Consider the following 140,241-nt stretch of genomic DNA (forward strand, 5'->3'; position numbering starts at 1 on the left):
GCCCTCCCCCAGGCTTTGCCCCTGTCTTGGGGTCTGCCAGTTCCCAGACTGGGGGTTAGGAAAGGAGACAAGGGGTGTCGGGAAAATGGGTGTGGTCCTGGGAAGTGTGGGCAGCTCCTGTGCCCATGTTTCCACTCTCCTGGTCTTCTTGCTCCCTGGAACTGGGTGGAAGATTAGGGCCGATGGAGCAAGATCCTGTGCCTTCCTGTTTGCCACTCAAGATCCCCACCTTTTCCTTACCAGGCAAGGCTGGTCTAGTACTGGCCCTGCCAGGCCCTCAGAATCCTGTTCTGCCTCCGGTGTTGCCTCTGCCTCTGCCCTCCTCCTTTCTAGGCTGTGTGTATCTTACCTCTGCATTTTGGTGTCTCAACGTCTGCCTCTCTCTGTCTCTGTCACTGTCTCTTTCTCTTCTCCCTTCTGCTGCTGGCTCCAGTTGACATAAAGGTCATCAAAGACCTACCTTGGCCTCCGCCTGTGGGACAGCTGGACAGCAGCCCCTCCCTGCCTGACGGGGACAGGGACATCTCCGGTCCAGCTTCACCCCTCCCAGAGCCCAGCCTGGAGGACAGCAGCGGTGGGTCCTTTGGGGACTTGTGTGGCCAGGGTGATAGGTCCTTTATCCTTTAGACCCTGTCTGTAGGTGTGGGTTGAAAGAGTTCCCCCTTTCCTGGAGAGAGAACAGAGGTGCCCATCCCTCCCTCCCTAGAGCTGTATGCCTGGTCTTTTAACAAAGGCACTTTCCTAGTAGGTTCTGCACCATGCCACAATTCACTATTGTCAGCTATAAGGAGGCGGAGACAGGAACACTGCCTTGAGTTTGAGGCCACACTGAGCTGCTACATGGTTCCAGGCCAGCCTGGGCTATAGAGTGTGGAACTCTGTCTAAATACAGAAGAAACCATTGTTTTTATAATTTAACTTCTCTTCAGGTGGAGCTTTGCCTGCTAAGGCAGGTGTTCGTGAGGTGTGGGGAAGTGCTGGCAACAGGAGATGCTCGCCTCTGGTGACTGTAGGGAAATAAGGCAGTCATTCATTCAAGAGCTAGAGGGAGAGCGAGCCTCGGTCGGTGGGGGGAGGGGCATCAACTTGTACATCCAGCTTTGCCCAGAATGAACACCCAAGGGTATGTGGGGTGGTGGTGTGTGTCCAGGCATCAGCCTCTGTTGTATACCATGCGCGAGACTTTGTAGATAGTTTGTAAGTGCAGGCGAGACGGTCACCTGTATATGTGTGCCTGTGGGCATGGGACCCACTGGGGGTCCCCTTGAGCTGATGCTCTCAGGCTGCCCTGCTCTGGAGATGCTAGACCCTGTGCTTCTACGGATGGGCGGGGGGGGGGGGGGAGCAATGGGCAGCGACCTTGGGTGGAGAGGGACCGGCAGTCTGGCGGCTTTGGACAGGATTAGCCTGTCAGGATGGCACCAAGGGGAATCAGATAATTGTTCTCGGATCAATAAGTCATTTCTACAGAATGGCTTGGCAAGGCGATTTGGGGAACGGTAATGAACTCTGAGGAGGAGAAAGAAACAATATTATCAACACTGAAGCCACCCTGAGGGGGGTGGAAGAGGAGAAGGCAGTCGGCGGAGGGAGAAAGCTTAAGTGGTTTCTCATGTTTTGTCCTCCCTCGCCTGCCAGTGTGGACTGGGAGACCCCAAGGGCCCTGCCATGGCTTAGCGACTGCTACACACACCCCCACCCCCATAGTGGCCCAGGATTCTGTGCAGACAGACCAGTGAGTGTGCCCTCCCAGAATATGCCTTTGACCCTTGTAGGGACTTGAAAGAAGTAAGCACTTGAGAGGGCTCTGCCTCTGAGGACCTCCGAGACCATGGTCAGTATGTTCCTTACAGCCCAGTTTGAAGGATCGGAGAAGAACTGCCTGTCGCCTGGCCGGGAGGAGAAGGGGCGGCTACCTCCCCGGCTTTCTGCTGGGAACCCCAAGTCAGCCAAGTCCCTAGGCGTGGAGCCCAGCAGCCCTCTGGGGGAGTGGACAGATCCAGCACTGCCTCTGGAAAACCAGGTGTGAGTGTCTGTGTCCACTGGGGACTCCCTCCCTATTCCTCCCCTCCTGCAAGGGACACCCAGAATGGGTGGGCCTGGATGGCAAGGAACCCAGCAGAGATGCCCCCCTTCCCCTCTCATCCTCAGCTGGTACCACGGGGCAATCAGCCGCACAGACGCCGAGAACCTTCTTCGGCTGTGCAAAGAGGCCAGCTACCTGGTGCGCAACAGTGAGACCAGCAAGAATGACTTCTCTCTCTCCCTCAAGTAAGTAAGGGTGGCCATGGGTCGAGGGCCCACTAGCCTGCCCCCAGACGATTCATTCTCTTCTGGTCCATCCAGGCTGGGAAGAACCATATGCCTTGTGAACTTCTGCTTGCTCCACCCCAGGCCCTGGGGAACCTGAAATGTCGGAGACTCCTTAGCCCCTGTACTTCAAGGAAAAAGCACTTGAAGCTTTCTGTCACTAGCTGTTCAACCTCTTGAGGCCTCTGTTTCTCTGATAAGATTGAGTAAGATCCATTTTATTGGGAAGGATTTAATAGCATTTGACTTAGTGTCTTACTTAGCACCTAGCATGTTCTTAAACACCACGCTAAGTGCTTAATAAATTATTGTCATCATTGTTAAACCCAAATATGTAGAAGCATTGACAAGGAGGAGCTTTACCTAAAGTAGTCAGCAGGATGAGGTGGGGGGCTAGGTCTTGGGAGGAGGGCAGACCTATTCCACTGAGAGAGGAACTCTCTGTGTGAGGGGCGAGGAAGAGGTGCCCGAGGTAGGGCCCTCCTTTTCCATCAGCTTGCAGTTCTATACAGCCCGAACTCAGACTCCCAGGCTCTCCAGTAGCAGGATGCCCAGCTCTTAGCAGCCAGGCATTCTGCCCAGGATAGCCTGCCATCCACATGAGGTGGCCAGCTCGCATAAGGTGTCCCACTCACCTCCCCCAGCACAGCAGGAGTATCTTCAGAACCGCACACTACAGTGTCCGGTGCATTCGATGCAGATACAGCTACACCTCGAACAAATGCACACATTTAAGATTATTCGTGTTCACTGAAAGGGATCAGAAAAAGTATCAAAGAGAAGAAAGTGGCCTCAGTTCTATCCTGGGCTTTGATAAAGCTGGCTGTGCAACCATAGACAAATCCGTGAACTTCTCTGGGCCTCAGACTCTCCCCTTGCTGAATGAGCTAATCTCGTGGGTTCTTCTAGCTCTCATATTCAGGAGCCCACAAGCTATAAAATCCAAAGAGGATGTTGGAAAAATTCATTTGTCAAAAGTCTGATTTACAGCAACTTTAGGTGGAGCACTGTTATTAAGATTATAATTGAAATTCTTGGCACGTACCACCTAGCATATATACCATGTCCAAATCAACTACCACTCTGCTGATAAATCTCTTTTTATACAGATGAAATAGATTCAAGGAGCTTTGTTACTTGCTCAAGGTCACCATCTAATAATTAAGTCTCCAAGCTGGGCATGTGGATAGTAACTTGTCTCAGTTACTCAGGAAGCTGAGGCACGATTTCGTGTACCCAGGATTTCCAGGCCAGCCTAGAAAAAACCAGGACCTAGCTCAGTCTGACCTCAGGAACCGTGCTGTTCAGTGACAGGGTTCCACCCCCACCAGGTTCCACGTGCCTGAAATCTGGTACTCTCCAGCTCAATGGGAGACACCGTCAAGATTTGGGTCTTTGCAGTGGAACTGGGCAGCTAGGGTGAGGGACTGCCTTAGTCTAGGGAGTAAAAAGGCAGGCCTGGATGCCTGCTCCTGCTCGGACTGATCTGGCCCCACAGGCTGTCTGCCAAGGTCTCGTTTGCATATAAATGGCTTCTCTGAAATACAATTATGGTTTCTCTTCTCTCCCTAATGGAAGGGCTTTCACTGGTAATTAAACAGCTTCCTCAAAAAGCCTTGCCCGCCCTGAGCCCTGTGGCCCAGCTGGTCCCACCCAAACCCCTGAGGGTCTGGCTGGGACCTTGCTGTGTCTTAATGGACCCTCAGACTAGTCCCTGGAGGTTGGACAACATAGACAGCCCCTCCTCCAGAGGTGGTAATGCACGCGGAGGCCACGGTACCTTTCTTAGCCAGTCTGTTCCTGGGGAAAATACCCTTTGCAGTCTGAGAATAGTCCTCGCAAGTGGATTGTGGGAAGGGTGAGAGAAGACAGGGCCCACGCTGCCTCCTACAGCACATGGGAGCTGCTGCTTACTGCCCTTCCTCCCCATTGTCCACAGATCTATGCTGGCCTCATACCCTTGGCTCCTTTCCTCAGGGCCTGTGTGGTCACTGCACATGAGACGGTATCTCAGACCTACAGACCCAAGCAGATTCCTAAGTAAGACTTCAGGAACCAGACCCCAAGAGGTGTGGACTGAGGCCCATTTTTCCCCACCCTTTTCTTCTCTTCAGTTTTCTTCTCAATTTCTTGTTTCCCAGTATAATAGGTCTGGTCAAAGGTGTTATTTTGTTGTTTTTCTGTGACAGGTAGATGAGACAAATGATGAGGTGTGCCAGCCCCGCCTCTGGTACAAGGATGTTAGAATGGAGGCAGCCTGTAGATGGGCTTTTTTTTGGGGGGGGGGGCAACTCACAAAAAACAACACAGAGACTTATTATGAAAGCCTGGTCTTAACTTAGGCTTGTTCCTAACTGGTTCCTATAACTTAAATTAACCCATATCTTTGAATCTACCTTCTTTTTTTAAAACTTTATTTTATGTGCACTGGTATGGAGCTGTCAGATGCCTGGACATGTGGCTGGATGCTGGGAATTGAACCCAGGTCCTCTGGAAGAACAGCCAGTGCTTTCAACCGCTGGGCTATCTCTCCAGCCCTTAGTCTGCATTCTTTTATATGGCTCGGTTACCTTACTCTGCACTGCCCATCCTGCTTCTTCCATGTCAAGCTGGCCACTCCACCTTCTTTTTCCCAGCATTCTCTCTCTGCCTGGAAGTCCTGTCTCTCCTGCCTAGCTATTGGCCGGTCAGTGTTTTAATGCACCAGTTATGACAACAGTGTATAAATATCCCATAATAGGCTCCTCACTGGTCCTGTTTCCCACACATAGGCCAGTAAGTTCTCTTCTTGCTCCTCTGGGCTCAGGGTGAGAGTAAGCAAATTAGGCTTCATTGCTCTACCAAACATACCTTACCCCGTGCCTGCGGGTAAGTTATAGACCCAGGGCTTGGCAAACCAGGCCTGCGGCAGTCTGGATAATTGTAGCTGAGTGCCTCACCCCTATACCTTCTAACATGGGGTGAGGGGGGCGGCATTTGAGAGCTGGCTGGAACTTTGCTCAGTGGGTCCCTGTCTGGAAGGCAGAGGGCTAGCTAATACTGATTTTCTGGGTTGTTCAGGGAGATGGAGAAGCAGCATTTTGGGGTACAGGTAAAAGAGATCCAGTGTTTTACTGTCATCCTCAACAGCTTAGATTCTACAAGAGTTCTGGGGATCTTAACTCAGGCCAAGCCAGAATTGGCGACTTCGATACCAAAACAGTTTCAGTACTAGCCAATTGATGAAGTAAAGTTGGGGGATTTTAGTTAAAGTTATTTCAGTATGTGATTTAAGCATGAGGAACAAAAGATATACTCAGAAGAAAAATAGGATATACTCAAGTGTGTGTACAGGCCTGAAGGGAGAGGGTGCGGCTCATATTCTTTTGCTTTGTCTTGTTTTTTACTATAATCGTATGTAGGATTTGGGCTGGGTCTGAAGTTACTGTCTTATCTTGGTGAACTCCTCATAGGATTAGTATCACTAAGGTAAAAGTTTAACCCACAGGAATATAGGAAGGTGGAATGTCTTTGCTGTAAACAGGGTTTGGGGAAATTTTTGGTTTATTCCCCCCTACAATTTTTAATCAAACCATAGGAAAAGGAACGACGCCTTCCCCAAGGGCTTACACATTCAGGCCTTAGGACCTACGGGCTCATTGCTACTTTAACATAACATTTCTTTTTTTTTTTTCTTTTTTTTTTTTTTTTTTTTTTTTTTTTTTTTTTTTGGTTTTTCGAGACAGGGTTTCTCTGTGGTTTTGGAGCCTGTCCTGGAACTAGCGCTGTAGACCAGGCTGGTCTCGAACTCACAGAGATCTGCCTGCCTCTGCCTCCCGAGTGCTGGGATTAAAGGCGTGCGCCACCACCGCCCGGCTTTAACATAACATTTCTATATTTGAAAGCAATGTTACTTCTGCGTCAGCTGCCTTTACAGCAGATATCAATTGTGTAAGAATTCTTGCTGCTTTGCTGGCAAGAGGCTTCAATCGGACTCCAGGGTGAGGGGCTCGCCTCTCCTCTCACCCCCTCCCCTACCCCCCCCCATCTGTGATCTTTCTCTCTAGCCTGCCTCACTCCCGCCAATGTTGCTCTAGGCCTACAGGGCTGGCTGGCTGAACCGAGATCCAAGTAGAGAAAGGGTGCCTCCGGGAGGCAGTTGAGAACTCTCAGAATGGGGGGGCTTCCCCATTAGTGTAGTTCCTCCCCACACTTAGCTCCAACAAATACTGGCTTGACTGCCCCACCTGCATTCTCTCCCTCCTGCCAGGGGCATCCCTCCCAGGTGCTGCCATGTAGCTCAAGAAAGCTGAGGGTTGAGGCTGGGCCTGTACTTCAGCTGGTAGAGTGCTTGCCTAGCACAGACGAAGCCCTGGGCTCAGTCCTCAGCACCCTATAAACTGGCACACACCTGTAATCAAGAAGTGGAAACAGGAGGATCAGAGGTTTGAGGTCCTTTTGATTATTTAGCAAATTTGAGGCTAACCTCACTTACCTGCGCCTGTCTTTAAAACCAACCACGGTAAGGTTGAGCTGGCCCCAATTGGCCACAGGCTGATGGACTGAGATCACAGAACTGGAGAGTGCTGGTCACTGCACTCCTCACCGGCACACACCCTGTACACTCACCACACACACATCCTTGGCACACCCAGTATTCTCACCACAAAGCCGGTGTGAGCTACCTACTCGGCCCCCCACCCCATCCGTATTCACCTCCCACTTGAAGCTGGCTTTGGAACCACATTTGCTGGGGGTGGGAGGAGGTGGAATTAGGGGGCTGGGAAGAACCCCTGGTCACCAGGATCTCTTCCTCTTCCCCAGGAGCAGTCAGGGCTTCATGCACATGAAGCTGTCCCGGACCAAGGAACACAAGTACGTGTTGGGCCAGAACAGCCCACCCTTCAGCAGCGTCCCTGAAATCGTGCACCACTACGCCAGCCGCAAGCTGCCCATAAAGGGGGCGGAACACATGTCCCTGCTCTACCCTGTGGCCATCCGGACTCTGTAGATGTGAGACCAGGGCACTATGATAGTGGAGCCAGCCTTTGCCACCTGCCCGAGGGCTGTGGTTCTTACCAAGGACATGATGTCACGAACCTGGCTTCCCCTTGTCCTACGACCTAGTAGGCGCTGAAGATTCCTTAATTTATTGTAAAGGGGAAGGAATCCTGGGCCTTGGAGTAAAGGGGCGGTGTGGGGCTGGGAACAGAGGAAAGCCTGAGGAGGAAGGAGGCTCCCGCGCCACCGTCCTCTGCCCCCTCCCCTCTCTCCATCCCTCAGCCCCGGTCCCCAGAGGGCCCTCCCGGGCCCCGGGCCAGAGGCTCGGCCAGGCACGGCCGCCGGCGCCGCCCAGGGGCTGACGGGAGGGGCGGGAGCGAGCGCAGACTGTTTATAAACCCGCGCCGGAGCCGCCGCCGGCCGCCTGCGAAAATCACTGTCGAAGCCTCGGCTCCTTCCTTTGAGCAAACATCAAAACGTGTCCCGTCGTTCCCGCCGGGCACGGGGCGTCCAGGCCGCGTCGCCCTCTCCATTGCTCCTCAGCGAGCCCAGCTTCCCGCCAGCAGCCGGCTATCCGGGAGGCGGGAGGCGGGGAGACAAAGAGGGAGGGCGGCTGCCACGCGGAAGGCGCGTCCCCCCTTGGGCCGTGGCGCTCGCTCAGCTCCCTCTGGTGGCCGGGCCTCAGGGCCACCCGCCGACGCCGTGGACCCGCGGCCGCCCTGCTGCTTGCTCTGCGGGGGCCGAACACCCCCGGGCCGTGGTTCCGACTACCTGAGGCCCCTTTCCTCCCCTCCCAGTCCCGCGGCGCCGTGGTGTGCCGTGAGTCGGTTGGGAGTTTCTAAATCAGTGGATGTTGACTCCCAAGGGAGGATGTGTGATCTGAGAAATGAGGGAATAGACCGAACCCTTTGGAGTCGGGCAGCTTTTCAGAAATTCTCTTGGGGGTTTGTCCTGTCTTTGAGTGACAGAAAGAGCAACCCACCATTAGAAACAGGCCTAGAGGAATTAGGAGACGTCTGTCTCATGCTGCCTGGAAGACCGCGTCTCTGGGCAGACCAACAATAGCAGATGTCCTGAAGGAAGCCAGGCCTACTGTGGCGCTCCAGAAACCCTGATCAGCCTTCAGCACCCTAACACTGGCCAGAATGAGGAAGGGTACCCCGAGAGGAGAGAAGGGACCTCTATTAGGGTACTCAGCGTAGCTGGGTTTTCTCTGTAAATATTGGAGAGATGTCTGGACCAGCCAGGCAAGCCCACTGGGTGCCTCACCCTGAATTGAGGCAGAAAAAACCCCCAAAGGTGGAAAGGCGGTTTATTTGCAAAAGAGACTACTGCAGTAGGGAGGTAGGGCTGAGGGGCACTGCTCCTGGCAGGTTGGGGCAAGGAAGGGTCTGGCTACATTATACAGTTAGGCTGGTCCTGAGGGTTTCGTTAAGTTGCCCCTGCCCACTCTAAAACATCTCCCAGATGTTTTGAAAGTGGGGAACCCGGAAGACAGGAAGGTCGCAGAGTGAAAAGGTCAAAGATGCCAGCATCTGTACCACCACTTCATCCTCAGGATCACAGTTACCTACATAAACATGAAGCTTGTCTACCGAACTTTCATTTTTCCTTGGAAGAATCCTCATTTTGTCCCAGCCAGGATGCTCCCCTCCCTCTGAACCTTTAGTTCTTAAACGGCGCGCTTCTCCAAGCTCAGACACTTTCTGGCCCTAGAGATATCTGCGCCCACACATGATGTCTGAGCATGGCTACCTGGACCAAACTGGCAGGCGGGAAGAAAGCCAAGCCTGAGGCAACCAGAAGAAATGAGTACTGGGTTAAGGCGCAGGCCAAAGCCCCTGCTCTGCTGGGCAGTAGTGGGCAGAGTTGCTGGGCAGGAGGCCTAGAAGTTCTCATAATGGTGAGAGAAATGAGTTCGGTCCTGCTTGTTGATGAGCTGACAGGCCTTCTCTACATTCTTGGTCATGCCAGGGGGACCACAGCTGAATACTCCAATCTTTCGGACCTATTGCAGGAGGAAGAACCAAAGGTGGACATATTTACTGGCAGAGCTGGGACAGTATTGGTCAGCAAGGTTTATGTTTAAGGTGCAGGCTTTGGTACTATTAAAAAGCCATCCAGTGTTCCCACTGAAGGTTTATTTTGTACCATGCATGGTGAGGGCTAGCTCACTATAAGTCTAGCTCAACTTTGTAAGTGCTAGGTCACTGTAAAAAAGGCCACTTAACTAACCAGTGTTCAAATTCCGGGGCAGCTTGTTGCTGATGAGATCTGTGACCAGCCTACTCACTGTTCCTCGTGAAATTAGCTCCATCCAGGGCCAGGGGAGTCCTGAGTAAGGGATGTTTCTATTGTTGAGCTCTTCCATTTGGTGGATAAATTTAGGGCTTCCTCCTTTCTTACCACCTTAGGGTGACCCCCCACACACACACACCTATGCTTTTCTAGTCTGTAACCTACCAATCTGCTAAGGGATAGATTCTCGGCAGTGACCAAGTCTTTCCCTGATAGAGCAGGTTGGAGAGCTTTGCTCATACCCAGATGATAAAAGGGGACGAGAACTGGAATGTGGAGGAGACTTACCTGGGGATGAACTTCCTGCAGAGAGTTGAAGAAAGGCTCAAAGGGAGGGCGGCCAAAGTGGGTGACCGAGCGCAGGCCCGTGAACAGACTCCGGTTCAGCACCTTCTGGAAGTGCCGCTCACAGATGTACTGGGGGGAGGAAGTGGGCACAGAGGATCATAGCCAGGCATGGCCAGGAGCAGCTCTTGGCCCTGATAGTGTCCCACCTGCCCTGCCTGGTTGGCCTGGCCTACCAGCATGGTGGTCCTGAGGTCAAACTTCTCAGCCAGCTGGGTGATATAGATGTGCACAGACACCAGGTCCTGGTGGTCGTTCTCCTCCACCTCCCGGATGATGTCAGCCAGCCACTCAAACTGCCGCTGAGTCCTTGTCACCCAAATGAAGTAGACCTGAGGACACACACTGGGGCTCAGGGCCAGCTCAGCTTGGCTTCCCTACATGTCAGGGATCCCCACACGGAATTCTGACCTAAGCCAGCTTGTGACTGTTCCCAGACCACCTGGGAAATAGGATGTATGGGAAGTAGGACCAGATTCTGAGGCCAGAGGTAGTTACCCTTGGACAAAGAGAGGTAGAAGTGAGGCAACCTAGTGCCAGACTAAAGAGCCTTCCACAACTGAGCTGAGGAATTTGGGGTCAGAAGCAACTTCCTCAGGCCAAGCCCAGCACTTCCTTCAGTGGGAGATGCTAGAGCAGGAGGGTGCTCACGGCTGAGCAGCTGCCTAGAGGCAGAACTTTGAGCTGAAGGGCATTCTATGGAGCAGCCACCTAGGGGATCCCCAGCTGCCTGAAATGTGATAACAGGCCTCTACCAAGAGGAAAAGCCAGGTGCTGCAGGTGAAGGAACAGGTAAGGAAGGAGCTGTCACCCTCTGAGTGCTGACAGCCTGTAGGCTGGGCCTCTGCCTGTTGCATTCCAGCGCGCCTGATTCACCTGCCAGGCCCAGAGAGACAAGCAGAGGCCTGCCATTGATTGGGTCTGAACTACAGAAAAAGGGCCTGTGTGGAGGGGGCCTGAAGGCTTGGCTGTGTGACTAGGGCCAACCCACCAGCAAGTCCTACCTCGGCACCTCCTCTCAACCCTGAGACCTGAGCCAGTTTTACTTGTGCCCCACCCCAGAGGTGCCTTTCCCTCTCCCAGCCAGCACTCTGAGGGCTGGCCTCTTCTGGATGAGGGAATGCGGTTTCGTTGGTTGCTTGTTTTGTTTTGCCTCCCTTCAGCCCTTCCTGGAGGGCCTCCTACAAGCAGTTCCTGTGCAGAGCACCCCATGGCTGAATGAAGGAGCTCTTAGAAACTGGGTGGAGTCCTACAGACATCAGTATCCCAATTCCGCCTGTCAGGACAACCTGGCATCTTTCCAACACATCATCCTTCTCCGCATCTCAGACCAACTTGTCCTCCCCAGAAGGTAGAGACACGAACAGAGGCAGGAGATAGGGGCAGTGCTGGGGGAACCGTGGGCTGGCACTCACCTTCTTACAGAACACTTGGCAGCTGACTGATGACTTGAAAACCAGGTCTTTGAGGATGGAGGCAAAGGGGGTGACCCCAATTCCAGCTCCCACTAGCACCGACACCTCAAATTTATGCCACTCCTGGTGGCCCTCTCCAAATGGCCCATCGAGGTACAGCTGTGGGAAGGGCAGTGGTTTTAAAATTCAGCTTAGCCATCGTTCTGAAGCCCGAAATGGACATGGTGGGCAGGGAAATGGAGTTACAAGACATGAGGAAGAATACAGGGTGGGGTTGGGTCTGTGCTGCTTTCTGGGAGGAGGCAGTACAGCAGGGAGCCTGGTGATGCGGGGGGAGGGGGCTATAGAAGTGTGTAGATAATCTGGGCACCTTTGGGTATCTGGCACAGGTGTCAGCGGTCGGAGGTGAGTAGATCTCCCTGAGGCGGGTGGTCCAGGGTCCAGCTGCCCGGATGTGCAGGCTGAGTGTGTCCTCGTGGGGTGCCGAGGTCAGTGTGAACGGATGGTACTCAGTGGTCCCCAGAGCCAGGCATGCAATCCTCACCCACTGCCCTGACTTATACTCAAAGCCCTGGGGCCTCTGGAACCGCAGATGGGTCACTCCTGGGAAGGGAAGGTGCAAGAGACTGTTGCCCTGAACCCAGCAACAGTATGGTCTCCAGAAAGTTCCTCTAACAATAGCCTCAGATCTGATGACAAGGTAGACACTCCCCCACTAGAATCTTGCCTTGCAGAGGAGCTGGGGGTGAACAGGGCAAGGGGAAGCTTGGCCTGGGCTCCTCTACTCTCTGTCTTAAGAGGGGCCATGCCTCAAGCAAAAAACATTCTCATCAGATTACTTCTCCCAAGGACCCCACTTCCCTTCCCTTCCTCTGGGCCAGGACAGTAGACTGGAGCAACCCAGGTACTGCCTGTGTCCTATCAGTTCCCTTAATAGCCAAGTGGGTTCCCTCACAGTCTCCAGGCTTGTACCTGAAGGCAGCAGCTCGGCCTTCACCACGCTGATCTCCACCTTCTTCCGGCTCAGGCTCACCAGCTTGTCCCCCACATAGATAATTGCCGGAGCCAGGAAGAAGATGTGGAACCGGGGCACCTGGATCAGAGCAAAGCTGCCGTGGATGATGAGCTGCACGGGATGAAGAATAAGGCTCAGTCCAAGTGGTACACACACAGACTGTGGAACCAGCATTCCCTACCTCCCATGAATCCATTCCTTCTAGGTTCTGAGAGAATCACTCCCACCTCCATCCTCCAAAGCACACCAAAGGAATACTACCATTCCGTACATAGCCAAGGTGACCCCTACCTGGATTCTGTAAGATATCCTCTCTCTCTCTCTCTCTCTCTCTCTCTCTCTCTCTCTCTCTCTCTCTCTCTCTCTCTGTGTGTGTGTGTGTGTGAGAGAGAGAGAGAGAGAGAAGAGAGAGAGAGAGAGAGAGAGAGAGAGAGAGAGAGAGAGAGAGAGAGAGAATATATCGCAGTATCTCAGATGTAGCCCTGCCTCAGCCTTCTGAGTACAGAATTTACAAGTCTGCATCAACACACCTGGCCAACGTGGCTCTTTCCTTATCATGTTCTCTGTCTAAAAAGCTTTAGTGAGCTTCCCATTGAACCCTCCGGCCTTGCAGCACTCTGGCCTCTAGACTCCTACTAGCTGGTTCTTTCTCCCTGGTCCTTTTGGGTTTAGAGTCTTTGTACTTACAGGGGTAGGGCAAGCCTGGGCTTTCTTGTCCCTAGATCTCCTCATGGCTACTCCATCCCCCTTTCCATGTCTCAGCAGAAATGACACCTCCACTGCCTATGTCCATCACATCAGAGCATATCTTTTCCTATCTTCCCTCATCCATGGTCAGCCTTTGTTCATCCACATGTGTATTATTTTCTGAGTGGTCTGAGGAGGTGGAGACTGTGCTAGTATTGTCTTGGATCTGGGTGATGCCTGCTGGGTGCACATTTGGCACTCGGTAATGGTCGGGGAAGGGGTTGCCCTGTTTATTCTACCTGTTGGTGGCTAGGAACATCTAACTAGTCTTTTCCATGAGATACCTTGGCAGCTTATAACCCTGCCCCAGGACTCTCTTCCCCTCGCTTTCTTTTCTTTATTCTCTGGGATTAAACCTAGAGACTCACAGTGCTGGATAAGTGTTTTTACAACAGACCTACAGCCAGCTTTTTCTTACTTTTTACTTTGAGGTAGTCTTAGGGATTTGATCAGGCTTAAATTCACTCTGTGGACCAGGTAGGCTCTGAACTTGTAATCCTCCTACTTCAGTCTCCCAAGGAGCTGGGACGACAGGCACCTGCTACCAGGCCCAACTACAAGGTCTTCTGTAAGCCATGCCAGCTCCCTCTCTGCAGCCTGTGATTCTAGAGACTCCCTCCCTCGCCACCTCCTTGGTTCACTGTTACCTCAGCAACAGTGTTCTGCTGATTCTGCCTCAGCCTCCCCGGCCACTCATTTTCCAGCTCCTGCGCTGGCCCCATTCCATCTGCCACCCCAATCGTGGGTGTGGTCCAAGCCTGCTTTCCCCACCCACTGCTCTTTTCTCCCTGTGCTCCGCCATGTAGCATGGCCTCTCTGATAAGCCATAACCATTCTGCCGCATCAGCCACCTCCACATGTCACCAGCATGTCCTGCCACTACCCAGGCCTGTCTCCTCTGCCCCCTGCATATCCAGTCACTCCTCTCGCCCTTGCATCTGTGTGCGTGCCCTTCTACCTAGGTCCTGCCACCTGGATTGCTCTTCAGCGCCTACTCAGCCTTGCCGATGTTTAGTTTCTCTCTTCTAAAGCTGTGGCTGAAGTCCCATTTTCCCCTCAAAGTCACCCCTAGCCAGGTCAGCGTAAGTGAAACTCTCCTCCGTGACTTCCTGTGGCTTACTGTTGGGACACTCTGCTCAGCAATCCCTTCTGTTTGGTGTGAATGTGGCACTGGACTCTGCAGCAAATCCTAACTTCCCAAGGGCAGGAATCCCCACCTCTGTTGGACTTCCCACAGAGCTAGGAAAAAGAGGCCCTTGGTTGCTATCTATTTCGGTGAATTCAGGTCTCCTGTTCAAAAATTCCTTCTCCCGTCAAGGGTTCCACATTTTTTAACCTTTCCCCACAAGTGGTGGAGAAGTTCAGTCTAGGCTGTTGTCAGCATGAACATTCTTTCTCAGAGTCTGCTCCCTCCATCCCCAGGGATAAGTGGGAGGAAGTTTCTTTGGCCCTGAACTCCCTAACCAGGAGAAAGGCTCTCAATCTGCCAGGCTGGGGCTCCCCAGCAAGTGAGCAATGTCTACAATCCAGCAATGAATCAGAAAGCAGTCTTGAACTTACGGAATCAAGCTAACCACTCTACTGGGTCTCCCTACTCATGTTATCACCAGGAACATATTCCTAGCAAAAGCAGTAGGCATCAGGCTAGGACTCCACCCGTCATTGGGTAGGGAGGGAGAGAGGAAAGGAGGAAGTAGTTAACCAGAGCTCTCAAAGGAGGGAGAGATTATTTGGAAGCAAACATCAGCAGTTTTAGAAACTATCCTAAGCCAAGGCAGATAGTTATTTCAAAATCAGGAAGTGCTAAGCCACAGAAATAATCTTCCCAGCTAACAGTGAGGATCTGGGAGGAGGGAAGTGGGATACCAGGATTCAGCCACAACCAGACAATGGTACATTCTTCACCAAAGAACAAAAGAGACCCCTGTGTACTGTTCTGCTAGGAGATAAAAATGCTAGTCATGGGGGCTTTGGGCTCTCTGAATGCCACCAACTAAGCCATCAATCAACTGGTGGGAAAAGTAAGGGCCTCGGGACTTGGTTTAATCTCTCAGTCACCTTAGGGTGCCCTTTGGGGCATACTGTGTACCTGAGGCAAGGGGGCAAGCACAGAGACCCAGGTCAGAGTCAGCTCAGGAATTCAGGTCAATCCGCTGTTGACAACACAGTGGAGGGTGACAGGAACAGGAGAAGAGAGGGGAGGAAAGAAACCATGGATCCCAGCTCGAGAAGGAAATAGGATAGGCGTGTAAGAATGGTAATGTCAGAATCAAGCCTTTGCTTGGGCCTGCTCTCAGGTACTAACAGGTGTTGTCTGAGTCCTGAGTCACAGCCAGTGTCATGGCATCTCATATGAGTCTACATCAAAGGGTGCCATATCCTGTTCTCCACTCCCTTCCTCCTGGCTGCAGGCTCTTCCTGTGAACCTCCCCCATCCTCAAAAGGCATAAGAGATTCCTTCCTCTGCCACCTAGGCCCTGACAGTCTTCAGAGACCCAGCCATTCTGTCTGTCTCTGATGCTGTGTCCTGAACTCTCCTTGGAGCCTAGACCATGCTATTACATCTCTGTTGTCTGTCCATGATGTCAACAACTCCTAATAAACTCCTTTTCTCCAGTGAGACATCTCAGTGTCCTCTTGGACCACTTGCCTCACCAAAACCTAACACGGTGGAGTCTCAAAGTCCATCTTATCAGCAGTCTGGCTGGTGCTTCGAGCAACCCTATTAACTTCATCAGTGTTTGGTTGGGTGATATGGCTAATGTGTTCTCAGATGAGATCAGAACAAAAGTAGAACCCTCTGAAGTTTCTCTAGAAGAATAATTCTTCCTTAAGGTGCTAGCAGTCCACCCAGGAACCAAAAAACCAGCCACGCAAAGGCAGAGAAAGACTGGAGAGAAATGGTGCGGGGGAGTCTGTGAGGAATGTGGGTGAACCTGGCAGGGCTGCCACCAAAAAAACCCACGGCAGGGAGGGATCTTCCGAGAGGCGCGTAATGGGTTCGGCCTCCTGGAGAGCCCCACACTATAATTTCCATCTTTATGGAGGGATATGGAGAAATGAATACATGAAATAACTAAGGGGATGGAAAATCAACGTCGAGCCCTCAATGCCTCCCTAGGAACGTCTTGTCTGCACCCTGCTGGCCTGGCTCACAGCCAAGAACTCTCACCAGGACATAGAGAAAAATGTAGAGGTGGTGGGTCAGCCAGAAGCCCCGGAAGCTGCGTCGGCGGAAGTGGTGGGAGGCGAAGACGTACATTATGGCCAGGGCCAGGAGCAGCAGGACTCCTGTGAGGCCTGGGAAGAGAAAAGGGCTGGACTAAAGAACAATGCTAGGCTGTCTTATCACTGATCTGCCTGGCCATTGCAGGGCCTGGCATATTGCGGGCTTCTCAAACGTGTGCTGAATGAATGAATGAATGAATGAATGAATGAATGAATTCACAGAAATCTCTAGATGAGACACTGGAAATATCAGGCCCCATCACCATGGAGTCAAAACTGCATCACTATTCTTGGTTATTATGACATGAACTCTGGACCAATTTGTGCCTGGGACCATACCAAACAGCAAATTGACAGAGTCCCTCATCTACCCAGAATTGGTAGAAAGCCCCAGCTTTCCTGGAGGATGCCATGCCAGGGGTACAGAGAGGGTCATGCTGAAGCCAGGATGGGGTGTGGAAACACAGAATACCTCGGTGATCAAGGAGGAGAAAGACGGTAATTAGGAAGATTAGAGGCCTGATGTGTGGGAACGCAAAGGTTAAGGAGGGATTGAACCACAGCCTGTAAAAGTCGTGAGCAGAAAGAAGAGCATAAATACAGCCTTATCCACCAAATCCCAGGGTGCGGAAGTCAGAAAGCACCCTCTGAAGTTCAAAGTAGTAGGATTTTTAAAAACCTGCTGTATTTCACAGGAGTGAAAATGAAAAACACATTACCCCAAGGAGGGAACAGACTGAAATTATAAATAGGCTTAGGATCAATCTTAATAGATTCACAGCTATTAGCTCTGAGTTGGGTGATTGCAGTAAGCTAGGAATATTCCCCAACCTTTGTCAAGGCTTCTTATGGCGTGGGCGGGGGCTTCTGCCTGAACTGACAAAAAAGCCTGGTCCTTCTCCCATGGAGCTGGGGCACAGCATTCCGCCAAGCAACAGTCATGGTAATTATAAGTATTATAAAGAGGGCCTACTCCCAACCCTCTGAAAACCAGTCCAGAATAAGGTCCAGCAAGCCCCTCCTAGGGGGGAGCTAGCCCAAGGTTGAGGGGAGCTGTGATGCAGCCACCAAAGTTTCTTACTGCCCAGAAGTGTCCTCTGGGCCAGAAGGCAGAACCTGGCTCATCATAAGAATTGAGTGAGTTTGGCTATTCAGTGACAGACGGAACCCATAGCCTGGAATTTGGAGTCAAGCCTAGACATTCAGAGAGGGGAAGAGTTCTCACCTGGCACAGTCTGGAAGAACCACCAGTAATACTTCTGAGGGAACTCTGACCTGTGTGGAAGGCACAGCAGGGAGTCGCGAGATGAGTTCTCTAGGCCCTCTTCGAGAGTTCCTAGAGGAGCAACACAACTACCCTGCTTCAGGTTGGTCATTGTCCGTCCATCCCAGAAGGTGACCCTGTTCTCTGGGCCAAGAAGATTTATCCTCTACCTTCAGGAAATTCATTCCTCACACACACTTACCCATCATCATGGAAGAGGCCAGGGAAGAGGCAGGAGAGGACACTGAGCGGGCTGACAGAAAACAGGTACACATTCACCGCGTGGCCAGCACTGTGTAACACTAGGGAAGACCAGACAGGGTGATGAGCCCAGGGACAGCCAAGCGAGGATGCTCAATACATCCAAGCGCCCAACAGACATGGAGGAATGAAACAGCACCCTCGTGGTCTGGGCTGCTGACTGGTAGTCAACCTCCTGGTCCTCCCCCATTCCACCCACGAACACAACCACACGAGTCTGAAATTATGCCATTAGAAGCTCATTCCTTTGGTTTCCTTCACGGATCTGTTTTAAAGCGTAAGAACTAGGAAAGCGTCAGTTAAAGTTGAGGGCTTGAAAGTACAGGAAAAGGCACTCAGGGAAGGGCGGGCTCCTGACCTTAACTTCATCCCACAGCTCAGCTAACTCCATCCTTATGGAAATGGCCACCCAAGAGCCACATTAAAGTTAAGTGTCAGTGGGGACGGGGAGAAGCACCAGAGGAGGGGAAGCTAGCAAGGGCAGCAGGCACCAAGAGAATCCCAGAGCAGCAGCCCCTGCCTGTGAGGATGATGGCTGTGGAGGCGATGAGGCGATGGAAGTCCACAGCGGCATCGAAGGGAATGTAGCGGTTGAGGAAGGTCTCCCGCAAGAAGGTGATGAGGTTGCGACACATGGTGAGGAGGATGTAGGAAAACATGAAGGAGATGCTGGCCGCCGTGCCCCGGGACAGGATGATGCCCACACGGGTGGTATCGGTGATGCCGCTGTGGTGTGCCGCAAAAGCATAGTCTGTGAAGGGACAAGAGTGCAGTTGGAGGCGACGCTATCGTCACTTGCCGCAGCGCATCACCATGACCACCCACCCCTGGCCTGCGGTATATGATGTCACTCACAGTAGGCCCTCTCCAGAAAGAGCGCCCCAGTGATGGCGTAGAACACCGCCACACAGCCTATGTGGCGCCGATAGTTCTCAACGAAGCGCTTGAACTGCTGCAGCGTCTGGTGGCGGCGGCTGTGTTGAAACTTCTCTCGGTGTGCCTCCGTGAACAGCAATGGCTGGAATGAAGTTACCCTGGGAGACAAGAAGCCTTAACCTTTGGCCTGTGAGACTCAATACCAGTGGAAACCTGCTACCCCAAGGGGTGTCTCTGAAGAGCATCCTGGAAGGACAGGTTCAGACCCTTAGTAGGCTACACCTACTAAGTCTAAGTGAGGGCAGATCTCCAAGTGAGTATTTCATCTCTGGGGCATACACTGCCTCTACACCAGGGTCCATTCACACAGGCAGCCCCTTCCCCTCCCTGTCTGTTGCTCCTACCAGGCACCCACAGTTAGCCTATGGAAGGCTCGAGGGGCCTGTCACAGTTAGCTTTAGTGGTTAACTTGACATCCCTGGGAAGAAGTAACCTCCACTGAAGAATTACCTTCATCAGATTGGCATGTTTGGGGCATTTTTTGTTGTTGTTAACTGATGTAGGAAGGCCCAGTCCACTGTAGGCGGTGCCATCCCTGAGCAGTGAGCCTAGGCTATATAAGAACGGTAGCTGAACAGCTAGAAGAAGCAAGCCAGAAGCCAGGGTTCCTCTGGTTTTTGCTGCAAGCTCCTGCCTTGACTTCCTGCCGTGGCCTCTCTCTATGATAGATTGTAACCTGTAAGCCAAATAAGCCCCTTTCTCCCCAAGTTGCTTTTGGTCATGGTTTTATCTCAGCAACAAAAATCTAACTAGGGCAGGTTCTCTGCGAAGGCCCCCCTGACTTCCCAGACAGAGGTGAGAAAACGTCCCTGAGTCCTGAAGTTCCTTGCCCTTCCTACCACTCTAACATTCATCAGTAGGGAACTGTAGTGACAGGCGCACCGATTCAAAGCGTTCTGGCACAGGGAGTACTTATCTGCCTATAGAGCAGAGTACTCAACACCATGTAATGGGTGGTTGAAGGGGCATGGACTTTAGGGGAAAAGCAGCCATACTTCTTGCCAAATCTCCGTCGGATCTCTTGAGGAGGGTCTGTGTCCATGGGGCACTGTAGTCTCTGTGGTGATGCCTCAGTCTTGATGTTGTTGCGGGCACAGTGGGCATTTATTCTGGGCGAAGGACTAGGAAGGAAAAGCAGAAGGTGTCTGCCAACCGACCTCCTGCTGCCCTGCTCTACCTCCAAACCAACTTTGTCGAGGAAAGATCAAAACCCTCCACGCAAGACAGCAGGAGTCCCCCAGCAAGATGGACAGGGAGTGAGTTTCAGTGGAGGTCGTCACATGTAACTGTGTCCTCTCTGAGGACACTTGGCCCCGGCAATGAGTGAGCTCTGCCTAACTCAGCAGGCTCTCTCCTCATCCCGATGCAGAATATACCTGCTGGGAGGAAGTGTGCCCTTTTTCTGTTTGCATGAAGGTGCTACATGGGATGGGGGCAGTGCCCAACCTCAGCCATCCTAGGGACAAAATGACAGCTACCCCATATACCCAGACAGCAGCTCACCAGATCTTCTCCTGGCTGATGTAGGAGGCTCGACGGCAGAGGTTCTTGATGACTTCAGGCACTTCCACTCCTGTGATGAAGAGCTTGGTGAGGGGACAGCTCAGAGTTCAGCTGAGCCTAGCTCAAGCACAGGGTCCCCCTCTTTCCTAAATTCAAACCTATAGAAAGTCTCCATCCAGAGGAGAACCTGCCTCTGGGGACCCCAGCCTCAGTTCTTGGCCCAGTCCAGTGAGAACCGGACTCACCTATCTATTGATCAGTGTAGCTATAAGGGAAGTCACTCAAAGGTCTTTCTGGGTTGGAAAATGGTCATAATACAGTACTGGAAACTTTATCTCATTGTTCCCATCAGAGCTGCACACTGAGAACAAAGCAAGGCTGAGCTGCAAATCTGAGTCCTTTTTGGAGGGTGTGGAGGTTGAGACAGGGTTTCTCTGTGTAACAGCCCTGGCTGTCCTGGAGCTCTCTTTGTAGTCCAGGCTGGCCTAGGACTCACAGAGATTCGCCTGCCTCTGCCTCTTGAGTACTGGGATTAACGGCATGCACTGCCTGGCAAATCCAAGTTCTTACAGGAGACCTGGGGCCTCCAGGGTGCTTCTAAGTTCTAAACCAACCCCGAAGATGTCTTGGCTCATAGTGAACTTATCCACATGAAACCCAAGTGTTTAAAGAGTTATTTTAAACTTATGAGTGTTTGTATCCGTAGATCGCTGTGCATCACATGTATGCCTGATGCCCAAGGGGGCCTGAAGAGGACACCCAATCCCCTGCAATTTGGTTCCAAGTGGTTGTGAGCGGCCATTTGGGTGCTGGGAACTGAACGTGGTCCTCTACAAGAGCAGCAGGTGTTCTTCACCACAGAGCCATCTCTCCAGCCCCAAATTCAAGTGTCTAGCACCAAGTGCCGATATCTGGACTCTCCAGTCATTCGGCAAACAGCAAAAGTGGCAAGGTAGTAATCCAGAAAGAACTCGTCTTGGTGAAAGAGAAGAGTTGTTTGTAAAGCCCGTGTGTCCTTTTCTGTCGTGTCAAACCTTTTCAAATAATCTCAGAAGGAAAGAGCAGCACACAGCGATGACCGAAAGGGAAACAAGATGTCACACACTGTTCACTCAGTCCCCTGCCCGGTCACACCAGGCCCGGTATCCCCAGGACTGTGTAGCCAGGCTCACCTCTGCCCTCAGGCCCAAGTACCCATTGCTTGGCTTCCTAGGAAAAGAAGAAAGCTACAGACTCAGCTTTCCTTTTCACCAGCTCCCCTTGCCCTCAGGCCAGAGGAGGCCTTGTGCAGAAGTTGATCCGCATCTTGCCCAACTCGCTCCATCTCTCAGCAACGCTGCTAGCCCCCACTGTTCTCAGAATCCCGGGAAGGACTGGGTTTGGTCTCAACATGTTCCAAGGAGAATTTCAAGGTACGAAGACGTTGTGACAGCTCAGAGAGGCCACGCACAGACCCCTGGCTTGCAATCTGTCCCATCCCTCACTGTGACCCTGACCCCCACCCACTTGAGTCAGACGCAGGTAGGGCAGGAGGTAGGGAGCAGATAGTGTCCTTGGACCTTGATGTACTCAGCAAACATTTGCTATGCACTTAGCCAGGAGATAGGGCGGGAGTTAGGGGATAAAACCCCAAATACACCCCACCCATAAAACCTAGTCACTGAGAACGTACCCTGACCTGAGTAGAGCTGTAACAAAGAGACACTGTTTCCTCCTTGCTCTGGGCACTAAGCTTAGAGGTGCAGGGGTGGGGTGGCTTTGGCAAGGATCCAGCAGAAGCAGGGCTCCAGTCAACATCTCTTACCGAAAATTGAGTGTAGTAGCAAACATCTGTTTTCCCAGCACTTGGGAGATAGAGGCAGGAGGATTACCAGAAGTTCAAAGCCAGTCTGGTGCGCATAGCAAGTTCCACGCCACCCAGTCACGCACAGAGCAAGACTCTGCCTCAAACAAAAAAAACGTCTCCCACCTACCTCTCACCCCACTGCAGCAGCCAGGCTACATTCATGGGCCCAAGGCACTTCTATCTTCCTGGGCCCTTTTCTCCGTACAAATAAAAATAAATTAGCAATGTTATTTGATAATCACATGAGCATCATCCAGGCTGGCTATATTATGCATTCATTATTATACTGATTTTTTTTTCCTTCTGGTTCTCATATAAAGTATTTCTGTGGGCTCTTAAAAGTATGTAGGCCTTATGCCTCCTGACACATACGTCAGCCAGCCTGCCAGCCAGGCAGCCCCACCTTTGACACAGAGCTGTGTGAATCGGAGATCGCTGTCGTGGTCCCGCAGCATGAAATGGAAATCCTCCCAGGTCAGCTCCTCCTTGTCCTGGAAGCCCGACTCCCGGAACATGGACTCCACCACCTCAGTCAGCTGGGCCTTGGACAGGCAGTTGTTAGAGATCTCGATGAAGGACCTAGGGTTGGGGGCGGGCGCACAAAGGCTCGCTGACCATCCCACCAGGTCTTCGGGGAGAGGGAGGCTAAATCAGGGACCGAATCCCAAGTTCCCTAGTAGTTCTGGAAGGCTCTGGTTACAAAGATAAGGAGGAGGCCCCCTGCTTCTCCTTTATAACTATTCCTGTGATGGCCCCTCCTCTTCCTGGAAGTCCCTGTCCTGACTTAACTCTCCTTGCTGTTCGAGAGGACCAACCTTAGCATCCTAATGAACTCGTCCTTGGAAATGAGGCCATTCCCATCAAAGTCATACATTCGGAACATAAGGCGAGACTTCTCCTCTGGGGAGCCTGAAAGAAGAAGGGTTCTGTGAGGAGAGCCCAACCCAACCTCCAGAACCCCTTACTAGACTCCCAGGCATCTGCCGTGGACTCTGGGCTCTCTGTTTCCTATAGTTCAGCCACACTGCAGCGCCACTGTCCTGCCCCTGTCTGAAGATTATTTTCTCCTTTCTCACCTTTCATGAAGACTACCAGGATGTCCAGGAACTCCCGGAAGGAGAGGTAACCATTGCCATCCTTATCAGCCAGAGAAAACATGGACTCCACAAACATGTCCTGGGGCTTGAGGCCCAGAGACTCTGCAAACTCAGCCCTGCTTAGCTCACAGGTCAGGGCCTCACGCACTTTCACTGAGGAGTCCAGAGGCAGAGTCCCTGCATCCGCCTGATTGATGTCCAACACCTGCATTTAGGCAGACACAGGAGTTGAGGGGCGTCTTCACTTGCAGGTTGGTGGGACCACTTTCTGAGGCATCTGTCCAGCACACCCCCCTCCCCATAAGCAGTCCAGATCTGTGAGTTACAGCTATGCTACAGAAGCCTGGCCCTTTGACTTAGCTTACTGAACCAAGTATGCACATTTGACCCAACCTGGGCATTTGGAGTTACAACCGATAGGTTCCAGAAACGCTGTGAGCTCAGCACAATGTTGTTATCTAACCTCTGCGATCAGAGACACAGGGGTTAGAAGAGTCAGAGAGAATGTAGACACAATCGAAGACAGGCCTTGCTTGCCAACAGTATCCTCCCCCAGATCTTCCCAAGCCAAGCCGAAGTCCTCCTCCCTTTGGGGTTCCTGAGACCGTCTTTATCCTTTATGTCTGTCTTCCATCTAAAGGGGTTGGCAGAGGAGAATTCTTATTTTGGGTCATCTCCATCTTACCCAGGGACTGCCCCAGCAAGAGAACATACAGTGAGGGAAGCAGGTAGGCCAAGGCCATAATACCTGTTTTTCTTGCCTGTCAACAGCTACTCAGTTCAAGCCTGGCTGTGTTTTCATGAGGCAAACACTACGGCTTCAAACAAGGTGCTTTAGTGGAAAGAGCCTGGGGCTGGAGGTAAGAGACCTGGGTTCATGTTCCAACCCCGCCGTCTGGGTGCTGTGTGCCCTGGAGCAGCTCCCTTCAGTTGTCTGGGCTTCATTTCCTCACCTGCCCTATTTATCTCATAGGTTACAGTGATGATCAACAGAAGTGTCTGTGTCGGGCCTGGCTTGAGAGTACAGGGCAGCTGGGGGGAGACCTAACAGTCCGCGAAGCTTCCAGAACAAGGTCTTCCCTTCATCCTGATGACATCTGGACCCAGTGCAGGTGCCTGGTTCCCACTGGTGCCCTAGCAGGAGCCACAACCCAGCAGCTTGGGGTTCCCTGGTTCTTATGCACACTCAACAGTTGGAGAATTAATCCTGGCCCAGAGTCCATGTACACGTGCCCATTAAATGATATTCGCCCGTGTGACTCTCTCCTGGCTAGGCAGCTTATCCTTCCCTTCTACAGGGCTCCTCTGCTCGGTCCTACCTACCCACTCCCTTCTCCTGGGCCAAACCTTTTCTTTGTGTCCTTGCCAATCTTAACCTCCGCCATGATCTTACGCCAGATTGACAGCTTTTATTCACTAACACATTAGATCACGTGTTCCCTGGATCACCTTTACAGTCCTCATCCCTTACCAATCTTTTGGGAGAACATCATCACTGGCCCAACAGAACGATTAACTTTCTTGGGGTGCATGATGTATTTATGCCTACCTGAGCCCCATGCTTAAGACAGAACCCAGGGTTTCACACATCCCAGAAAGCACTTGATCAGTAAACTATATCCACAGACATCATTGGTTCTGAGACAGTAGTCCAGGCTGGATTTGAACTCCCAATCCTCCTGATTACAAGTGTGTACCACTACGCTTTCTACATTAAACCTCCTATTTCCACTCCAGCGTTCTATCCAGGTTATCTTTAAGTTTGTACCAGATGTGGGCCTCAGTCTTGGGACTTTTCCCTTCTATCTAATTTCCCTACATCTTCCCAGTAGTTCTCAGAAGTCCATATGGTAGATCCACGGTGCACTCCCCAAAGAACAGAAGAACTCTGGCTCTGGAAGGGGAGCACAGAGCTGGCTTGCTCTGCTTCATTCCTGTACACTGTCTCCCAGGAGACAGGACTGAGATGGGCAGGGACATCTCTGCAGGAAGTGTGAAAAGAACTCAGAGAGCACTTTTTCAGAAGAGCGCCAGCAGCTCTTTACGTAGTCCTACAGACTCGTCAAAGCAGAATAAATCTTGGTGTCTGTGCCTTTATTTTGTGTATCTCCTTTGGGCTTCCGTTTACTGTTTGGGTTGGAGAGAAGGCTCGGGAGTTAAGAGCACATACTGCTTTCTAAGGGAACCCGAGTTCAGTTCCCAGCACCAACATTAGACTTCTCAGGAGGTTCACAACCATTTACCTGCCATTCGAGTTCCTGGGGGATGTGGTGCCTCTACCCTGTGAGCAGTCACACTCTTTTGTTCCCCCATGGACATAATTAAAATAAGCCTTTTTTTAAAAAAAGCAAAAATAGTGCCAGGCTGTGGTGGCACACACCTTTAATCCAGCACTCGGGAGGCAGAGGCAGGCGGATCTCTGTGAGTTTGAAGTCAGCCTATTCCACAAGAGCTAGTTTCAGGACAGATTCCAAAGCTACAGAGAAATCCTGTTTCGAAAAACCACACACACACGTACACACAAACCCACACCATAAAACCTCCTGAGGGTATCGGGGTGATCAACCCTAAATTTACCCAGTCTATCTCATCTCTTTTCAAGGCTGAAGACATAAGATGAGGGTAACAAAGCTTTGCTACCAGATTTTACACCCTGTTCCAGACCCCCGAAAAGGAGCTGAACGCTGTAGTAACTGCCATAAACCTGCAGTCACCTTCCCTTCAGGACGCAGAGCCTGCAGGCAGATCATCCCATGATGAGATGCTCCCTAAACAGAAGCAGGTACTCCATGATGGGAGCTGAGGCTGCCCACGAAGCAAAACAACATCATCTTGTGGGAACTAGAATGTTCCTCTCACTGACACATTCTCTGGAGTCAATATGTAGAACTGAAACTGAAATACTAATCTGCCAGACCACAGTGTGACTAAGGCCGACTGGCTATGCATGCCTCAAACCACGGTGTGGCTAGGGATGACTGGCCATGCATGCCTCAGACCACAGTGTGACTAGGGCTGAGTGGCCATGCATGCGTCAGACCATGGTGTGACTAGGGCTGAGTGGCCATGCATGCCTTAGACCATGGTGTGACTAGGGCTGAGTGGCCATGCATGCCTCAGACTACGGTGTGACTAGGGTTAACTGTCCATGCATGCCTCAGACCATGGTGTGACTAGGGCTGACTGTCCATGCATGCCTCAGACCATGGTGCGACTAGGGCTGACTGTCCATGCATGCCTCAGACCATGGTGTGACTAGGGCTGACTGTCCATGCTGCCTCAGACCATGGTGTGACTAGGGCTGACTGTCCATGCATGCCTCAGACCATGGTGTGACTAGGGCTGACTGTCCATGCATACCCCCGGGCTCCCTCTTCTGCCCTTTCTGTCTATAATCTAGAAGTGCAGGTCAATACCCCCAAAGACAGCGTTGCAATATTCCAGCTCTGTCTTCCCAACATGACTATGTTGACAGACTCTTTGACTTTGGTTTGTGAGGCAAGCAGCTGAATGAACCTAATTAGTTGGGACATGACCCTATGTCCACTCCTCCAGATCTGGTCTCTGACCTGGGACTCTAGTAACATAAAAGTCTGGTGACTTGACCTAAATCATGACACTTAGTTAAGAATTCAAACCTTGAGTTTTGAATGATCACCCCTATGGCCTCAAGCACACACACACACCAGATCTGATCCCACGTACACACCTGGGAGAAAAGATGCCTGAAAAAAGTCTCCAGGAGGTGACTCCGCTGTTCCCTGGTCACTGCCACCCTCATCAGCTCCTGCTCCCGCTGCTCCCACTCCTGGAAGCTCAGCTCACTCTCCTTCAGGGCCCCCCTGATGTTTTCTACCAGCGCCTGCCGCTCTTCCTCCGTGTTCAGCAGCAGCACCTGCAAAGGCAGCAGGAGCAGAAGCAAACATGTCAGAACCTCTCAAAGAAATGTGTTTCGCTTGGGTCACACCAAGGGTCATTTGGTGTGGCCGTGCAGAAGAGATACTGTCTTTCCATTTACAGAAGAGGACATGAGCAGGTGAGTGTTTACTCCATACTGGAGAAAAGCCGGAGGTGGGGAGGGGAGCAGAGGGTGGAGTGGACCCACAATCGGCCTCCTGTTTAACACCCCTCCAAATGCTTGGAAATCCCCTAAACTGAAATGAGGGAATAGGGAAGAGGACGCAGCTTCTTCCAGGAACTCCTAACTACCTAGGACACATAAGAACATCCTTCATAGAGAAGGAAGCTGCCAGTGGCTGCCAGAGTACGAGGAAACTATCAGCCAGCATGGTCTAGAACAAGACAGACACGTTCAAGTTCATCTCTCTATCAGGCACTATATCTGGGGACTAGCGGCCAGAAACCCTAGCTCTTGGCTCAGCGTTCCTTCCCTTCCACATAACTACCTCAACTGTGATGGGGGCCAGCAGGGCCATACCAGGTCATACTCCTTGGGGATCTTGAGCAGCAGGGCGCGGCGCCCGCGGTTGCTGGACAGAATGAGGTTGACCTGCTGCGGGGGCCGCAGCTGGATGGTACGGAGCACGGTGAGCCTGCCATCTACTACTCGGATCTGTCCAGGCTGCAAGTGGACGAGCACCGGTCTGCAGGGCTCCTTGCGGCCCTGCCACTCTGAGGCTGGAAAGCAAGAGATGGGGCTGGGTCAGCTAGGATGTAGAACGCATCAGGAGAGAAAGAGAAGGCCAGTACAGGGTCTCAGCAACAACTCAGCCCCTTCCTAAGCCCCAAAGGTCATTCTCTTCTCAACAGTTCTGCTGTTCCTCTAATCCATGAGGAGAAGAAGGACCGCTGATTCCTGAGTGTTTGCTGGATGTTCCCCATAATGCTTTGCATTAGTTATTGCATGTCTTCACAGCCTAAGATACAGGCACCGTTAGGATCCCCATTTTACAGAAGAAACAGGTTTAGAGATTTAAACTAAAATCTGCCTAAGGTCCAACAGCCAGTCTGCAGTGGTGGAATCAAGATTCCAATCCTTGCTTGACTTCAGACTGTCATTAATTACTCCCATTGCCTGCGATTCCAGAGTAAGATGCCGCAAAACCATCCGGGACTTGTGATTCATAACCCTTTGAAATGAAGGCAGGATCTCATGACTCTTCCACTACTCTGCCGCATTCCATTTCTTTAGGATCATCGGGAGGAGCTTTGCAACTTGGAAAACTGCAGGTCCAATGCCTACCGTGCCTCTCCTCCACCTGCCCATGCTTTCCCGACAGCCCTATAAACGAGAATCCTTTTCCACAGGCTCCTGAGATGGGGGTAGGGACCAGAGCCCTAAGCCATATCCTTCCCATCACCGCCCCAGCTACCTCCAGGCCTACCTTCTACACCCCCTACAAGCTTCTCAGACATGATGCTCTGGCGGTCCTGTCTCTGGAGCCTCTTGAAATTCCTCATCCGAAGCCGGGCAACAATCCAGGCACTGAGCAGGCTGACTGGCATGAGAGTGGGGGAGGGTATTCCAGGAAGTGAGGGTGGAAGGAGATAGGACTCGCTCCCTTCTCACCTCCTTTCCTTAGGACGAGTGCCCGTTAGTCCTCCCTTCTGACGTTCCTGCTGCACAGCTTTCTAACTGTGGAGGCTCCATAAAAGGAACGACTTTACATCCCACAGGGAGCTCTGGATAGTGTCTAAAATATCTGTCTTGTCACCAATGGTTCCATTGGTGGAATGGAACCCACCAGATCCCTTCCCAGCCAGGGACTAGGTCCACACTTGGATTCCTCAAACCACAAGCTAGACATACCATACCAGGCTGCTGGACCACCCACACAGAGCCGTATCATGTTCCTGTTCCAGAAACCATGTCTGCCCCAGCTCTGCTTCTCAAGTGAGGATTTGTCTCTGACAGCTCCCTAGGCACAGCCTAGGCACCAACAGGTGTGGACCTGGGCTCTTCCAGACTCTCGACCAAGCTAAGCCTGGGGGCATCTCAGGAGATCAAGGAGGCAAGGCTCCTTGGAGCTCACTCATCTGCAGCGAGACACTTTTCTTCTGCTTGTGTTTTTCTCAGCACCCAGAGGGACAGCTACTCTGTACTGTTTGCTGTCATACATAAAACAATCACCCCTAGATTGCACCTTTCAATAGCCCCATCTTGCCTACCCATTACTCTCCTACCTAAGGGGAAGCAGCAAAGTGTCCCAATGGTGAGTCCGAAGCCAAATCCGCTGCCCTTGAAATAGTCCCGAATGAAGAGGGGGACACAAGCTGGCAGGCCCTTGGTGCTGAGCTGACTTGGCTGTGGACAGGGGTCTCCTGGGGAGGCAAAGGAGGTCAGAATATTGAGTACGGGGCCACAATCTGGCACAAGCCCACTAAGGAGGGTGATAACAGAAGAAAATAGGGTCCTCCGGGAACTGGAGAGGAAGGGGCTCTTTACCCTGCCAATGTAGTAAGGCCATAGCATTTGCCTATGTGGGTAGCAAGCAGGTCCCAGCATGAACTTCAAAACACACACACACACACACACAGAGAGAGAGAGAGAGAGAGAGAGAGAGAGAGATTCCTTCACCACTGCTATGGAGTATAATAACCTCGCCTTCATTTGACCCTCCCAATGCCGCTTACAGCCCCCTCCTGTCCCATTTGACTGTAAGAGTCCTTCCCAGGTTTTTGAGAGAGTTCCCAGTTTATCACCTCCTGGTCTTGTGCAAGGGGCAGCTGTATGTGGCAGCCCTGGTACCCCAAACCAAACTTCACAAGGCAGAACCCTCAGTCACACCACACTTGGAGTGTTCATCCAGCCTCATCAAACCAAGCCTACAGATGAGGAAGGACAAGACTCTGAACCCTCCCCTCTAGCCTTCTCTAGGTCTCTTACCTGCAAGCCAAAAGAAGACATTAGGCTGCAGGGCTCTGGGGTCCACATTGGTGACAGCCACTAGAATGTCCCTGAGGGAAGTGTTTCTGATCTCTGCAATTTCTTCCTTAGAGAACAGTCTGGGCATAGGAGAGGTGGAGAGCTATCATGGTCAGGGAGAGACTTAGGACCCCACACTCTGGTATCCCATGGGCAAATCATCTCTGGTCCACAGCTGTTTGTGAGAATCTGCCAGCCTAGGGAGCTACCAGAGACAAATCCTCACTTGAGAGATCCAGAGGGGCTGGAATTGAGGCCTGTTGTAGGGTCAAGCGGAGGGCTGTGGTCCAGGCCTCAGTAAATCTGAGACGTGGCCCTGGCAAGCATTACCCATTCCTGCTGTTCTCAAACCAATAGCGATCACCATCCCGAAGTCTGACAAATTGGTCAAGGACAATGGTGCTGAAAAGAGGCCCAGGGTCCCCATGGCTCTCCAGAAGCCCTCCTGGGAGCAGCTCCAGCCGAGACAGGTCCTGATTGTATAGGGCAGCTGTGGCCTCCAGCACCTGGAACACAGGACAATTGAGAGGACCCAGCAACCAGCCTTGGGCAAAGAGACAGCTCCCAGGGATTAGCCGTGGGCATGATAATAATAATAAATGACCTGAACAATATCTCATTCCTAGAGATACACCTATCTCTAGGAATTACACTATTACACCCCAGGCTTTGCTCTGAGTGCTTTACATAAGTTAGATCATTTACAGGAATCTTTGCACATATTCAACATCCTGTTCTGTGAACGTTGACTAAAACCAACAGCCAGTTGACTACATAGTTTCTTGAGAAGGTACAGACCTGAGAAGCAAATCAGTGTGTGAGAGGTGAATGGCTGAATGATGATACTATAAAAGGCTTCTATCCTTAGAGTTAGAAAAAACTTTAAAAAAAACCTAAATCCCTAGCAATCCGTGGTCCCAGTTGCTCACACCTTATAATCCCAGCACTGAGAGACTGAGGCAGGGGGATCACCATGCACGCTGCTTGTTTTGAAACAGAGTCTCACTGTGTGTGCCAGGCTCGCCTGGAACCAAGATATTTCTGCATCTGCCTCCCTCGTGCTGGGGTGTAGGTTTGTGTCACCTTACCCAGTACCAGCGCTTTCTACCCTGTTTTTAACTTCATTTTATTTTCTATTGCGTTTAAGTTTTGTGTGTAAGCTGTGTGTGAGTGCACAATGATGCGCATGCGGAGACCGGAGGACAACTTTCAGGAACTGGCTTCCTCTTTCCACCACGAGGACCCTGGGGAATCAAACTCGGGTTGTCAGGCTCGACAGCAAGTGCCTTGACCAAGCGAGCCATCCTATTCTTTACCGGTGTTCTAAGTATCTGACCAGACTCATTCCAGTGACACCTAGCTGAAGTCCATGACTTGTTAAATTGATTTGTCTCACGATTCCTGTTGTTATAAAAAAAATGTTTTAAAAATGTTTGTGAGACCACTGTACACATTACTTTTGGGGAGAGGTGAAGAGAGTATTTCTTGAGACAGGGTCTCCTGTAGCTTTGGCCAGCCTGGAACTTGCTGGCCTTGAACTCTGGACCTCCTACCTTTGTCTTCCAAATCCTATAGGCAAGAGACATAGCACTTTCCTACAATAAGCCTTTCGATTCTTTCCAGTAACTCTACAGTAAGGGCAAAGCACAGTGCACTAGACACACAATTGTGAAAACACCTCTATGCCTAGGTGGCTGTGCCAAGATGACTGCGCCAAAACGGTAGGACAATCAAAGTTGGTCTATCGGTGAGTAGGCAATGCCATTTGCCCACAGGTGATAGCTCAGAGTGTAAAAGCTAACGTAGGGTGAAGGCAGCGGTAATATCAATACATAGAAACATAGTTTGTTCTTAAGTCAAGGGCCTGTCTAAGGCTGTCAAGAGTAACAAAATCAATGTCTACCAAGTAAACACATTACGTGAAATAGACAGTCAATACATATTTGCTGGGCCTTGGCCTTCAGAGTCAAAAGTCTAATCCTGCTAGACTTGGAATCTCATAACTTGGTAGGCAAGATTGGGAAAAGTGACCTTCATGAGTTTTGTCTCCTGTCAAGTGCTTGTCTCTAGTAACCATGTTTTACTATCCATCTTCCCTGTTTGGGGATAGTGTACCCAGGCCCTCCCACTCAACCCTCTGGGTCCTAACCCTTCCTCACAGTGCCATTGCTTCTTGAGAGTGAAGGGTTGATGTCTTGCCAGTGGGAAATGGGAGGCAGACCCAGTGCTGCTCTGGCGTTGGTGTAAGAAGGCAGGCCTAGATCCCGACCCCGCTGCAGGCAGCTGGCCACGTAGTCTGTACGGGAGAACTTCAGTGGACCAGGCCAGAAATCTGAAAAAGAAAGACTAACGCGTTGGAGGAGGTCAAGGGCCATCGATGCAGCCTCCAGCCCAGACCACGCCGACCAATGCCAAGAATATTTGAGCCATGGAGAAGAAATGGGGTCATGGTCAATGGATCAGAAATTTTCCCAGCAATTTCCCATACAGCCCTCAGCCCTGAGAACTCCCCTTCCTGGCTCTGCAGGTCCAGCCAGATCTCCTCCCAGGGGTCAGAGGTTCACAGCCTGCAGGGACAGCCTTGGGCTTACCTCGCACATCCTCCCAGGGGTCAGAGGTTCACGCCTGCAGGGACAGCCTTGGGCTTACCTCGCACATCCTCAACCACTACATGGTCCTCTCTCTCGGCGATCTGGGAAATCATGCCCAGCAGCAACGCATCCACATCTTTAGCACTTCGTAGGTTTGGGTGCTTAAGGAGTGGGGAAAAGAAGGACATGGATAATGGAGCCAGAGGTTGGGCAGCCTGGTGCCCTCCGCCACATCTGCCACATCCTTGAGCCCACTCAGTCATGTCTTTTGCTCCTGGTGGGCATTTCTCAACTTCAGGTCAATTCTTCACTCAGGAAAAATGATATTCCCACCCTAAGCCGATGTCTTGGAGCACAGAGGATCTTTAAACTTTTATTCTGTCCTAGATTTGACAATATGATGGGCAAGGTCCCTAGACGCTCATCTTTGCTCTCTCATTACCTAGTTGTATGATCATGGAGGAGTCATAGGACCTGTCTGAACTTGCTGTTCCCCTTTTACTAGAGGAGAGCCCGGGACTAGTGGTATATACTCCATGCTCAAGCAATTGTCTAGGAGGGACAGCATTGCTGGATGCTCCAAAGCCTCCAGGGACCCAGAACTGTCAAGGGAGAGGAGATACCTAGGAGGAGCAGTGAAGGTGGAACCGCACCGAGCACATAGTGTCCCCTCCCCTCCTGTCTCTCATATCTAGCCCTTGGGTGAGGATAGGGGACTGACTTCTGACCAGGTACCCAAGCTGTCCCCTTCACTCTAGCCTACTGCAGTCCCATTGTCTATCTTCTTCACATACTCAGACACATGCACATACAACACACACACACACGCACAGAACATAAATATATTAATCCAATATATGTCCCCAACTCTAACCTCTCGACTCCAGTAGCTGTTACAGACCCGGAGGGCTCCGGAGAAACTCGCGTTATTGGCAATCTTCTGGAAGTGGCAGCTGGCATCCCTAAAATGCAAAGAGAAAGAGTGGTTACTGAAACCACAGGGTCCTAATGTCAGACATCAGCTTTGGTCTCCAAGACTTCAGCCAGGGGTCCCAGGCTATAGCCTTTCCTATTTGCTGTGTAATCAAGACATCTGACCTTGGTAGTTACTGAACTATCTGACTTTTGGAAAGTCCTATCTCCCATCTGACCAAATGTGTGAAAGTTTGGCCATAAATATATTTTATCCCCCCTTTCCAAGCGGATAAGAACATACACAGATAGCACCCACGCACACACAGTTAGGAGTCCTTTGGTACCACTTGGTAGGAGTTCTAGGGCCCTCAAAATAGCAAATCCACTGATGCATACATCCTTTATGTAAAACAGCATAATATTTGCCTATAATCTATATACAGCGACCCATACAGTTTAAGGACTCTCTGAATCTTTGTATGTATGTTTTACACAGACATATTCATGTATGTTTGGATGCAGGTGCATGTGTGAGTGTGCATGTATGTTTGTACATATGTATGTGGAGTCCAAAGTCCTTGGGTGTCAGTCCTTGGAAGCTGTTCACCTTGTTCTTTTGAGGGTCACTCACTGGGACCTGGGACCTGACAGTTAAGCTGGGCTAGCAAACCAGCCGTCTCAAAGGTTCTGCCTGTCTCTGCCCTCTCAGCATGGGAATCACAAGCCTGAACCACCACATCTGTCTGTTTACAGGATGTTAGAGATTGAACTCTTGAACTACGGGCCTTGTGCTTGAGTGGCAAGTACTTTCACCAGCTGAGATATTTCCCCAGTGCCTACATTTTAATAATACTTAATATAACATAAATGCTGTCTAAATAGTTATTAGATTTTATCCTGTCAGGAAGAGTGGCCCTAAAATGTCTACATTTTCAGTACAGAAGGAACTTTTCCGGATACTTAAAATCTGAGGTTGATTGAGTAGATAGGGAACCTAACATTGTAAGGGCTGACTATATGCACACTACCTGTATATACTTTTATTATATATACATCATCTATACATAGTTTTATTTATATGTATGTATACATTCTTTTTTAGAGAAGGTGTTGAATTCTCTGTGTAGTAGGGGATAACCTTGAACTCCTGTTCCTCTTGACTTCATCTTGAGTGCTGGGAAAAGAGACTATAAGGGTGCACCCCCCCCTTTCTAAAAATGTTTTCCTGTTTGGCCTACACTGGCCTTCTGAGCTCAAGCAACTCTCCAATATCAGCCTCCCAAGCAGGAGAGACTACTTTAGAGACCCGAACCACTGCAACCAACTGTATGTATGCATTTCTAAAGAATGCAAGCTTCTCTCTTTTGATCAATCAAGTGTATATTTTTGCAATCCAGCCTAGGAGGCAGAGGCAGGATGATCTTGGCAAGTTCCAGGCCAGCCAGAGCTACACAGTCCTGTCTTGACAAACCAGCGACCAAACACATACAAACAAAACACATGGTTGTGGGCTACAGACAGTCCACACTATGCACAACAGTCTGTTCAAATCTCCTTTCTTTATTCTCACCATTCTCTCTAGAAACTAGCTGCTTCAAACTGAAAGAACCCTGTCCTGCTCCAAGACACAAATATGTGAGCCCCTCTCCTACCTCATGTAGACCCCGGGGGGCACCATGGTGGAGAAGAACTGCTCAGAGGCCACCACAAACTCCGGGGAGATGCTGGGGTCCAGAAATGGATGGTATCCTGAGGTAGGAGGAGAATTGGACCCATTAAGACTTTAAAAACTCACTACCAGCCTTTCTTCAAACGATACTTAGCGATCTCTCAGCCCTCCTCCCCATCCCCTCACCTGCATACTTTGGGGGAGTTTGCTTCAGGAAGCTGGGCAGCCACTCATACATCGCAATGTTCTGAGGGTAAAGAGGTATTAAAAAAATGTGTAGGGCTGGGCCAGGCAGGGTACTGAGCCCAGGAAAGCTTACGAGTAGACACGAGAACCCAGCAAAGCCGATCATGGGAGAAAAGATTTAAAAACAAGAGCACCAAGAATCAGGTTCTTCAAATATTTACTGAGAGGGAAATGTTAAGTAATGATCAAACCCAAAATTATCTGGCATAAACAGAGTTTGCCTCTCTATCATGTACAGTAGTTTTCCTGGATGTCCAGGAAGATGGACCATCATGGAAAGGGGCATCATGGGAAGGGGCATTGTCCAAGGCTGGGGAAGCTTTCCTGGGAGAGCCAGATGTCCCTGGATCCTGCACGCAGGTGGGCCAGGGTCAGGCGGCACCACTCACCTGGTAGGTAGCAATGACCCTCTTGCGTGCATGCTGGAACAGCTCCTCATCGCCCCAGTGTGGGTGCTCCTGCGCCAGCCTCCTGGCCCACAGGTTGTGGTAGCGAAACCACAGCAGGCCCAGCGCCTGCAGGAAGGGCTCCCTGTTCCCGCGCTGGGCTCCAAAGGCTGCATCCATGTGGAGACGGTGGGAGGTGGAAGAAGGAGATGGGAGACATCATGAGCCAGGAGAGCCCAGACCCTCCAGCCCAGTCCCCATCAGCCTGATGCCTCCAACCCTGCTCCTTCTGCCGGGACCCCTCAGTCTCACCATACATCTCCTCCTGCCTGTCCTGCTCCCTGGCAGGATCCGGGGCCATCCACATGAGCAGAGGGTCCTGGGATTTCCGAGGGAATGCAGGATCGGCCCCCGATGCCAGCTGTCCTCCTGAGAAGCTCCTCAGCGTATCACTCCACGAGTGGGAGGAGCCATAGATGGCACTGCCATCCAGCCAGCCGGTCACCTGGTTGGTCTGTGGGGACGTGCTGGTGAGCCGGGTGAGGGGGCCAGGCAGGTGCCAGAGGGTGGGAAAGAGCCTCACCCTGCCCAGTTTTCCCAGCAGGTCTAATCTCAGTCTCCCTTCCCGCCTGCCTGGCCTCACCAGATCCCTGGGGTTGCTGGGGCTCTGTCCGGTCTTGTGGTCCCAGCGGCTCCTTTGAAAGGGCAACACCACGTCCCCACGCTTGTCGGGGTCGAACACGGGGTCCCCACGTGGGATATAAATGTTGAGGAACTCTGCGGGGCAGCCTGGCGTTTCCACACTCACCAGGTCGGAGAGCACATGGTAGCCTGCTCATACATAAAGCAGGAGGGATTGCCGGGCTAGCCAAAGGCCATGCTCTTCCCTGTCTCCAGTGTGGAGGCCTCCCCGCTTCTCGAAGCTTCAGGATAGTCATCTCCTATTATGGGCAAGTCCAAGCCCTGACTTCTCCACATCCCCTCCCAACTCTCTTTCTCCTGCCCTGCCTGTGCCTACACCTGCTCTAAGATGTTGTCATTGTCAGTTTGGCCTTCTCCTTGGTAACTGGGAGGTGTTCGGTGATGACGCCTCAGTAGGCAGGGTTGTCAGCACCAGCTCCAACACGTAGCTTGGAGCCTCCCAGAAGGCTCGCAGCCAAGCAGGAAGTCACATGGGAGTCAGCAAGGGCACCCAACATGGCCAGCAGAAGCCATCACTGCTGCAGGACTTGCCATTAACCCCCAGTTACTGAGCTTGTGACACCCAACACCCCCATATAGCCCTCTCTGCAGAGGTCAGAACCCCTTTCTCAGCCTCTTCTAGCAGCCACTGGGGCAGCAGGGTCCCAGGAACAGTCTATCACAGTGTGAACGCCAACCCTCACCCCAAATGTAGAGATGCCCCTCTGCTCTCCTCCATGTCCTCTTCCAGCACAGGGAAGATTCACGCCCTGCCAGGCTTCACTTCAGCGTGGGTCCTCCCTTCTTCTGCTTTTGCCCCTACCCTATTTCATGTTATCATGGCTTTCTCTTCCATCTCTCATGCCCACCTTTGATCCCCCATCGTATCTTTCCTCATCCCCCCGTTCCTTAGGCACTGAGGTGTTCAGTTGACACCCACTGGCTCTACTCCTCCCGAGGCTGATGTTCTCACCGAAGAAGACACCCAGGACTGTACGGTTCCGCAGCGAGGGCTGCCCTGCAGGACCTCTCATAGCTGTGTTGCTAAGGTCTCGGGGGTTAGGCAGGTAGGGTTCTCTCAAGGGCTGGTACACACCATCGGCATAGCTGGCTGGAACAAGGCGCTGCAGCCGAGAGCCTGGCACAGGCGAGGTAAAGACAAGGATGAATTTGGTGCATGTGTCTGTCTGCTTGTCTGTCTGTCTGTCTGTCTGTCTGTGAGTACAAGTACCCGTAGAGGCAGAACCCCTAGGCTTGTCTGTCTGTCTGTCTGTGAGATGTTGGACATAGGTGCTGGGAACTGAACCCAGGTCTTCTGTAAGAGTAGCAGTTAGTGGTCTTAATCACTGAGCCATCTCTCCACTCCAGGGAGCATTCTTGACCTCTACTACGTTCAGGCTTCCCTCCATACCTTGAATCCTGAAGCCTTAGATATTGGCAGCCTCTGATGATAGTTGCGATAGCCTTTTGTGATACTTGCCAACTGTCAGTCTCCACCGGAGGGTACCACCTTGATGCCCGGACTAACTTTGCCCTTACCTACCTTTGCTGCCCCATCTGTGCTCCATGAGGTTGTTATACCATCCATCAAATCGCTGTACCTCCCAAGAAATGGAGTTCTGAGCTCCTGTGTGAAAATAAAGGGAAGGAGACTGCTGGGCAGGTGCAGGCAGAGGGGACCAAGCAGGCCATGAGGGAACAGGGCCTGTGATTCTGATTCTTGAAAGAGCAGGAGGAGGAAGTACGGCCCAGAGGGAGAAACCAGGGCAAAGTGCTGTCTACTCTTCAAGCCAGGAAGACTTGACTCCGAAAGTGGAAAACGGTGCACGACCATGCAGCACCTGCTAACCGTGGCCTCAGAGGAGAGGCAGAACAGCACAAAGCAATCGGAAGGGGACACACACAAACTTAGACTCCTTCTGTTGCAAGTCCTTGGGAGACACAGCAGGACAAAAAATCATCCCTAACCCTCGATCCAGTAGGGAACAAGAGCCAGCCACACCCTGTAACTGGGAAGGACAAGTCATTCTGTGACCCGTCGCTGGGCAGGAGCAGTGTGAAGAGGGACTTGGCTCTTTCTCACTGAGCAGAGCCCCAAGGCAGGGTGTGTTACTGCTACTCTGGTCTTTTTCCCAGTTTCTTGGGTGAGACCAAGGACTGATCCTGTGAATGACCTTGCCCCATCCTCCTTTGGAACATCTTGTCCCTCATTTCTTCCCTCCTCCTCCTTTTCTTCTTTTAATTTATTTATTTTGTGTGTCTGGGTGTTTTGCCTGCATGAATGTCTGCATACTACACACGTGCCTGATGACCACAGAGGCCAGGAAAGGGCAACTGACCCCTCGAATCAGCATTATGGACAGTTGTGAGCTACCATGTTGGAAACTGAATCCAGGTCCTTGGAAGAGCAGCCAATGTTCTTAACTGGTGAGTCTCCATTCCAGTCCTAATTCCTGTTTATCATGCGACTGTGATGACCTACAGTCCAGGAGGGAGCATTTGGCTGATGGGGTGGGGGAAAACTGAGGAAGCAGGACAAAAAGGGAGGATCTAGAATCTTCTTGGTCAGTAGGTCAGGTGATTAGCCAAACCCTCCCTGTCTCCAAGAAAAGTTAGAAGACTTCTCTGCTCGGCCGAGAGAACAGAAGAAAGGGCTCTAACAATGATCAATACCTCTGATCGTCCTTATACCAAGCGTAAGATCTCCAAGCTGTGGGTGCTGTATGCACACACAGGTGCACACACAGGCACACTCACTAGGGGGGATCAGGAAGGAAAACAACTAAAGTTCTAATATTTGAACCTGGCTAAAGACCTAGAACAGTCACTCACACAAGACCTCTAGAATCAGATGGAATGATGGCAGGCCAAGGAAGGAGTCTATCGGGGAGAGTCTATCTTAGGGTTAAGAGGCAATAGCTGGGAGAGAAAATGAAGTCTCAAAGAACAGAGAGTACGGGAAAGAACTCAAACGTGAGCAGCTTTGGCACGGGAGAATGTGGGGACCATATCACTGTCCTGCCACTGCCAGCCAGGAGATGTTACTTTACAAGGTTCATCTTCATGAATCACCCCCAAGATGCAAAACACCTTTGAGGTTTGCTCTTGCTTGCTTGTTTCGATCCTGGTGTCTCTATCTCCAAAGTGCCAGGATAGCTGCCAGGTGCCACCACACCTACCTCCCACCACTGTGGGTCCAGTTCCCTCTTCAGAGCTCTGGATTATAGGGAACAGCCACTAATTCTAAAGCTCTCAGACTTCCAAAGCTGGAATTGCTGTGGGCCGTATTGTGTTCTGATGTTATTATTTTTTTAAACATTTATTTATTTATTATGTATACAATATTCTGTCTGTGTGTATGCCTGAAGGCCAGAAGAGGGCACCAGACCTCACTATAGATGGTTGTGAGCTACCATGTGGATGCTGGGAATTGAACTCAGGACCTTTGGAAGAGCAGGCAGTGCTCTTACCCTCTGAGCCATCTCTCCAGCCCCAAAATTATTTATTTATTATGTATACAATATTCTGTCTGTGTGTATGTCTCTGATGTTATTATTTTATTTTGCGCTTTTCACCAGCACTGGAGATGAAACCCAGGACCTTATATATGCTGGACAAAAGCTCTACCACTGAGTTACATTCCCTGACTAAGAGCATTTTATTTTAAAAACACTGGTGACTCCTCTTTAGCCTTGGGTTCAATTTTACCTTAAGATGCTTTATTGTCTTATGCGTCTACTCAATCTTTCCTGTGCCAAGTCAGGAGAACTTACCGTATCTAAAAGGATAGAAGACAGTGGAGAGAGAAAGGGCCTCATACTAGAAGAAATCATTTTTATTTTATCATCTCCCCAATTATTCAACAGCTAGAAACAAAAACCTGTCATGTACAGTGTATTATATCGTCTTGAGATTTAAGGTTGTAGAAACGATAGCACACATCTCTGTAGAAGACAGAGGACATTGGTTCTCTGCTCGTATGCGCACTTCTTCCCCAGTCTGTACTCACCCAAACAGGCCGATGTTCCAACCAGGAGAATCCAGGCCAGAGCTAGAGGGGATCCCATGATGAAAATGGTAATGAGGGATTAAGTGTTGGAATTCTTCAAAATAGAGACCTAGAAAAACAGAGGATAGAAGAATGAGCTCAAGGCCTTTGTAAGAGTCAGGATAAGGCTTCTGCAAGGCCTCTAAGAATCCAGGCAGGGCAGAACCTGAAAACAGCCTAAATGTCCCTTGACTGAAGAAAGGATAAGGATAATGTGGTACATTTACACGATGGAGTACTACACAGCAGAAAAAAATGACATTTTGAAATTTGCAGGCAAATGGATAGAAACATCATATTGAGTGAGGTAGCCCAGACCCAGAAAGACAATTAATATATGTACTCGCTCATAAGTGGTTTTTTAAACGTAAAGCAAAGAAAACCAACCTATAAATCACAATCCCAAAGAACCTAGACAACTATGAGAACCCTAAGAGAGACATACATGGATCTAATCTACATGGGAAGTAGAAAAAGACAAAATCTCCTGAGTAAATTGGGAGCATGGGGACCATGGGAGAGGGTTGAAGGGGAGGGAAGAGTCAGGGAGGGGAGCAGAGAAAAATGTAGAGCTCAATAAAATCAATAATAATAATAAAAAGAATCCAGGCCAGAGAGTTGGGTCCAGGAGGCATGATCAGCTAAAGGCAAGCGCCTCACTCTCTCTGGAGCCTCTCATTCATTCAACCATTAACTGATGAGCACACGCTGTGCACAGAACTGGCCTAGGCTCTGGAGACGACGTGATAAACAAAGCAAAGCCAACCTTGCTCCTGTGGCCTTTAGTTTCTGAGTAGTTGAAAACCCTTGCTTTGGTCCAGCTGCCCACAGCCTAATTTGGGAGGAGGGAGCAGAGAGACCCCAGCTGAGGTCTCAGGTCTGCTGCTCATCCTCTGTGGGATCTGAAGTAAAACATTCATCTGATTGCACCGTCCTGGCCAGGAATGTGCCTGAGCTGCTTGTCTCCCAGCACGGCAGCCAGCATCCGATGTGGTAATGAAGCTGACTTCAAGCGCCACAGAGGCTGGAGCATGATTCTCCTGTGGAGAGGCTGGAGCATGGCTGCTGTGTTTCATTGCTTATGTTTCAGGCCTGCTTTCCCTCCACCCGCCAACAGGGAAACAGAGGCAGCAGGAGACTCAAGCCAGGACTCCTCTGGTGAAATTTCACTGAAGATGTCCTAAGGACAACCTGAAGATTGGAGGGGGAGGGGAGGGTGAAAGTCCTGTGCTCAGGGAAGGCCCTATCTTCAGCCAGAACTTCTGAACAGGCTCTCCAGTCAAAGGAGAGAAGCCTGTGAGTGGCCTTGTCCCCTTTCCATCTCCTACTAAGCAAGGAAAACCCTAGATCCTGCCTCGTTCCCCAACTCAGCATCCCCTCTATCCTCGAGATTCTTCAGGGTGTGGCCTTCGGTAATGTTCAAAGAGCTGGGCTCTGGATAGTTGAAGCCTTGAACTGGATGTGCTGGAGTGACTGGCTATGGTTGTTTCCCTAATCCAAATAGTCTGACCTCTTTCCCTTTCTAGTGTGGTAGATATAGCAGTCAAGCTCTAACGGCCTGTGGGATTTCAGGCCAGACAAACTAGAAAAGAAGACTGGCCATGCTGAAAACCTCTCCGTGGGTAGGTAACCCTTCGCAATCTTCACAAGACACTTGGGCATGGTAACTTCCCAGTCTGGAAATGAAGGCACAACTCCAGGGCAATGGAGCTCCAGGCAGTGGCAAAATCAGGGAGAGTACCAGCCTGCCTCGTTCTTGTCCACATGGCTGTGTTTCCAGACCACAGTCTTAGAATGGTGATTCTATTGGCCCCGGGGTGGGAGTGAGAGAAAGATGAGTTAAGACCTATTCCAACCTGGAAGATGAAGAGCAGGAAGTAACTATACTAACGACCCCGAAGTCCCTCCTTGGCATGACGTGATTGGCACCAAGAAACCCTTTAGGCCCAAGCAAACTAGGTCATTCAACATGCTCAGGACCAGATGACCCTGTTTTTTCAAAACCTCAGCGTGCTAAGCTCAAGTCTTAGCGAGATCCCTTTCACCCTCAGGGAAGGATTGGAGGTACACGAGGCTACGATTCCCGTTCTGCGGAGAGGAGGGCCACCGACCGGTGTTCCTTTCCCCTCCGATCCCGCCCTTGGAGCCCCCTCCCTTAGAGCACCCATTCCCGCGGGTCAGGAGAAACGCTCTGAATCTGACCTTAGCCTCTGGTCTCCCAGTCTAGACTGTGATTGGCTCCGGCCTTGCTCCGGGTTCGCGGTAGCCCGCTCGGTTCTGGCTGCCTCTTCAACTCTGAGCCGGGGCGGGCGGGGCTCGGGGCTGAAGAACGGGTAGCGCGTCCTGGCGCTGGGGCGGGGCACAGTTGGGCGGGATAGAGGCTGGCGCGGGGACCCGCCGAGGTGCTCCTAGGGGACCCGAGCGTGAAAGGTGAGAACATGTGGGGTGCAGGGCTCCTGCGGTGCTAAGGGTTCAGGCAGTGTGGCCATGTGGGAGGCGGGAAGGGCAAGTCTCCTTTAACAAGTTGGAGGAGAGGGGTGGGAGACCCGAGAGGGTGTGGGGCAGGCGGGCTGTCCCCAAATCCTCGCCACACAGTCGGTGTCAGGGTTCTAAAACAAAGATAATCATCCAATACCTACTTCCAGATCAGACCTGGCTCCAAAGCAAGACATCCATCTGTCCCCCAAACCTGTAAGTCTAGGTAACCAGGGTTCCTGGTGGGAACCTCCCAGGTTTCACCTTCCTGCGAGCCTGGTCGCTAGGTTTGCGTTGCAGCTGCCAGGGGCGCTGGCGTGGGTAGGGACTAGGAGGTCTCGGGGATGGGGGTGGCTTGCACAGGGCCCAGGCGCCTGAGCACTGTCCGAGGGCGGGGTGCCAGGGACGAGAAAGTTGAAAATGACTTGCAATGGAAGGCGGCAAAAGCACCAGGCCGGGTTTATGGGGTCATAACCTGGTCCGCATTTGAGTTACAAGAATGGGAGATTGGACGGGACCTTGGTGGGATGAAGACGTCAACGTCTGGACCTGATTCCGGCCTTATCCCCACGACTAGGAGAATTGCGAGTGAGTTCCCAACGGAGGAGACGAGCGCGGGTGTCAACGCACAGTATCTGAAAGAGAGGAAGGTAGGGAACCATGGATCGCGTGTGGGTGGGGGGGGGGGGTCCGGGGGGGGATCTACGCGGTTTCCAGGCGATCAGACCTTGAAGTACTGCTCCAGCACCGACCCCTAGGGGCGCACTTCTTGAGTCTACACAGACCAATTCAGAGGTGGGGGTGTGAAGGAGAAAAGTCTTAACAAGAAATTAAGACAAGGCAAACTTCTTAAGGCTATAAAGTCACATGATTTGTCGACACTGAATCTTTATTTCTCTTAACTGGAGTTTGGGTAGGTCGGATTGCTCAGTTCCCCAGCCCTGAGTCCATTACCATCCATCAATGGGGAATCTCTGTCTCTGTCTCTGTCTCTGTCTCTCTCTCTCTCTCTCTCTCTCTCACACACACACACACACACACACACCTCTACCTTCCTTACGAAGGAGGACTAGGCATTCCTGAAAATGACTCCCTTTAGCCAGCCAAGCTAAACTTTTCATGGATTTTACTTCAGCAGAGAAATAAGCCGTCACATTCTGGTAGCCACGCATCACCCAGTACTTGACAGGATTAGACATGTCACCTAAGCTGCCTTCATAGGGCGCTAGCAGTCCTTACTCTGCAGGGGCTGGGGGGCAGAGGAAGACTTTAGAAAGAAAATCTTGTTAAGCTTCAAGAGAGGTTCTAGATCACCTACCAAACCCGTTGACTTTGAGTGATGAAACTGGGCATTACTAGACTGTTAACTTTATCTCTACCCACCCATCATAGAAACACTAGAAATTCACTTCATCTTGTTCTAGGAAAGGACTGGGTGACTACATTGGAAATACCACTGAGCATGGGGAAGCCTTCAGTACTTACAGGCTGCCCTCTAGGCCTCATGAGAAAACAGAACCCCAAAGTGAAGGAATTGGGCCTTCTCAGTGAGAAAGTGCCAAGTCATCTCGGGGGGGGTCCCTGTGAAGAACTATAGGTGTCTAGTTAGAGCACGACAGAGTCTGGGTGCACCCGTCTTCTGTCTTTCTGTCTGTGATTATGTAAGTCTGTAGGTATGTATTTGACAGTCTTATGTGTGTCAGTATAGATTGTATGTCATGGCAGTGAGCTGAGAGACCAGAGGGTAAAGTTAACATTGATGTGAGATTTTTCTAGATTAGAGCCAATTCTGCTGTCAGACTTCTTTGTGGGAAAAGCGGAGTCCTGCAGCCTTTAAAAAAAAAAAAAAAATCAGTCAATCTCTTCATGCAGGAATCCCTTTCTCATAATAATGGAACCAAATTAGGATCAGTCATAAAAATTCAACTCTACTACATCAGACAGTGCAGAGTAAGGAGCATCCACGCCACGCATGAAACTGCATGATTAATGGAAGGGACCACGCCAGGCAAATTGCCGTCACCAGCTATCATTCGCTCTAGTCATCCTTAATACATATTTTGGAGAATCGGAAATGTTAACAATGTCCTTCTGTACCTGAGATAAAAAACCTTTTGTTAGTGTTTCTTTGACGCACCATGTTAATAGAGATGAGCCATGCTCACAAAACTTTCATAACCTCTCATTAAAACAAGCGCAGAAATACTAAGTGTACGTGATCCCGACCAAGATGCATTACGTTAGTTAATATCTGCTTCACATTGCAAGTGTCTGTTGTTGGAACTCAATCATATAATATGGGTTCTTTTTCATCTTTCACATTCGTGGGGAGGGGTCTGTGTGTGTGTATGCATGCATGCATCCTAATGGGGACACCAGAAGACAACTTTCAGAAGTCAGTTCTCTCCTTCCACCATGTGGCTTCCAGGGATCAAACTCAGATTTTCAGGCTTGGCAGCAAGCCCCCTCCCCCACTGATCCGCCTCACTGGTTCTAATATGACTTCTTTCTATGAACAATCTCACTTTATCTTAATTCATGTCTTCTTTTTATCTCCTCTTCCCCCTTTCTTCTCATCATCATCATCATCATCATCATCATTATCATATAACCTTGGATTGCCTTGAACTCACTGCGTAGATCAAGCTTGACTCCCAAGCACTGGGATTAAAGGAGTGTGCCACCGCCTGGCTATCCTAACTAAGACCTAAGGCCTTCTACATTGTATAGCCCTTCTTCCTGTATAGACTTTCTTAGAAATGGTTTCAGTTTTGGCATCATAAATAAAAATTCACTACAACAAAAAAAACATATGCTTTACAATAAATGTCACTAGGCCAGCAAGACACTCATCCAGTAAAGGCACTAGGCGGCTATGCCTGACAAGCTGAGTTAAAGCTTCAGAACTCACATAAAGATGGGAGGATACCATCAGCTCCACAAAGATGTCCTCTCATTTCTAAATGCCTGCCGTGGGAAGTCTCACACACACACACACTCACACACACGCACACACACACATACACATACATATGCATGAACTAATAAACACAAACATTTAAAAGTAAAATGTTGCAGTTAGTTACTGTATTTTTTAAAAAGGCTCTATTTTATTTTTAAAAATTATGTGTACGAGTGTTTTGCAGGTAAAAATGTCAGTGCACCATGTACATGACTGTTACCTGCAGAGGCCAGAAGAGGGCATTAGGTTCCCTGGACCTGGAGTTACAGACAGTTGTGAGCTGCCATGTGGTGGTTGGGAATTGAATCCAGGTCCTCTGCAAAGAGCAGCAAGTGCTCTTAATTAACCTCCGAGCCACCTTTCCAGCCCCTTATCTATACATTTTTGGCTGATCTTACAATGTATGCTTTGTGTTCAACTAAATACAAATGTTTGTGGTTTTGTCTTTACTATTCTTAGAGACTCTAGCTATTGGAAGAGGACTTCTAGACAGTTTTTTTTGAGATTACTAAATGTAGATCAGGTTCACCAGATCCCTTCTGGTGCAGCTTTGTGTCGGGGGCACTCAGTGAGCGTGAGGAGAGGACAGCGTGGGTAATGAGGGACAGAGCTCCCTCTTGTGCGAAGACTCAGAAGGAGATGCCCACGGGACGAACTCATTCATAGTCATTAATTTGATTCAGAGTTTGATTAGAATGTGCTAAATGAAGATGATGCAAAGATGGGAAGATTAAATCTCTGCCCTCAAGGAGACTCTGTCTAAAGCGGAGACAAATGTTTAGAGTGATGGAGTACAGTCATTACTGGGACCATGAGATACACTCAAAACACCGGGAATGGGAGAGTGGGAAACCTTCCCGTTGGTCCAGTGGCGTTAGCGGGAACTCCACAGAGAAGGTAAAGTGAGCTGAGATTTGAAGTGAGGAAAGGCGTTTGCCAAGGCTGGAACAATCCAGGTAGAGGGAACAGCACGCACAAAGGCAAGAATGCTCAGAAGCGTGTCAGCCATGGGGAGGGGAGGAAAGGGCGCTGTTCACGGAGCGCTTGCTATGTGAGAAAAGTAGATTTTACCCAGGGCAAAGAAGTGAAATGATTACATTTGCTTATTAGAAACGTTTCTCTTGCACCAGGCAGGCAAGAGAGGATGAGACTAAAATCAACAGAACAGTAGCGAAGGGAGCCGATGGACAATTTCAGAAAATTCTCCGGGGGTAGGATAGCTTGTTCATCAGGCATCTTTGACGGTGGCAAAGCTAAAATGCAAAGAACCCAGAATGAGGACAGAACGGCAGAGAAGTCCCTGTTCGTCTCTGAGAGCACTCCTTGCGTCCAGTCTCGCTCCATCCCCATAATGACCCTCTGAAGTAAACTTTATTATTTCTGTTTTTTTCCCAATAAAACTACATAGAGGTGATGTTGCTAAAGACGGAGGCAGAATGCAAACCCTTTGATTCCAAAACTGCTTTCTTTACCTTCCCACTTAACAATCTCCCTGCTCAGATTAAATTATGGGTCCCCCTGATAAAATGAGTCCCTGGTGCAGATCACACTTGGGAGAATGAGAAGAACTGGGACAGTGGCTCTAAGGTTCTTTCTTTACCCCTGCTCTTGATATCTCTGAAGTTGGGGTACATCTTATCACAATGACTGTTAAAGTTTAATTGAAGTACTTTTTTCCCCATGATCCTGAGATAACAGTGTATCTTGCAATGAATTCTCTCTAAAAGCTGATGAAATGACCAGGTATCATTTTACTAATACCCTGTGTATAAAGGGACAAACAAGAGTCAAACAAGATCTAAGATCAATCAGGCAACAAGACAGAGAAGACCAAAGCCAGTATTTGAGTTGAAGAACCGCGTGGGGGTGTGATGGACGGAAGTGGCCTATGTTGGTGATGGTGCGGGATAGTAGGACCTCTGGTCCCAGCACTGTGCCTGACAGCGAACAGGGATTCCTGCAATACCTAGTCAGGCTGTTCTGCACTCACCAGTCCCAGGAGCTAGGATGCTTAAGCTCTAGTGATAAACTCAGACTGTACACTTAGAAGCTTTTTGACCTTTGTTCCTTTGGAGACTGAAGAAGAAAGGCAATCTTTCTGTAAGCCATCTGCACCATCTCCTACCCTTATGGCTTTGTTTGATAGTAAATGCAGTTCTTTTTATGCTTTGTGATCTGCCTGTACTAGAGTCTGGGGAGAATAAAAGAGAGTTGTTTTTTTTTTTTTTGTTTTTTTTTTCCTTTAGATATTCTCAGAAGAAACAGAAAAGGCCCAAAGGTAATGATGGTACTTATTTAGAGGGCTGAGTGGTTAGGAAGGGACCACAGGCAGCAGATACCGATTGCCAAGACCATAAATCTGTCACAGTCAAAAGATGGGGCGATGGATGGCTGAAAGGCAGTGAATATCAGTAATGGTGCTGAAGATAAGAGCGCACACACAAAAGGGCTTCAGAGATGACAGACCCGGGTCGGCTTATTCTTTGAAGCACCCCGGCCCCACAGTTAGTGTTGGGCCCACAGAGGACACTCCTCAGCGAATGCCTATCGTTGCAGTCACCACCTCTGCACGCCCCCAACAAAATGGCTGCTCTTGGATACACCCTGCCCTTCTACACTGGCGCCAAGCCAACCTTCCCAATGGACACAGCTTTGGCTGTTATAATCACCATCTTCCTGACTGCACTGGTCACCTTTATCATCATCCTGCCTGGCATCCGTGGGAAGACGGTAAGAAACAAACCCAGCCCTGTAGACTCCAGCCCTGGGGAGGACTTGCGCTTCAAGAGTGAGAAGTCCAGACTCTGTCTAGAGGCAGACTCGGGGGAGGAAGTCCAGTGCTGAGAACGCCTCTTCACCATCCCCCGTGCAGAGTTCCCCACTCCCTGAACCAAAAGCTTGGGATGGTTTTGTGCCAGACACTCTGATCTTAATTGGCCAAGTGGGCTCAGCGGTATAAGCCCCGCCCCTCCCCATGGTAGGAGGAGGAAGGGTGTACAGGGAAGGGGCTAGGCTTACTAAGCCCCACCCCTTCTGACTCAGAGGCTGTTCTGGATGCTGCGGGTGGTGACCAGCTTATTCATCGGGGCTGTGATCCTGGGTGAGTGCCAGATGCCACAGACTTGAGCAGCGGCCTCTGTCTTGTGCCTTTTCCTTTGTGGGCTGCCACTCTTCTTTCTGTGGCTCCCTAGTGGTCACGGATTCAGGGTGCCTTCCAAATCCAACCGCACATGTCACCATGGTTTTAGCCTCTTATTCTTACCCTTACTCTGAAAGGTGTGGACCAAGGACAGCATCTTCCTACTATTTTTATTTGGGTCCTAATGAATGTAGGCAGGAGGACTCTGGGGGAGGGTTGTTTGCTGGGTTCCAGTGATTCGGAGAATGGGAAACACAGACCATTTTTTATTGAGGTTGTCTGTGTCTGCCCATCGTGGTCTATGCTAATGTTCCCTTACCAGTTGCATGAGCGGCTGCCCATAAGTGGGACTGGGAGGATAAGCAGAGTGTGAGCATGGAAAATTTTAGATTCTGACCCTTTTCTTCATCCCACAATAGTGGCTGGCAGACTTAGTATGAGCCAGGCCTGGGCTAGTAAATGGATATACAATTACAACAAGTTCAGGCATGGAACCCCTGTAGCTTTCCTTCTGACTAACCCAGCAAGGCCCAGACCTTCCTGAGTTGCAACTCCCCAATCCCAGCTGTGAATTTCAGTTCGGAGTGGTCTGTGGGTCAAATCAACACCAACACGACATACAAAGCCTTCAGTCCCAAGTGGGTCAGCGTGGATGTGGGACTGCAGATCGGGCTCGGAGGAGTCAACATCACACTCACAGGTGAGGGCTCTAACTTGGGGAGAAGGGAAGGCTCTGCTCGGTGTCTTTGAGATGCATCTTGTGTGTATAGAACTACCATGTGTGCCCAGCACTGGAGCTTGGAAGGGTAGGAGCTGAGGGGGAAGGGAAATTCAGAACTGTCTCCTCTGTTGGCTCTTGGCCCTTTGTCCCGTGTGGATGAAGCCCTACCCAGGTGAATGGTCCAGCCCAGTTCTCGGTTTCCTGCTAAGCACAGCCACCCTATTCCCCAGGGACCCCAGTGCAGCAGCTGAACGAAACCATCAACTACAATGAGGAGTTCCTGTGGCGCTTGGGAGGGAGCTACGCAGAGGAGTACACAAAGGCGCTGGAGAGGGGCCTTCCAGACCCGGTGCTTTACCTGGCTGAGAAGTTCACCCCTCAAAGCCCATGCGGGCTGTACAACCAGTACCGCCTGGCAGGACACTATGCCTCAGCCATGCTGTGGTGAGTATGGATATGGGATGGGACAGCCCCTACTGGCCTAAACTCAGGAATAGATTTTTTTTTGTAGCCATCTCGTTTCCACTCAAGGGGGTATCCTGAGTGTGTGTGGGGGGGGGGGAGGTAGCAATAACCTTAGTTCTTGGTTGGGAAGCCACAGGCAAGAGTGCCCCTTGGGACAGCCTCTACCTGGACCGTCCCATCCTCTCCGGCAGGTAGAGGTGCCTAGGCCAGTCCTCACTGCATCTTGGCTCTCCAGGGTGGCATTCCTCTGCTGGCTGCTGGCCAATGTGATGTTGTCTATGCCGGTGCTGATTTATGGTGGCCACATGCTGCTGGCTACTGGCCTCTTCCAGCTGTTGGCACTTTTCTTCTTCTCCATGGCCACATCATTCATATCACCCTGTTCGCTGCGCTTGGGCACCGCTGTGCTGCACACTCACCATGGGCCTGCTTTCTGGATCACATTGGCCACAGGTGAGACCCTCCCCTAAAGGTAAGGGCTGAGAATGGAGGGCAGGGACTATCATGTTGGCGGAGTGGATTCACTTCTAGAGGTCAAGACATCTGTGCCTTGTTTAGAGGCCCATCCTTCTTAACTCCCTCATCTCCTAGCTTTCTCTCTCCAAGGCCATTTTCTCTCCTCATCCACGCTCACTTCCCTGTATCATCTCGGTCACATCCAGTATCCCCTAACTCTCTTTACTCACATTCTCCAAATCTTCCAGTTGTGTGTCCCCTCCTGCATCCCTAACCACAGTTCTCATCTTTTCCTAGATCCCTTGCATGTCCCCAGCTCACACGACCCCCAAATGCCCTAAATCAACCTGGCTCTCAGCGTCACTCTCCTGCCATGCTGTGTCTACCCACCCATGTCATCGTCATGCCTCCATCTTTTGTCCCCATCCATCCCTAGTTTCAGTCTGTCTTCTCTCTCCATCTCAGTTTGGAGTATGAAAATTCAGGACAGTAGACCCATACCAGCGATACAGACCCGAGGACATTCAGTGAGCTCTATGAATTCCAGTTACCCTGAGGCAGGAACCCAGACCTCCCTTATAGAATTTTTCCGATGTTCAGAGGAGCTCTTCTTGGAAGAACGTACTAGAACTAAAGCAAGACATGTGTCCCCTTCATCCTCAGGATTGCTGTGTATTCTGCTTGGCCTAGCCATGGCAGTGGCCCACAGGATGCAGCCTCACAGACTGAAGGCTTTCTTCAACCAGAGCGCCGAGGACTCAGTGCTGGAGTGGGGTTCTGAGGAAGGGGGACTCCTGAGCCCCCGTTACAGGTCCACGGCTGAGAGTCGTGAGACCCAGGACATTCCCATGTCAGAAGCTTCCTCTGAAACATGTTTCAAGGAAGAACACATCAAACCGTCTGACTGTGCCCTGTGATGTCCCTCTACTGGTGGCCACCTGAGTTTCCAGACGGGCTCCAGACCTCACGGGAGCCCCCATAACCACCAGAACAGCCCAGGAGATGGTCTTGGGTTGTATCAGACGCCCAACTCCAATTTGAAAAATAGAGCAAAAGTCCCAAGGTTCTGAAGAGATGTCAGCCGTGCCTATAAACACTGCCATTTTGCAAGACAGCAGGGATGAGTCTCTGCGCAAATACCACCTTCTTGGATGCTTTGCCTCTTCAAGGTCAACCTCCCTCTCATAACCAACATTTTGGGCATCAAAGTGACACCTCAGCACCCATCACTTTGTTTTGAAGGTCTGGACCCCTCTCCTTTTTTTTTCAATTGCTCTCACAGTTTGTGTGACCTCTGGGCCTGCACTGGAAGGAGACCAAATATCTTGTTCCAGATCTAACACTAACCAGTTGTGTGCCGCATTCTCTTTGAGCTTTAGTTCCCACATATGCTGTGCAAGATTCTAGGACTTGGGAAGAACCTTTGAAAAAAAAATCCCACGATGTATATATAATGTGTATGAGTATTTTGCCTGCATGAATGTCTGTGCACCACTTGCATGCAGTGCCTGAAGAGGCCAGGAGAGGGCGTTGCAGAGACTCCCCCGGAGCTGGAGATACAGGCAATTGATAATCACCATATGGGTATTAGTACTCCAACCCTAGTACCCTCTATCACTGAACCATCTCTCCAGACTCCCAGGATTTATATTTTTATGCCTTGTTAATTTCTCTTTTAGCTCTCAGGTACAAACACAAAAGAAGTCAAATGGGTAGAATTACTGAATCAACGCCAAAATCTTAATTTTTTCCAGTAGATTCAGTTTGGCCAGTAGAGAGAGATGTGGGCATTGTAACCACCCTGTGGGGCAGCTCCTGTCAGTTCCTCTTGGGCTTCACTAGAGGGCGCACCTCTCCCAGATCCCTTCTGTGTTTCTCTGGTTTCTCAGTTCCTGAATAAACAATACTACATTATCACTAGCCTAGCAAAGCTCTCAAGAGTTTGTGACTCCAAAGGCTAAGAGACATCAAGGAAATGGATAGGCGGGGGAATTTTGAAAAACAAAACAAAAGTTTATTTACAGCTCTCCAAGAAATCATTTCCTAGAGCAAAGGGCACATCCAGGGCACCCCCTCGTCCTCCTACGTGGTCGTGCGGTCCCCTAGACTCAGCTGAGCTCCGGGCGCGCCCTTAACACTGTCTTCAGGTCTGCGGGATCCCAAGGAGGTAGGAATCCGGAGTTAGTTCTCTTCACAGGACAGTGGTAATATTTAAATCTGGGTTCTCGAACTGCTTGTGTTGCGGGTTGTCCAAGATGAGAAGCGATTTCCCTTTCGCCTGACTGCTACAGTCTTTGTCACTTTGATCCAGAAAGGAGCGAAGAGCACTGGGCCAAGTGTAGTGGAGAATCACCACCGCCGCTCCGAGGAGGAGGCTTAGGATGCCTGCACCGGAGGGCGGAAAGACAGAAGGAATCAGAGATGCAGGAGCTCCTCGCCATCATCAGGAGCCAATCCCCGGAATTCCTACACACACAATCCTCAGAATGAACTCTTCCGTGTTTTACACGATGCACAAGTTCTCACTCACCCAATTGGGGCAAGACACTGAACCCTCCCAAACTAGTTCCACTCATCGTAAAATGAGAGTAACAGTGTCTCCCCGACCTTCTGCCCACTATAGAGAGGAAGAAATAAAATAGCTCATTCTATACGCTGGATAGCGCACATCCTTTACATATCCCGGTCACCACCAGGTGAGCATCCCTTGGTACTCACCGGTGGCCAGCGTGACCCAAAAGGAGGCGCCGTAGTGAGGCGTGAGGGCGGCGGAACCCAGGCGGAAGGGGCAGAGTGGCACGCTGGAGATCGAGGCGAAGGCGAAGACGCCAAAGAGCGTGAAGGCGCTGGTGCTGAGCAGGGCCAGGCCGCCGTAGAGCGGGGCGGGCATGGACAGCAGCGCGTTGGCGATGATCCAGAAACAGAACGCCACCCTGTGAGGGACCGAGGCAACGCGCCAGTGAGCCGGGTTCCCTGGCCAGGCCTGCAGGAGGCGCAGGGGAACCCCGGAGAGAGCCGGCTCCTGCGCTGGGATTCCCTTGGTTTTTGCAGATTGCCAGACTATCCTGCCCACGAGGCTGCAGTTCCAACCTGCAGCTCCCGAGGCCGCGCTCTCCGGGTCGCACGTACCCTGCCCACTCCCCACCCACCACACGCTCACCACAGCGTTGCTGCAGCATAGTGTCCTGCCAGGTGATACTGGTGGTACAGCCCGCAAGGGCTGTTGGGTGTAAACTTCTCTGCCAGGTATAGCACTGGGTCCGGCAGTCCCTTCTCCAGGGCATCAGCGTACTCCTTGGTGTAGTCTTCGTCCAGACGCCAAGTGAACCGCTCATTGTAGTTAATGGTCTCATTCAACTGCTGCACGGGTGTTCCTGCGGGGAAGCCGTGGGGTCAAGGCCAGAGACCCGGAAACTGAACACTTTCAGTTAGGGAGATAAGGGTGGGGCAATTGGCAGGAAAGAGAAAGATTAGGTAGTAGTTGGGGGAAAACCCAGATCCACGTCAATCAGAGGCTTTTCTGAGCCGGAAGGATGTGGAAGATCCTCTAACAACTCTTGGCACTCAGCTCCATGGGATCTTCCAGCCCCAAGAACTCACTTGGCCCCAGCCTCCTCACCTCTGAGTGTAATATTGACGCCCACCAGTCCCACATGCAGACCGACGTGGACTTGAACACGGGCTGTACTGAAGGCTTTGTAGGATGTGTTGGTCCACACTCCTCCCACGAACCAGTCTCCGCTGAAGTGCACAGCTGTGGAGAGATGCACACAGTAACTTGCAGGGATGGGTGACAGTGGGAAGCGGTGATGGGAGGTGGGGCAGAAAGATGAAGGCTTAGGACCTGGTGTAACAGCAAGGCAAAGTCAGGAAAGTGGGCATTGGCCAAGAGCAATGGTGGAGGCGGCGGTGGGGGGGAGTAGAGGGTACCAGGGCAAGTAAGCTTTCATCAAGGTCAGCCTAGACTACAAAGTGAGGGGCAGTCTCAAAACAAAACATCCACAGCAAAAGAACAGCCAGGGGTGCCAGAAATAGGTGCAGAATAGAAGAGAGCCCAGGAAACCAAGCTGGCTCCCCATTTCTCCCTGCCCTCTGCCACTCTTTCCCTACTCCAACTCCTTTCCCCATGCACTCACCCACAATTTCTGCACCGATGAACAGACTAAGGAGAACTCTCACCAACCAGAACCAGCGCTGTGGGAAGAGACAGACACTCGGGTCAAGATTGGGTACTGCCCAGTCTGTCCTCAAGACCTGCCTTGGCCCCACTCCATCCCAGCCTTGCTTGCATTTCTGACCATTTCCCCTGCCCTATTTTCAGGTCCACCTTGCCTGGTACTCTCTGGCCACCTTTTTACCCCCAGCTGTCTGGCGCCTGTACATTACTTCTAGTTCAGTCACTGCTTGGTGAGGCTCAGTGAGTTCAGAAGTGCCAGGCAGACAAGGGTCACCTCTCCCAGAAGAGGGAGGCCCCAGGACCTGGTGGCCAACAAAAGGAGAGGAACAGTGGCTATTTCTAGATGAGCCAGTTCTCCCAAACCGGCAAAAAGATCAACACAGAAAGACTAGAGGTCTTTTCAGACTTGGGAAAAAAAAAAAAAAAAAGACAGTTTAGGATATGGGGGTTGGGAGCATTTAAGGGAATTGCCAAACTTGCTACAAGTTTGAACACCCTGTGGAACCCTCTGAGTTTAAAGGTAAGGAACACACAGTCTAAATTGCCAGTCCCCATCCTCTTGGTCAGAAGGTTCAGAGAGAGGTGGGAAGCCTTGACTGCTGGACTGGTTCTCACTTTCTGCAGCAGCCTCCAAAATAAGGCACTTGGAATCTTTTCCCCCAACTCCTGAACCAGGAACTGTCCCTCTCCTTGTGAAGAGTCCTTTGTCGAACCAGACTTCTAAAGTTTGTTCCTGCTGATCCTCAACTTAACTATTCATGACGAATATTCCTTATTCTTGTCTGCCCTAAATCTTCGAGAAATGCTCTCCGTATAGCTCTCTCACCCCACGAATGAGCTTCTAGAACCCCCCCCCCCAAGAAGAACTTTCAGTACCCCCTTACCGAGTGGCCACGAATCCCAGGCAAGATGAGCAGGAAGCTGACCGCTAAGCACAAGAATACCAGGATGACAATGAGCAGCGGGACGCTGAAGCCCGCGGCGTGCCTGGGTTGGGGGTAAAAGGGCATCACTCCGTCCCACGCAGTCATTCTGAGAGAAGTTCGAGAATTGCGGCGAACTGGTGTGAATAAAAGAAAGTCTGAGACCCACGGGACAGAGACGGGATCCCGAAGCTCTTCCTGATTTGCCAGGTTCGCGCTGTATTTGCATAGAAAGGCAGACCCCCTTTTATAGGAGCGTGGGCAGCTAGCAGGGGAGGTGTCCCAATTAGGTGGCAGGGTCCCGTTCAGCTGAGATCAAGCGCGGGGCGGGGACATGCAAATAACGGCAACCCTTCTTAAACTGGAGGCCAAACCTCTGGTCCACACACTCACACCTGCCGCTGCCCTGGCGTGAGTTCACACCTGCGAGACAGGATCTAGAGTGAAGGTTGAAAGTACATCCAGGAAGCGTGAAGATTCTCGGAGCTCCGAAGGTGGAGTGCGGGAAGCAGAGCAAAGAAAGAAAGCCTCCAAGAACACAGAAGAAGGATTGAAGCGGACCAGAGCCTTCCACCAAAGGTTGGGTCCTCCTAGCCCTCTCCTTTTTCCGCAGGCTCTCACTGCAGATGAGAGTGGGGTTGAGTGCGGACCCTGGCTCTCAGTTCATTAGCCTCTCCCACTCTCCTGCCTCATCCTGGAGAAGCAGTATGTGGGAAATTGGAATGAGAGTACCAGGTTTTAGAGCAAAGCTCCGGGGGTTGAAACAATGCTGCTCCAGACACTCTAAAGGACTCCTGCCCCCCGTCGGTCCCACGATTAAAATCAGCACTCTGTCAGGGCTGGGGGGGGGGCGGGCGGGGCAATCTCAATAATCTCCCAGGTTGTCCCAGAAGGAGCCGTCATGAAGATGTAGGACCTGAGTAATGCTTCTGCCGTCCTCTTCCAGCACCAGCTGTAGGGGTGTGTACCACCTCCCACCTCCAGGCTGCAGGGACAACATGCTTCCAGCAAGCCCCAAGACACTAGTGTTCCTGGGTGCTCTGCTGACTGGACCCCTGGGTCCAGCAGGTAAGTGGAAGGGACCTCTAGCTGAGAGGAGTCACCCAAAGTCCCATGAGGGTGGAAAGGGAGAAGTGCAGTTGGTCTTGGAAGCTGGAAGGGCTGGCTGGTCCATCTCCATCTCCAATTGGATTTGTGAGATGAAGACTTGTCCTGAGTCCTCTGGCTCCATGGAAGGATTGGAAATAGAGTTGGTTGGGAAGGGCGTGTCACGGAGGGGTCTCTGGGAGGTTAGTGCTAAGTGGAAGGTTGTGTGCTCCCATAGGTAGCCAGGACGCCCCCTCACTGCCCTGGGAAGTGCAGCGCTTTGACGGCTGGTTTAACAATCTGAAGTACCACCAGCGAGGTGCTACTGGTAAATCCTGGGTTCTGCTCGGAGTGCAGGGTCGCAGCAGTGCCTGCCTGCAGTTGGAGTGTGGCAGCAAGCGGGTTTTGCATTCACACCACACTTGTGTGCATTCCTGGGGCCAGGAGATTAGAGAAAGAGGGAGGGAGGGAGGGAGGGAGGGAGGGAGGGAGGGGGGGAGGGAGGAAGAGAGAGAGAGAGAGAGGGAGAGAGAGAGAGAGAGAGAGAGAGAGAGGGAGAGAGAGAGAGAGAAGGAGGGAGGAAGAGAGGGAGGGATGAGGAGAGGAGGAGAGGGAGGGAGGGAGATGGAGGAAGGGAGAGAGACAGAGAGAGGTAGAGAAAGGTCAGGTTTGGGTACCAGGTCTTGGGCACCAGGAGCTATGATCCAGCTCAGTTCTCTGCTTCCTGCAGGATCGCGCCTGCAGCGCCTAGTACCTGCTAATTACGCTGACGGCGTTTATCAGGCTCTGGAGGAGCCGCTGCTGCCCAACCCTCGGCGGCTAAGCGATGCTGTCACTCAAGGCAAAGCCGGGCTGGCATCCATCCACAACCGCACAGTGCTAGGGGTCTTCTTTGGTGAGTGTAGGAAGAAACCAGGGCGGATCTGGAGCTCATTCCGTGCCCAGGGAAAGACCCCGGGAGTCCCACCGCAACTCGCAGGAAAAGAATACTTTCTAAGAAGCGCTTCTGCTGTCATCTTTGAGTACTTGGGTGTGATGCGGGGATCTTTCTCTTACACCTTACTCCAAACCAACCAGTGCCATTGGGTCCCCACTAGAACTTTAAGGAACTGGATGCCCCGGCCATTTGCTCTCAAGACTCTAATAACTGCCATGCAGAGGTGAAGGGAGCCTGTTAATCATATCATTTTTGATTCTGGCAACAACGTTGGCATGTTCATGAGAACATACATGTTCATGTTCTGTTTGCATATTAGAAGATCGAGGCTCCCGAGGGATAGCCTAACAAACCGCATTGTCGCTTGTGCTCTGACCTCTGCCTTCTGTGCCCTGAGAATTACTAGAGGTCTTCCTAGCTCTAAGAGAGCAGAAACTGGTGATTGGTTGACCACGTTGCCCTCTTGACCCAGGCTACCACGTGCTCTCGGACCTGGTGAGTGTGGAAACGCCAGGCTGCCCTGCAGAGTTCCTCAACATTTACATCCCGCGAGGGGACCCCGTGTTCGACCCCGACAAGCGTGGGGACGTGGTGCTGCCCTTTCAAAGGAGCCGCTGGGACAGCAAGACTGGACAGAGCCCCAGCAACCCCCGGGACCTGGTGAGCCAGGCAGGCGGGAAGGGAGACTGAGATTAAACCTGGAGACCTGGGTCTGGATGGAAAGCTGGGCAGGGTGAGGCTCTTTCCCACCCTCAGGCACCTGCCTGGCCCCCCTCACCTGGCTCACCAGCACGTCCCCTATAGACCAACCAGGTGACCGGCTGGCTGGATGGCAGTGCCATCTATGGCTCCTCTCATTCGTGGAGCGACACGCTGAGGAGCTTCTCAGGAGGACAGCTGGCATCGGGGGCCGATCCTGCATTCCCAAGGGAATCCCAGGACCAACTGCTCATGTGGATGGCCCCGGATCCTGCCACGGGGCAGGGAGGGTCTCAGGGGATGTATGGTGAGACTGAGGGGTCCCAGCAGAAGGAGCAGGGTTGGAGGCATCAGGCTGATGGGGCTGGGGACTGGGCTGGAGGGTCTGGGCTCCCCTGGCTCATGCTGCCTCCCATCTCCTTCTTCCACCCCCCACCGTCTCCACATGGATGCAGCCTTTGGAGCCCAGCGCGGGAACAGGGAGCCCTTCCTGCAGGCGCTGGGCCTGCTGTGGTTTCGCTACCACAACCTGTGGGCCAGGAGGCTGGCGCAGGAGCACCCACACTGGGGCGATGAGGAGCTGTTCCAGCATGCGCGCAAGAGGGTCATTGCTACCTACCAGGTGAGTGGTGCCGCCTGACCCGGGCCCACCTGCGTGCAGGATCCAGGGACATCTGTCTCCCCCAGGAAAGCTTCCCCAGCCTTGGACAATGCCCCTTCCCATGATGCCCCTTTCCATGAGACCCTTGTTCCCATAGGGGCTAATGTTTAGGAAAATATGAAAAGCTCCCGCAGATGTTTATGTGAACGATTTTACTTGTGATTATAATTTAGTTGCCTGGGTCCCCCATCCCCCACAACTGGCCTTGCCTGGGTCTCATCTCTGCACCTACATCTTCCTTCCTCATGGGCTCATTCCAACCTCTCCTTTCCTCTTGCTAACCCTCAGAACATTGCTCTATACCAATGGTTGCCCAGCTTCCTGCAGAAAAACCTTCCAGAGTATTCAGGTAAGGGAGAGGAGTTGGGGGGGGGGCACCTAAGCTGAAGACTCAGAGAAGAAAGAAGGGTAGATTTGTGATGCCAGGAAGTGAGGTAAGGCACCTGTCTTTCTGCAGGATACCACCCTTTCATGGACCCCAGCATCTCCCCGGAGTTTGTGGTGGCCTCTGAGCAGTTCTTCTCCACCATGGTGCCCCCCGGGGTCTACATGAGGTAAGGGAGGGGCTGCTGGTGGAGCTGCCCAAGATTGGAAGTAGGTATTCCATGAGCGGGCTTGGAGCTTGCATGCCCCTCCACAGTTTCATCAGAAGAGAAGCAGAACTGGGGGGAGAGGCCTGAAACAGGGTCCAGGGGTGAGAGGTTTGGGTTCTCCTAATGGCAGAACGTTGGTTTCTGAGCGTAGGGTATCTCCTCACCTCCCAGCACCCATAGGTCATAGAGATCGCCCTCTCTTCAAATCCTTTCACGGTTCTAGGACGTTTATGGGCCATCCTTCAGTCTCAGCCAGCCCCCAGAACTGCTCCACCTCATTCACCACCTTAGCATCTGCCCCCAATTCCTTTATTGTATTTTTAAATCTCCATTTCAGAAACTCCAGCTGTCATTTCCGGAAATTCTCCAAGGAAGGTTCTGGCAGTTCTCCAGCTCTCAGGGTCTGCAACAGCTACTGGATTCGGGAGGTCAGAATGGGGTCAGGGGCAGAGAGTAGGGGTCATGGTCACTTATCATAAACCCTTGGAAAAGTAACAATTTGGATTCTTGAGCAGTGGTGCCTCCAGGTAGGGAGCGAAAGGGAGAGAAAATTATCTGGAAAGAATTGTCCAAGAGAGTCTGGAAATGCCTGAGCATGGGGGTGGGGGTGGGGGAGGCGATGTGCCTGCTCTCCTAGCTGCCTGGGAAACTGAGGCAGGACTATGGCTGGAACCCAGGTGTTCAAGGCCTCGGCAGTCTACCAAGATAGGGAGGGGAAAGGAAAAGGGAGTGGGAGAAAGAAAGAGGGGGAAGAAAGGGGGATGGGAGAGCTAGAGAGCCAGAGGGGGCCTTTGTCCTGGGGTCTTTGGGCTGTGGTCCAGGGTCAAAATCTGGATTCTGTTCACTTCCAGAATCCCAATCTGAAGAGTGCCGAGGAGGTGGACCAGCTGCTGCTGGGAATGGCCTCCCAGATTTCAGAGCTGGAGGACAGGATAGTGGTTGAAGACCTGAGAGGTGAGCTCAAAGCTTGGGGTGTCACAGTGGGATACTGAGGATCCTTCTGGGTGGGTCAACAGGCAGACACACCCATACACACAAATACGCAGACTTGGAACAGATGTCAGAATAAGTCGAAATTTGAGTCCCCCCCCCCCCACTTAATTTCTAGTTTTGTGTTGCTTTTATTTTAAGGTGACCATGCCTGAATGTGGTGGGCATGGGGGCAGCACCACACATGAACATCATCTCTGGTGTCTACTTAGGTCCTAAGGGTTCTTATCCAGCCCTGTTTTACAGTTGGGAGGTACAGAGAAGGGGATTTCTGGTTGGTATCGAGAATTATCTTGAGTCTTAGAATACCTTTTAAGAAAAGTTGCCCCATCACCCATGGTGACATTGGCTCCACAACAAACAAGGCCACTGGTGTCGTGTAGAAGAGTGCTGGGGACTGAATCTGGGGCGAGTTCTTGACAGCTAACTATAAGGATGCAAGGCAACAAAGGGTTGGGATGACTGACTCAGAGTCTGGTCTCTTTTCAGATTACTGGCCTGGCCCGGACAGATTCTCTCGCACGGACTATGTGGCTAGCAGTATCCAACGTGGCCGAGATATGGGGCTGCCCAGCTATAGCCAGGCTCTGCTGGCCCTGGGACTGGAGCCGCCAAAGAACTGGAGCGCTCTCAACCCCCAAGTAGAACCACAGGTCAATAACAGCAACACAACAATAACGGCACCTGGGGGTAGGGAGATGGCTCAGTTGATAACATGCTCATTACATGTTATTAACATGTTAACAAGGGTGAGGATTTGGATCTCCTATATATAAAGCTGGAATGCTCCTGTGATCCCAGCTCTGGGGAGGCAGAGATAGGAGGACCCTAGATCTTACTGGCTAACCAATTCAGCCAAAGCAGCGATATCTATCTAGGTTTAGGGAGAGACCCTGTCTCAAAGAATAATGTGGAGAGCGATTGAGGAAGACACTCAACGTCAACCTCTGGCATCTATATGCACACATCTATGTGCAAAAACATATCCCCTCCACCCCATACATACACAATATAATGGCAGCCAAAACGTTCTATAGCCCTACTGTTCCAAATCCTCTACACAGGTGAACTCACTTACTCTCCATTAGAATATTACAAGGTAGTTACTCTCAGGGTTACAGTTTTACCATGATGGCATTGTTAGTGAGTCCACACACATGTTTGTTACCCCCCCATGATGCTCCAGGTGCTGGAGGCCACAGCTGCTCTGTACAACCAGGACCTGTCCCAGCTGGAGCTCCTCCTGGGTGGACTCCTGGAGAGCCATGGGGGCCCCGGACCTCTGTTCAGCAACATCATTCTGGACCAGTTTGTGAGGCTACGGGATGGTGACCGCTACTGGTTCGAGAACACCAGGAATGGGTAAGGCCTGGCTGGGCCCTGCCTCAGATCTCACTTTGGCCTGGGGCTCCAGACCCTCTCTGCCTGACCCTAAACAGCCAGCCCCACAGGTCTTGATTCCAAGGGCCTACCCCATTCTTCTATGTACTCCAGTCCCTTTCTTCACATGAGTCCTTGGAGGACTGAAAGTCCCTTCCCATCCCAGCAATGGCCTTTCCCCCATGTAGACTGTTCTCTGAGGAGGAGATTGCGGAAATCAGAAATACCACCTTGCGGGATGTACTGGTAGCTGTCTCCAACGTCAACCCCAGTGCCTTGCAGCCCAATGTTTTCTTCTGGCAGGAAGGTGAGTAGCTGGGCGAACAGACGTGGTGTGGGGCAGAGTCACCTGGTGCAGTCCAGGGAGCCGTGCGCCTTCTTTCTGAGTTGGGCTGCAAGACGGGCAGTAAGCTGCTCCCTACACTGCAGTCCACGCTGGCATGAGGGTTAGACCTAGCAATCGAGCTGGGGTGGATGCTGAGAAATTAGTTATGAAAGGGGTCTTTTGAGGGGAACGAGTTCCAGAGATGTGGACCTGGGAATGGGAGAAGATATTTGGCCCTTTCTAAGACAGGGGAAGAGGCTTGCCTAAGGAGTGGGAGTCGGGCTCTGAGGTCTGCCGTGACTTGTCCCTCAGGTGCCCCCTGCCCACAGCCTCAGCAGCTGACAACGGAAGGCTTGCCCCAGTGTGTGCCCCTTACTGTGATTGATTACTTCGAGGGCAGTGGTGCCACTTACGGCATCGTCATCGTGATTCTCTGCTGCTTACCATTAGGTGAGCACTTTACCTCCCCCGTCTCTCTTTTTCTGGCCTCCCCCCTCCACTTGCTGACTTGCTGAGCTAGCTCCTTTGTATAGCTTGAACCAGGCTCAGGGAGCCTTGGATATCCAAGGAGCAGTAGCTGAAGGCCCTCCTTCTGAGGCTATGAGCAAAAGCTTCTCCCTCCCTCTCACTGATCTCTCCTTGGCCCCTTCAGTGAGTCTGGTCGTCGCTGGGGTGGTAGCTCATCACCGGAACCAAGAACGCAAGAAGCTACAAAAGAAAGGCAAAGAGAATCTGAAGAAGGAAACAGCCAGTGCTGGATTGCCAGGTGAGATGAGCCTGGGGGACGGAAGGGGGGAAGGGGATCTGGGACCTGAGAGTAAGAACCAAGTTATAGAGCCGGATGGCAGTCAGGCTCAGTAGAAACACATGCTCAGGTCGGAGAATGACATGGGCTCAAAGACCTCTGCTGAGTCACCACACACAACTGTTCTTTCCTCAGCGATGGAGTGGCCAGGCCCCAGGGAGAGGAGCTATCCTGTCACCATCCAGCTGTCCCCAGACAGGAGTCTGCAGGTCCTTGACAAACGTCTCACCGTGCTCCATACCATCCAGCTGCAGCCCCCACAGCAGGTCAACCTCATCCTGTCCAGCAACCGAGGACGCCGTACCCTGCTGCTCAAGATCCCCAAGGAGTATGACCTGGTACTGCTCATCCTGCCTCTCTTTGCGGGCTGTTCTCATGCACATCCCCTCTCATAAGTGAGTCTCCTCCACTCTGTGTCCCAGCTTCAGAGCTTGCCCGTGAAGACTGAAACTGGAGGAGGTTCCTTTCCGTTGCTCCTAGACTGATTGACCCCCCCCCTCTCTGACCACAGCCTGGATGGTCAGGGTAGATACTTCTCTTCCTCCCTCAACCTGAGGTCCTTTGGAGTGGGGCTGGACCATGATGGCAGCCCTTTCTCCAACACAGGTGCTGCTGTTTAACTCCGAAGAGGAGCGGGGTGTGTTTGTGCAGCAGCTGCAAGACCTCTGTATCAGCTGGGCTCCAGGTCTGCGCATGACTGAGATGGACGAGAAGGAGCTATTTAGGAAGGCTGTGACCAAGCAGCAGCGGGCAGGCATCTTGGAGATCTTCTTCAGACAACTTTTTGCTCAGGTGCCAAGACTTATACCTGGCACAGGGGATGGAGCCAACCTGAACTGGATGGGAATTAAGATTTTGCCCTGCAGGCTGGTGACAGTCTTGGTTAGATTCTAAGACAAGTCGCACGTTCTTGTCTCTGTATCCCTACTTCCTTATCTAATCAACAGTGGAGTCAGTGAGGTGATCTACATGATGGATTCTCAAATGGTACCCCTGAACCAGTAGCGTCAACTCACTTGGAAATGTGTTATCAAGGCTGGTTCTCAGGCTCCTCCTCAAACAGACTGAACGAGGAGCTCTGGGAATGAGCCCCAGGAAGCTTCATTTTAACAAGTCTTTCCAGGTGATGCTGATGTAGACTCAAGTTTGAGAAATGCCGTTCTGCAGGCGGTGCTTAGCATAAATGCATGTACCTAGCCTGAGTACCTCGCGGGCGACGATGAATGGCAGCAATGTTAGTTTTACATTCCCTGCACATTGATAGGGTTCCGATTCCAGGCACGCAGCAGTGCTATCTGAATTAGCCAAGCACTTGGGCTCAGTCCTTGACTGCTGGCCATGTTATAGCCCCTATCACCTGCCTCCATCACAGGTGCTTTCTCTTTTCATTCCTCGACTTTGCTCCCTGCCTCTTTCACTTTTTCTCTCTTCTCAGTAGTTGTCCTTGCTGGGTGGTGCTTGGGTCCAAATCAGCATGTCTGACCATCAGGAGCTGGGTTTCGTGACCTGCACGTGGAGGAGATAGGAAGTCATTGAACTGCTTCTGTCCCAGGCCTTACCTCCTTCTCTCCCTCTCTGTGACTGCCCGAGTACAGGTGCTGGATATCAACCAGGCAGATGCAGGGACTCTGCCCCTGGACTCATCCCAGCAAGTACGCGAGGCCCTGACCTGTGAACTGAGCAGGGCTGAGTTTGCCGAGTCTCTGGGTCTCAAGCCCCAGGATCTGTTTGTGGAGGCCATGTTTTCTCTGGCCGACAAGGATGGCAATGGCTACCTCTCCTTCCGGGAATTCCTGGACATCCTGGTAGTCTTCATGAAAGGTAGGCGTAGGGACCAGCAGAGCATCTGAGGACCCATGAATTTGTTAGCAAGGAGGTGGCCTAAATCCCCTTTCCCTCGTAGGTTCCCCAGAGGATAAGTCCCGCCTGATGTTTACCATGTATGACCTGGATTCAAATGGCTTCCTCTCCAAGGACGAATTCTTCACCATGATGCGGTACAGCCTGGGCCTTTCCAATCCTGAAACATCTTGGTGTTTTAGACAGTAACGCAATTTGGGTCAGAGGCAGGCAGGCAAGGTGGCTGAGCGGTACACACTGCATCCTGGATTCTCAAGACATCCACCTTCAAAAGGTCACCGAGGCAGGTCCCCGCCTCTAACAGGGTCCATCTATCTACTCTGTCTAAAATCACCAGAAACATTGCCCTAGTTTTTTTTTTTGTTTTGTTTTGTTTTGTTTTTTGTTTTTCGAGACAGGGTTTCTCTGTGGCTTTGGAGCCTGTCCTGGAACTAGCTCTGTAGACCAGGCTGGTCTCGAACTCACAGAGATCCGCCTGCCTCTGCCTCCCGAGTGCTGGGATTAAAGGCTGTAGTCATTTTTGCTCTTTTGGAAGTCTATGCTGGGGACTGGAGAGATGGCTCAAGAGTTAAGAGCACTAGATATTCCAGCAATTTCTGCTTCCAGCATCCGCATGGCAGCTCACAACTGTCTGTATTTCTAGTTCCAGGGGAATCTGACACCCTCACATAGACACACATGCAGACAAAATACCGATATACAAAAGATAAAGATAAATAAAGCCTAAGGAGGAGGAGGAGGAAGTAGTGGTAATCGCCTGTGTCGGGCTGGGATTGTCAGCAAAGGTAATGCCAAAAGCAATGGGAAGGCAGGCAGGAAGAGGTGCTTTAGAAGAAAATGGGCTGCTGGGCTCAATATTTACTCACACTCATTTCATTGGTTTTGGTGAACTATGTGCCAAATGTCTACATGGTAATCTCAACTTAGAGAAAGCAGACTCAAGAAGAAGTGAAAAGCCAGGCATTGGTGGCACACGCCTTTAGTCTCCTCACTCGGGAGGCAGAGGCAGGTGAATCTCTGAGTCTGAGGCCAGCCGGGTCTACAGGGTGAGCTCCAGAACAGTTGGGGCTACACAGAGAAAGCCTGTCTCGGAAACAGAAGAGGAGGAGGAGGGCATCAGATGTCTTAGACAGTCTCTGCAGTGGCCTTTCCAGTTTGCTGTCATTTCATTCCTCTGGGCTGGGGATGCTTTTCCTACACTGTCAAGGTCCTTGAGTCTGGGTTCATCACCTCACCTAACTTAGTGTCGCCTTCAGGCTGAACAGGCACCTCCCAGCACCATGTCCCAGATTGCTACTCTGGGGGAACCCCATCCTGACCTTGCTGCATGATAGTTACTCTATTTCTGTCCTCCTCCAGGTCCTTCATCGAGATCTCTAACAACTGCCTGTCCAAGGCCCAGCTGACTGAGGTGGTGGAGTCCATGTTCCGGGAGTCGGGCTTCCAGGACAAGGAGGAGCTGACCTGGGAGGATTTCCATTTCATGCTGCGGGACCATGACAGCGATCTCCGATTCACACAGCTCTGTGTCAAAGGTGGATCTAAAGGTGTGTGAGTGTGGAAGGAATATTCAGAATCAGGAAGACAATGAGTGTTCAGAACAGAGTTCCCGATGGACACAGCCCAGGCCTTATTGCCTTTCCTCTGAGCCCTCGGTGCTTGGCACTGAGCTAAATATGGACACTCAGAGACAAGTTGTATATTGCACACAGTAGCTCATGATGCCAAAGGGCAAGACATGGGCACTGGCCTAGGGCGTATCTGGCCAGAGGAGGGGGCCTTGTTTTCTTTTCCCGGAGGATGTGCAGAGTCCTCTCTGTCCAGAGGATAGCCCCTTTCGCCTTACACAGTTACCACGGTTACCACACTGGCTGCCCTCTGTACCAGAAGCGCTCAGTGCACACAGGGAGAAAAATGGGGCTGAAGTCAGAGATCTGGACTTCATTAAGGCACCACCCAGGGCTGAGGCAGCCTTTCAGGGTCCAGGAGGAGAGGACAGTCTCCCATCCCACCCTCTGTCCAACTGGAGAAGCCAACTGGAGCTCCTATTCTCCTTTCCAGGCTCTGGGGACGTCTTTAAACAACGCAGCGGCTATAGAGTCTCATTCATCACCCGGACTCCTGGGAACCGGTGCGTAGGCTTGGGGTGGTCTCCTTGGCTAGATCCATGTAGAGAAACAAAAGAAACAGAGCTAGCTGATCAGTCACTGATCAAATATTTGACCTCTTACCACAAGGTCAGTGTCAGCTCAGACTCCAACTGCTTTCTACAGCCGGTGTTGCTCAAGAGCTTGGCTCTCCCCTCTGCCTCTCTAGGGCTGAGGCATCCTAAGGACAGATGAGCAACTTGTTGCTGCTTTTCCTCCTTGGTCCCTCCCTGGTCTCAGGGTCCTTCTCTGAATTCCATTCCAACGTTGACATGGCAGTTCTTATCCTGGCTGTCTGCAATGATGAGACGAAAACAGATTCCATTTTCTTTTAGCTCCTGCCCCCGGGAACTGGTGCTCCCCTTAAAAGCCCCAGAGCTGGGAAATGCCGGCCTAAAGAAAAAGCTGGGCAAAAAGTGAGTATTTCCTAGGTCCCTGAGTACAAGGATGCTTAGAAAGATGTCTCAGGGTCTCTGCACCCTGACACGCCTCCTCAAACCTCTTCCCTTTGACATGATATGGTAACAGGTGTTCTCCATGGAACACCTGACCCACTGTGGCCTCTGGGCCCTGAAACCCATTGGATCTTCTGCAGGTTGTACAGTCAGAGAGGGGGCCCCACTGCCCTGTAGCATGAGAGACAGGCACTGGTGAGGAAAGTGGCTCCCTTGACCTTCCCTCAGGGACACCCACTGGAGGGTTGGAGTGTTAAATGACTTCATCTTCTCTCAGCCTCCAAACTCACCTTCAGGCAAGAGACTCAAAGCACCATGAGCAGGGCATACGGGGTCTCCTGGCTTCTGCTGTATGGAAGTAGGCCAGTGCAGAAAACAAAGGAGGGGGTGTAGAACACAGAGAAAGAGACAGGAAGGAGGAGGAGGTAGAGGGTGAGGAGTCAGAAGGGGGTGTCTGGAACAAGCAACAATGGAGACAAAGGGTTGGGGGAGTAGGGTCTGCTTGTGTTCCTTTCACTGTCGGGACCCATCCGTCATGGTTCCCAGATCTCCATTGGTTGGTGGCACTGCAGGGGTGCCAAGGAGCCCCTTCCTTCCCAATGCTTTCTCTTTCACTGCTACAGGTCAATGGGACCCTCTCCCCGGCTGTACACAGAGGCCCTGCCGGAGAAGCTGCAGCGGGGCTTCCTGGCCCAGAAGCTACAGCAGTTCAAGCGGTTTGTGGAGAACTACCGGCGCCATATCGTGTGTGTCATAATCTTCTCAGCCATCTGCGTGGGCCTGTTTGCAGACCGTGCCTACTGTGAGAGTGCCAGGCTGCGGGCAGTGGGCAGGGAACATGCTGTATCTCAGTGGGGAGTGAAGAGCCCTCTGGCTGCCCTCACCAGTCCTCAGTGTCTGGATGGCAGAGCCCGGGCATTCGGACTCAGACTCGGGATGCTGTCTGTGTGCCGAGCTGATCTGCCTCAACTCTGGCCCTAGACTACGGCTTTGCTTCACCACCCACGGATATTGAAGAGACCACCTATGTGGGCATCATCCTGTCCCGGGGCACGGCGGCCAGCATCTCCTTCATGTTTTCCTACATCCTCCTCACCATGTGTCGCAACCTCATCACCTTCTTGCGGGAGACCTTCCTCAACCGCTACATTCCCTTCGATGCCGCTGTGGACTTCCATCGCTGGATTGCTATGGCTGCCGTTGTCCTGGCTGGTATGTGGCTCCTGGGATGGGAGGAGAGTTGGACGCAGTTAATGGCTCTGACATGATGTCTCTCTCTTCCAGTTTTGCACAGTGCTGGCCATGCGGTCAACGTGTACATCTTTTCAGTCAGTCCGCTCAGCCTGCTGACCTGCGTCTTCCCTAACGTCTTCGTGAATGACGGGTCAGTTCATGGGAAGGCGTCCCTAGGGTCCTCTGGGTGGGCCGGAGGGTGTAAGAGAAAAGAAGTAGGTGATCACAGAAGTACAGCTGCTCAGTGCATGGAGGCGCAAGGCTGTCCCTCGTGGGGAGCTGAAAGGTGACCACTTTCTCTCCAGTTGTCTGTGATTGGCCAGGATAGGACCTTAGGAAATGACATCAGAGTCTCTTTCCCATACATATCTGACACACAGTTTACTATCTCACTTTGCTATCCACTCACTGGACAAACACTTATACACCATGTGCTGGGTATAATTCAAGTGCCAGAGAGCTGGGCTGTGCAGATGTGTGCAGTTGTTCAACACTTTGCTCTGTAGTTGGTCTCGCCCTCCCTCCTCTCACAGAATAATGGACAAGTACTCGAGGAGGCCAGGGCTGACTTCAGGAAGAGAATGTAAGATAGAATGACAGGAAATGTTGCGGTGGCTGCAGAGAGTAGAACGGTGACAGTGGACACAATGTTCCTTGGAAGGATCCCTTAGCCATCCTGCTGGAGACATAGTAACCAGCTGTCAGGGGGCAGCACCAGGCTGGGGTGTAGCGGTGACATCCGTTCTGCCCCAGCCAGAGGTTCACTATGCCTTTGCCCCACAGGTCCAAGTTTCCGCCAAAGTACTACTGGTGGTTCTTTGAGACAGTTCCAGGTAGGACGCGTGGCGGGATGTGGGATCTGAGCAGGAAGTAGGGTATCTGTGGGATCTGAGCACTCCTTCTGAAGTTGGGTGGGATGGGTGTAGTGCGGTGTCCTGTTGTGTTTTCAGCTCAGGCTGAAGTTCACAGACCCCCACTGACTCCGTCCTCCTGCTCTCAGGTATGACAGGTGTCCTGCTGCTCCTGGTCCTGGCCATCATGTATGTCTTCGCCTCCCACCACTTCCGACGCCACAGTTTCCGGGGCTTTTGGCTGACCCACCACCTCTATGTTGTGCTCTATGCCCTGGTGAGGACCTTTGATGGGCGGAGTTGGACCTTGGAGGGGGACGCTTGGGATGGAAACAGAGGGTAAAGTAGGGAGCAGGGAGAATCAGACCCAAGGACTATGATCCTGAGATCTGAGACCCCACACTGGGGTCTGTGCCAGCCCATCTGTAAAACCAGACCTAGACCTTGGGTGGGCCATGCCTGACAAGGAGGAGGAAGGTGGGGCCTGGCTGGGTGGTGCTATACTAACTGGCCTTGTTTCCAGCTCATCATCCATGGCAGCTATGCCCTCATCCAGTTGCCCAGTTTCCACATCTACTTCCTGGTCCCAGCAATTATCTATGGAGGGGACAAGCTGGTGAGCCTGAGCCGGAAGAAGGTAGAGATCAGCGTGGTGAAGGCCGAGCTGCTGCCTTCAGGTAAGGGCTGGTCTGATGCAGGCATGGAGAATCAGTTGCCTCCTCAGACATGGTGGGAGCTTTTTCAGGTTTCTTGAACCCCACCTCTGACATCCTCCTGAGGACCCCTGAGCCCCTAAGATGTTTCTGATAGAAATAGCATCCCAAGAAGGGCTATGCTTAGTTCCTCATGAGACTTGCAGACAAGGGGCTAAGGAGATAGCTCAGTGGTTAAGAGCACTTTCTGCTCTTTCAAAGGACCTGAGTTCAGTTCCCAGCACCCATGTCAGGCAGCTCATAACCAGCTCCAAGGAATACAATGCCGTCTTTTGTCCTTCGCAGGAATCTGCATTCACATGTGCATATACCCACACACAGACAAGCATATATACACCTAATTAAAAGCAAAATAAATCTTTAAAAAAAGAGAATGACTTGCAGACAGTAAGAAGCAATGATGGGAAGATGCAGGTAAAAATGACACAGACAAGTTCTAGGATGGGGAAGACTTCTGAGAGAGTACAGGGTAGTGATATTTAATTTGTATTTTAATAAATAAAGCTTGCCTGAAGATCAGAACACAAAACAGCCACAAGAGTCAGTCATACAGGCCAGACAGCACACACCTTTAATCCCAGCATCCACACTGGTTAGCCATAGAGGCCAGGCGGTGATGGTGCACACCTTTAATCCCAGCACTAGAGAGGAATATAAGGCAGGATGAGACAGGAATTTATTCTCTTTCAGCCTGAATATTTCATAGAGGTTAAGAGCTCCATATAGTGGCTTGGCTGCTTTGCTTTTCTGATCTTTAGGATGAACCCCAATTTCTATCTCTGGGTTTTTATTATTCATGCAACATTTGGCGCCCAGTGTGGGGCTCAAACCCACGACCCTGAGATTAAGAGTCCCATGCTCTACTGACTGAACTAACCGGGCTCAATACAGAGCTAAGAGCTACCACAGCAGAGAAAGGTCAATAGCCCTGATAGCCAGATTGCTGCTATGTCTGGATTGGCTGATGTCAATCACTATGGAGGGAGGTGGATGTTAACATTAGGGAGCATAATGTTATCTAAGCTCCGAGATTCACATTGCAAAGAACTCAATTTCGTTTCAGTCTTGTTTCACTTAGGATTACTTAAGGGTAAAGTTAAAGTAGCCTTTCGTATGCTCCAAAACTTTTAATTCTCCCCTTTTAACAAATATCAGTAAGCCTGAGGTCCAGCTGTGGTGGTAACCAACAGTATCCAACAAAGATTTGCTAACAAAATATGTTGCTTTGACATGAGTATCATGGAAGTCACCCTCGAGTAAGCCTCTGGGATCTGAAGGCCCCTCCCCTCTGTAGGCTGCTTTTCTGGCAGTGCTATGAGCCTTCACCCTCTGTGGGATGAGGAAGGAGAAAGGAGAGACACTGGATTGGGTCAGAGAAGCCCAACTCTTACGTTACCCAGGAAGCAGAGGAGACTCAACTGTTCTCAGTACCAGGAATCCATCTGCCTAGACCATGTGACTGTGAGACCCTCAGCAGTGTAGAAAAAAAACCAGGTATCTGCCGGTCTTCAGGTACAGTCTCTAACCTAGGCTCTTTCCTACCTATGACCTCTAGGAGTGACCTACCTGCAATTCCAGCGACCCCAGGCTTTTGAGTACAAGTCAGGGCAGTGGGTTCGGATCGCCTGCCTGGGCCTTGGGACCAATGAGTACCACCCCTTCACACTGACCTCGGCACCCCACGAGGACACACTCAGCCTGCATATCAGGGCTGTGGGACCCTGGACTACTCGCCTCAGGGAGATCTACTCACCCCCAGTGGGTGGTATTTATGCCAGATACCCAAAGGTGCCTGCCTATCCCTGGGCATGTCCCTTTCTCCTCTGTCCAGACACTAGGTGCTCCAATCATGACAATGCTAGTCTAAGAGGGGTTGGGGTGTTCCGTCCCCTACCTCTCATAGTCCTCCTCATTTCTGGCCCCAGAGTTGGGGCAAGGCCAGGCTCACCTCCCCTTCTCTCGGCAGCTGTACCTCGATGGGCCATTTGGAGAGGGTCACCAGGAGTGGCATAAGTTTGAGGTGTCAGTGCTGGTAGGAGGGGGCATTGGAGTCACCCCGTTTGCTTCCATCCTTAAAGACCTGGTCTTCAAGTCATCCTTGGGCAGTCAGATGCTCTGTAAGAAGGTAAGTCTCCCTCCTCCACCCTGCATGGGGAGCATGTGGCCTGATGGAGTCCTGACATCACAGCAGAACACTCCGGGCTTTCAACCACAGGGCCTGTGGGGACCATTACATCCAGTGGTCCAGATGCCAAGTCTGGAGGGTGGATAGGAGCATGGCCAGAAAGAACTCTGCTGGCCTCGGGTTCTCTGGAGGCCAAGACCAGAGCATCCCTCTATGGGATATCTGAGACATCCTGGCATCTCAGAATGTAGGGGGCCAGACCTGAGCTGGCCCTGAGCCCCAGTGTGTGTCCTCAGATCTACTTCATTTGGGTGACAAGGACTCAGAGGCAGTTTGAGTGGCTGGCTGACATCATCCGGGAGGTGGAGGAGAACGACCACCAGGACCTGGTGTCTGTGCACATCTATATCACCCAGCTGGCTGAGAAGTTTGACCTCAGGACCACCATGCTGGTAGGCCAGGCCAACCAGGCAGGGCAGGTGGGACACTATCAGGGCCAACAGTTGGTCCTGGCCATGCCTGGCTATGATCCTCTGTGCCCACTTCCTCCCCCCAGTACATCTGTGAGCGGCACTTCCAGAAGGTGCTGAACCGGAGTCTGTTCACGGGCCTGCGCTCGGTCACCCACTTTGGCCGCCCTCCCTTTGAGCTCTTCTTCAGCTCTCTGCAGGAAGTTCATCCAGAGGTGAGTCCATCCTCTCCCACCCTAGGACCATACTTAATCTCATCTTAGCCCTCCAGACCCCTGCAGCTCCATCCTGAGCAGAGAATTCCCACCCTGAGCACAGATTTATCCTAACCACCCCCAGCTCTAGCCTCTTTCCCAGGGTCCAGGGTAGAAGTCTGCTTTTTGTAGTCAGGCTGGACAAGCTGACTTCCCTGGGCAGTGGGCGGTTCAAGGCTCCAGGGCACACGTCTCTCCATGGACAGGTTCGTAAGATCGGAGTCTTCAGCTGTGGTCCTCCAGGGATGACCAAGAATGTGGAGAAGTCTTGCCAACTTATCAACAGGCGGGACCAGGCCCATTTTGTACACCATTATGAGAACTTCTGAGCCTGATCCTTGGCTCCTGCCCAGCCCGTCTGTGAGCTTCAGCACAACTGTCAATTGAGACCACAGGGAGGAAACTGGACACCACCCAGACTCTGCCTCATTGCCCCGTCTACCTCCTGTTCTGGGCAGATAGACAAGGCCTCTCTAATACCCAGATCATGCTGTAATAGGTTATGGAATGTAAAGGGATAAGGGGACAGTTCCTGTTTCTGACAATTGTGGAGGGAAAGGGTACACCGTGTGTGTCACCTCCTGTAGGTTTCTGGTTCTCTGCGCTGCCTTCACAGAATTGGTATATATAGTGGTAGGCTTTCCTCGGAGGAATCATTTGAGCATCCCCTCGAGGTTCCTCTCAGAGACTGAAAGCCTGCAGAGCCCACCTAGCTCAACTCAGGCTCTGGGCCACCCTGCCCCAGCTTCAGCCTCACACCTTGCTGCTCCAAGAGGGCCACAAGCCATAAGGCCACCAGCCCTGAGTTCCTAATGTCAGCCAGTAGCGTCTGCTGCCCTGACCCTGCAGCAGATCCTCTGTGAGTCTGAGGAGCAGTCCCTGGGTTCCAGGAGCGACAGTCTCTCGACAACTCTTCCCAAACCCCTCAGAGAAAACGTAACAGCTTTCCCAGTTTGCCCAGTTTGGGTCCTGGAAGCCTCTTATCCTAGGGAGATCAGGTCACCTGACCACAGTACACAGACGTCACCTTTCCCCTCCTGCACATGGCTTTTTACTAAAAAGCTGAGTTGTAACACATGTACAGTCGAGGTATAGTTGCAGAACACATATGAATCTTAAAGTAACTACCACCCAGGTCAAGTCAGAAAACATTTCAACATTCCTGTCACCCAGAAGTTTCCCCGGTAAGTCTCCCTCATCTAGAAGCAACCCCAAATGTGATTTATGTCACTGCAGTTTGGACCACACTGAATTCAGCTTTAATCCTGGCCTCTTTCTCACATCACGGTGTACTGTGATTCATTCCTGCCGTTGTGTCTGTTGGCAGTTTGTTCCCCTGTCTTGCTCTGTCGCCTTCCTTCCATTGTAGAGCTGGATCCTAGTCTGTTACCTGGTCTGCTGGAAGGCAGTGGGGTTGTTTCTGGCTTTGGATGATTGAATAAAGCTGCTGTGAACATTCGTATGCCTGTCTTTTGGTGGATATAATGCGCTTATTTTTCTGGGTCTGGAATTTATCTGGGAGTGAAATTGCTGGTTCATGGTATTCTCTAGCTGGAAGAATTTGTAGCAAGGAGAGTTTCAGACCGGCTCCAGGATCTGAACCAGGTTCCTTCCTTGGTGACTTTATTCAGAAACCAAGTATCTCCATAGTGAGGCCATCTCTGACAAAGCAGGACACACCAAGCCGGTGTCCAGGAGACCTAGGGCTCTGGTGCCAAGTTTATCTGTAAAGACTATAAAGGACAACCCTCAACTTCTTCGAGCCTGTTCCTATATTTATACAGCAGCTTGTGAAGATATTAGGAGGCAAGACAGCAAAATGTCCCAGACAAATTATACAGATGAGAAAAGCATGTGAGAATACATTTTACAACCATAGTATAGTGTGCTAAATTTTAGTCTAAGTTTTTAAAGTTTCACTAAGTGTGTTTTTTAATATAATAACTAAACAGTGAACATATTTAAAAACAGCATTATGTGTGCCCTGGCCTCCAGCTCTCCTGGTCCTCACCAAGCCTCACAGTCCCCAGTCCTGAACTAAGAACTGACATCCAGGTTCTTTGATACCAGCCTTAGCTTTATTCTCAGATCTGACCCATTAGCACCTTCCTGCTCTTTCTTTAAAAAACATTTTTCTTTCTTATTTTATTTTCTGTTTTTCAAAACTGGGTTTCTCTGTGTGGCCCTGCCTATCCTGGAACTCATTATGTAGACCATGCTGGTCTCAAACTCAAAGGTCTGCTTTCCTTTGCCTCCCAAGTCCTGGGATGAGAAGCATGTGCCACCACCTCTCCCTAACCCCCCCCCCAATATTTTTCTATTTGATCCTAACCCACTCATCCTTACTAGATTGCAAAATGGCATTAACACAGCCATCAGGGTTATCCCTAACATTCTGTCCCCTACTTCTCTCCCTCTCCTCCTCTCCATGCTAGGGGAAGTGACATTTTCATGCAGAGTCTGTGATCTTAAAGAGGCACCCCCCAGCTACTTGTTCTGACTCCAAGGCAATGCTAAGTGCGTGTCCAACTGGGTAAAGGACATGTTTTGATGACCCTGAGCAACCTTGAGTAGCACTTGGTCTTCCCGGCTCCACACCTCAGCCAGGCTCTAGATGTTGGCTGTAGCAGACATTTATATGACTTGACCATTCTGCCCAGTCTTGGACACGTGTCCCCAAGCTTTAAGTCCAACTGAAAGAGGAGGAAGTTGACAAGATGTAACATCCTTCCCAGCTCTGGGTACCAGCTTTTGAGGGAGAGCATCCCACCCAGCTTGATGTTTATAATGGACAGTTCTTAAATTGTATCTAGGTGACTGAGTAAACACAGAGAACATTTGGTGCCTCAGCTTGCTCCTCCACAGAACGGGGAGATGTATTCTCTCCATAGGATTTAGCAAGCACCAATGACATAATCCAACTTAATAAGGTGCTGGCCCTGTTGGGTCTCAGAATCAGGCCCAGTTCCAGGGCATTTACATGCCAGTGGAAACAATCAAGCAGTAAGCAATTTAGGGGAGAGGATTTCAGCTCACAAAGGCTTTGAAGACAATAGAATCACAGTGGGGGACTGGAAGGGAGGGCACCTTTCAGTAAGGTGGATGAGCAAAGCCCGAGGAAGCTCCTAAGATTCTAACAACCATGCACACAATCCTTGCTGTGTGTCCAGCCCACTTGGTCCTCAGGATGAACTACAAAACAGCTGCTAATATTACTCCCAGTTTAATCTACAGAAACCGAAATACGGAAAGGCTTAAATGAGTTCCTCATTACCCAAGACGCAGTGATTGGAATCCAGCACACGTAGGCAGACTGTGCCCTTAACTCTCACTTTAGCCTCGCAAAATTAAAGACTTTATTTCAGGCCAGACGTCTAACGTGATTTTGATTCCCGCCACTATTAGTAACAAAGGTCAAAGTTCAGGAGCAGAGCTCTATATTCCAAGGAACAGGGTGTGGAGGCCTCAGTGCTGTTAAATGACTTGTCCTCAGACCACGCCTATCTGACCTCCCTTATCAGTTCCTGCGTGGTCTGTGTTTCACCAGGGTCTGGTACTGTGAAGGGAAGGAGATCTCCCTAGCCCCTGAGGTCCTCCCTCCACCCTCCACCCACCTCTCACCTGTGGCCTGATGCGAAACGGAGGGTGATGTGCTGAGCACAGGATGCAATAAAGCCTTGGTGAGTTTCCCAGCTGACTTATTCAGAATCCCCTTTTGTCCTGGATAGTGACCTCAAGTGAGCTATATCCTGAAGGCCTTCTCTCCTCTGAGAATGAGAGGCTAAATCTGGGGTTCCAGAGTCATCACGACAGTACTGCAACCAGGGTCTGGGCTTCGTCCCCACTGCTATTAGCAGAGTGACTGTGTGATCTCGGGAGACCACCTGAGTTCTCTGAGTCTCAAACTTCTCATCAGTAAAAAAAAAAGGAGAGAGAGAATGGTGGGCCAGTGAGATGGCTCAGTGCATAAAGGCACCTGCCACCAAGCCTGATGACCTGAGTTCAGTCCCCGAAACACACCCGGCAGGAGAGAAACGACCCTACAAGTTTCCTTTTGACTTACAGGTGCCCAATGTAGCATGCGCCCCTTGCCGCACATATAATAAAACAAATAAAATGTAAAAGCAAGACAAAGCAATACAAAAATAATTAAGCCGAGGGTCTTTTCATACCTAAACTCTCATTTTCCTTTCACCCATTGTCTCAAATGAACAGAAACTTTATTTAGCTCTCTCAGCCCCTTAGCTAAGGATACATGGTCTTCAGGGAGTTTACTGTGTGCGATCCTATAATTTCTAACATAATTCACCTCTTCCGTTCCTCACAGTACTGCGCTGGAAGAGGCACTGTTATCCCCATTTAATCAAGAAGGCAAATGAGTCTCTGAGTGTCGCACACCCACCGGCATCGCACTGTGAACAGACAAAATCAGCCTTTGAGATCAGGCTTGATATCTCAGAGTCCATTCTGTCCCCGGCCTGTAAGATCACAGTTTTCAACCCATGGGTTGCAACCCCTTTGGGGGTCAAACGACCTTTTCGTAAGGGTCACCCAAGACCATTGGAAAACACAGATATTTACATTACGATTCATAACAGTAGCAAAATTACAGTTACGGTGCAACAAAGAAAATAATTTTATGGTTGGGATCGCCACAACATGGGACTCTGTAATAAAGGGTTGCAGCATTGGGAAGGCGGAGAATGGGGAATGGGAAGGGAAGAGTTATTCTAGTTATTCTGATGGTCATTTATTGAACAGCTGCTGCGCACACAGATCATACTAGATTCTAAACCCAAGACATTCCCAGCCCTCACTTTCCAATCTACCTGGGTTCAGGACACCTTCAGAAAGGCCTGGCTTTGGGGAACCAAGCTAGAGAGACGCTGGATGGGGCAGGAGGCTGCTAGGGCTGAGTTTTCTGGGGAACTGGAAATTTATTACCCGGTGCAGCTGACAGGGAAAGGTACCAAGGAGCCCCCTGAAGACAGCCCAAGGCCAGCTTCCCGATGATGTGCTATCGTTTGATCCCCTCAGCAGCTCTGTCAGGCAGGGGTGGATGGTTAGACAGCCAACAGCAAGTGAGAAATTAAGCAAACTGTTTAACCAAGTGGAATATTATACATCCTTTTTCTGTAGAACTCATTAGGCAACTTTCCATATTCAGAAAATCTGGCAAAACATCTCAAAATCTTAAAATGTCTGAGCCTTCTTTTCTACTAATTCCTCTAGTAAGAACTTATCACCGGGGGAAAAAAACCCAAAATCTAGATAAATATTTATAGCTGAAAATATTCCAGGATAGTAACAATGTTTAGACTGCTCCTGAATGAAATTTTCAAAGTCGATATTTCACTACCAAAAGGGAAAAGCGGGTTGGTAAGATGACTTAGTGAGTAAAACCGCCTGCCAAGCAAGCCTGGCAATCCCAGTTCAACCCCGGTGATACACAGAAAAAGTCTGATGCTGCCTGGTGTGCTTGAAATCCCAACACACGTGGTAAGATGGAAGCCGGGGAAGACAGAAGCCCTGAAGTTGGTCTGAAGCGTGCCACATAGTGAAAAGAGAGACTGGCACAACAAGGCAGGAGGCAAAAACTGGTTCTGAGAAGTTGTCCTCTGACCTTCATAGACTTGCACACGTGCACGTGCGTGTGCACACATGCACACACCATGATGATGGCGGGTTTTAAAAGGAAAAAATGATTAAAATGAGAAGGAAGAAACAATTTGCTAGCCTTATCCTGAGAGAAAAAAGGACAGCATACCCTACAGTCTCCTGAGGTAGGCCATGTGATGATGATAACGGTGTTAGTGATCAGCATAGACGCCGATTTCTAAGAATCCTACAGAAATATTTGCACTTAAATAATAAAAAGGTGGGCTGGAGAGATGGCTCAGAGGTTGAGAGCATTGCCTGCTCTTCCAAAGGTCCTGAGTTCAATTCCCAGCAACCACATGGTGGCTCAGAACCATCTGTAATGGGGTCTGGTGCCCTCTTCTGGCCTGCAGGCATATAGACAGACAGAATATTGTATACAAAATAAATATTTAAAAAATAATAATAATAAAAAGGTCCGTGTGCACGGAAATTCAACGATTCTACATTAACAAAATGCGAAGGAAATCGAAACACCTAGTACCAGGAGACTCACATATAAACATATTGGTGCACAGTGTATGTATACAAAGGACAGTACTGCAGTGGATATTGTGTTCTCTACAGCCATTCAATGTGTTTTATAATAATGTATTACCATTAAAAAATGGGTATTATCTATATGTGCTGAAACAGGAATATATATATATATATATATATATATATATATATATATATCCAAGATATAATTTCATTGTGCTGAGAAAATGGCCTACTGGGGACACCATCCTCCAGCTCAAATCCCGCTGAGCTAATTTACTGGGCTCCGTTACTGTTTGGAGCTCCTGCTCCGTGAGAGTAAGGGTAAGACAACATAACATTTGTAGGGCTCCACAAATGTATGACTGATCCTATGTGACCTTTCCCTGCCGATCTACTTGCCAACTACGAATTCAAAGATGTGATTCAAGATGCCATGTGGCTGGGAGGTTACATGGGCTCTAGAATCCAGAATAAAATGTCTTTGGACATTGTGTCCATGGCTGTGGGAGTTGCGAGGAACAGTGGATCTGAAGGGCTTGCTTAGGACATGACATCGGTGTCAGAGCGACACTAAGAGAACCCCTGAAGAGGAAGTACAAAGGTTCCACAACACTTCAGACAAGATTGAGTGAGGCTGCTGGACGAAATCTTAAATGAATATGTCTCTATATCAAGATTAGGAAAAGAGCATAGTTGTTAATAGACATTAAGAGTCATTGGCAGAATTACACCTCTTTGTAGAATGTTTGCCTGGAATACGAGAGTCCCCAGGGTTAGTGCACTACCAGACAAAAACAGAAATAACAATAGTGGACTGCCTCTTTTAGGTCTGTTAAGACTTAAAAAAAATATTTTATTGTTGTACGTATGTGGGCATTTTGCTTTGAGTACTGTGTACGATGTGTGTGCCTGGTGCCAACAGAGGTGTTGGAGCCCCTGGGACTGGAGTTACAGGTGGCTCTGACTTGTCATGTGGGTCCCCTGTAAAAGTAGCCAGTGCTTTAAAATGCTAAAACCATCTCTCCAGCCACCCCCAAGCCCACCTCACCTCCAACCCAAGGCAGAGATACAGAGATAGATTATAGCCCTTGGGAGGCTGAGGCAGGAGGATTGAGAGTTTGAGGCCAGCCTGAGCTACACAACAAGACCCAGTCTGGAAAATAGAACAAAAAACAGTTCTATAAACTGCAAACTAAGGTAATATTTTTCTCTAAGTGAACTTAAAAGGATAAAGAAAGCCCAGCCCTCTGGAGAATTCACAGGTAGTGAAGACGAGAACCAACAAAGACGTGACAAAGACATTTAAGGGAACTAGGAAGTGGAGGGTGATCAGGAACAAGATGACTCAGTTGGTAGGAGTGCTTGCTGCCAAGCCTGATGATCTGAGTCCTCAGGACTCACATGATGGGAAGAAAATGGAAGTTCCCACAAGTTGTCCTCTGACCTCCACATACTCCATGCTCTCTCTCTCTCTCTCTCTCTCTCTCTCTCTCTCTCTCTCTCTCTCTCTCTCACACACACACACACACACACCTTATGTCCAGTCTGTAAGGACCGACTCACCGAAACACAAAAGGACGGTTTATTGTGTGCACAATTACAAGCCAGTAGGGACCTCTTCAAAGCAACTGACGCAGCAGCAGCAAGAGGAGGGCCCCCGCCCTTCTAGAGAGCATTATTTAAAGGAAAAACCAAAAAAAGTTATATTAGCAGAGTGTGGAGTGACGGATTCAATCCTGATTGGCTCATGTCTAGGGACTTTTCACCAATTTTATTTTCGAACCTCACCTGTTGCTTGTCAAGTTTTCATATCAGCTGACCTTCGGGTGGGAAATTCTGTGGTTATCTGCACTTCCACATGGCTACCCTGTCACTTTTGCCCTTAGCCATTTCTGAGGACTGGAATGTTTTAGGGGAAATAGCTTACACAAGACACAAGATGGAAGTGGAGGACAAAATGGAGGAACTTTGGTTCTTCAACACACATACACGTTAAATAAATGTAATTTCAAAAAAGGAAGTGGAGGGTGGAGGAGAGGTTCCTGGGCTGGTGCCACACAGCGGGCTCATCCTGTCCCTGGCTGCATCCTCCTCCTAGTGAAGACAGGATCAGAAAACATCAGACAAAAGCCTTTGAGTTCTTGGGTAGAGGGTCTAGCCAGCAAGAAACCCCAGGATGCATCCTTGCACCAGAGACCAGCTTCAAATTCATGATTCTCCTGCCTTCACCTCCCAAGTGCTGGGATTTACAGGAACATGCCACTATTTTCTGGCTAATTAATTAATTGCTCTGTGTCTCATTTTTCTCAGGCGTCAAATGGGGTAACTGTCCTAATCTGGTTAGAATATGATGAGTTACATGAGATAACATCTATCCCTTAGAAGTGTCTGGTCCACGGCAGACACGGGTTCACGTCTATCCCTTAGAAGTGTCTGGTCCACGGCAGACATGAGTTCACGTCTATCCCTTAGAAGTGTCTGGTCCACAGCAGACACGGGTTCACGTCTATCCCTTAGAAGTGTCTGGTCCACGGCAGACATGGGTTCACGTCTATCCCTTAGAAGTGTCTGGTCCACAACAGACACGGGTTCACGTCTATCCCTTAGAAGTGTCTGGTCCACGGCAGACATGGGTTCACGTCTATCCCTTAGAAGTGTCTGGTCCACGGCAGACATGAGTTCACGTCTATCCCTTAGAAGTGTCTGGTCCACGGCAGACACGGGTTCACATCTATCCCTTAGAAGTGTCTGGTCCACGGCAGACATGAGTTCAGACATGGGTTCACGTCTATCCCTTAGAAGTGTCTGGTCCACGGCAGACACGGGTTCACGTCTATCCCTTAGAAATGTCTGGTCCACGGCAGACACGGGTTCATGTCTATCCCTTAGAAGTGTCTGGTCCACAGAAGACACGGGTTCACGTCTATCCCTTAGAAGTGTCTGGTCCACGGCAGACACGGGTTCACGTCTATCCCTTAGAAATGTCTGGTCCACGGCAGACACGGGTTCATGTCTATCCCTTAGAAGTGTCTGGTCCACAGAAGACACGGGTTCACGTCTATCTCTTAGAAGTGTCTGGTCCACGGCAGACACGGGTTCACGTCTATCCCTTAGAAGTGTCTGGTCCACGGCAGACACGGGTTCACGTCTATCCCTTAGAAGTGCCTGGTCCAAGGCAGACATGGGTTCATGTCTATCACCCTTAGAAGTGTCTGGCCCATGGCAGACACAACTCCCTTCTTTCCTGCAGTAGCTTAGTATTCTGTTGACAAATGACTACTGGGAGAAGCGTCTATGATTCCCATTGCAAATGATCAAGAGAATGCACCTTAAATGGCTCACCTGAAATGAATGCGTCAGAACTCCAAGAATGGATTTTGGAAGAGAGAGGAGTGCAGGAACTTCCTCTGCCCCTCTTCCCCTGTTCCGTTCATCTACCACCCAAAGAAGGCCCTAGACCCAGGAGGCCTATGGGGCTGGTCCTCTCTGGATAGGCACTTCTAGAAGCTGTGGCCAAATCTCATTCTATGTTGTGAAGTCATCCCTACAGACTAGCACAGTGCCTGGCACACATAGAAGAAATTCTGGAGACATCTGTAGCCTATTAAGAGAGCATTCTCTGCCTCTGGTCCAGTATTGTCTGAGGTACCCACAATTCCCCTTAAAACAAGAGGCTGAAGGATTTAGCTGGTTCCACCCACTGTCCTCAGGAGATCCTCTTCTTCATTGGTCTACAGTGTCTTTAATGGGACTCTGGAGTTAATGACTCTAGTCCAGGTGAGGCCTCCTCTTGCTATGGGACAGAGGTCTCTGGCCCTGACCCTACTGGTCCTTGGAGCTTCCTTTTTCCTCATCATAGTAAGTCACTAGACACTTAGACTGTCCCCTTAAGGAAGTCCAGCCATCCCGGAGTCAGCTCAGGAGAATGGCTCAGAGCTGAGAGTCAGGACTACCTCTTATTAGGAAGAGCAGCAGACAATGCTCTTAATCACAGAGCCACATCTCCAGTTTGAGAATGCTGGGTCTAACCTAGGCCTTTCCTGTCACTTTGGGGAGTTCTCATAGTTCTCATACAACTTCAGGCATCTTGGCCAGAGTCAGGGGCTCAAAGCTGGAAAAATCTTAGGGGATTGCTCACCCAGCTTTTCAATATGAAGGATCATCCACCTGCTCTTTACAGGCAAGGCACTGAATCTCGGCGAGACGAGAACAGGACGCGGACACTCCGTAAACACAATCACAGTGACATACTAAGAACTTCAAAATGACTTCATCTGACCCCTTGACAACCCCGGGGTAGGTATTACTTTCCTTCTTAAAGGACCCGAGGTTGAGAGAAGTCAAATGGGCTGCTGGGGGCCATAAGGCAGTGGTGCAGCCTAACATGACCCCACCTGTTTCTTGCTTTGTGGAGCCTAAGTCATTCAAGTGTCTACCAGCCTCATCCTCTACCGCCTCTGTCAAGTGCATGGCTGCTTTTCCTCAGCTCTAACCCAACCACGGCCATGCATAAGCGAGGCAGCAGAGACTTTTCCAGCTAACCTCCCAGCAATGCCTGTCTTCCCCTTGGGAGCATCACTCCCTCTGGAGCCACAGAGAGAGAAGGCTGCAACTGGAGGAGCGAAGGTTTCCTTGGGTCCTAGTTTATCTGAGGGTAGCAGCATGTGGGAGTGTAGCACCACCGGGAAGCCAACACGGTATCGGTCTAGGGGAGCTCTGGCTGGAACCTGCTGGTCTCTGTGTTGTGCTGAAAGTTCCGCTGCCTCCCAGCCCTGCAGCCGCTGAGTCACTGCCTTCTCTCTGCCCTGGATTAACAGTTCTTCGGGTTTTTCCTCATTCAGATGTTGACCTCTTGGTTTGCTGTTAATAGTTACCCCATTAAGTTCCTGAGAATCAGTAAATCGTTTTTCTTATATTTTGTGTGTGTGTATATGTGCGTGTGTGAGATGGAGATCAGAGGACATCCTGTAGGAGTAGGCTCATGTGATTCCTAGGAGTTGAACTCAGGTCATAAGACTTGGTGGAAGGTATCTCTACCCACTGAGATGCCTTGCTGGTTCTACAAGAATCAATAACTCTTGATGTCTTTGAGGCTAGTTGCCCTGTCCTATGCCATGTAGTGTATGACAAGGGACATGTTTCACTTTGGTGTCCATGAGACTAGATAGCACTAGAAATGTATACTGTTAGGCCAGATAAACACAGCATTCAGTATACACATGGTGGGAGAATAAACAACATGGCCATCCTCTCTGAATTACTCAGAAATTTCTTTAAAAGTCTTAAATTGTAACGTCTCTCAACAATCCAAGATCAGCATCCTAATGCTTAATCCAGTGAATTCAACAACACACAGAGTTATACCTACTAAAGAGAGGCCAGAACAGCAAAGGGACATTTTATATGTATGGCCCTTACTTTCTCCCAGTGACCTAGTAAGGTTCGGTATGGCAATCTTTCTTGCCACTGAGGGTATAGGTGTGGGAAAGCTTTTGGTACAGGTTCACTGACGGTGGTTCACTGCTCCATGGTGACTGAGACACTTTCCCTATAATCACACGCCAGCTCCTGCAGGGGTTGTTGTCCTACCCTGGAAGGGGTGACTGCTAATACCATTGTGGAAACTCAGGCCTGGAGACATGGTGACAGGTTCACGTTCTGAGTGGAGGAGGACCAAGCCTCCATTTTCCTAGATGATCTGAAGTCAGTCAACCAGTGACTCTATGACCCCACCTTCAGCAGACTCTGGGGTTTCCTAAGGCACAAGTTCTCTCACATTGTTCATAACCTGGAACCCCAAAGATTTTTCTAGTCTCAATGTCAGCGTGTATAACCACAGGCTGTGGAGACGGCTCAATTGACAAAATGCGTGTCATGTGAGCATGAGGGCATGACTAGCTTCATATCTAACATACATGTTAAAAGCCTGGCAGAGCAGCGAGGCTCTGTGATCTCAAAGCTGGGGAGATGAAGACAAGGCCAATCTCTGGGGTTCACTAGCAAGTCAGCCTAGTCAAACCATGAGCTCCAGGAACAGAGATGGTATCTCAGAAACCTGTGTGGAGAGTGATTTTTCCCTGAACTGTGAAGAGGCCCACAAGTGAGGCCCTGGGTGCCAAGAGGCCCGTGTGGATCGGTGGCTTGTGGATCCAGTAAGCATGAGCTTGTAGGATTAGGCGGGACCCACTGGGTTTCAGTATCACCCACAGAAGTGTGAGCTCATCCACGGGAGGTGTGCTTCCGCCATGCCTCAGTGGTACTGGATCCACCACTCCCAAAGGGCCATCTTCTTCCCATAGCTTCCCCTCACAATGAGTGGATTGATGTATCCTTACTCTTTCCAGGTTGTGCCTCGGCCTTCAGCTTTATGTGAAGTACTGGAAGACCGAGACACAGAACACGGTGAAATCCATAATGCAGGTGTTTCCACATGCAGGCCCTCACCCCACCAACCTGGGCCATTCTCTCTCCCTCAAGCTACTCCTTAACCCAGAACTTGAACTGGAAAAAGCCCGTTACAGCTAATCCTGAGAGATACTTCCCGTGGGGTCTTTTCCCCCAGGAAACGGTGTGTCAGTACATTAGGGGACTTCAAGATTGTCCGGAAGGACCCTTCAGATAGCAAAGGATTCCTCCAACAGAGGCTGGCTGGAAATGGAAGTGGCTTGGGGGCATAGTGAGCTAGTGGCTGGCCCTCTCGGCCCTATAACAAATCCTCTACGATGCACCGCCTCTCAGGGGCTGCATGGGTCCAAGAAGCAAGCCATTCTTCTGGTTGGAGGATTCGCTAAGAAATCCCATGGTGGTAAAACCTATTACATCCTTGCCCACTATCAGGTGCCAGCCAGGAAAAGAATTCAGTGTCTGGCTCAGCTTCGGCTCTTAAAGCTGAGAGCAAGGGGCAGAGGCTGTGAAGGCAGGGATGGGGGAGAAGAGGGGAGGGGGCTGGGCAACGCACACTGGCAACACGTGTGTCTGGAAAGCTCGCCTGTCGGTGGTGCTCTCGCACAGCCGCTGCACTACAGCCCTCTCCCATCCTCTTCCTCCCTTTCCAGAACTGTCTGTCATCAGGGGTGTAGGCTTTGACTGGGCCTCCCCATCTCTAGCGGGGTACAGCTTCTGTCCTGGCTGGCTGCCTGAGCATTGCTTCTCTGTCTTGGCTTCTGAACTTTGAGCCTAAGCTGACATCATGAAAACAGAAGCGGTTCTGAGGAAAAGGCAAACAGTCAAAACATCCTGTATGTTTTCCCCACGCTTGACCTCTGGCTTCACTACCCCACATTGCCTCCTTTATGCAAAACAGGAGGCTGGGGAGAGAGAGCCCGGAAAGAAAGTCCAGGAGTATCTGCTGTGACCAAAGAAGATCAGCAAGATGGAGTCGCTGGAGCCAACATACCAGCCTCCCTGGGGGTCCTATAGGCTGCCTTCCCGCTCCTCGAGGTCACCTGCAGGTTCCTCTTCTCAGCTCTCTACTCTAAACCCCACCCCACTCTAGTACTGGGAGTGCCAACTGGGCGGGGTCCTCCATGTTGACCGAATGTATGCCCAACCTGGTGAGAGCACACAGAGGCCGCCAGGACTTTAATGTTGGGGAGCTTTGGGGAAATTCACCGTCTTGGTTCCGGGACTGATTCACTGAGACAGTCAACAAACACTGAGTATCTTGTGGGGATGGAGGGAATGAATTCCCATCTTCCTGCAGCCCCTTCTAAGGAGCATCAGGATAGAGATGTAGTGGGAGACCCCAGGCAACTTGGTGATCCTTCACCATGCTTGTGGCTCACTTAACAGCCCACCCCAGCCTCTCTGCTCCTGGGATGTGTGAGAAGCCACAGGTTGGAAGCTGAGGGCTGGACATGAACACAGGATGATCCTCTGAGCTGCTATCTTAGGGTTTTGCTTTTATTTCAAACATACTCTCTCACTAGGCTAGCCTTAAACATGATCCTCCCTCAGCGCAAGCCCTGGAACTACAGGCGAGCACCAAGTCTTCTCTGAACTGCGTTTGGGATCAGCCCACCCACTCTTCAGAGTTTTACAGGCATCATAAAGCCCAACTGAAGCCAGAAAACGGAAGTGCTAAGGCCAGCTTAGCCGATCTACTGCAAGCACAGTTTTAGGCCAAGTGACACATCTTTGCTCTTCATGGCTCAACCTTGCTGTCTGTGCTTCCTGTGGCTCCCAAATCCTGTCGTCCCCTCTCATTGGGACACAACCAGAAGAAAAGTAGTTATTTGTAAATTTAACAGAGAAACCTGTGCCTGACTGAGACTTCTCAGAAATCTTCCCAAGTGAGGGGCTCGTCTCATTCCTACTAGAGGAACTCTGGCATCCCCATGCTGGAAGGAGTCTCCAGAGAGGGCAAGCGACCAGTCTGGTGCTAACTAAATAGGACGGAGAGGAGGAAGAGCAAGCCAGCAGGAATGCAAGGCTGCCGAGAGTGTGCGGACAAAATTCTGTGAATCTGCCTCCTGCAGGAGCAAGAGAAGACAAGGGTTGTGCTACTTTGCCTGGATTACTTTCTCTACCTGCAAGATACTCATACATTTGCTACTTCAGCTTCTAGCAGTCTGTGAGATTGTATTTCATATGGAAAATGTCCCTGCTAAAGCTCTGCGATTCTTCCTTGTGGGAACTGGGCAGCATAAGTCTACTCCCGAAACAGGCACCAACCACAGCAGGAGTCCAACACCAGAGAAAGAATTTATTTTGCAAAGCAGTCTGAGAAATTTCCAGAAGATTTTCAGCCATTCTCTACCCACAGCCGAAGAGGTGGGATAAAGTCCGCAGCCCAAGTTACAACACAGTTTCTGTGTACTCATTCTGAATTAGTTTAAGATCACAAAGGGAGTGACTGGACCCAAATCTTATACAGAAAAGGCCTAGGATGAAAAGTTCTGTGGTGCCCACCCAAGAGCTACCACCAGCCTTACACAGTTATGAGAAGGAGAACATTTTCAGAAATCCCAAACTGAGTGGAATGGGGGTAATAATGACCTGGGAGGGAATTCTAATCCCCCCAGTAAGGAACCCAAGCCTCTGTACTAATTAGGCAGAATTTAAAATCTCTAGGTAGACGTCTCCTGGTTGCATAGCAACTGGCACTGCTCCTTGCTGTGAATGAGCAGTGTTGGAAGGTGGTCCTCCACTTTAAAAATGTAATGATAGAATTCTCAGGCGTTGAGGAAGAGGTGGTCCTTGGGCAGAAGTGAGTGCTCTTGGTATGTAAGCCAGTGCAGCTCATATGGAATTTGTTTCATTCTTTTGATTAGTTTTTATCCAGAAGGCAAGTTCCTTTTCTTATTCTTTTATCATCAAACCAAATGACACTTGGCTTGACAAACACCATTCTCTGAACTCAACAGATGACAATCATTCATTGAGATTGAAGATCAGCTATGGGGCTACTTCCATCTTAAAATCCATTCTTCCTAAGTCAGCTCCACCCCCTAGCCTACAAGTTCCCCGAAGTATCACTACTTCTGTCTTTAAGGCACACTGACTCCCCTAGACTCTCTGTTTATTATGAGTTAATTATTTCTACCATTCAAAGATTAGTTCTGAATCAAGCACCCCCCCCCCCGCTTCCTAGCCATTTTGCCCTTAGATTCTGAGAGGGTGGGTTGAGGACACCAATAAATTCATTTTAGGGGTTCTGGTCATTGGGGTCACACTTGATCATAACTTTCAGCCCCACTCCCTTTTTGGATGTTTCAAAGGCTTCTACAGCCTTCTCCAGAGGAAATCTATGGGTAACTAAAGGCTTTACATTCAATGTCTTCGATGCAAGCATGGAAATCGCCATTGGCCACCTGTAAGAGATCATAAGCATTTCATTCACCTTCAGGGGAAAAGTAGTCAGGTCCCCCAAACTACTAATCCCAGAAACTGCTCAGTCACATTTATTTCTAGCACGATCCTTGTACAAGGTCAGCTCCATAGTGACAGAAGGCCTGTGGCTTGTCATCTGCAGGTACAGAGACTTTCAGTTGCCATATCCAAGCCTCCAACCCCTTGTTTTGCAGTTTAGGCCATGAAACCTAGACGTTCTTTGCCAAGAAGGACCGAGTGATACTGTAGAGGCCAGTGTGAAAAGGCAGTAAATGGGGAGGTGGCCAGGAACAGGCTGAGATAACCCATTCGCACAGATTAGCAGCCCAGCTTGGCAAAGGCAAATGCAAAGTGGGCGCTCTGCTGAGGACATGGAGGGATAAGCTGGGCGTATGAGGCACTGCTATGCTCCAGTCAGAGCATCTTTGCTGTACACAGTGGGGAGCAGTAGGATATGGATAGGGTGGGTGAAAAGCAGCCCTATCCCCAAAGAGACCCCTGATTCCCTTTAAAGGAGAGGAAGGGAAGTCTGGCTGTAGTAGGGAGGGAGGGGGGCTTAGGTGATGAGTGGCAGACCCAAACCCCCTCCCTGTCTGCTCCTCCCTCTGAGGAAGAAGTACATGTTTTCTCTTAGCAGCCCTATCATATCGGGTGCTGGCAGTGTGGTCAGGGAGTGCCTCTCATAAATAAACACGCAGAGACTCCTGGTCTCAGAGGCTGCATGGGACCTGCCTTGACCATGCTGGCTGCTGCTCACCTTGGCTCACCCTCAGCATACTCACGTGTTGCAGTACCGAAACACGCCCTTGATATCCACTTCCCGTATGGCTGCATGCATTAGGGGTAAACTGACCATCTCAGAGCCCATTCCCACAATCACCAGGGTCCCACCAGAGTGAGTGGCCTAGGGAAGGAATAAAACAAGAGAACTCAGGATATACAGGAAGTCCAGAGAACGTGATTCTTGCTACACTACTAAACTCTTCAACACGCCACCCAAACCCAAGAGTGGCAGGGTATGCAGAAGTGTAAGGGTGGCTAATGGAGACACCAGGAGCAGTCAGTATCGGCTGGGCATGGTGGCATACACTGCAAACCCAGCACCAAGGAGGCTAATGCAAGAGGATTGCTGACCATTGAAGGCCAGTGTGCCTACAGAGTGAGGGCCAAGTCAGTCAGAGTTACATAATGAGATCCCACATCTCAAAAAAAATCAAAATGAAAATAAGAAACCACCTGTGGACTCACCAGTAGCGAGAAACTGCAGCTGTCACACAGACAGGCTGTGACTCCTGTGCTTTAAAAACAACTTCAGCCACAAAGGCGGGCAGGAGCCATTTTGTTCTACACCTCAAAGGCATTGAACAGAATGGATCTGTCTTTCCTAAATATTTGTCTGGAAATCCAGCACTCTGCTAATGTCATGAAATTAGACTCCAGGGAGCCACTCCCTTCTTGAAGCGTGTCAGAGGAGGAGGGAGAGTATCTCCTGGCGATTCTATGTGATGCTGTGTAGTACAGCGCTGGCCTGTGGTACCAGCAGGAAAATGAGCAGAATTGCAGTGATAGCCAGACATGGCCGGCACTTACACCTGACCATTCTGAGAGATACAAAACAGAGCGACAGGAAGGCACACAGCCAGCCCCCCTGAGAGGAGGGGTAGGAAATGTCATGGAGAGAGGCCTGCAGTACCCAGAGGAGAGGTGGTACTCCAGGGTGCAGCACTGTGAGGCCACTCCTGCTGCTAAAACCTCTGAGCAGCCAACTTGGCCTTCCAGCTAGCACCTCGTGGCTAACAATCACAGGGCTTGGTATCATTGTGTGTGCAGTTTTTGGCAGTTTTATGCTTTTACTGAAGTGCAGAATTGCTTATAAACAACCCAGGAATAGACATGTAATGGAAAAAGCATCACTGTCTCCACTGGAGATGGGCAGGAGGTCAAAGCTGTGGGTTGAGTCACAGTAAACTCTTAACTAACAGCTTTTCCAGAGAAATGCTTTCCCCTTGGGAGTTGTCCTCTCTGACAATGAGGAGGAACTTGCTGGCTATTCCAGGTAGCAGGGGCCAGCAATATGCAGTCACAGGCCAAGGAATGCTCAGATTACTTGACTACTCTGGGTATGGTCAATATACCATGAGATGACATCCGTTCTACCCAAGGTCATCTACCACATCACACAGACAGCATCCAGTCACCTCCCTGACAGGAAGGTGATGCTCAGCTGTGCCCATATTTGGTGCTACTGCCTGCTGCATTCATTGGCAGTATGACCACACCTTCTGAAGTCCATGTTACGCATGATGGCTCCATGTCAGAGAGACATCACTCATGCTTGGGAAGTCCCTCAAGTCACAGCCACATCTACACCATCCCAGGTAGTCTGGCAACTGGCCTACGCTACCAACTACTGGAGGTGACATCTGTTCCCAAGTATCAGGGCAGAGAGGAAGAACAGTTACATCCATCAAGTTTCATTGCCCCTCTGTGGTATGGTATCACACTGACCCGCTAGCCACCTGAAGATAGTAGATATACCTTCTTCTCTCTTATCACGTGCAATGTGTCTAACACAGAGCCTGGCACCCAGGAGGTGCCACTCACAGACTCATCATCTTGCATAGTTTTGGGATCAATTTGCCTTTCCCCACATGGACACCACTGGCTATGAGAGTGGAACAGAAGATGGCTTGATTCTAACAGAAACTCAGGACAGGACCAAGTGACACTTGCTTACCCTTCCTGCCACCTCCTTGCTCTCTGTGACACTAAGCATCTTGACAGGAGGAAACACAGCTCTGCAAGAGTTCCAGGCTGGAGGGCGTACCATAGCTAGAGATGTTAGCCTTCTGTCCCACGTGCCGCAGAGTGCCCTGGGCATGAGCTGGCTATGACTCAGAAGGAAAAGAGAAGCCCATGGCCCTGTGGGAAGCAGTCTAGGAGGCAGAGGCAGGAGCTCCTCCCAGCTCAGGCCCTCCCATCCTAGCACAGCTGTTTGTTCAATCCTCCCCATCCAGCGGGCTCAGCAGAGCTGGGATTGACTCTTGACTCAAACCTGGGGACTTGGAAGAGGTTCCTGGACTCTCTCACTGTAACGTGTTAACTGGATTCAGACCTAAGGTGCAGAGGCATCGTGCCTACAAAACGCCCAGCAGAGGACTGCCATACAGGAGGGCTTGTTTTTCCTCTTTTCCTTGTACTTTGCTCTGTCAATGCCACACCCTCCCCCACCCCAGCTCCTTCTCTGTTTCCCAGAAGTTGCTGGAGGGGTGGAACCTTAGGGGTGAATCAGGTATGGGCAGCTTATCAGCTAGCTCCTCCTTCTTCTGGAAGATATAGCACCCCACTTACCAGTTTTAGCCTTGAAAACTCACCTCACCTTGGTGACTAGCTGAATCACTAGCTGTTGTTTTGTATCAATGACTCAAAGACTAGTTTTCCTCAATAAAACAATACAGGAACTTCCCACTCTACTAAGGCATGGTCTTCTGTTTGTCCTGCTAATGGTTTTGTCGAAAGCAGGCTTTACAGGTACTGGAGCAATGCTAAAGGTAGCCCCATCCTGAAAGGGCATCTTGTGTCTGTTTTTCACAACTGAATCTCATTAGGACTCAATGAAGGCTCAAAGCAAGTTCACACAAAAGGCAAGAGAACAAAATGCAGAGGTGTTAGCTGATTGGGGGGTCACACAGAAGCCCAATGGAGCTCCATGGCCGATCTCCTCACTACTGCTCTCCTTACTACTCTGTACCACCTCTGCCCCCAAGCTGCACAGCAGCAAGCTGCCCTCAGCTCACTCACATAGATGCCCGTCTGGATGGAGGATTCCGCTCCTGTGCATTCAATAGTGACTTCCGGTTTGCTCCCTAGCATGCTTTCCACTTTATTAGCAATTTCCCGAGGAGACTCTTTGGTAACTTGGAGGGTGAAATCAGCTCCAACTTCCTTGGCTTTGGCCAACCGAGAGGAAGATAAGTCTAAAGGAAAACAGAAGTTAGTTCAAATGCAGAAGCCAGAGAACTGACTAGGAAGAGAATGAAGGTACAAGATCTGATGCAGCAATCTGCAGCGCAAGGGGTGAGCTGCTGAGCTCAACAGACCCCACACCCTTACACGCTTCCCACTATGTGCTCATGCATAGACACCCTTTCCTTCTGCAAAATACCTCTGCACGGCCTCATAGTTCTACATAGGTACACTTACACACACACACATACACACACACACACAATCTTTGCTTTCTAAATTCAGTCAGACAGACCAAAGGCTGAAGCCTCCTCTTAGCATTCACAGGGTAGTATGAAGCCCATACATAAGGAACTACATTCTCCTCTCCACAGAAGCTACCTTCTCCTTTCACAAAAGAGACTTCTACCAGGCAATGGTGATGCACACCTTTAATTCCAGAACTCTGCAGGCAGAGGTAGGAAGATCTCTGTGAGTTTGAGGCCAGCCTGGTTTACAGAGTGAGTTCCAGAACAGCCAGGAATACACAGAGAAACCCTGTCTTGGGGGTGGGGAGCGGAGAGGGGAGACTTCTCCTGAACCCTGAGTTAGTCATTCCTGAACAACCCAGGAGACGAGAGGTAGAAGCTCTTCAGACACCAGCACTTCAGGAAGTGTGGTGGTTTGTCCTCTAAAGGTTCACACAAAGGTTTGCTCTCCAGTGTGGAGTTCTGAGGTGGTATACCCTCTAAGAGGTGGGATTGGGGGCAAGGAAATGAGAGCGCCAAGTTTGAAAGAGATCCCTCTTACCAGTCACCAACACTTGAGCAGCTCCCATTGCTTTGGCCACAAGCAAAGTGACTATCCCAACTGGCCCTAGACAAGGCAGAGAATGGAGAACATTGTATGTTATGAAACTTCAGCTTCCCCGTCTGAGCCCTGGACAAGGACTACGGTGTGTGTGTGTGTGTGTGTGTGTGTGTAAATGTATGTTGCTAGTGTTTCTCCAAGTGTCTGGCACACAATGAGATGTTAAAGCTGTTCATGCTTGCTAAATGGCACTGTGATTTTACTACAAAAGTCCCACAGAATGGGACAATAAGGAATACTTTGAGTTTGCTTTTTGTATGCATCCCCTTGAAAGCAACTTTGTGTTTTTTTCTTCAGAAAACCAAACACTGGAAAATGATACCTAAAGTACCCAAAGTGAGTGGCTGGTTATATGCACTGCAGGAGCAGTTAACGACACAGATTTGAAAATTAGGATATAACTCTGCAGCTATCAGCACAGAAATGTTTACAGAATCATGATTTACTATATGTGTGCATGTGTACATGTGTGCAAGTAGGTTCATGTATCATGTATCATGTGTGGAGGTCCGAAGACAATTCAGAATTCAGTTCTCTCCTTTTTCACGTGGGTCCCGAGAATTGAGCTTAGGTCATCAGATTCGGTGGTGGGTGCTTTACCAGCTGAGCCATCTCCACAGCCTGGGTTTCTCGTTTTGTTTTTAAGGGAGCAAACGATGACTCTGTGGCATAAAGCCTGTAATCTGGCACTCAGGAGGCTGAGGCGGGATTTTAAGTTTAAGACTATCCTGAGCTACAAAGCAAGGCTCTATTTTTAAAAGCCATATTTTTAAATCAAACACAAAATCTACCCAGGGATGGTGAATACACCTGCAATTCCAGCATTTAGGCAGCAGAAGCAGGAGCACCTTGAGTTGGAAGCCAATCTTGCTACCCAGAAAGACCTCAGTCAAAAGCAAAACAAACCATAAAACTAAAGCTAACTGATTCTGCACCAAAATAGTAACAGCGATTCTCTCAGGTTATGAGTAATGAACTTTGACTGACTTCCTGTGAGCATGTGTACGTGCGTGCACGTGTGTGTATATCATCTGGGTTACAGGCAATTAAAAACTCAGAATGACTTGGTCTAGGCCTTTGGGGTTTCTTTCAAGTGGCCAGAAGCAGGAGGTGGGAGAAAACTCAGTGGCTGGGCTCCTTCCTTCTGTGAACAGGGCCTACCTACTTCCTTTGCCTAGGAGTCAAGGCTATCCTTTCTCTAATGTGACTTACAAGTTACAAAAGTTACTCTTCACTTTACTACCAAAATTTCCCCAGTTTTATCGAGGGTTCAAAAATTATTGCAAGATTTTTTATTATTTAAATGGATAAAAGGTTATATACCCTATGAAATCTAATGTAAGTTACTACCATGCTTGTAGATATTTTATTTATTTATCTGTTTGTTTGGGCTTTTTGAGAAAGGGTCTCACTGTGTAGCCAAGATTGGCCTGGAATACACAGAAATTCTCCTGCCTCAGTCTCCTGATGCTGAGATACAGATGTGTGCCATTACACCCACCTTCGATGCTTCATTTATTTAGCCAAGGGCTGCTCATTGAAGGAGGCACTGTAACCCTCTCCTACCCAGAAAGGGTCTAGAATCACCTGGAGAAGGAATGAAATGGGGGAGGGATTTCCGCGTCCCCAGGCAGTGAACCCACAGTCAAGGGCCCTGTTTCTTACCAGCTCCACACACAAGGACCTTTTTCCCCAGAGAAACTGAACCTCGACGGCAGGCATAGATCCCCACAGAGAGAGGCTCAATCAGGGCCCCTTCCTCAAAGGTGACATTGTCAGGAAGCCTGAGAAGTAATCCAGCATACACAATTAGGGTCTCTTACTTTATTAGGTACTGACAATGCTATTAACACTACACTACCATAGTACAGAATTACTACTATAATCCTACGACTGGTATTACTCTGTATTTGTCTAAAGCCGCTACAACAGTTAACATTTGCATTGACTTATGTGTACAGCAATGCGCTGAGCACTTTATATACATTTGCTCACAACACTGTTAGAACGGTTCAGCAGTAGTTTTATTACCTCCAATCTATTGAGAAAGAAATTAGGCTGCAAGAGTTAAATGCCTTATCTCAGAAGTTCAAGCTGTGGGCTCAAAGGGGTTGAAGTAGAAGCCAGAAATGCTTGCTTCCAAAAGTCCTGCCATTCTGCCCCAGGAAAGTAATTTTCTTTGGTGAAATCACTTCAGATTTCAGTGAATATGTCACAGTTTCTGCTGATTTTTTTCTTCTGTGCTGGGGACTGAACTCTGTCCCTACACTTAAACGCTGGCCCACACTATGTGTTTTTCTAACATGCCTCCCAAGCTAAGGCATGGCATGGTTGTCATTAACCAATGAAAGCTTGCTTAACAAATGGTTAACATAACCAGCACTCTCACTTTCGGCTTCTTGACTTCTCAGCATGTCTGGTTTCCCTCTAGCAGCCCCTACCGCTTTGCCAGGCGGTGACTTCACTGTGAGCGCCTCTCTGCTATCATCTCCGGTCATCTACTCCAGAACCACATCTGGTGACAGCAGCTGCCAGGCTGCTCCAGGACTGGTTGAGATGGGAACAGGGACTGTTCCAAAAAGCTGAGTTAACAATGTGTCACCTAAGCCACTAGGTTTTTGGTTTTCTCTTCTGAACCCACTGGCATCTCAACCACATTCACAATCCCACTGGTGGCAGTGAGTATTTGAGGGAGGCCTGGCAGACTAGAATGCTTTCTCACTCATTATTCCATCTAACCCTGCCAAGCAGGAAGGGCAGGCTTATTTTCACCTTTATTCCTCTCAGTGACAAGATTGCAAGGCTGATTCCCAGCAAGACGCAAGCCAAGGAGCCCTGATTGCCCTCATGTGCCCCACATCAGGTGCCTCTTGGCACAAGTAGCTCTGGTGCTACTTTATTTCTGCTGGTTCCTTGCTATCCAATGTTTACTCAGTTCCCAGCAACACGTACAAATGTGGAAACCTGTAAGTTCCCCAGAGAAATCAATGTGGCAGCTAGACGTGTGTTGAGCCCACCAGCCTTTTGCCATTGTTCTAGTTCCTTACAGAATAAACGCAAGGACTCTGCTTCTCTCACACCATGCCCCACAGTCTGAGTCATACTCTGCTCACCCTATGGGAACATTTTGTCTAAGAGGAAAAATGAAACAAGGAAGATTTCTAAACTGCCAAGAAGCAACCCCTTTGCACACACACCCTCTCAGATACAACACCCTGCTCCTCACATTCTCCTACAGAGCTAGGAATGGTTCTACAGCTGAGTGCTCCTCTCTCCTATCCTTGCCTTTCTGTAGAATAAGAACAGTAAAAAGAAAAGAGGGTGGAGTGAGACGGGAGTACCTGTCAGCCAGGTGCTGCCTCCTCACACCTGCAGCAGGCTGAGAGCAAGGCTCAGACATGCAGACAGAAGACCAGGAGTCTAAGAGCAGTCCTTCTACCACTGTCCAAGGGAAAGGGATCAGGGCACTAGGGCTTTTGTTTACCTGGGCCTTTTGTAATTTAAAAACACCAGGGAACAGGCAACTTGGTGGTTTTTACAACAGGGTTCAGGGAACAGATAAAAGGGTAAAGGATGCCTTTAATCCCAGCACTCGGGAGGCAGAGGCAGGTGGATCTCTGTGAGTTCGAGACCAGCCTGGTCTACAAGAGCTAGTTCCAGGACAGGCTCCAAAACCACAGAGAAACCCTGTCTCGAAAAACCAAAAAAAAAAAAAAAGAAAAGAAAAGAAAAAAAGGGTAAAGGATGAAGTTGGGCAGCGCTGGCGCACACCTTTAGTCCCAGCACTTGGGAGGTAGAGACAGGCAGATTGCTGTGAGTTCGAGGCCAGCCTGGTCTACAAGAGCTAGTTCCAGGACAGGGTCCAAAGCTACAGAGAAACCCTGTCTCAAAAAACAAAACAAAAAAAAAAAAAAAAAAAAAAAGAAAAAAAAAAGATAAAGAATGGTCAAGAATCCAAGGAAGAAGCTAAACACCAGAAGACATGGGGTAGGAAATACAGATGCTGTGGTAGCATAGGAATACTCAGAAACAGAATCAAAGAGGGAGGCTAGGGCAGAGCCACAGCGGGAAGAAGCACAAGGAAGCCTTGAAGGAAAGGCAGAAGCTACACGGCCCCTAGGGATTCCTCAGATCTGCCATGATCACCAATAACCAGCATATCACTCGCCACCACGAACCACCCATGCCCATCTCAGTCAAGCCTCCCTCCTCAGGTCTGAACCTGGACCCCCATCCTCAGACCTTAGTGTCATCACTGAGCACCTGTGCCATGTGAAACACTTGATATACTCTTCCCATTGAATTGAAATTGACTGTTCTGATGAGGGAGATACTATCATGATTTCTATTTTACAGGCAAGGATTCTGAGGATTTCAAATCCTAAAGACCTTGGTCAAGGAAAACAAATGGCAGAGACTGCTGTTTTGAGCTTTACCAGTGTTCCTCTGCCTTCATGAAAGGCTGTTTAAGGCTTGACTTGGCATCGGACCCAGAAAAAGATGGCTGATTCAGGACCCCCTTGCTGACACATACAGTCTGTATAGTCTGCTCTCCTCTAGGGCAGTCTTGGGGGGTTGGCCTCAATCATTACCACAAGTGAGACAGGGCAATAGTGCAAGCACAAGCAAGCGCATGCAAACTCACAATGAATGAGCAAAACTGGACAAAACAACCTGTCAGTGGACCAAAAGCACAGTAACGAATGACACGCACTCCTAGCCAATCACAACACACCAGCAGTGACCAAAAAATTCTTGCAGCAGCTTAATTTCCCTAACATTATAAAAAAAAAACACACACACACAAAAACGACCTTTTTACAATAAAGAGCTTCTGTATTGGAATCTCTTGGAGAATGTATTGTTGCCTCCACGTCTTCTCATCCCCACCCCCTGGGAAATGGGGATCATACAACAGGCAACAGCAACATACAAAGTCTCTGCCCTATGCCTCTTCTCTGACTTTGTAGGGAGTACTGGAGCATATCAGCTATAGCCAGCTGGGGGTGCCTGTCTGCAACCTCAACAACTTGGGCAGCAGAAGCACAAGGATTGCTATGAGTTTCTTGCTGGCTTAGACTACATAGTCAATTACAGGCCAGTCTGGACTACATAGTGAGATCTTGTTGAAGAAGAATGAAGAGGAAAAGGAAGATGAGGAGGAGGAGGAGGAAGAGGAGGAGGAGGAAGAAACCAAAACAAAAATTGAAAAAAACAAAACAAAAAAAACATCTCAATTAGATCTGTCAGACCATTCCTGCCCTAGGCACATTTAGCCTTCATCACACAAGGCCCCTCCATCACACAAGCCCCCATACTGACTGAGAGCTGCCAGTATGCTAGATGGAAGGAAAACACTTGGGTTGGTGCACACCAGCAGCCTAAGGCTCCATGGTACAGTATGCGGGACGTATCTCTCAGATGTAGCTTCTCAGCTCAAGACTGTTCCAGGCAAGGGAAGGGCGGTTTGTACCCTGGCTGTGCTCTGTGCCTGAGTTCATTAGCTTTCTTCTGCTTCACTTAAGCCTGGCATAAAACTGGAACAAAGTTACTCATCCGATTGTCATTCATCATGCATGAGGCATGTAAAGCCCTATTCTAAACAAGCACATGTATGGAGTAATAATGACTTTCCGTGCATTGCCTAATTTAGTTTTCTGCTGGTTAACAGAAGCAAGGTCACAAGGAGCGAAAGGACCTAGCATGCTAGGATTCATGCCCCAGGACCACGCTCAGGTTCCTCAGTAAAACCCTGGAAGCTGTTGCTATTGGTGGTGGTTGTTAGTCTCCCACCTCACAAGCTCTGGATACATAGCTCTGGCTGGCCTGCCTCTGCCTCCAGAGTGCTGGGATTAGAGGCACAGGACAACACACCTAGCAGTAACTTTTCTCTCTGTGGCTGCAGTGGAAACTGAAGGGAAGGCTGAGTTATGGCAAGTTCTCTCCAGAATGGCAGCAAGGGGTGAGTGATCTTGGCGATGAGTTTCTATTACTGTTCCAGGAAATGGGAAAAGACACTGGAAGGCCACTGTGAGTCAGACTGAGCCCCAGGCAGGCTACATTCTCTCAGTGCCACCAAGAAGGGAAGGCCTGCCTTTAATGCCTTGTATTTAAAATTAGTGCTGAGCTGGGCATGGTGGTGCACAGAGCGGGCATTCTCTGAGTTTACTTATCCTGATCTACATGTCTTTGAGTTCAAGGCCAGACAGAACTACAAATGAGAGTCTCTCTCTCTCTCTCTCTCTCTCTCTCTCTCTCTCTCTATCTCTATCTCTATCTCTATCTCTCTGGTATAGTGATGTGTTAGGTACTAACTTGTAGCAGAAATCAGCACTGTGCTTGTAGAACCGACAGAGGTTCCCATCGTCTGGGGGTGTGGCACAGAAGAAGATGGATGGGGTCAGATTGTATCGGCCAGTCTTGCAGAATTCATCTGTTTCTCGGGGAACACCAGGCTCGATGGCAACCCGATCACCTGGAGAGGACAAAGACATCTAAGCGCAGAAAAGGAGTCTCACTTGTTCTGGGTCTGGTTCTGCTTTCCAACCTTTGAGAACAAGAGCAGAGGCAGAAACACTGCAAAGGCATGCCGGCTCACTGGCTGACACCACATGTGAGAAGTTCAGATGGTAACTAAGAGTCAGTCGATGTATGCATGGTGCTCAGAGGTCAGAGAAGGTGCTGGATCCCCTAAGGCTGGAACTCCAGACATTTGTGAGCTGTGTATAGGTGGTGGGAATTGACCCTGAGTTCTTTGGAGGAGCAGCCAGTGCTCTGAACTGCTGAGCCACTGCCCCAGCCCCCATCCATCTTTTCTAGTGAACTTGTAAATAGACTAAAAATGTCCAATACTCTTCAGCCTGCCAGTTATTCACTAGAACCTAATAACTGAAAATGTAGGTATGATGAGTCACACAAATCTTGAGTAGTAAATACATTTGACAGACATTTTTTCCTATGTGAGGGAAAACTCCCATCAGGACACAGAAACTTCATCCCTGCGTCCATTTCTAGTCAGCTCCCGCTCCAGCCAAGACTTCTGATGTTTTGAGTCTGTTCACTATAGATCAGCACTGCTCCTTATACACCATTAAAAACAGGGATCACATGGGATGCATTCTTTGCATCTGGCTTTTTCATTAAGTGTTTTTGTAGGTTGATACTTGTTATGTATCAATTCTTTATTCCTTTTTTGTGGTTGAATGGCATTCCACCCTATGAGTATAGCACAGATGGCTAAACTATTCTTGAACTGTTTGTTTCTCATTTTCTAGATCATTTTTATGGATATCTGGACTCTTTATTTAAATTGAGCATACCTTAAGATTAGTAGGTTGTCTGCTTTATATATATTTTGCCACAATGAGGTGGGGGGGCTGGAGAGACAGTTCAGTGTTTTAAAAGCACGGACTGCTCTTCTAGGGGACCCAAGTTTAATTCCCAGCACCCACATGGTGGTTCACAGCCAACTGTACCTCCAGATCCAGGGTATCTGATGCCCTCTTCTGGCTTTCACAGGCACCAGGTGTGACATGGTGCACAGATACACAAATAAACAAAATAGCTATACACATAAATATTTTTAAATTGAAAAAAAATTATAAAAATCTTTATATTCTAAAAACACAAAGGATCCACAGAAACCCAGTGGCTTTCAAGATGGACCTCTCAGCCTGCCCAACCCTTCCTCAGCTCTTCTCACCCTGTATTCCTCCTGCTGCTCACAGAACAATACCCATCATAAAGGATAACATTCTCAACTTGACATTCAAGATGGAGTTTAACATTATCCCATTTAACCTTCTAGATATTACCACATTATACAATTCACATTTGTACAGTCTTTACCATCCCTACAACTCCCCAGTGGAAGACATCTGGCCTGAGAATAGGTGTCTGAGAACCCAGACACATTACTTGGCCTGTGTCATTTTACTTGTCTGACCCTCTTTACTAACTCAAAACAAAACATTCTCAAATCTCAGATGACAGGCAGCTCATTGATTCAAACATTCACTCTTGAGCCAGATCGAACAGGGTGACATTCCAGACAGCTCAGAGACTAGCCAGTGTGTGACCCTGGGCAAGAACAACATTCCACTGTCTGCATCTATTAATAAAGCTAATAATGTGTATCTTGTGGTAATAAATAATTACATGTGCTGGTGTTTAATGACCAGCAAACCAATACATACCAGCTTTCTTATTCCTTTTAAAATTATTCTTGTCATATATCCAGCTCCAAGATAATATTATGAAATGTCTTTAACCACCCTTGCTCACAGTCAGTGTCCTTTCTTTGACCTCTGACTATATACTTTCTCCGGTTGTTGGTGGTGTTGACAGTTCTAACATCTGGTCTCCCTAACTAGATCTATGAATCCAGGACTCACTATTTTTTTCCCATTTCTCAAAGTACCTGACCCAAGTCTGAACCATAGGAGACACTGACTAAGCACTTGCTAGAATTTAGAGAACCTGGTCCCACATGCAGGGACCAGCCATTGGTTGGCTGCTGGAAGATAAGAGCCTTCCACTTTGGGATAAGCCTGTATCACCACGGGCTTTTTCAACTTGCATTAACAACAAATGAAGGCCTTGACTTAAGACTCCTAAATGAGACACATGTTTAACTTCTAAGCTTACTAATCCCTCTCTATGTCTAGTCTCAGAGACTAAGCTGCTTCTCTTGCCAAACCCCAGCCTCCTCCAATTAACCTGCAGTCATCTCCAGACCATGCAATGGTCTCATTACCTATGCCAAGGCAATTCAGACGTAACTCACTGTGTTGGGGGACAATGTAGTCTGCTGCAGCTCAGCACTCTGGAACAATCAAACCCAGGTTTTACTAGTCTGTTGTTTTCCTAGCCATCTAATAAAAAATGAAAGATTATGTTATAAGCCCTAGGGAGAAACTTAACACTGTTGTCATGCTACATGGATGCATTGTCAAGCTACCTTTTCAATAGTTACGCTTATACACCTAGATTAGTGCTGCCCTCAACCTTGACCAGGAAGGCTTCTCCCTGCAGAGACTCATAACTGGTGAAAGTGATGAGAACAAATGACTTGACTGTTCATCTTTATGTAGGACACCTACTTCAACCCCACACACCAAGGCAGGGATCGTTTAGGAAGAGGTAGTTAAGGGAATGTAAGAACCAGAGTATGGGGGAAGAGCTGTGAAATGCCGTCTTCTGGACCTGGCATGGCTGTTTTTACTCATGAACTTACTGTAGCTATGGTTACTTGTGTAAGACCCATACAAGATCAAACCTATAAGACCAGTCAACATTCCAGCAGGCAGTACTAATTGGACGTGTTTGTTTGTTTGTTTGTTTGTTTGTTTTAAGGCAAAGACTCAAGTATGGGCAATCTGGGGACTCCTGGATTCTGGGGCAAAAGTGGGAGGGATACACTGCTTATATGCATGAAACTGTTAGAGAATGAAAAACTCTATTAGAAAAGAAGATTTAGAATGAAAGACAAATTAGTTGACTAGCTTAAAGGTTGGGTGTGAGGCTTAGCCTTGTTAAAGCTAAACTGTACTCTGAGATAAACATTAAGTGACTAGAAGCAGGAATGTCCTTGGCTATACAGCAAGATGGAAGCCAAGTGGGCCAGAAGAGCTTCTATCTGAAAAGAAAATCACGATCCTTCTAAGTCAAAGATTCTCAACCTTCCTAATGCTGTAACTCTTTAATACAGTTCTTCATGTTGTGGTGACCCCAACCATAAAATTATTTTGTTGCTATTTCATAACTGTAATTTTGTGACTGTTATGAATTGTAATGTAAATATCTGATATGCAGGATATTTGATATGCAACTTCCAAAGTGAGCATGACTCACAGTTTGAGACAGGCTGGCCTAGGATGTGGAGCTGGAATAGATCTATCCTGGGCAAGTCAGTTGTGCACTGTGCATTCCAAAATGCAGAGTGCGCATTCTCTCACAATAGCATCAGACTTCCTTTGAATACTCAGTGATTAAAGAGTATTCCTACAGGAAATAGACTCACATCTGGAAATTATACAAGCCAGACATGCTCATGCTGTTAATAATAGTACTATGGAGGCTAGGACAAAAGGATCGCCTTAAGATAGAGGCTAGCCTGGGATATAAAGCATTTTTGGCCAACTTGGATTACAAAGTGAGGTATGGGCCAGCCTGGGCTACAGAGTGAGGCACTATCTCAAAAGTAAATGAGTAATTAATTAAAAGTAAAATAAAAGAGGTTTTTAATTCTTAGTATTCAGAAGCAGTTTGTGGCTTATATGATATGAACATTTTTTCAACCCATTTTTCTGATTTATTTTACATGCCCCATCCCATTTTTAAAGGAGACAGGGGTCTAGACATGACATGTTGATGACCCCTGCATTCTCTACCTCACATTCTGACTAAGAATCTGCTTTCTGTCCCAAGCCTGTGTTCCACCCACTCCAAGGCTCTTGTCCACTGCTGCACCTCTGTGCTTAGCAGAGGGACTGGTCCAGGGAGAGCACACACCGATGTTTCTACTGACCTGGTTTGAGGTGTTTCACCATCTCTCCGACTTTTGTGACTGTTCCAGCAGCTTCATGCCCGAGCACCATTGGCTTCTTCACAACAAAATCTCCAATGCGGCCATGCTGCCAGTAGTGGACATCTGACCCGCAGATCCCCACAGAGTGCATCTTCAGGATCACCTCTAGTTAGAGAACCGAGGAGAGAAAACGTGTGAGGGAAAAGGCGAGCCTTCTCCTCTCAGGAGCTCTAGCAATTTCCCTCTGGACCAGGGAGAGCTGGTTCTCAGCAACAGGCACAAATTGAGATTACAAAGGAAAACAAGCTAAGGAGAAAGCCCAAGCAGAGGAGAGCAGAACAGCTTGACCGAGCAAAGAAACTGAGTGTGATGGGTAAGTTTACACATTTACTTGCCTAGGCCAATGGACCCAGCTGTTTAGTCAAACACCCATGCAGATGTTGCTCACAGGGTAGGTTGTTGTGAGGGGGTTTTATGATACAATTAGCATTTAAACCAATAGACTGAGTGAACCAGATTATCTTCCATAAAAGTAGGTAGGCCCCATCCAATCAAGTAAAGGCCTTATACACAAAGATGGGATTTTCTTTTTTCTCTTTTTGATTTTTCGAGACAGGGTTTCTCTGTAGCTTTGAATCCTGTCCTAGCTCTTGAAGACCAGGCTGGTCTTGAACTCACAGAAATCCACCTGTCTCTGCCTCCTGAGTGCTGGGATTAAAGGCATGAACCACCACCCAGCCAGATTTTCTGAAGGAGAAACTTTCCTAAGACTCTAACCCAGGAAGCTTTTCCTGAGTCTGCTGCCCTGCCCTAGAGTTTTCCAGGCCATCCAACCACAGGAGCCAGTTGCTTAACATAAAATAAACTGCCCTCTTCTCCCCACCACCTCGTATATCTGCTCATACATACATATCTTATTTGTTCTGTTTGGAGAACCCTGACCAATCCTGCTGTAACAAAATACCATGAGGAGGAAGCACTGTATCAACCATTTAAAAGAACAACTGGTTTGCCCGAGATAACTGTTTCCAAACACTGTGCTGAGCCTACTCTTTGCGTCCTGAAAATCTCCCCACTGGCCATTGCATGATAAACTGCCATGTTAAGTCCCCCCTGTTCCTTGTTTTCTAAAAAGGTTTAGCTTTACTTAACTCTCCTGTAAGTTCACTTCACACTTCCCCTTTGAGGACTGAATCAAGTGAGGTTTGGTAGGACTATTGTTGTCAAGTGTCCAAGTTTAAAATGATGCCTGGAACAAGACAAGGTTGACCACTCTCTCCATATCTACTCAATACAGTTCTTGAGGTCCTAGCTAGAGATCAAGGGGATACAAATCGGAAAAGAAGAAGTCAAACTCTCACTATTTGCTGATGATATGATAGTTTACATAAGTGACCCCAAATATTCTACCAAGGAACTTCTACAACTCACAAACACCTTCAGTAATGTAGCAGGACACAAGATTAACTCAAAAAAAATCAGTAGCCCTCCTTTACATAGATGATAAATGGGCTGAGAAAAAAATCAGAGAAACATTACCTTTCACAACAGCCACAAATAACATAAAATATCTTGGAGTAACTCTAAAAAACAAGTGAAAGACTTGTATGACAAGAACTTTAAATCTTTGAAGAAAGAAATTGAAGAAGAAACCAAAAAGTGGAAAGATCTTCCATGCTCTTGGGTAGGTAGAATTAACATAGTAAAAATGGCAATCTTACCAAAAGCAATCTACAGATTCAATGCAATGCCCAGCAAAATTCTTCAAAAACCTCGAAAGAACAGTACTCAACTCATATGGGAAAGCAAAAAACCCAGGATAGCCAAAAGAGTCCTGTACAATAAAAGAACTTCTGGAGGCATCACAATTCCTGACTTCAAACTCTGCTACAGAGCTACAGTACTGAAAAGAGTTTGGTATTGGCATAAAAACAGACAGGAGGACCAATGGAACTGAATAGAAGACCCAGATATTAATCCACATACCTATCTACGAACACCTGATTTTTGACAAAGAAGCAAAAAATATCAAATGGAAAAAAGAAAGCATATTTAACAAATGGTGCTGGCATAACTGGGTATTGACATGTAGAAAAATGAAAATATATCCATATCTATCTGTAGAGAGCCGTGTGGAGTCACACCTGATGGCTATGTGTAGAGAGCTGCGTGAAGTCGCACCTAATGGTGCTGGCTCCCGCCCTCCGCGATCCCGAAAGCGAGTGCTCTCTGTGATAATCAACTCCTAATATCAACTAGGCCTGACTTATCACGCAATGATTGTCAGCTGCTTGCATATGCGTGGACCTATGGGCAGTGCCCACCTGGCAATCCGGGGTTGGTTGCCCATGCCTACTTAAGGGCTGGGAGGTTTTGCCCGAGGAGAGAGGGAGAGAGTGAGAGTGAGTGAGTGTGATAGAGAGAGAGAGAGAGAGAGAGAGAGAGAGAGAGAGAGAGAGAGAGAGAGAGATAATTGTAAAAAGGTCCTGAATAAACTGCTTAGCAAGAAGAGCTCCCGTGTGTTGTGTGTCCTTCTTACTGGCCGAGGGGGACCGCGACATCTATCACCATGCACAAAACTCAAGTCCAAATGGATCAAAGACCTCAACATAAAGCCAGCCACACTGAACCTGATAGAAAAGAAAGTGAGAAGTACACTAGAATGCATTGGCACAGGAGACCACTTCCTAAATATAACCCCAGTAGCACAGACACTGAGAGAAACAATTAATAAATGGGACCTCCTGAAACTAAAAGCTTCTGTAAAGCAAAGGACACGGTCAACAAGACAAAATGACAGCCTACAGAATGGGAAAAGATCTTCACTAACTCCACATCAGACAGAGGTCCGATCTCTAAAATATACAAAGAACTCAAGAAATTGGACACCAAAAGATCACATAATCCAATAAAAAAACAAAACAAAACAAAAAAAAAAAAACGGAGAACAGACCTAAACAGATAACACTTAACAGAGGAATCTAAAATGGCTGAAAGACACTTAAGGAAATGCTCAACATCTTTAGTCATCAGAGAAATGCAAATCAAAACAACTCTGAGATTCCATCTTACAACTGTAAGAATGGCCAAGATCAAAAACACTGATGACAACTTATACTGTAGAGGTTGTGGGGAAAAGGGAACACTTCTGCATTGCTGATGGGAATGCAACCTGGTACAACCCCTTTGGATGTCAGTGTGGCGATTTCTCGGAAAATTAGCAAACAACCTTCCTCAAGACCCAGTAATACCACTTTTGGGCATATACCCAAAGGATGCTCAATCGTGCCACAAGGACATATGTTCAACTATGTTCATAGCAGCTTCGTTTGTCATAGCCATTACCTGGAACAACCAAAAGGCTCCTCGACCAAACAATGGATAAGGAAAATGTGGTACATTTACACAATGTAGTACGACACAGCAGAAAAAAATAACAACATTTTGAAATTTGCAGGCAAATGGATGGATCTAGAAAACATCATATTGAGTGAGGTAACCCAGACCCAGAAAGACAAATATCATATGTACTCACTCATAAGTGGCTTTTAGATATAAAGCAAAGAAAATCAGCCTAAAAATCACAATCCCAAAAAAACCTAGCCAACAATGAGAACCCTAAGATACACATAAGTGGATCTAATCTAACATAGGAAGTAGGAAAAGACAAGATCTCCTAAGTAAATTGGGAGCATGGGGACCATGGGAGAGGGTTGAGGGGAGGGGAGCAGAGAAAAATGTATAGCTCAATAAAATCAATTAAAAAAAAAAAAAAGGAAAAAAATGATCTCTGGGCCTCTCAGCTCAAGTAGGTACCAAAAGATTCCGGGTTCTGTCTGACGGAGATAACCACATCATGAACACCACCCTGGGAAAAACTCCATCGTCAACAGACAAAGAGGTCTGAAAGTTCTGCTGTGCACTCAGACATCTTAGCTACTGTCCTTGCCACAAACCATAGCAAAACCCCTAGGTGTGGCTCTGAAGGGCTGTCTTTGCCCTTGTCTTTGGTTGAGCAGTTAGGAATGGCAGGCTGAATTCTGAGATCAAAGATAGAAAATTACTGAAATCAGAAAAACTCTCTCTGAGCTTTCCCTATAGAAGTCCACTGTTTGCAGCAAGAATTGAGATCTAACTTATTGGAACACTAGCTTTCCGACAAACTTTCTCTTCCAATTCAACTAAAGCAAAAGACAAAAGAATGACAGTAGGCTGGGTGGGAGAGGGCCCTTCACAGTCCAAGCAAGTCCTTACTTGGCCACCCCTCAACCAAAGCTATCTTGTCAGGGTACAGTGGGGCACCTCCTCCACTTTTCTGAACATGATATCTTTGTGAAAATGTTTAAGCCTTAAATTTGCATTGCTTGCTAAACACTGATAGAAATGGTCAATTTAAATATATCTTATATATAAATATAAGATATTTATATCTTATCATTCTAAGTCAATAATGCAGCTGACCTCTGAGTATCGAAGTTCAGGAGTTACCAAGAAAGCTGGCTTTAACTGATGTTCACCCAGAATCTGTGCTTCTGGGCTAAAGTGAGTCAGGGTAGAGAGGACATCCTAAGTCATCAAGAAGAGCAAAGGGATCTGAGGGACGTAAGATCCTGTCCATTGTCTAGCCTCACCCTGGAATCCTACAGACTATGAACTGGATTCTTGGGTGGAAGAGATATCCACTAGCCAACAGTTGGCATGACCTCCCCAGGTCTAGATACCACCAGGAAACCTGCATGACAGCTCAGTCCAGTGGGCTCACCCACCGAAAGGCCGAAAAGTGGAGCAAAGGTGTTCAGAGCCCTGCCCCTACAAGCTCAGTCACTTTCTGTACTTGGTTGATTAAAGGAAGGGACAGGCCTCCTGCAGCCCCTCCCACCCCTGCTGGACAGGCAGATAGTTCTGGGCTGGTCCTCTTGGGTGTGCTAACACAGTGCTCCTTTGCTAACTACAAGATTTAGCTCTGTAGATTTCTAGAACCAGAATATGATTTGGCATCTAATCTGGTGGACAGGATACTTGGCTGTTAGGTAGAAAGGGTTGGTTCTGCCTTTGGTCCACATGCTTCACATTAAAAATCTAGTGCAGCTCAGCAGTCTGGTATCTTAGTTTTTCTCTTCTATCACTGATTCTTATATTTCATATAGTAGCCAAGATAAACCATTGTGGCCAATGGAAAAAGAAGTAAACATGCTGACCAGTAGGAAAGGAGGGCAGAGGTCAATGCACATGCCTCCAAGGCCAGTATCAGCGAGTACCATGTCAGATCAGCTTCCCATGGACATACCATTTGGGCCTGGCTCAGGGATTGGGTAGTTCTCCTGGAATAAATAAAACAGAGAAGTTGTTTAATATACATAATAACTTACCCCCATAAACATTTTTCTGCTTTTAAAATATTAGCCTGGAGTTTCATTTAATTTTTCCTTAGAACACAAGTTCAAACAATACTCTACTATCTGTGAGCACTAAAGAGGCATGGCAGATGGCAGGCTTCACCATGCTGCTCAAAACAGAGCCATTGACTCAAATAATGGCGTGTACAATATATCCCAAATGCAATAGAAAGTCACATCTGTAACTAGTGACATGCCACAGAATGAAACAAAGTTCTCAAGCTAGGTTCCCTTCCTGGAAAACTAGCCTGATTCTAGATCAGAATGTCAAATCCTGAAGGAAGCTACTCTAGGCACTCACTACACCACCCGCTTTGGTGCTACTTGCCCAGGACTAAGAAAAACGTGTGCTAGCTGTGCCCCCATGCAGAAAGGTGTCTGAACTGCTGTGGCCTCCAGATTTGCCTTCCACATTGGATCTTTTCATCCTGGAAATCATGGTCTCAGACACAGATGTTTGGTCTGCCACTCCTACTGGGAAAGAGGGAGGGTGTAAGCAGGTGCTTGCAAGGCTGAATCTCTCTAAGCAGGTGGGAGGCTGTCTACGATACCACTCCTTTCTCTTATTTCAGTACAGGAGGATAGGATGCCCAGTCCTCTTCTAAAACTTCCCATTTGGAGTTTTAGGAGCCCAAGGGAAACAAGGGCTCTGCATTTTAGTGCAAAAAGCAACCCGAGGTATCCTGGTATTTATAACTAGTATTAGAATAGAATTTGAGGGGCTGGAGAGATTGGTCAGAAATTAAGAGCAGGGGCTGCTCTTCTAGACCCTAGAATTCCCAGCATTCACATGGCAGTTGACAACTGTCAATAACTCCAGTTCCAAGGGATCAAACACACACACAGGCAAAACGCCAATGCATATAAAACAAAAATAAAAAGGAATCACAAAAAATAGAACTTTTCTCCATGGTTAACTGCAAGGGTGAAGTCAGGGTTGACAAGAAGGAAGGACACTGAGCGGCCAGACCCAAGTGTTCAATTTATAAATTTTTTGTGAGCAGACAATAAGCAAGGGAGGAAGCAAATGAAACTTTTACAGTGCCTGCTGTGGATGAGATCATTCTTTCAGCTTTGTCTTACCAAGCCCAGAGTTGACAGACAACATAACTTGGTCAAGATCCTATCACCATGCAGTGGTTAACCAGGGCTCAGCCCAGGCATATCCAACACCTATACCAGTTTCTATTGTACCTACTGGGTCCCAAGGTCGAGTGATCTTTCTTCTTTAGGCAACGGAAAGAGTTGTCAATCAAAAAAAAAAAAAAAAAAAAAGGAAGGAAGGAGGCAAGACCTTTCAACCTCCAAAAGCTTCCTGAGCTGTCTTTTATGAATTTTATGAAACAACGTCTTTCTATGTTCCCAGGCACTGGAATCCATTATGTACCCCAGGCTAGACTCAAACTCATGATTCTCCTGTCCTAGTGTCCTGCCAGGATTTAGGCTTGTGCCCCCAGGCCTAGCTCAAGTCCCTTGCTTTAGGCAGACTCACAGCACCAATCCACCTAGAACTAAATGCTGCTCAACACTACCTATGTTCCTATTTCTTCAGCACCAGGTACAGCCCAGCCACAAACCCCGGAGGTAGCTTTCCCCAAAGAGTGTTTCCACGGAAGCTCTAACTTCTTTCTTTCTTTCTTCCTTCCTTTCTTTTTTTTTTTTTTTTTTTTTTTTTTTTTTGGTTTTTTGAGACAGGGTTTCTCTGTAGCTTTGGTACCTGTCCTGGAACTAGCTCTTGTAGACCAGGCTGGCCTCAAACTCACAACAGAGATCTGCCTGCCTCTGCCTCCCGAGTGCTGGGATTAAAGGTGTGCGCCACCACCACCCAGCCAGCTCTAACTGCTTTCATTCACTTCAGAGCAGCAGGCTCTCCTGTGGAGAAAATTCAGTGCTAACTGAGCTCCTCCAGAGAGAGAAATTTCAATCCGCGTGCTGACGCTGATCCTCAGGCACACAGCTACACTGTCCACCAGGTACCTGTGCTAAGTGCTGTACAGGTGTCACGGGATAGCCCAGGTGCTGTACAGCCTGAAGCCATCCCCATGGGTTGAGGATGAAGACTTGGGGTAGTTAGTTAGCAACCTGCCAGGGGCTGCAGAGGCTAAGGGTAGGTGACCACTATGTGAGCCCGGGAGTGAGGCACCAACTGGCTGACACACAAAGAGCCTCGTGTGAGGGGGAAATGGTTAAAGTACTTAAGGAACGTTTGGCTTTTCTGGGGGAGAGTGGTTGGTTTTCTAATGTTATTTTTTTTCTTCTCAGTAATTTTGAGTGGGGAAAAGTCTATAATTACCTCCTTAGGATGGATAGGTGTCACCAAAATCTCTCTCAAAGGAGTCACCAGTCTCATGTTTGAAATGAACTAACATCCTACACTGTTGAGTAAATTTGTGTTTCTTATCGTTACATCCAGTGAAAATTTAAACTTTAATTTCAGTGGAATTTAATGATTACTGATTTTGTTTCTAACTTGGAAAATCCCCCGACACGGATACCCAATTCCACATTCTTCCTATCTTTGCTTCTAGCTACGGTAAGCCTGAACACCGGACCTGGGTGGGGAAATGGGAGATGGAAGCTCAGAGGAACAGCTGGTACACCATGTAAGCCATGAGCCACTAGAGATTTACTGCTGTAACCACTACTAAATCTTACCCCTGCCGGGCAGTGGTAGCACACACCTTTAATCCCAGCACTTGGGAGGCAGAGGCAGGCGGATCTCTGTGAGTTGGAGGCCAGCCTGGTCTACAAGAGCCAGTTCCAGGACAGGCTCTAAAACTACAATGAAATCCTGTCTCAAAAAAACCAAAAACCAAACCAAACCAAACCAAAAAAACCTTACCCCTCCCTATTCCACATGCAAAGATGCAGTGACTGTTCAGGACACTAGAGGGTGCTGTGCTGGTAGTCTGTTTACTGTCTGGCTGCAGAAGAGACCTATTCTTCACACCACCCCTCTCCTCTCTCAGGTTAGGTCCCTAAGGGTGACCCTTACATTCAGTTTCTCCTTCCAAATGCTGGAATATACCTGAGCGCCACCACACCATATTCCTGTGGTGCTGAGGAAGGAACCCGAGGCTTTGTGCATACAAGACAAGCAGTCTACCAACTGAACTAAAGCCCTAAAGAGCCCCCTCCTCTTGATGACTTCATCCACCCATCCTTTCAACTCAGGCTCAGCACCCGCCTCCCCCTCTCCACAGGGGATATGCCACTGAACACAAGATTATATTAAGATCAACCATTGGGAGCCGGAGAGATAGATGGCTCAACAGTTGAAAGTGCTTGTTGAAATATGCAGAGGACCAGAGTTCGAGTCCTAGCACCCGTGATAGGCTGTTTATAAATACCTGTAACTCCTTTTGAGGAAGCTGAGGCAGAAGGGTCTAGAACTTCAAGATTGCCTAAACTAGGCATAACAAGACTTTGTCTCAAAATAAATAAATAAGCCTTAAGTTTGTAAATATTATGCCAAGTATCACTGCTACCACAGCGTGGCCACTGAACACTAAAAAGGTGGTGTGTGACCAGCTGTAACCGTGTTACTTAATCTCCTTTTCCATCTTAGATTTCCCTGGTACTAAACTTTTCTTCATCTACTTCTCTCTCAAGATTTTTGAGGGCTATAGCTCAGGTGTTGAGACACACACACACGCTTAGTTCCTCTGAGATCCTAGACTTCCACTTTATTCCCAGTGACTACTTTCTCATTTCAGACATCCAAGGTTTCCTAAGTAGAATATCTCGTCAATGAGTCACAAAGGTGCAGAGAGGAGCTTTGAAGCCTTCTTTAGTTCTGCTGGCATGCTGGAACTTTTCCCATCAGAAACATCTATCTAAATCACACAGACAGCTAACCTTCTCTCTGCAGGACACTTACAGTAGCCCCGAGTCCCCAGGAAGATGTCCCTGGTAGATAGGGGCCATCTCAGCTGTCTCCGGCATTCCAAATAGTGTGTTTGTGTGTGTGTGATATGTCTTGAATGTCATCAGCTCCCTTTCCATTGGTATATCTGAATTCATACCCTCTACCCATTCTGCCTAGGTCAGTGGTTCTCATCCTTCCTAATACTGCAACCCTTTAACATGTTCCTCATGTTGTGGTGACCCTCGACCATTGTTACTTCATAACTGTAATTTTGCTACTGTTATGAATTGTAATGAAAATATCTGACATGCAGGGCATCTGATGTGTGATCCTTGTGAAAGGGTTTGTAACTTCAAAGGGGTCACGATCTACACATTGAGGACCATTGGCCTAAGGGGTCACGATCCACACATTGAGGACCATTGGCCTAAGGGGTCACGATCCACACATTGAGGACCATTGGCCTAAGGGGTCACGATCCACACATTGAGGACCATTGGCCTAAGGGGTCACGATCCACACATTGAGGACCATTGGCCTAAGGGGTCACGATCTACACATTGAGGACCATTGGCCTATGCGGTAGGAAGGGCTTCAAGCCAAGGAGAAATCAGGGAGGGTAAGTTTTCCCGCCTCCAGCCAGCCTTGGGAAGAAGTCAGACTCTGGAGTAGCCTGCCCGTGTGCAAAGTTGGCTCTTCTCAACCCGCTGTGTACCCAGGGTGCATTACACAACCTCTTGATTCTCCCCTTCTGTATCATGAGGATAGTCATCAAAGGGAGAGCCGCCCCACAGCAAATATGTTTGCTCTTATTTCAAAAGAAACAACCCCAAGTTCTGTCCCCTAACAGTTGAACCAGTTCTGGACAGCCTTGTCCTTTGGGAAAGGGCAAAGTACTCCAAACTATTGTAGGGAAATATCGGACTCCATTCTTTTCATGGCAACTTTTAGAGAAATTTGCCCTTTAAAAGGCCGGGATTTAGAAGAGCTAAAGAAGGACTCTAGCCCTGATTTAGGTCTGATCCTTGTTATGTGGAGATGAAGCCACCTCCATGCCTTAAAGGGAGGTAGAGGTGGCCTGGGCTCAGATTCTGAGCAGATGTCTTTGCCACTTGCTCCCACATGCAGACTTCGTGTGACCCTGAGGGCTGTGCTGAACATGTAAGGTGAACAAGACACTATCGTCACTTCTCCTGCTTTGTTTCCCCTATCCCCATGTATTTGTCCTGTGTCCTATGAGTGGGAGGAAAAGTTGAAGGTTTTCCAATTGGACGAGAGGCTTTTGTGAGGCGGTCAAAATAAAGGGTTGGAAGCGCTCCCATAGTCCACTGAGCTGGTCCTCTGCCCAGCCTCTGTCCTGCTGATAACAATCTTTCTGAAACACAAGCCTGCTTAGGCTCCCCATTAGCCCTGAAAAGTCCCCTACCCTCATGCCACGCCTCCACCTCACCTCCAGCCACACCCAACACATCCTCACAGGGGCCATTTCTCCTTCTCCTTCCTCATGATCCCACATGAGATGGGAAGGGGGAAGCATCCTAATTCCTGTGGGACCCTTAGGTGACTTGTGTTTGGATGTGCTGTTAATTGATGCATCTGGGTGTTGCAAAAACTCACAATCTACCCACTTGCCCCCAACACCAAACAAAACTCTAGTGCAGAGAAGTCAGCTGTCTCCTATTCCAATTTCATGAATCATAAAGAAAAGCAAGATCGGGGCTGGAAAGATGGCTCAGAGGTTAAGACACTGCCTGCTCTTCCAGAGGTCCTGAGTTCAATTCCCAACAACCACATGGTGGCTCACAACCATCTGTAATGAGGTCTGGTGCCCTCTTCTGGCCTGCAGGCATACATGCAGACAGAACATTGTATACATAATAAATAAATCCATTAAGAAAAGCAAGATCTAGATTCTACAGGATAGGCCAAAGGGACAGAAAGTAGCTGAACCATGGCAGCTGAATACAGAATTCTGCCTGGCCCACATTCTAAGAATTTTGCCAAAATTGCCCATACATTTGCCAGTTTTAGCCTTTAGTCATCTCTTCATGCTAAGATGGTTTAAAGGCTTTGGCCTCCTGCCTAACCCCACAGCTAGCACATACCAGGGACGACGCCTGGGACTCTATGCTGGCCCTTGTGTAAGCGCAGCACCACTGGAGCACACACAATCCAAATGAATACTAAAACCTTCCCCCTCCTCTGCACTAAGAATTTAACCTAGACTCTACCACTGGCCTTGGACTTACTTTGGATCTCACTCAGGCCTTGAACTTTCAGTCAGTCTTCCTGCCTCAGTCTCCTGAGTAGCTGGGATTACAGGCCTGGTGCCCCTCTTCAAGACAATTATAGCAGGAAGGGAAAAAAAAAAAAAAAAACATTGTTAAGCCACACAACTAACAGTGGAGCTGGGACTAACCCCTCCTCCAGCCCCCTGGCTTTGAGTTTACTATTTCTTTTTCAAGAAGACCCCCGTGAATTGACACTGCTTGCTGACGCCTGGGGTGGCTTTCTTGTACATCAACTGACTCGATTCTTTCTTCTTCTTGCTTCCTAAAGTCCCAACTTTCTCATTTAAAATAGAGAAATAATGAAGTCAGGCATTGGTGGTGCACACCTTTGATCCCAGCACTTAGGAGGCACAGGCAGGCAGATCTCTAAGTTTGAGGCCAGCCTGGTCTACAAAGTGAGCTCCAGGACAGCTGGGAACACAAAGAGAAACCCTGTCTCCAAAAACAAAAAATATAGAATAAAAATAATAAAGATAGAGCAATCTGGTTTTTCCCCTCATTATGAAGGAAAGCTACCAGTCTGTCCTAAGATATATGTATGCATATGCACACCCAGCACTGCCCTACTGTGTACACACCACTGCCCTACTGTGTACACACCTACTAGTCTGTTCTAATAAGTGTGTGTGTGTGTGCGTGCACAACACACACCACATTCCCTCTCTCACTCTATCACCCCAATTACAAATGTTCCCTCCTTGCTGTGTTGACTCTAAGCATGAGAAGACTTTGGTTACTGAAGTAAAGAAGAAAAGGAAGCCGTCTTCTAGTTAAGCAGAGGCGAGACTGGGTGTTAGGTTTCCTTCCTGCTTCTCTCAGCAGTGGCTCGGGTCCTGTTTGTCCAGAGCCACGCCCTGGACCTTGGCCAGTTTCTGGCCTTACAGGTGGTAGCCGTGAAGGCAACACTGGGAAAGCCTGAGCTCTCCTCTGCTCGGATTCCTGCCTTAGATTTTGGAATGGGTGTTTCTCTAAACAACTCCTTTCATGTGAGCTCCTGATGCAAGGATTTTTATCGGTAGACCCTGCCTCTAGTCTACCCAAATGGAAACTAGGTCTCAGTTGACCACCCAACCCCAATGGAAAGACCTGAAATCTGTGTGGTGTCTGTGTGGAACAAAGTCATGTCTTCCCCCTTCCCATCCTATAATCCATAGCCAAACTGGATGGCTTTCAAAAGCCACTGCCGCTTAATCTGCTATGCTCAGACATCTTGGGTTTCAATGTGGCTCCCCTACTAGAGAACAGGTCTCTCAAAGCTTCCTTAGGGCTGTTCCTCCCTGATTCTAAGGTTCGGTGCTGGTACCACCACCCAAACTTTTATTCCTGAACCAGTCTGCTCTAAGGAAATGGAGGTAGCTGGGAGAGGATCATGTCTGGGAAGAAGAAGAAAGAGCACAGGAGGCCTGTGCTGGACTACAGGGGCCCCAGCAACAGCATACTCCCCACTAGGAGCTCTTATGACCTTCTTACTTCTTACAGGCAAGCGGAGACATCCGCAATATCCCTTAAGGAGCAATTCAGGGCAGAACAGTCCTTTGTACAGGACAGTGCTTTAACGATTTCTCTCATCTGTCTCCCTCTTTTTTTGTTTGTTTTTTGGGGTTTTTTTTTTGTTTGTTTTGTTTTGTTTTTCGAGACAGGGTTTCTCTGTGGTTTTGGAGCCTGTCCTGGAACTAGCTCTTGTAGACCAGGCTGGTCTCGAACTCACAGAGATCCGCCTGCCTCTGCCTCCCAAGTACTGGGATTAAAGGCGTGCGCCACCACCTCCCGGCTATCTGTCTCCCTCTTTTGGGATGTTCGGGGGCAGGGACTGTGTTCTCTCTGGGCCCTCAGACCAGTGCCTAGCTCCATAGCAGGCATATTCTCACTTAATAAACAATAGTGACACGGAGGAGTATGTTCAGAATCACTCTGTAAGCTATGTAGAGACACATCACTTTTCTATCCCACACCTGCCATTGACTGTAATAATCATAGTGTCTTTTGAATTCAGGAGGTTGGGTGGATGTTCTAAAGTGATTGGGAACCACACACGAAAGGGAGTTTGAATCTGAGTTCTTGTCTTGGGTCCGTTAACCAACCAAGACTACCATCTTGGGGGATGGCACTTTTCCCATCAACTCAAGTGGAGTGTCACCTTCAGGCAAGGGTTCTTGGTTTGGAATCCACCGAACGATAGGCCTACAGGTAGAGGAGTTAAGGAATTCCTTGAACATCCGAAAATGCTTCCAAACTCAAGTCTGTTTGCACTCTTTAGAAACCACCGAGGACAGATTTTTAAACAGACAAGAACTGTTCATCCGAATGAGTCTCTCCTGGGACACGTTCTTTGAAGGGGAAAGGACGCAGAGATACAGGGGAGTAGCAGAGATGGCTGGTACCCAAACCAAATACTGCACGCCCCGCTGAGATGGACTTTGTCAAAGGAACTTTGGCATGACCACAGAGATGATTCAGCAAATGTCTGGACTCTGGTGCAGGGGGCAGAAACAAGTTTAAAGCCAGAGACAGGTACACAGAATGTTCTAGGGAAGCGCTACAGATGTGGATCAAGGGAGACAGCGTTAGGCTGTATCCCCAGTTAAAGTGCATTGCCAGCGCTTACTGAATGCTGGGTCCTCTCATGATTAAAAAAACAATTCTGCAAGGGGATATTATCGGGATTAAACAGAATTTCACCGCTTTTAAGTGCCATCTTGCCACCCTTTTCCGCTCTGCACTGCACAGGGAGAAGATCTGAGTAGATTCGAATCCTGCCAGTCTCCCTCTGAAGAGCAATAACAAGAGCGTGAATTTGCAGCTAGCGAAGGAGACCAAGTTCTTGATTTGTTTTCAACGGTCCAGGGCACAGGCCACGTGCCAGGCACGGGGCTAACTTCCGGGAGCACGCGACCAGAAACTCTCCCTAGAGATAAATAACGGCCCGCTAACTGCTACCCCACCCCCACCTCCCGGTAACCAGCAAAGATCTGGGTAAACCGGGGCAGCAAGGGGTGCTTGGTACGGGCCAACAGCCGGCCCTGTGAGTGACAGGAACTTGGGAGTGGTGACTGCCGCTGCAGGCAGAGGGGTGAGGCAGGGCGGGGCGGGTGGCGGCCTGGGTTCCCACCCCCCGCTTTCCCTTTTTACCAGGCGAAGGTCCCCAGGTCCGTGCACCACCAGGGACAGGTTCTCGGCCTTAGCTGGAGCTGCCATGGCGCTTTCTTGCTCGGAGGTGTCGGCTGGACCCGGTGAGGCGCAGGTGCTTCTAGTCGGCCCACCGCCAGGGGTCCGGAGTAAGGGGCAGGGGCGGGCCCTGGACGAGGCGACGCGCGGCCCTGAGGCGGGGCCTGCTCGCGCCTGACAGTCTGGGGGTGGGGTCTTGGAGGGGCGGGGTCTCGGAGAGGCGGGGCTTCGCGCAGACCCGGCAGCCCCAGGCAAGGAAAGGGGCCTTCGGGGGTCCGTGGCTGCAGAAGTCTGGGATTCCTTGCCTAAGGCTAAGCACAGAGATCCTCAAGAACAAGTTTAGGTCTGAGGTGGAGCCCCGCTGTTTTGCGTTGTTAACTGGAACAGTGCAACTCACTGCAGGAGGGACGCCGAATGCGTCCTGAGAAACCCACTCTGCGCTGCAGCCACTTTGGTTTCCCAAGCATTTAGCAAAAGGCTTGTCACCAGCAGGAATGAAAGAAGGAATGCATCTGCATAAAGATGCTGCAGGGAGGAATTTGCTAGCCTTTCTCTTTAAAAGTTTTCTCGCTTTCCATTGGCAGGAGTATTTCAGCCCAGATCCCGCCTTTAGTACCTCCCAAGTCAGGACAAACAGGTTTCTTTCCCCTCTAGCAAAGGAGCTTGCTGCCCTTTTCTTTAGTTGTCCATGCTGGGGGTCTCTTTCTTGTTTTTGTTTTTCTAGACAGGCTCTCTCTGTGTATCCTTGGCTGTGCTGAAACTCGCTCTGTAGACCACGCAACCCTCGAACTCACAGAGATCCGCCTGTCTCTACCTCCCAAGTATTGGGTTTAAAGGCGTGCGCCACCACTGCCTGATGATACTGGGGGGTCTCATTCCCTCACCATCCCTACTACTGACCCTGTAATCTCCAAGAGATTCTCATCAGAGCTCCCAGCTCCGACTTCTCCACGTGACCATGGAGCACAGCTTTAAATTCTTTCAGAGCATCCGTTCCCTGGCTGCGCTAGGGGACCCACTGAGGCCAAGGTTTTATTTCTTCACTAAAACGTAGGGAGATGTTTAGCACTGCACAGGAGCTTAAAACAAAGTGATAAGCTCCTGTGATGAAGATGGATGCCAAGTAATGTTAGAAAGGGGAACCCAAGAGCAGGTAGAAGTTGGTTCAAGACTTAATAAAGCAACAGGATGGATTTATTTAGCTTTTAAAAATTATTTATGATTTTAAGTGTGAGTTTTTTGCCTGCTTGTTTTTATTTTTTTTTTACTTTTTTTTTTTTTTTTTTTTTTTGAGACAGGGTTTCTCCGTAATTTTTGGTTCCTATCCTGGAACTAGCTCTTGTAGACCAGGCTGGCCTCAAACTCAGAGATCCGCCTGCCCTCTGCCTCCCGAGTGCTGGGATTAAAGGCGTGCGCCGTGGGGGCTGGAGAAATGGCTCAGTGGTTAAGAGCACTGACTGCTCTTCCAAAGATTCTGAGTTCAAATCCCAGCAACCACATGGTGGCTCACAACCATCCGTAAGGAGATCTGGTGCCCTCTTCTGGTCTGCAGGCACACATGCAAACAGAATACTGACAATACTGTATACATAATAAATAAATAAATCTTAAAAAAAAATACAAATAAAAATAAAGGCGTGTGCCACCACCGCCCGGCTTTGCCTTCTTGTATGTATGTGCATGCTGGGGGTACATGGTATCCCCAGAGGCCATAAGAGGGCACTAGATATCCTGGATCTGGAGTCACTGCTCCTACCTACTGAACCACCCCAGAATGGATTTTTAAATGTATTTTTTAATTGAAAAGCTAACAAATTTCTAATTACATTTCTCCCTGCAAAACTGAGTATCTAACTGAGATTCAAAGCTCAGAAGATCCAAAATAAAAAAAATTTTAAATAAGTCCTCAGGTCCTTGCTACACACTGCTAATCAATGGCAGCCATGCTGCTCGACCCCGGGAGACCTGGCCCTTAGCCCAGCACCTTCCTTTGGAATATTAACTAAAGGGGCTTTTTTTTCAATTCATGAATAAAAATATTATGTGAATTCTGCTTCAGAAAATTTTACCAGTTGTTTACAAGTTTTAAAAGCAGTCAGAGGGTCGATAAACTAGGCAGAAATCATTTTCTCAGAAGAGGAGAAGGAGGAAAAGCCCCAAATGCCACTTTCTAATTTTATTCATAATTAATAACAAAGGGACTTTCCCTAACCCAGACACAGAAAGACAATTATCACATGTACTCACTCAGGTGATTTTTAAACATAAAGCAAAGAAAACCAGCCTACAAACCACAATCCCAGAGAACCTATACAACAATGCGGACACTAAGAGAGACTTACATAGATGCAATTTACATGGAAAATAGAAAAAGACAAGATCTCCTGAGTAAACTGGGAGCATGGGGACGTTAGGGGAGGGTTGAAGCAGGGAGGGGAGAGGCAGGGAGGAAAGCAGAGAAAAATGTAGAGCTCAATAAAAATTAAATTTTTTAAAAAAGGGACTTTCCCTCACACTAGAAGAAATCAAGTCATAGGTGTGGAGTCTGTCTTCTGATTCCATCCTAACAAGTTCTGCAAATCCAGTGGACTGCTGAGGGACTCATCTCCCATCTGTCTACTGTTAACAGTTACATAAGCGATAACTGGTGTTAGAGCAATCCCACAATGCCGCAGTGTCAGGACACGCCCCTTCCCTTCACACCCCTCCTTCTCAGTGTGCGGTCAGTGGAGTCTTCTCATATGAATGACTCCTCTGCAGTGAAGTCATTTCTCATATGAATGGGTTTGCAGCTTTGGGAAGTTCGCCTCTTAACTGATTTGGCACCAGTCCAGTATGTTGCACCAAGCAAACCCTTGGCATCTAAATAGTTTTCAGCTAGAATAAGCTTGAAGAATGCTCCCAAATTTGATCCCAAACTAAAGTGTTAGCCGTCCATTTTTCTTTGTTCTTATCATCCTCAGGAGGAGGCGTGTCCTCCTAGTGGCTGGCACGCTACTGAATATCGCTGCATAAAACATTGTTAGAGAAACTTGGTCATTAACTCCTATATCATCCATTCCTGAATCTTCCAGTGCAGGCTTAGTTGTTACAGATTCTTTCCCAATTTCTAAGTCAACTTCAACTATCTCTGTGACGTAAGGAAAGGCATGGTGCTCTGACTAAAAGAAGACCAGAGGCTGCTGTGAGAGAGGCGGCATCTGCACCAAGGTCACGAATGGGGTGGACTTTTGCACAGAACAGCTTACTCAGTGGGTTGGGTTCTTGCTTTGAGACACCTTCCACGTGGCTTAGCTGTGCTTGGCTGGCTCTTCCAGACTCTCTTGCAGCTAAGCAGACCTCACTTTGCTTAGCTTGCAGACCTCAGCATCTGCCTTCACACACTCAGTAAACTAAAACCCCACTTGGAGTTTCCTCAGTTTCCCAAGGATGTCAGCCCAGTGGGTGAAGCTGAAGCAGAAACGACAGACTAGCTTATGAACAGAGGGGCACGTCAAGTAGAACTCCTTTACTTCAAATGATGAAAACAGAACAGTCCGAGTGGAGACGAAGGTCATGATGTGAAGACACAAGGGCAAGCCTGGAGTTGTTTCTTTTCTCTCATCACTTCTGTCATGCCTGGTGCTGCCTTAAAGGGTGTTGCCTAGCAACAAAGAGATGTGATGTATATTACATTGGTAAATTGTCATGTGCTGCTTGAACTCACTAAGAATCTGGCTTTGGAAGCAGAGTTGGCCCCCCTCCACTTTAGACCCAAGTATATTTTTGTCAAATGTTCTCCAAGACCCTTTATCTGGGGATGGGCCAGTGCCCCTAACACTGTAACAGTAAGGGGAGAGAACTGCAAACAACATCAGAAAAAAGACAGCTAGATGTAGCTAGAAGTAAACTACTATTGATGATTCTGTCTTATTAAAAGGAGAGAGAGAGAGAGAGAGAGAGAGAGAGAGAGAGAGAGAGAGAGAGAGAGAATAGGAAGAAAAAAAAAAGAAAATCTTCAGTGGGCACAGGAAGTCCAAAGTTCAACTGTGAGAAAGCTCAACCGGGAACTCCAGCTGGCTGCTGGCTGCCTCAACTTTCTCCAGGCAGTTTCTACTGGGCGTTGTGAGCCCTGATTGATGTTACTTTGTCTGCCCTCTCAAAGGCCACTCCTGGATGTCGTGATCACCTGACTTGATGATATTTTGCTTTCTATCTAAAACTTCTTTATTCTTTTACTTTTGCTATCTGCTTGTTAAACTTGCTCATTCAAAACAGAAAGTACATGGGTCATTTCCAGACTGTTCAGAACAAAGGGTCAAGGGACAAAATCTTCTGTAGCAGGACTTCTGATAGGAAAAATAGAAAGGCTGAGTTGATAGGGATTTGTTATTATTATTTGTTTGTTTTTGAGACAGTGGCCCTGGCTGGTCTCAGATGTACTATGTAGACCAAGCTGACCTCAAACTCACAGAGATTCATCCGCTTCTGCTTTCCGAGTGCTGGAATTACCATGTAACACCACATGAGCTATTTTTATTTTTGAAGACAGATCTCACATAGCCCAGGCTTGCCTGGAAGTCCTGATCCCAAGTGCTGGAAATACAAATATGAGTCAAAGTGCCCAGCTAGATAAGGATTCTTAAGAAACTTTTCAACTTCATCTTTAGATTTAGAAATGTACTGAGTATACAAGCTTTTGTGTAGTTTTAATTTTTAAAAAAGGTGAATAGAGCAACAGTGAAAAACCAAGATGCCATTTCAAGGTATTGTAGAACTTTAAGACAATTCTGAGGCCCTTTCTGAGCCCTCTCAGCCTTAGTGCCTTAGTGTTCCCCCCATCCCCTGGGAACCAAGGACTTAACAACTATATATGCACATACTGAAATGTTGGGAACTTTCCATCTCCCTGAGTCCTTGTGAATGTTCTCCAGATAGAACTCAGTTATTAAAATAGGGGCAAGATAACCCTTAGGTGTTGACTCAGTTCCTAATATTTTGACTCAGTCCCAGGAATGGGTCAAAGTAAGCCACAGATGTTCCCCCTTACCCCACCTGATCTGGCAACCACTCTCCCGCCCTGGCTCAGACTAAAATCATTGCCAGCAGCCTTTTGAATAAGCCAATCATAATAGTTGAAGAACAACCCCCAGGTTTCCCCACCTTGTTTCTGTGGCTTTTTGCTTTAAAAGTAGCCTGTAGCAGCTATTCAGGGTCTTTCTGGCTTCTCGAATGCTCAAAGACCCTGTCGCAACAGAATTAATTGAATCCTCATGCTTTTACATCAACTGTGGTGCGAGAGTCTCTTCTTGGGGGGACTCCTCCTCGGTAACTGGACTCCAGGGTCCAACAATATAGTCCTTCAAAGCTTTGAAACTCAAGAAATTATACAGTTTATAAACACACACACAATGAGGCTGGAGAGATAGCTCAGTAGTTAAGAGCACTGACTGTTCTTCCAGAGGACCCAGGTTCAATTCCCAGCACACCCACATGGCAGCTCACAATGGTCTGTAACTACAAGATCTGACACCCTCACACAGACATGCATGTAGGCAAAATGCCAATGCACATAAAATAAAAATTATTTTTAAAAACACAAAAAATGAATTGAACTATGGCATTGTATAAAACAAAACTTTATTTAACTAAAGGATTCTTCCTGAACTAGCTCTTTTAGTCAAAGATAAGCAAGAGGAAGTACTGGAACTCCTGGGTAACTAGGTAGACCCATAGCAAGACATTGAGCCTTCAGGAGCAACCCCTGCTGCCCCTCTGGCCCAGGTCCAGCTGCTTTGAATGCCAAAAGATCCTACCTCATCTGGCTTCATGAATTGGAGAATTCTGTAACAGCACCCCAGACCCTAGTAGGCCCCTAGACCTTACTTAGCACAACTGACTTCATGATGGAAGTGCTATTCAGGCTGTAAAACTCGGGACACAGACAGTACCATCTGCCAAAAATGAAAACAAAGACCTAATCCATCAAAGTCCATAGTTGTGGGAAAGTCTCTAAAATGTATTAACCTTTCTTTTGGCTTCTGCAGTTTTGCTTCTGGCTAACTATTCTTGTTAACCGAAGTATGTCAACTCAGAGCTTAAAAGCTCATCCTGAGTAAGGTTCAGTGCTACCCTGGAATCCTTAGTACCTAGTGTAGTCACTGGCTGGCAAGTAAAGACCTTCTACTGGCTTAAACCCATGTCCAAATAGTCTCCTCTGGTGAATACTCCACAACAGTCCTAATAATCCAGATCCCAAGCTAGAACGGCCACCAAGGTCCTGGACACCCAGTGAAGGGAACTTAAAGTCACCCCTTTGGGTGCCAGTGCTCCAGGCATGAAACACCCCATCCAGTGAGGTGCAGACTCAGCTACAACTGCTGAGCTGTTCTGAGTCTTCAGTGAAGGAGCCAAGTCCTAACTTGTCTCCAGCTGGGGAGGTTGAAACCAAGTCCTTCTTCTCAGCTCAATGCTCCAATCCAACAAAGGAAAGAGACACCTGTGGTCAAAGTAGAGCACACTTTCTCCTCTAATCCAGGTCGGTGCGCGACACCGACATGTCTGTGATGCATCAGTGCAACATCCAAAAAAGGTCTTCCTCTTGGAGTGGGTTGGACCAAGAGACAGCTCAGTTTTGAAATCTCCACTTCTCTTCCTGGGCCTTCTGTCTCCATGCCTGTCCCTAACAAAGAGCTTTGCTCTGTGTCTATCAAACAGGAAAGAAATAAGGCGTCTCTTGTCTAACTCAAAATCTTAACAGTGTTTACAAGGAAAGAATTTATGAAAACTACCGATCCAGGACAGCATTCACCTGTGGCTTGCAGAATTTATTTACTGTGGATACTTGTTTTGTTTAAGGTTGCTTTCAACCCATTGTCTGCTTTCAGTAAATGATTTCTACAAGACACACCAGACACACACACACACACACACACACACACACACTATTCTGAATCAGGGACTTGGAAGAGCACATAGTATAATAAAGTTTTTTGTTTAGCTTAGCTTAAAAATTCTGATTACCTGAGAAGTCCAAGACATAGTAGTGAGTACTCCCCACACACACACACTCTGTGAGTGAGCATTGGTTACATTGTTTTCTTAGATGCAAGTCAAACTTTTTGTTTACTGTTTTTGACACAGGGTTTCTCTGTAGTTTTCAAGCCTGTCCTGGAACTAGCTCTTGTAAACTAGGCTGGCCTGGAAATTAAAGAGATCTGCCTGCCTCTGCCTCCCAAGTGGTGGGATTAAAGCCAAGTCAAATTTAAATAGGCTGAATATGTACAAGAGAAAGAAACAGATTGGGTATGTAATTTAAAATTGTCTGAAGGCATATAATTAATTTGGTTCCAATGTTGGACAAAAGTTTAATTTCAAGAAGCATGAGGTATTTTCAGAAAAAGTTATTTCTATGTGTGTTCATTGACAGAGCTTTGGACATCTCACTGATTCCAGCTTCAGAATAAGATGATGAGGCTATGGCAGAACCATGATTTTTAAAGTTTTGGGTTTTTTTTTAATTTGTTGGTATACAAAAAAATAGGCAAGAGATTGTGTTATAAGTTATATTGTCCTGTACATTATGAGTATAGAATTGGATGGTAAGAGGCAAGGATATGGTATTGGCATGAGAACAGACAGGAGGACCAATGGAACCGAATAGAAGACCCGGATATCAATCCACACATCTTAGAACACCTGATCTTTGATAAAGAAGCAAAAAATATCAAATAGAAAAAAGAAAGCATATTTAACAAGAGGTGCTGGCATAACTGGATATTGACACGTAGAAAAATGAAAATAGACCCATATCTATCACCATGCACAAAACTCAAGTCCAGATGGATCAAAGACATCAACATAAAGCCAGCCACACTGAACCTTATAAAAGAGAAAATGGGAAGTACACTTGAACGCTTTGGCACAGGGAATCACTTCCTAAATATAACCCCAGCAGCACAGACACTGAGAGAAACAATTAATAAATGGGACCTCCTGAAACTGAAAAGCTTCTGTAAAGCAAAGGACATGGTCAACAAGACAAAACGGCAGCCTACAGAATGGGAAAAGATTTTCACTAACCCCACATCAGAAAGAGTTCTGATCTCCAAAATATACAAAGAACTCAAGAAATTGGACACCAAAAGATCACATAATCCAATATAAAAAAAAAATGGAGTACAGACCTAAACAGAGAACTCTCAACAGAGGAATCTAAAATGGCTGAAAGACACTTAAGGAAATGCTCAACATCCTTAGTCAACAGAGAAATGCAAATAAAAACAACTCTGAGATTCCATCTTATACCTGTAAGAATGGCCAAGATGAAAAACACTGATGACAACTTATACTGTAGAGGTTGTGGGGAAAAGGGAACACTCCTGCGTTGCTGGTGGGAGTGCAAACTGGTACAGCCCTTTTAGATATCAGTATGGTGATTTCTCAGAAAATTAGGAAACAACCTTCCTCAAGACCCAATAATACCGCTTTTGGGTATATATCCAAAGGATGCTCAATTGTGCCACAAGGACATGTGCTCAACTATGTTCATAGCAGCTTTATTTGTCATAGCCAGAACCTGGAAACAACCTAAATGCCCCTTGACCAAAGAATGAATTGGGAAAATGTGGTACATTTACACAATGGAGTACTACACAGCAGAAAAAATAACGATAGCTTGAATTTTGCAGGAAAATGGATGGAACTAGAAAACATTATTTTGAGTGAGGTAACCCAGACACAATTTATCATATGTACTCACTCATAAGTGGTTTTTAAACATAAAGCAAAGAAAGCCAGCCTACAAACCACAATCCCAGAGAACTTAGACAACAATGAGGACACCAAGAGAGACTTACATAGATCTAATTTACATGGGAAGTAGAAAGTAGAAAATGACAAGATCTCCTGAGTAAATTGGGAGCATGGGAACCTTGAGGGAGGATTTAAGAGGGGAGGGAAGAGGCTGGGAGGGGAGCAGAGAAAAATGTAGAGCTCAATAAATATCAATTAAAAAAAACAAAATAAAAAAATTTTAAAAAGAAGCAAGGATATATATATCTTCAGATAATCTTCTAGGGGATGGGTTTGAAGTGCAAAATTCCTGTTGTGTAAAGGAGCAAAGGGGAATATACCCAACAATCTACAGAAACTAAGCAGTAATCAGTCTACACCAGCCTCCACGTGGAAGCCCGAAAATGTGAGCCTATTTCCCTGTTGATCAAAGGTCAGAGAGTTGAAACTTAGTTATTCCTTCAAGGTTATTGTGTTTCTTCCTCAAAGGTCAGAGTTCTGCTCTCTCAACAGGTGTGGCTAATAGCCAGACCTCCAACTTCAGGAAGAGAGAAGTAGTTTATTTCTACCGCAAACAGCAAACAAAAGTCTAAGGATCCAACTAAGGGTCCAGTTCCTTTATGGGGATAACTTTGGATTCCACCCAGGGAGTGGTTTGCCAAGAGAATACTTTGGTCTAGGGTATGAGCACGATTTGTTTTGTTCTAGCAACAGAATATTTAATTATTCTATTGGTCTGTTCATTTCCTTGTATCATGTTAATGCAGTTTTTTTTTTCTTACTCCTACCCTTTTGGGCCAGGGGTATTTTAAGCAGTTGGAAATTAAATGTGGGTGAATTTCAGTACTCATTGGAATTCCCTCCCAATACTATCCTATATGTTTTTCTGTTTTATTATTTTCATTCGCATCTTCATACTCTTTACTAATATTTTCTAAATCCCCACACTGCTACCCTGGCAAGAGGTACTTCTGTCGAGGCAGGTCCTGGACACCTCCAGCACACTGTAAGAACACCCGACTTTGACCTAGAACCTCCATGACCCTTTGTCAAAGTAAGTCTTTTCTTTGAAGTTAATTGCCGGATATTCTTTTTTTTTTTTTTTTTTTTTTTTTTTCTTTTTTTTTGGTTTTTCGAGACAGGGTTTCTCTGTGGTTTTGGAGCCTGTCCTGGAACTAGCTCTTGTAGACCAGGCTGGCCTCGAACTCACAGAGATCCGCCTGCCTCTGCCTCCCGAGTGTTGGGATTAAAGGCGTGCGCCACCATCGCCCGGCCAATTGCCGGATATTCTATTAGCGTCTGACAGATGTCAGGTGAAAGGAGGCAGTCTGTAATTTTGTGGAAAACTTTGGTGGAAAGATGGGACCAGGAATCACATGGGGATGGATCATTAACCACCCGGCAAACATACAATAAATACATATATGTCGGTACACGCTAGGGGGTTAATGAATAAGACTTTACAGAGGGGGAGGTATCATTCAGACCTTCACAGGGAGGCGCATGTGGCTGTGTTCTAAATGGCCCTACAGGCATGGTGTTGCTCTGGGCATCAGAGGTAGCAAATCTTGGGCAAGACAGGGCAGATAGTGATACAGAGAGAGAGAGATAGAGACAGAGAGACAGAGAGAGACAGAGACACACATACAGAAAGAATTATTTAAAAACAGGCAATAGAGGAAGTTCAGTTAGCCTAGAATTTGGCCATTTCCTATCCTCTTTGTTTCTGTAAATATACGGTTCAGAAACAACTTACTTTGTCTATAAATTAATAAAGGAAGAGAACAGAAGGTGTATAAATATGCTACAGGGAGAAAGGAAAGAAGAGAAAGACAAATTTACTACCAAAGGAATGCAGAAAAGCAAATGGGCCTTGTCACAGAACATGCCACAGGTCAGGCCACAAAACTGAGGGGCACAGAGGCAGGTCAGCAAATGGAACTGGGTGATAGTAAGGGCAAGGCAGATGTGGAGTATGGGTTGGGATGGAAAGAGGAGCTAGCCACAGAGGAGAAGGTTGGCACATATGGGAACTAGTAAGCAAATAGAGTGAGGTCATGGCAGTGAGAATACTCACTATGGAGAGACGGGTAATGTGGTAGTTTGAGTGTAATTGGCCCCATAAGTTCATTAGGAGTGGCACTGTTAGGACATGTGGCTTTATTGAGTAGGTGTGGCCTTACTGGAGGAAGTGTGTCACTGTGGGGGTGGGCTTTGAGGTCTTCTATGCTCAAGATACACCCAGAGTCTCAGGTCACTTCCTGTTCCCTACCCATGAAGATGTAGAACTCTCTGTTCCTTCCTCCTCCAGCACCATGTCTACCTACACACCACCATGTTCCCCATGTTGATAAATGGACTAAACCTCTGAAACTGGTTGTAAGTCACCCAATTAAATGTTTTCCTTTATAGAGTTGCCATGTCCATGGTGTCTCTTCACAGCTATAGAAACCCTAAGACAGATAAGAACATATGGAGAGGGGGTGTGGGGAAGGGGCAGGATTATCCCGGAGCAGTGCAGGATAAAACTAAAGGAATCCAAGCAAACTCATTTCCATAGGGAGTAGATACCAAAATAAACATCTGTTACTGTCCAATGGTTGTTACCCTCATTTGACTCCTACACTGAGATCTGCCTCACAGAGGGACAGTTTTAGGAAGCAGACCCTTTAGACGATGATTACAAGAAGCCCAACATGTAGGGAGTGAGTGAAGTTCTGAGTGAATGTTAACTCTTTGACGTGAGTCAGACATGTCAAGGACCAAGGAACCAGAGTCAGGAAAATGGCAAAGCCTTTCTCTGGGTCAGGTTAGGAAAGGCAAAGCCTATCCGAGAACCCGTGTTTAAGAATGATTGACAAAAGCCTGGCAATGGCGGCCCACACCTTTAATCCCAGCACTCAGGAGGCAGAGGCAGATGGATCTCTTTGAGTTCGAGGCCATCCTGGTCTACAAGAGCTAGTTCCAGGACAGGCTCCAAAGCTACAGAGAAACCCTGTCTCGAAAAGCTAGGGGGAAAAAAAATGGTTGGCCAGTCTACAAAAGGTAGCATGGCAGTGTCTGTGTTGACTGCAAACTGAGGTTTCTGGCCTAGGAGACTCCACAGTAACACAGGAACCTACGAGGCTGTTGGCCTACGGAGACACCACAGAAACATATGAAGGTGTGACTCCATCAGTGTGTGCACAGTCACCTGACCCCAACTTTTCTGTATGTGTGTCTGTCCTTTCTTCATGGCCCTAGTTAGGGTTTCAGAACAAACTATGCTGGTCAAGGCACCAAGGAGCTTAACTCAGAGGAAAATTCTGAATAGGAAGAACTGGCCTTCACCAGAACCAATTCTGCAGGTACCTGGATATTGGACTTTCCAGGCATCAGAAATACAAGAAATAAGCATCCATTTTGATAAGAGCCAGAACACAACCCCTCCTCTCCCTCTCCCTCCAAATCTTGGTTCCAAATACCATTGTAAAAAATGACTGAATCACAAGGTGGTGGTGTACACCTGTGATCCCAGCACTCAGGAGGCACAGGCAGGAGTTCAAGTCCAGTCTGGTCTACAGAGTAAGTTCCAGGACAGCCAGGGCTACAAAGAGAAACTCTCATAAAACCAAAAGAAAGAAAGAAAGAAGGAAGGAAGGAAGGAAGGAAGGAAGGAAGGAAGGAAGGAAGGAAGGAAGGAAGGAAGGAAGGACAGGAAGGAAGGAAGGAAGGAAGGAAGGAAGGAAGGAAGGAAGGAAGGAAGGAAAGAAAGAAAAAGGAAGGAAGGAAGGAAGGAAGGAAGGAATCTATGATCTATGACTGGAAAAAAATACAAGATAAACCTGGGGCATTCTATTTTGCCTGAGAGTAAGAAAGTGTTCCAAGAATGATAAGCTGTTTCAAAGAAACCAGCTTACAGAAACATGGACTGGCCAAGGCAGAAAAACAGACCATGAAAATGTTGATAGTAGCTGGTAGTAGCACACATTTAATCTCAGCACTCCAGAGGCAGAGGCAGGTGGACCTCTGTGAATTCAAGATCGGACTGGTCTGTGTAGTGAGTTCCAGGACCTTCAGGGCTACAGACAAATGTATACCTCAAAACAAACAAATGTTGGCAGTGAAACTGAGGGCGTAGTGCTCAATGGCAGAGCACTTTTCCAGCTTGAGCAAGGCCCTGGCTTTATTTCTAAGGAAGAAAGAACAACAAAGTTAAAAGTATGTTTGAAAACAATATGTTAAATAATGATAATTGCTTTTTTAGTCTATTGGCTAAGATAAAGCGTAGGGTCTGTTCTCATCAGTTTAATGATGACAGTAACAACTCATAACCTGTTGGATAAAATAAGAGGGTACAAATCCATACAGATAAAAACTATTTAAATAGAGAGTTTGATAAGGAATAAGTAATAATTTAATCTACAAGCACCTCCCCAGAAACTATGTAATATTTACACAGAGAAAAAGACAGACTAACTGTCCTAGTTTCTTCTGTCGTGCTCTGATAAAACACCATGACCAACTCACAAGGCAACTTGTAGAAGAAAAGGTTTATCTGGGCTTACAGTCCCAGGGAATTGGAGTCCATAGTGGCAGAGTTAAGGCATGGAGGCAGGAAGGGAAGGCCCGACATACTGAACGAAACACACGAAACAGACAGTGCACTGGGAATGGCCCCAGGCTTTGAAACTTCAAAGCCCACCCCCAGTGATGTGGTTCCTCCAACAAGGTCAGTCCTATTAAGTTTCTCCAAACATCCAAGGCTGTGAGGGACATTTCATTCAAGCCACACTTGTCATGAGGAAACCTGACATATGGCACCTTAGTGCTCATTGTGACGAGACCAAAAGAGAATCACCACAGATGTCCAGGCCCCCAGTGCACAAATGAAGGCAAGCATGAGTAACTAGACATGCCCAAATTGAAGAGCATCGCCCAATTATGTTCTACAGTCTAAATCTGTCAGTATCATGTAAGTCAAGGAAATCCTGGGGTGGCGCTGTCTCAAAACGGCAGAAATTAGAGAAACATTACATCTAGACCCAGTGCTGCCCGTGAACGGAACATTTCTTTCAGTTAGAACAGCTGCTACCAGGGGGCTGGAGAGATGGCTCAGAGGTTAAGAGCACTGGCTGCTCTTCCAAAGGTCCTGAGTTCAATTCACAGCAACCACATGGTGGCTCACAACCCTATGTAATGAGATCTGGTGCCCTCTTCTGACCTGCAGGCATACATGCAGGAAGAACACTGTATAGATAATAAATAAATAAACCTTAAAAAAAAAAATAACAGCTGCTACCAAAGCAACTGGTAAAACCTGAAGGAGATCTGAGGTTGACTTACAGTAATTACACAGACGTGAATGTTAGTTTCCAGACTTGATGGGACATCACATCAGTAACTTAGACACTGTGTTTGCCACTTTCCTGTAACCATACCTTAAAATAAATATGAAGAAGAAGAATTAAGCAAAATCCAACCCTCTGCTGTATACAATAAAAGTATCAGAATCATGAAATCTCTGTAGAAAGCTGAAAATCACGGCCCAGCTACAAGTCCACTATGAAGACGCCAGCAAATCTGCCTGCTGGGGACAGTATCACAGCCGGGCAAGCACTGTTTCACACACACACTTGAGCTTCGGGGTCAGAAGAGAGCATGGAAAAACCTAGGAATCTTCCACCATGCTCCAGAACTCCCCAGAACACAGAGGCTGCCAAGACCAATGGCAGCCTCACTCCACTTGATCCTCCCTATCCTAGCACCAAGTGCAACCTGCTAGAGCCAGAGGGATCTAAGAACTTCAGCTCTCGACTCAGGACAGACGTGCCTTTATTAGTGCTTATTCTCACATATGTAGCCCATGGTGGTTTTGCTTCTGAATATGAAGACGTGAATGAAAATAAGAAAATGGAGAATCATAGAATAGTATCAGGAGGGAATTCCAGTGAGTACTAAAATTTGATCACATTTAATTTCCAACTGCTTAAGATACCCCTGACCCAAAAAGGTAAGAGTAAGACAAAAAAACTACATTAACATGATCTGAGAAAATAAACAGACCAATCGAAGGTTGTGGGCTACATCCATAGTTAAACATTCAGTCGCTAGAACAAAACAAATCATGCTCACACCCTAGACCAAAACATTCTGTAGGCAAACCACTCCCTGGGTGGAAACCAAAGTTATCTCCTTCAGGGAACTCGAACTTAGTTGGATCTTTAGACTTCTGAGGTAGAAACATAACTACTCCTCTCTTCCTGAAATACAAGGTCTATATATTAGCCACACCTGTTTTGTTTTGTTTTTCGAGACAGGGTTTCTCTGTAGCTTTGGAGCCTCTCCTGGAATTAGCTCTTGTAGACCAGGTTGGACTCAAGCTCACAAAGATCCGCCTACCTCTGCTCCTGAGTGCTGGGATTAAAGGCGTGTGTTGACAATAACTTTGCGCAAGCAGAACTCTCTGATCTACATCTAGGTGGGAGCTTTGTTTGAGGTAGAAACACAATAACCTTAAAGGAACTAGATGTAAGTTCCAGTTCTCTGACCTGTGGTCAACGTGGAAATAGGCTCATATTTTCGGGCTTCCACACTTCTTAGTCTTTTAAATTCTTTCTCATCCTTATCTCCCTCTTCTTTCTCTTTCTTCCTTCTCTCTCCCTCTTCCTCTTCCTTCTGAGACAGGGTTATTTTGTACCCCAGTCTGCTCTTGAACTCACACGTAGTCAAGAACACCATTGATTTCCTGGTTCTCCTGACTTTACCTGTGAGTGCTAGGCCAATGAGCTCTTTCTACTTCTTAAAAATAACCTTACATAACTTTCACAGTCTTGAACATCTGTGGTCTCTAACAGTATCCTGCTTACCCCTCCCAGTTAATTTATTTACTAACCTCATTTTTTTTTCAGGGTTAATCTGATACTTATCCCCCTTTCACCCTACTTCCTCCTCTCCTAATCTTATTTACTATCCAAGAATCTTCTATATTGTCCTTGGTTGTTTATCTTCTAACTGTTATTACCATCAAAGGAGCCACTGTTCTTAACTGGCTAGTACGGAGTTTGCATGGTGGTAATATCCAGGAACTATGAAGACTCCTCAAGTTAATATTCTACTGAGGGAACAATATAGAGTTTTAAGCATCCTGAGCTCTGGGACTCAGAAATTATTTTCTGATCTACACACCTCAATTCTATGACATTCAAGTTTGAATATTGCCAATACTTAAACTGAAACAATACAGTTGATTTTGAAAAGTTCCAAGCACCAAAACAACCCTTGATGGATAAATCTCAATGCAGTAACATAAGAAACTGAAACCCCAATGCAACATTACCCCTCCTGCAGCAATAGCCCCAGGGAGAGTGAGTTAGATGAAATCCTAGACAGAGAATTCAAAACAATTACCCTAAGTGGGTTAGAAGAAAAACAGACTTCTGCTCAAGAATACAAATTGTTGAACGGAATAAGGAAGGTGATGCAAGTTATGGAAAAGGAGTTTAAAAGACAGAAAAACTGAGGAAGAGCCTATCTGAAATGCTGAAAATGAGAAGCACAGGTCAAATAGAAATATGGTGGAATGTCTCAGTGATGGCGTGGGTCAAGGAGAGGAGAGAATCAGCTTGAAAACAAGATGCGGGACTGGCATTTTCCAACAAGGACAAAATAATCAGAAGGTATGAGCAGGAATTCTGAGAGACACGACTCTGTGGAAAGACCAAATGTATGGATTATGGACAGAGTGTAATGGTCTGCTCTGTCCCTTTAAGAGAGAAGCCATGCTCCCTCACCCCCCTCCCCCAAGGCAAGCAGGTCTTCAGCTTCTAGCATGAGTCCCTTCTCTTTTCTGTCTCTCATCTCTCCCCCAAAGAGTCAGCTTCTGTCTCGCTCTATTCTCTTCACTTCTCCCCTTCCCCCTTCTCTGTCCTCTCTGCTCTTCTTCCCTCCATAACCCACTAAATAAATATCCAACCTCACTCTGCCTATCCATGTCTGTGTCTCTCGCCTGCCGCGTGGCTCCCTGCCCGGACCAGCATGGTCTCATGGCATGCCCATCTGTCTGTCTTCCTCATGGGACTAGCTGCTACTCATGGCCCACTGCAGCCATGTGGGGAACTGTGCCATCCTGCCTGGGACTGGCTTCTCTCGGGACCCTCTGCCCACTGCCTGCCCCTGCTCGGGGACCTGCAGCTTGGTCTCATGGCCCACTGCCAGCTACAGCCCCTCAGGAACCTACAGCATTTTTACTTAATCCATTACACAGAGTAGAACAAAAATCTCATTCTATATGAACAAAAACTGTTTTTAAAAGGAATCATAGTTTTTAAAAAAGCCTCCAAGAGTTAAAGCAAGGTGGCAATTCAGATACAACAGGCACTTAGGACGTCAAACAAACAAGACCAGAATAGAACCTCTGTGCCTCATATTAGAATTAAGACACTGAATATACAGAAAGTGTATTGTGATCAGCGAGAAAGAAGTACCAAGTCACAATAGATGCAGGCCTATCAGGATAACAGCGGGTTTCTAATAAAGCTGAAAGGTAAGACTGACAAGCCCTCAGTCAAACCAACCAAAACAGATGAAAAGGCAGCCATTATAACACATACCAATAAAACTCAGAAAATCATTAGCTCAAGCCAGTGAGACTGCATAACGGGTAAAAGTGCTCGGGCACTACCCTGACGACTAGAATTTAATCTCAGGCAGCCACGGAAAGGTGGCAAGAATAAATTGTATGACTCCACAAAATCTTCCTTTCCTCCCTCTTCCACACACACACATGCAGAAATAATGATGATAATAATAACAAAATAATAATAATATTTAAAATTAAAAAGAAAAAGTATTAGGTCCTGCTAATATATATTAATATATATTAATAATATAATTAAAACATATATTCCATTAAATGAAGAAAACCGAAAGAAATGGAGGAGTTTCTAAATGCATACGACCAACCAAAATTAAACCTCCATCTCACCTCACCCTTCTCACCATATAGGAGATGGCAAAATAAGGGCGTCTATTTGATCCAGGTAACTGGTGTTCTTGGTGCTTAACTATCTTCATTCTCTCCAGCCTTGGCAGTGAAATCAACACCACTGATTTCATTTTCAGTGTGTACAGAACAAACACAAGAAAAGGTTCACAACAGACCTCCTGTACTGAAAAACAATTGTATAGGGGAGGGTGGCACCCAAAATATTCCAGGCATTAATCTCTGGAACCTGTGAATGCCCCCTTATTTGGAGAAAGGGCTTTTCCAGGCTTGATCGCAGTTCTTGAAATGGGGGAATGAATCATCCTGTATTATCTGGGTAGACTCTAAAGTAATCATAAGAGCCCTTAGAACAGAAAAGGAAATGAAGATTTTGCCACAGATAAAAACCACCAATCTGATGATGGGAACAAGATGCTATGCTGCGTTGGCATCTGAGATGAAGGAGAAGCGGAGAGGGAAGAGTAACCCTGTATACAGAGAGCAGGGCAGGTCCCCCAGGAGCCTCTGAGGGAATCTCAGCCTTCTAGGCACTTAGATTTTGCTCCATGAAACTTCTTGGAGATTTCTGACTTCTAGAACTACAAAATGACAAATCTGTATAGTTTAAACCATAAAATTTGAAGAACTGTTCTTAGGGCTTCAACTTGATATCCAGTTGTTTCTCCTTATACCCCACATAATATCTAAATAATTACAATAGCAATGTCATAATTCTGCCTAACTTCCTGTGACTATCTTATATATAGTACAAAATGTGCCAATTCCCTCCTCAAAACCTCAACAACTTCAGCATTGCTCAAAAGTTCAAGTCCAAAGTCTCTATTAAGACTCAAAGTGATCTTTTACCTGTGAGCCTCTGAGGTGGCAGGGAGGAATTACATCCTCCCTACATAGGAGTCACCACCATCATTAAAAGTTTCTTTGGAGGCCATTACAGAAAGCCACAGCTGATCAAAATCCTGAGAGCTGATCATATGATGCCCAGTCCCAATTGATGCGTCTACAACACAAGCCCCACAGCTAGGAAAGACATATCTTGATTGAGGGAGCCATTATGGTGCTAGCAAGAAACCTGGCACTAGAGAAACTCCTAGGAATTCACAAGGATGTCCCCAGCTAAGACCCTAAGCAGTAATGGAGAGGGTACCTGGACTGGCTTTGCCCTGTAGTCAAATTGATGACTATCTCAAATGTCACCATAGAACCTTCATCCAGTAACTGATGGAAGCAGATGCAGAGATCCACAGCTAGCACTGCACTGAGCTCCCAGAGTCCAGTCGAAGAGAGGGAGGAGTGATAATATGAGCAAAGGGGTCAAGACCATGGTGGAACCACCCACAGAAACAGTTTACCTGAGCTAATGGGAGCTCACCAACTCCAGCTGGACAAGGAAGGTACCCACAGAAACAGTATACCTGAGCTAATAGGAGCTCACCAACTCCAGCTGGACAAGGAAGGTACCAGCATAGGACCAAACTAGACTCTCTGAATGTGGGTGACAGTTGTATGGCTGGGGCAGTCTGTGGGGCCACTGACAGTGGGACCAGGATTTATCCCTACTGCTCGAACTGGCTTTTTGGAGTCCTTCTCTTGGAGGGATACCTTGCTCAGCCTAGATATAGTGGGGAGGGCCTTGGTCCTGCTAGACTTTGTTGATTCCCATGGGATCTCTGAGGCGTGAATGGGGGGGGGTGAGAGGAAGGTGGAGGGAGCAGGAGGAGGGGAAGAAGTGGGAACTGGGATTAGTATGTAAAAGGAGAAAATTTGTTTTTTAAAAAAGTAATTAATTAATAAAAACCAAACTTATGGAACATAGTGGAAGAGGGGGCAGAAAGGAAGCATCAGAGGACCAAGGGAGTCTGCAGTGAGATTGCGTCTCTTGGAAAAGACTGGGAAGCTACATCCATGTTACCTCAACAACATGGTTGCCTAAATAAGACCCAGACAATGGCAAGACCAAGGGACATGTTAATGTGGAAAGGAGAACTATCGAGAGACCCTACCCTTACCAAAGATCTACAGACTGTTGGGAGAGGGGGACCTCGTCCTCCCCAGGGAGATGGCCCCTACTTGGTTATCCAGTTCCAAGTGCTCAGCCCTGTAACTGTACACACACAAGCAACTAGACAGACTCAGCAGGTTACATTTATATATTTATTCATTTCTATATGTAAAATAATTAAAGAGAAGGTGGCCATGAATTTGAGAGTGAGCAATAATGGGATATGGGAACTGTTGGAGAGAGCAGAGGGAAGAGGAAGTGATGTAATTATACTTTAGCTTTTTAAATGGCAAAAAAAATTTGGAAAGAAGTTTGGAATCAGGGAAAATGGGGAAGAAGAGTGGGGGAGGGAAAAGAATGAGAACAAAAGATAGTGACATATATTAAAAAATCAATAAAAATAATAAAAGTCCTATACTTAGGGTTAATATTACTCTTTGTTGTTTATAAACACACCTATTAAAATTCTAATTTTTGATAGCACATGTTCTAACTTGTATTTATTCAAACTTTTAAAGAACTACCTTTGATAATTTTTAAAATTATTTTTCACTTTATTTCATTGAATTACTTTCTTCAGTTTTCATTATTATACATTTTAGGTTAATTATTTTCTTTTTCATATCTTAAATGCAAGCAATCATTAAAATTTACACTATTTATGCCTTTGACTTGGGTTTTGGTTAGCCTATTTTCTTTTTCAAGACAGTTTTGTCTCTGTGAGTTCGAGGCCAGCCTGGTCTATAAGAGCTAGTTCCAGGACAGGCTCCAAAGCTACAGAGAAACCCTGTCTCAAAAAACCAAAAAAAAAAAAAAAAAAAAAGACAGTCTTGCTATGTGATCCTACTGTCCTGATGGTGACTCTCTGAAGGCTGGT

At 48.5% G+C, this 140,241-nt stretch overlaps 6 protein-coding genes across 8 annotated transcripts in view; 3 read left to right on the forward strand and 3 right to left on the reverse strand.

Moving 5' to 3' along the window:
• Shf (Src homology 2 domain containing F) overlaps positions 1-7,745 on the forward strand; it is a 20,454-nt gene extending 12,709 nt beyond the window's left edge. Inside the window, exons 4-7 of one of the 2 annotated variants that reach the window (XM_057780442.1) lie at positions 434-574; positions 1,854-2,025; positions 2,152-2,271; positions 7,114-7,736. In XM_057780442.1, coding sequence (XP_057636425.1) covers positions 434-574; positions 1,854-2,025; positions 2,152-2,271; positions 7,114-7,300 — 620 coding nt within the window. In that variant the 3' untranslated portion in view covers positions 7,301-7,736. Of the gene's footprint in view, positions 1-433; positions 575-1,853; positions 2,026-2,151; positions 2,272-7,113 lie in introns of both variants that reach the window. The other variant, XM_057780443.1, reaches the window with a different exon arrangement.
• Positions 7,746-9,170: 1,425 nt separating this feature from the next.
• Duox1 (dual oxidase 1) lies at positions 9,171-40,686 on the reverse strand. Its single transcript, XM_057780441.1, has 33 exons — positions 40,629-40,686; positions 38,163-38,246; positions 37,593-37,757; positions 36,582-36,769; positions 36,251-36,452; positions 35,942-36,108; positions 35,493-35,553; positions 35,290-35,386; positions 33,597-33,684; positions 32,781-32,883; positions 32,291-32,463; positions 30,462-30,637; positions 30,093-30,211; positions 29,390-29,527; positions 28,591-28,704; positions 27,684-27,883; positions 26,955-27,140; positions 23,225-23,450; positions 22,964-23,057; positions 22,552-22,727; positions 20,303-20,372; positions 19,795-19,920; positions 18,719-18,897; positions 18,384-18,614; positions 17,805-17,904; positions 17,564-17,613; positions 16,283-16,410; positions 12,321-12,474; positions 11,719-11,951; positions 11,349-11,507; positions 10,110-10,265; positions 9,877-10,005; positions 9,171-9,298 (listed from the first exon to the last, which is right to left on the reverse strand). The coding sequence occupies exons 1-33, from the start codon at positions 40,684-40,686 to the stop codon at positions 9,176-9,178; spliced, it is 4,653 nt and encodes a 1,550-aa protein (XP_057636424.1). The 3' UTR covers positions 9,171-9,175.
• Positions 40,687-48,687: 8,001 nt separating this feature from the next.
• Positions 48,688-51,802, forward strand: Duoxa1 (dual oxidase maturation factor 1). Its single transcript, XM_057781770.1, has 6 exons — positions 48,688-48,834; positions 49,147-49,204; positions 49,809-49,943; positions 50,195-50,408; positions 50,665-50,882; positions 51,549-51,802. The coding sequence occupies exons 1-6, from the start codon at positions 48,688-48,690 to the stop codon at positions 51,800-51,802; spliced, it is 1,026 nt and encodes a 341-aa protein (XP_057637753.1).
• Positions 51,803-53,029: 1,227 nt separating this feature from the next.
• On the reverse strand, positions 53,030-56,093 carry Duoxa2 (dual oxidase maturation factor 2). Its single transcript, XM_057781802.1, has 6 exons — positions 55,947-56,093; positions 55,022-55,079; positions 54,505-54,639; positions 54,046-54,259; positions 53,604-53,818; positions 53,030-53,270 (listed from the first exon to the last, which is right to left on the reverse strand). The coding sequence occupies exons 1-6, from the start codon at positions 56,091-56,093 to the stop codon at positions 53,077-53,079; spliced, it is 963 nt and encodes a 320-aa protein (XP_057637785.1). The 3' UTR covers positions 53,030-53,076.
• An 890-nt stretch (positions 56,094-56,983) lies between these two features.
• Positions 56,984-73,898, forward strand: Duox2 (dual oxidase 2). 2 transcript variants are annotated; one of them, XM_057781014.1, is made up of 33 exons: positions 56,984-57,057; positions 57,314-57,399; positions 57,802-57,966; positions 58,481-58,668; positions 58,813-59,014; positions 59,163-59,329; positions 59,657-59,717; positions 59,826-59,922; positions 60,299-60,389; positions 60,813-60,915; positions 61,441-61,604; positions 62,138-62,313; positions 62,520-62,638; positions 62,969-63,106; positions 63,309-63,422; positions 63,597-63,799; positions 64,068-64,253; positions 65,057-65,282; positions 65,365-65,458; positions 66,681-66,868; positions 67,383-67,452; positions 67,804-67,884; positions 68,547-68,725; positions 68,905-69,135; positions 69,208-69,307; positions 69,940-69,989; positions 70,157-70,284; positions 70,531-70,684; positions 72,276-72,508; positions 72,687-72,845; positions 73,142-73,297; positions 73,402-73,530; positions 73,776-73,898. In XM_057781014.1, exons 1-33 carry the CDS (start codon positions 56,984-56,986, stop codon positions 73,896-73,898), a joined length of 4,635 nt encoding a protein of 1,544 aa, XP_057636997.1. The 2 variants fall into 2 exon arrangements, with proteins under 2 accessions (XP_057636997.1, XP_057636995.1); XM_057781012.1 differs by having other exon boundaries at positions 56,984-57,053; positions 57,310-57,399.
• A 14,496-nt stretch (positions 73,899-88,394) lies between these two features.
• On the reverse strand, positions 88,395-119,792 carry Sord (sorbitol dehydrogenase). Its single transcript, XM_057781925.1, has 9 exons — positions 119,569-119,792; positions 110,172-110,205; positions 104,885-105,049; positions 100,672-100,831; positions 96,022-96,140; positions 94,297-94,362; positions 93,343-93,518; positions 90,324-90,445; positions 88,395-89,522 (listed from the first exon to the last, which is right to left on the reverse strand). Exons 1-9 carry the CDS (start codon positions 119,632-119,634, stop codon positions 89,357-89,359), a joined length of 1,074 nt encoding a protein of 357 aa, XP_057637908.1. The 5' UTR covers positions 119,635-119,792; the 3' UTR covers positions 88,395-89,356.
• Between the last annotated feature and the right edge of the window lie 20,449 nt (positions 119,793-140,241).

The sequence above is a fragment of the Chionomys nivalis genome, chromosome 9 (assembly GCF_950005125.1).
Source record: "Chionomys nivalis chromosome 9, mChiNiv1.1, whole genome shotgun sequence".
Lineage (NCBI taxonomy): Eukaryota > Metazoa > Chordata > Mammalia > Rodentia > Cricetidae > Chionomys > Chionomys nivalis.

What these genes read in the sequence shown, in the direction of transcription:
- Duoxa1 (XM_057781770.1), top strand. Translation starts at nt 48,688, where the DNA reads ATGGCTGCTCTTGGATACACCCTGCCCTTCTACACTGGCGCCAAGCCA. An exon ending in CTGGCATCCGTGGGAAGACG is followed by an intron (nt 48,835 to 49,146) that starts GTAAGAAACAAA and finishes CTTCTGACTCAG; the next exon opens with AGGCTGTTCTGGATGCTGCG. An exon ending in TATGCCTCAGCCATGCTGTG is followed by an intron (nt 50,409 to 50,664) that starts GTGAGTATGGAT and finishes TTGGCTCTCCAG; the next exon opens with GGTGGCATTCCTCTGCTGGC.
- Duox2 (XM_057781014.1), top strand. Translation starts at nt 56,984, where the DNA reads ATGCTTCCAGCAAGCCCCAAGACACTAGTGTTCCTGGGTGCTCTGCTG. An exon ending in GTTTGCAGACCGTGCCTACT is followed by an intron (nt 68,726 to 68,904) that starts GTGAGAGTGCCA and finishes CTCTGGCCCTAG; the next exon opens with ACTACGGCTTTGCTTCACCA. An exon ending in TTTATGCCAGATACCCAAAG is followed by an intron (nt 72,509 to 72,686) that starts GTGCCTGCCTAT and finishes TTCTCTCGGCAG; the next exon opens with CTGTACCTCGATGGGCCATT.
- Duox1 (XM_057780441.1), bottom strand. Translation starts at nt 40,686, where the DNA reads ATGGGATCCCCTCTAGCTCTGGCCTGGATTCTCCTGGTTGGAACATCG. An exon ending in AGTCCTGGGTGTCTTCTTCG is followed by an intron (nt 36,770 to 37,592) that starts GTGAGAACATCA and finishes ATGTATGAGCAG; the next exon opens with GCTACCATGTGCTCTCCGAC. An exon ending in CTTTCTGGAGAGGGCCTACT is followed by an intron (nt 18,615 to 18,718) that starts GTGAGTGACATC and finishes GTCCCTTCACAG; the next exon opens with ACTATGCTTTTGCGGCACAC.
- Duoxa2 (XM_057781802.1), bottom strand. Translation starts at nt 56,093, where the DNA reads ATGACTGCGTGGGACGGAGTGATGCCCTTTTACCCCCAACCCAGGCAC. An exon ending in TATGCTGCAGCAACGCTGTG is followed by an intron (nt 53,819 to 54,045) that starts GTGAGCGTGTGG and finishes GGTCCCTCACAG; the next exon opens with GGTGGCGTTCTGTTTCTGGA. An exon ending in TTGGGTCACGCTGGCCACCG is followed by an intron (nt 53,271 to 53,603) that starts GTGAGTACCAAG and finishes CCTCCGGTGCAG; the next exon opens with GCATCCTAAGCCTCCTCCTC.
- Sord (XM_057781925.1), bottom strand. Translation starts at nt 119,634, where the DNA reads ATGGCAGCTCCAGCTAAGGCCGAGAACCTGTCCCTGGTGGTGCACGGA. An exon ending in CCCTGAGCCAGGCCCAAATG is followed by an intron (nt 105,050 to 110,171) that starts GTATGTCCATGG and finishes TTCTCTAACTAG; the next exon opens with AGGTGATCCTGAAGATGCAC. An exon ending in GGTCCTTGTGTGTGGAGCTG is followed by an intron (nt 94,363 to 96,021) that starts GTAAGAAACAGG and finishes TGCCTTGTCTAG; the next exon opens with GGCCAGTTGGGATAGTCACT.